Here is a 144,179-nt window from a genome sequence, read left to right as displayed (position 1 = left end):
CAACTTTCGATCCTGAGGGAGTTTATGTTAAGGTTTGAGACGTTTTACTGTTCATGTATCTCATTGGTTTGCATTTGTAAATATGCATCTTATTTACGTGACTGTGTCAAGAGTCTACGAAAGTTCCAGTGATAATTACATCAGACTTCTTTTATTCCTAAAGTAAATGTGCTTTATCATTTAGCTGCGACGCAGGCGAAACGTTCAATTTCCCCCAAATCCTACTGGTTTCTTTATAGCACATACCCTCCGATATGTATCAATAATACAAGAATACACAGAAAAGAAGAAAGGTATTTTAATCTGGAATGGGAAACGTAGTAACAACATAGTCCAAGTTTCCTCTGTTCCTCTTGTACATACATTTTGAAAACATTAAATGAAAGTCACCTAATTGCTAAAAGGAAAGAGGGCATTTATTCCTAGAAAAACGATCAGAACTTCTCGTTGTCGCAGCAATCTGGAGAAAGCGAGAGTCATTTCGTAAATAGCACATTTGAATGCAGTAGCCACAGAATACCAAGAAAACAAATTGCGCTGACGAGTGTTATCTGCTTAATGAATCTGGCTTTCTCCAAGTTTGTTGCTAGAGGGACATACTTCTGGTCGTTGTTCTCAAAATTATTCTGCTGAGAATTATGTGTCTTTTCGCTTTATTACTAATATTACATGACTTTCAATGAACATTTTCGAATTTCTGAAACAAGATTGGAAAGATTTTTTGTTTACTTTGTTGTTGATGATGACGCTGATATCACGTGACTATTGAATTTCTGCTGATATGGACATGTGGGCTACACGTTTTGGGCAGACATCTAGCTAGGAATGCAAATGTCGAGTACCTGATCAAATGTTGTAATTGCTGTAGTTTCGTCTCGTCTGTCTAGGTATAAACAACAACGAATGTTATACTCTCAATGTCTAAGAAGATCAGTCGTTTTCCTTTTGATTCATTGCAGGAATGGATCGATGCAAAATTGTTCAACACTGCTAGTCCCGGTAGTATTCGGCTACTCAATGTCGCCATCTGTGGACGAATTGTAGGCCGAAGCTCTGATCATTGGATCAACATTTACAATCTGGATAATATGAGGTTCCATCGATAAGGTTTGAAAGCCTCACTGGACTCACGTCGAGGATACCTAAGTACAACCACACAGAATCACAATCTGTACAGATATGAAATCTCCTATCATTTAATGATGATGTCAGTGGAGTATAGTCTTCTCGGGATAAATAATTACATATCAACATTTTCGAGATGAAAACCATTCCGAAAGTCTTTTATTGGTAGATGTTAAACCTACGCGTGAACAGAGTTTTCATTCTGCCCTTTAAACCCCACTGTAATGACTTATCTCAAACGGCAAGATTGGACCAAGTCCTCAGGCCTGTGTATTATTCTTTGGGTTTTCTAAAATGGTGTTGGCAACGACAGATCCACGTCCAAGTTCGACATACCCTAGGTTGGCCAATGTATTGGTGGATTCACTATCACGCAAGAACGAACTAATACAAACAGAATGGTCTCGGCAAACATTGGTTTTCACTCAAAATGTAACGGATCGGATCCACCTCTGATGGACTTATTGGCGATAATGTGGAATGCCAAAATTCCAGCCTTTGTCTCACCCATCCCGGATCCGAAGATAAGTGATGTTCTTTATATAGATCAATGACATACGCTTCTACTGGCATACAGCAGGTTCCGAAAGAGATACGGGAGGCAAAAGAATGGGGTATTTCCTCAACATGAATATGACACTCAGATAGGAAGTTCTGGATCAACCTTATCAATCGCGTAACAGATTCTTAAGGACATCGACGTATTTCCTCATTTACTTTAAGCAACCACGACGGCTGATGTTTCATCCGAGCTTAGAATCCCTAAACCTGCAAGTCGGGATCTAATTAAAATACTGCCTCAGGACCCGAGAATTATCGCAACCTGTCGTGGAGAAATCCATCATGTGAGAGAGCCCATACACCTTAAAGGCATATGAAGGCAATGGAATATATTCTCACAGTGGTGCGCAATAGAATGCTTTATACCACTACAGGGATCCTTACCTCAATAGTTAACTTCTCATGGCTCTTCGACGAGAAACTATTATCACCAATCACAGTTAAAACCTAGCATTACACGATCACTGGTACAATGTGTTGTTATGTAAGGGAGGCTATCCGACAAATCAAAGACATAATCTGTCTTCAATCCACTTGGATTATACACAACGTTGGATTCTTGATTGTTGGAATCTATTAGGGGTACTAATCTGACTGAACAAGGCATCACCTAAACTTATCTTAGGAGTTTCATTAGTTTACCTCTCATATACGCCATGCCTCATCACTTCACTGAGTAACGGCACGCAAAATTAGCAAATGCCTATCTTTTTGGTGAAGCAGTCTACATGCAGTTCCAAACAACTGGGTCAATATCCTCTCACAACATTTGGTTGCATCGCCACGAACAGGTTACCGATCATAGAAAACCAGGCTTTGGTAACAATTCCTATGTACTCTGGACATTTAATAACAAAGTCATCTGGAGGACCAAGTGCGAGCCTCAGAAGTGGTACTTAAGAAAAACTAGGCCGTTGCGTTGAGGGAAATCACACCTTTTCTTGTCTTCACAGAGGAAAAGGGCGATATATCGAAGCAAAGACTTCGTACTCAATAAGTTGGGTTATTGGTTCCGCATACTGGAAATAGCCTAACACCAATGAATTAGATTCGTGTCTCGGTTAGGTTACTTACCACAAACACTGCATATGAGCGAAACTGTTCTGTAACTGTTATTATTCTGCCGTGGGATGGAGAGTACACTTCTCAAGTCTTAATTTCAAAGATATTTCATCCTAAAAGGCTCAGCTCGATATTGTGGGATCAATAGCCGTGGCGCAAAAGGTTAGCTTCCTGTATCAATTGAAAACTACATGGGGACGCGGCTTCACGACCTTTGCTGGATTTGCCGGAAGGAACACTGTTCCTTTTCGAATCCTTTCCCTAAGACTGGAGTACATTCTCCAGTCGGTTATCTACCAGCTGTCTCATATACATTACGGGACTGAAGATGGTCTGTGCTGGGTAAGGGAATGTATCACCATCTGCCTCTTACCTATTCTCCAAATATGTTGATCTGGTAACGTATGTGAAGAAGAAACCAACTTGTTTTCTTTTAAAATATGTTTATTCGATTATACGTACTGTATTAAAATACTTGTACACCTCATAGACTCACATTAGTTACATCTACATAGAGATCTTACCTTGCGCTCCAGCATGAACTGACAATTTCATGGGATTTTAGCCAATCCTTGGATCAAGAAGAGACCACTCTATCTAACTGTCACCTAGGTGGGCATATAGCTTTTAGCTTTTTAGCTTAAAATTTTCAAACTGGCAGTGCTGGATTTACGGGGTGTTAGTTATCCTAAGGCATTATGATTGGATAAGTATTATAGATGAAACATTTTTTACTCTTTAAAAAACTGGCTTCAGAGGTTAAAATGACGTACAAACAAAATGATAATTAATTGTTGAATTTGGTGACATGTGATTTTTAAAACGTCTGGTTCCTATATTATTTTTTTTAAAGTATGCTTTCTAATAAAATGGAACCCATTATATTATTCATATTAGTTTAAATAAAACTAACGTATGGTAAAAGAGATCAAAATATGACTACTCTTAGGAACTTTCTAGAACGTTCCATACCGACCCTCGAAAAATAATGCTGGCTCTCTAAGAAGAATGACTTGTGAAAGGAAGAAGATACGGTTCGCACGTGAGAGAACGCGCGTGTGTGTGCGTGTGCAACTTGTCCTATGTCTGATTAAAAATGATTTTAGTACAACAGGGTTTAATTTAAATTCATTTTCTTATGCCGATTCCTGGAATGTGAAAACTGGCTGATAAATTTAAATAAACCAAGACTAGGTAAACAGGTCACAAAGGAAATGCTTGGATACGCTATTTGTGGCCTAAAGTCTTTATCAGACTTCCAAATAAACATAACTCATTATTATGGCAACTATCAAATTGCAAATTCTATCATTGTTACCAATATGATAAGCTTTTTTACACGCACAAACTGTCCTTGTCCCACGTTTGGCCCAGTTTAAGGATAACTTGACCTTCTGCCTACACTCGAATGAGCTAGATCACATTTGAGATTAATCCTAAAAGAAACCGAATATGCACGATGAAAGTTAAAACAATGCGTAGGCTCTGACTCAGACTTAGCATGCTGCAGACTCTGACTCAGACTTAGCATGCTGCACGAGTGCTTCGAGCTGAGCGACGGTTGATAGTCGTCTATCAGCGCCTAGTCACGCCATTGACCGATCGGAGGGTTAAGCGTTATTTATATGATGAAGCAGCGAAAGCCGAATGTCAAATCCTGAGCAGATATTACTTTGCGTTTGGAAATGAGGCGGAGCTACGGGGGGTGGGGAGCTCTTTCCTTGTTGGATGATTATTAACATAAAATAGGTACTGTGGAGCTCAGTTAGGATAGAGTCGAGCGCATTACTCAAGTGTCGGGAGATTGATATCCACCCGCTCTAGCCGGGATCTGCTGCTTCTAAACGGTCTTTAAACCATCCAAAGAAAATAAAAAATAAAAATAAAACCCACATGACATGTATCATCAACGTTTACGCCAGTTCTGAAATACATAACACATTGACAAAGCCCTCTGCAGGAATTTTTTTTTTATTTTTAAAAAACAGATACGGGGGCACTCAGATAATCTGAAAATATGGATATCTTTCTAAAGAGAGTCTCTTCCAGTAATTATTTTCTATTCTTTTTCAATCCAAAACATTTGTGATAGGTTGGTCCGGTCATCATTCTTGGAATAAAATTGAGTTTCCTTAGTAATGATCAAAGCGAACAATGATTTCGCTTATATACTTTGAGACAATGTAAAGCTATGATCTGAAGTTTAGCATTATCTGACATGATGGTCGGAATGAAGGAACCAAAGCAAGTAATTGCTTGGCGTCTCAGGCATTTTGGTGCCGTTCATGGGCAGTTGAGTGCCGATGTTATTTCATCAGTCATAATCAAATCTGTATGCAGTGTAGTATATACATACATATATATATATATAAGAAACTCACTATCTCTTCCGAGAATATTTAAGACAATGATGAAAAACAAAACTTTAACTCGAAAATGATACTAGACTATTTTCTGTTTCATATTTGAATTTTCATGTTTATTATAAACTACATAATATATATCAGCATTATATTGTCAGATTTCTCTAATGTTTTGGGACATGGAATTTTTCCGAAATGGAGTACATAGTAAATATAAAAGGCCTCCCATCCATTTTGAACCAAATGTTGTAGATTTTCATATAATTTTAAATAGGACAAATCCTTTATCGTGATATTTATATATTTGTCCAAATAATCGTGTTAATCGTGACCAAAGTATTTCTCTAACTTTCCTAACTAAAATATATGGCTTCAATCAGTTATCGTGCAATATGCACACTGATTAGTGGAACATTCTATAGATTGTTGTTGTTGTAGTGTTTAACGCCAATTTTCAGCACAAGATAGGTTATACATGGCCGCCAGTATTAATGGTGGAGGAAGAACCCGGGAAAACCCCAGAAAGAACCACCGATCCACAAGAAGCTACTGGCAAGCTTTCTCACATACCCACATTAGCCGAATCCGAGACCCGAACCCACGCTGACAGAGGTGAGATGGCAGTGATCCGTAACGGAGAGCACTTTAGACCACTCGGCCACTCGGGGCCCCTACATTCTATAGAAGAAACTAAACAAATACAGTGTTTTGTTAGTGTCTTTACGTAGTTAAGGTGATGTCTTATAGCTGAATTGCCCAGGTGAAGCTTGCTTTGCTGCAACAATAAGTTCTTGTTTACCCCCCCCCCCAAACCAAAAAAAAATCCTCAATAATTTGCAGTGTTCGATAAAGAGCAATACAAATGTTATGTTATCAACCTGAACACTTTCAATTCGTTAGTGTTTCCTTCACACACAAGTAGCAAATCATTCCTGTCATTCAAACATATACCAAGTGGATTCTGAAGTCCATCATCACTAGATAGTAACACTCCGAGTTGTCTCCCTTCTGGTGTAACCTGTATTACAGTTTTAGAGTCAGAACCACAGCAGTAAATAATACCGTTCTTGTCTACAGTGATCCCTGATGCACCTTGAAGATCATTGCTTTGAAATGCATTCAGTTTATTCCCCTCCATATCCATGGTAACAATTAGGTTCTTTTTAGTGTAATAAATGTTCTGTCCATCCGGACTGACACAGTGCATATTATTATCTCTTTCCGAATGGTCACATATCTCAATCCCTCTGGTGATTTCGTCTGAGGAATCATATATAAGCAACACATCTGAAAATCCACTCATGTATACAATAAGATCCTGTTGATATGAGGTAATTCCATGGCAGAAGACACCAGCGCGTATGCTCCTCAGCGGTGTCAGGATATTCCCCACAGACACAAGCTTTATATTTTCCTCCGACGTCACAGCCACAGTACTATGGTTCACACGACAAACGTGCTTAGGATCTTCCATCTTTAGACTGGTTATACACTGAAAACTCTGATCATGCAACTTTAATTTTCCATTTGCCGCATCCGCCACTACAATTCTATCATCTGGAAGGAAAACACCAGAATAGATCCAGCAATCGACTTCATCACTAGGAATCTTAGCACTAAAATTTACCATCGAATTGAGTTGAATCTTCGGTTGAAGTATTTCGGTAGTAGCAAATGACGAGCCAGGTGATAATCTGGGAATTTTGCACGCCCTTCTGAACGTTTTACCGAGAGAATTCAAGGTTTTATTGATTCCTTCACAAGTGCTGTCGCGACGAAATTCCAATTCAACCACCTCTGAGTTATGTTCCTTGGTATTATATTTCTCCTTATATTTAAGAACCTGTTGGGATACTTTCGTCATTGTGATGAAAATTGTTCTCTCATCATCTGATTTTGTACCGTCTATCAGCATTCTTTCAGAAGTTTCAATGGCAGCTATAGCACTCTTACATTCTATGATTTCATCTGATATTGTCACCATTTCTTGCTTACACATCTGATCCAATTCTTCAAGAGCGGCTGTCTCCAGACTATCAATACGTTGTTTTAATTTGACGTTCCATTCCTTGATTAACTTGGTTATTTCAGTTCTTTGTTGCTCAAGGGATTCTAAATTATGTGACCTACTTTCCAGTAATGTGATGAAAAGCTTTTTCAGTCCATCTAAATTGTCCGATATATGCTTAGAGTCGTGACCCTCTTCTGTAGTTTTAGGCATATCTTTTATAGTTAGTAATTTATCGCATTTTCTGTGATCTTTAAAAGCACAATCACAGCAGCAAAGTTCTTTGTGCTCTGAACACAAATATTTGTATAGTTTCTTATGCATAGAACATCGATACATACCATGCTGAATTGAATTATGATTCTGCGGTACAGGCATTGACTGAACTGTGACTGTATGATCCCTGCTGACCTTTAAAATTTTGTGACAACTGTAACAATTACTGCAGAGATACTCCGAACACGTGACACAGTAGGCCACGGAGATATTCCCCTTGGTCAGAGTCAAACATGGCTGGCAATAAACAGGGTCATCCTTGTTGGGCTGGGATAACGCCAAAAACGACACAACGATGCTATTATTGGGAAGTTTCGCGGCCCAGTCATCTGGAGCCTGATCGGTAGTGGGTGCTGCGGTGGGGCGTCTACACACGGGACACAAAATGGTATCATACCGTGTCCCCTCCACTCTCAGATTGTGTACATGTCTACAAATACACTTCTCACAAAATGTGTGCAAACACGCCAGTACTTTCGGTGACTCAAAAGTTTCCAAACAAATTGGACAGTTCAGCTGTTTATAACTAGCACCCTTTGCCTCTGCCATTGTATGGATTGTTACACACTGTCTGACGGATAAAAGCCGGCTTATAAATTATTGGTGTGCATAGACATATTAGTTGAACATTGAATTAGGTCCTTATCGTGACAATGAATATCCGCCTTGCACTCCGTTATAATAAAGATCAGCGTCCGTTACGTGTCCTCGTATTTTCTCCTCTACTTAACTTTTCCCATTGTTAATATATAATCTACACAGGATATATATACTGAAATATGAATCTATGGTCTGTACAAAAACGATAGATGTCTTCTAAGTTGATTGTCTACTGTAGCAGATAAAATGGGTCGTACATTCCTCGTACATGTAGAATTACGTGGTGTACAAAGCCTATATAGTAACGCACTGGTATGACGCAATAAATACACTGTTTTAGGCTGCATGTTGTGCGTAAGGAACTTTTTCAATATTCGTCCCTCACAGCATCGTGAATGGTATCCCCGCACCTCTTTCTTGTTGAATGTTTTCAACGTCTCAAAATGAAGCTAGAATTATCGAATGCTTTAAACATAATTTGTATCCACATTCAGCGCAATCCCATTCATTCTATTTATGTTGGACAAGGTTTATATGTGCACATGTTAATCATCCATGATCGTCCTGTAATTTCGAACGAGTCCATTTTTGATACAGTGCTGGTCGTTGTGGGAATCATGGCGTGTGCGTGATAAACAAATATACATCATCTTCAAGAAACCGAACAAAACAAAATAAATTGTAGAAATGAATGTAATCAATCTTTGAATGTAAAGAAATCCACAGCAATCATCTTTGTATAATAATAATGATATTAATAATAGTAATGACTTTCCTTCTGCTCTATTTTTCACTTGTTGTAAGTGTTATATTAAGAAATATTTTAAATTATTGCTGAATAGCTTGACTTCAATGTATTGATTTTATAAATTTATATATTTTTTCAACACCCATATTTAAGTGCCCAAAACTCCATTGCATCAGTCACATAGTCCCTTTAGTTTTATTGTATATTTTAATCAGCGTTGTTTGTTAGTTAGATTTTTTTTTTAAATTTCGATATATGCTGTTTATAATGTTACATGGTATGTTGGACTTGACCTTGTGGAAGATCAGGTTCATTTTCTACTTGATCTGAATCATTACATTTTATTTTCTTCTATACCACTAATACATAGCCAATATATTCCCTAGGAGTATGGGTTTTATATCAAGACCATTATTAATAGAAGCAAACTTATTTATTTGTTTCTAGGTTATTTGAATTTATTTCCTCATAAGTATACCTGGTCTACCTGATATATTCCAAATTCTTTAGTATAATTTTACTAATAGACTTCTATTTATCACTAAGATTATAGTTTCTAAACATTATGAACCTTCCAGAAGGTTATTTTCCGTTAGGTAACAGTTTTCTTTCAGAAAATGATAACTGTGACATGAAGTCAAGTAGAGGATTATATAATCTTTATTTTCCTAGAAATTATTTATTCGTTCTATATGATCTTGAGACAGAATCAGTTGTATTATTGTTGTGTAGATCATTTGGGCTGGCAGTTTATTTATTAAAATTATTTAATGCAAGTGATTCTTCTCTAAAAATGCAAAGTGCTCTTAAAAAATAACATCACTGGAAATAGACTTGAATTTATAGCAAAATTTCAGATAAGGATTTAATCTTTGATTGTATATTTATGATCCAACAAAAGACTGTTGGCACATAATCACAAAATGGGTCACCATAGGCACATCAGCACCTTCATCTTTGAATTTAATTTGTATTTTTGACTAAAGTTTATTCAGAACTTTAACCACTAGGACTTGTGTCTGTAATTCTGTGATTATTTGGAATTTGATTCTCAATACCGTAAATTCTTTTTCTTACATCTTCACCTTGTTTTCTAGGGAAATAAGTTGTTTGTTGAATTTTACAAAAGCTTTTTGTTTCTCATTCTTTTCTGTTACTTATTTTAAGACCATTCAGTGGTGATAATAGTTATAATCTATTTAAAAAATCGGTTTGATTGTGATAGTAACCAATTTTTTCCATAGTTTTATATAGTTATAAATGAAAAGAGGTCATACAGGATGTCCAATATTTGTAATTTCATGGCATCCAAATATATGTTATTATTAGTATAAAGACAGTTCATTTGAATTCATACAATGCTGAAATGAACTGCAGCAGTTCTTTTACTTTGCAATAACTCTTTCACATTGTTAATTTACGGTTGGTTTATAAACGTACAATAGTGTTATTGTGGGCTTGGGTTTAACGCCATTTTTCAGCACAGGGCTATATATGGCGGTTAGTATTTTTGGTGGATGAAGAACCCAGAGAAACCGCGGTAAGACCCACCCATCGACGGGAAGCTACTGACAACTTTTCTCACATACCCGCATAGGCCGAGCCTGAGATTCGAACCCACACAGACAGGAGTCAGATGGCAGTTATAAGTAAAGGCATGATTGGTAAAGGGCCCGCCGTACGATATTGTTGTCAAACATGTAACCTGCGCTGCTTACAACGGATTCAACGCATAGAGAGTATATCAGATTTATTACATATCAACTGATATGGTATCATTGGCAATTGTAATATAAAAGGAATTCTATAAAGTAGGGGATATATATATATATATATATATATATATATATATGCATTGGTTGTTCGCTTTCCTATATGATTTTATCTTATGTATATCTGTATTTTGTATCTGTAAACAAAATCTTGCACTATTCCAAAGGACAGTTGCTTATAAGGTAATTCACTACCCTACTGGAAACAAATGTTATACAGTTGCATTGTACGAAACCTCTGGAGAGACACAGTGGTCGAGTGGTTAACGCCGTGACTCAAGATTGATCTGATATCAAATGAAGATATCAAGTGATCATAATGACTAGAGAAAACCCGGTTCGTCTTTACAAGCGAGGACGTAATATTGGGTTATCATAACATTTACGTTAAGAATCATGTCAATTTATGATATTTTTTTTTTCTGAGGTACAATAAAATCTGCATTTAAATAAAAGGAAAAGGACTTGTTGCGAAAAGCATATCGTCCGACACAATTTAATTACATGTACCTGAATAACTATGAAAATGGCATGAAATCACAAGGGAGGCAACTACATTATGACCGTAGATTTCCGAATAAGATGGCTGACCACTATTTAATAAACAATAGAACCTTCCACAGGTCATGGTGATGTCATAAACCTTTTTTTAAAATTTTAACAGACCACTGTTTCAGCATATACGCTTTGTATGTAGATTCGAATGGTCCTGAAGTAACTTCGTGCGTAAAACGGTTATGTACATTTAGCTACATTAAAAATGTAGACTTGAATATTCACTGAGCTAGATGCTCTGCGGATTTAAATAACTATAACATGAGCATGACCATGGAAATATTTTGGTGATTATTTATATAACTAAATTCTCCTTTTGTCATTACGATTTACAGCAATATGATTGATTAGGCCCTTTTGATTTTATTTAGTCATACCTGTATGAGTCCAGTTCTTTAAATCACGCCCACTGCCCACTCAGTCTGGACTATATTTAGAATATAGGATCACTCAATCTCAGACTTCTAACGTAAGATTTTAATTATGAATCAAATACTGGTGTGTGTGGGTGTGGGTGTGATTTAGATTTTTAATGTGCCTTTAACAATTTTTCAGTCATATCGCTACGATGTCTGTAGTGTGGCAGTTTAAAGTGATATTAAGCACATGCCGCAGACATGTAGTATGATGTCCCACCCAGTCACGAGACCAGGCCGACCAGTCCTAACACTAACCTTTTAATACTGTGAGCTAAGCGAGGCAGCTGTTAGTACCATTTTTAAAAGTCTTTGGTGTGACTCGGCCGGAGATCGAACCCACGACCTCCCGCATCCGAGGCGGATGCTCTAACCACTAGGCCACCGGAGCGGTCCCCGATACTGGCAAATTACAATATAAATGAATAAATGAACATCGTCTACTCACATATCGATGCAAAGACACGTCGGTACAGTGCGAAATTCGTATGTGCCGTGGTGGCTTAGTGACTGTGAGGTACGACTCACGACCGAAAGGTTGCTGGTTCGAATCCTATCTTCGTATCGGCCCAAGTCGGCTACTGTGTTTTATCCCTAAGCAAGCCACTTTACTCCAATAACTTTCATGTGTTGATGTTCCGTACAACACCACACCAAGACAAAAATCGCACATGTGCTGCATAAATGTGAACCTGAGTGTACTCTGACGTGTATGAGAGAGTGTATACATGCAGTGCAGAAATTACTGAATGCAACTTGTAATAAATTCCACCGCCTCACCCACCAACACTAATTTCCTTATGAAGCTGATGGGTAAATATATTTTACTGTTATTTAAATAGATGGTGAAATTCTTCTATAAAACAACAGATAAAGAAACTAACATTGGGTTAATTTTGAAAACTCCTTAACTATTTTAAAATATGTTCATATTTGACGATAAAAAACATTGGTGTAGGTTAAACACAGTAACGCTTTTGCCACATCTTTTCAGAACAACGCTTTATATCCTATATTCCAGCCATGTAAACATGGGGTACATATATCAGGGATAATCCCACCATACTCAATAATTAATGACCTAATGGTGACTAATCTCCCACTTGTCATAGCTATTAGAGATTAGATGCATTATTCAAGTTTAAAATGTGAAATAAATTTACTGTAATTTAAACTTGAAGCCAAGACAGGTAGAAAATTAATCAGTTGAATTTAAATGTCCCAAAAACAAGCCTAATAATTCAAATTAGCATCCTGATACTTTTAAAATAAATACAAAGTTTACTTTTTTCTCCTTGACGTTTTTTGGTGTTTTGTTGTGTGTCAATGGGTAATAAAAGCATTACTACTACTGTTACAACCACGACTGCCATCACCATTCAGTGAAATATCCATGTTTCTACTAGCTATTACTCTTTTGAAGATGATAACAACGACTACTAATAGAACAGAACTGTTAATGATACTACTAATATCACAATTATTCGAAGCAGTCAATAATAACTGAATGATAATTAAAGTATTTATTTATGTCTTAGAAAGTAGTTAGTTTAAAATACAAATAAAACAAAAAAGGCAGAATATCCGCTTCTCTTTTGAGTATAATTTTGTACTCCGTTCTCGTTGAGTTCAACAGTTTGCCTTATCAGTCTAATATTACTACAAATTGATATTGCAAATCATCATATACCTCCCTCATCCTCCTCCAACAACTACTAATAATGTTGCATCTACATGTTCAAAACAACTTAACACTACACATTCAAGTATATTTATATAGTTTACCGACACATAGTCAACGGTGTCAGTCTTAAATATTAAGATAAAACGATAAAAACGTTTAAAAATTTCGATCCATTTTGAGAATAAAAATGATTGATATTTTTCATGCCACTTGAGAGAAACGTATAGATATAAAACGTGGTTATGCAGAGAGAGAGAGAGAGAGTACTTTTCTTCTAAAATCTTGCATTGAAGGTTTAAAAGTTCATGTCAAGATTGAAGACGTGGTTATCAATGCACCACGTTCGGAACAAACTTTACCCCATGTCTACTTAGATACTTAAATTGATGCCTACCTGGTTACTTTAATGCAACCCGGATGGTTTGTACCATACACCATATGCAAATGTTTGAGAATTTATCATCAGATTTATTAAACAACCGTATACCATATACTCCTGATAGTTACAACACAGCTATAGACAGATAATTAAGAGACAGTAACTACGGCTTTTGCATTTGAACTTCTAATGAGTTTGCTAACTACGATTATGTGCTGAATTCTTGGCGTAGGGACCTAAAACAAAATTGTCTAAGAAATCGAAGAACAAAAACTTCTGAACCCTGCAGCCGTTGATCCCGTTCCCAGCTGCAGTAATGATGACAGAGAAGAGATACGGCACAATGTGAATCATCTCAAATATCCATCTTTCCCAAAATCCATATCATCGTCATAGTTTCAAAAATATGGCCTCTGGAATATACATAAGTGGTGGAATTTGTTTAGTACATCTGATGATGAACTCTCAAACATTAGCAGCATGAAGGCAGACGTAGTGCTGGGGCAAACGCAGGGAAGTATATGTCTGTTTACATATATTCTTGCGTCTGTTCAAGTAAAAAATTAAAGAGAACTGCATTATTGTTTAGATTTCTCGTGTTGAGAAATATCCCCAAAATTATTTTTAAAAAAACAAACTAGTCTGCATGTTAGCAAAAGACTGGATCTTTGATTTCTTAAGCATAAATGCTTAGATTATCACCTTTAAGTTCAATGCATCCCTTACGTTACTTGTTTAGGCTGGAATAAACAGTAACATAAGAAAGAGTGAAAACAACAAGAGTTTTAAAAATATAACAAATAATTTATTTCCCTGGAAAAATATTGTAAAAATAAATAAAAATATGAGAACTTACGGTTTCCAGAATCAAATCCAAAATTAATACAAGAATAATCCACGAATAAAGTTTTAGCAGTCCTAATATTGAAATGTTCTAATGATTCCAAGTTCGAGTCCCGACGAAGAATCCAAGATGGAAGGCGATGACTTATTCTGTAGCCTGTACCATGTTAACGTCTACAGTCCCTTGTACAAACACAATTTATCCTCCGGTCTTCGAAATCCAAAAACACATTTTAAAAAATGTCCCTATTCAAGAATTCTGCATGAATACAGTAATATTTCCAGAGAAACCAATGAATCTATGAGAGTCCAAATAATTTGGAGAAAAATTAACTAATAACTCAAAAATTCAAAAGTTCATTTCTGGTCACAACAGAAGAAAACAACTTGACATCAAGTGTTTAAAAAGCCATGGACTCTAAGATCTCTCTCTCTCTCTCTCTCTCTCTCTCTCTCTAAAAATCATTATTAATACGAAGTATTTCGCAATTTCGGAAATGCCTAATTGCGAAATATATTGCGAAATAGAGGATGACATGATCATGTTTACATGAAAAAGTCACATAGCTCCTGTATGTCCTTGATAAGAACCAATCATTTTACTCATATAAAAAGTTGTTTACTTGACCCTCAATCAAGGCCAGGAACTATGTCAAAACTAGAAACAAGGATTTCTATTATTAGGTATCTTAAGTTAAAGCTCAGGTCAAACTGAATTTTCTGGAAAATATCAAATTCCTTGTAAACAGAATTACATTATATTGACATGTTAAAAAAACTAAAAAGATTCCAAACCCCATAAACAATCAAATCGCATCAAATACAGTCTAAATCAAATATAAATTAAAATCTAATATATGTAACAGCATAAATAATGTCTTGTATTAAATGAAAACATAAAAAGAGTTTGAAAATTCTATAAATAAACCGGCTTTCTGTTTAAATTTTGAATGTACTTAATTACTGTTTGTGAAAGTTGCTCAGAAATTTGCTTGCAGTTAGAGTGTCTCTTGAATAAGTAGGGTTTAAAAACAACTGATTCAAAACCTATGTTCCATTTGAGAAGTGGGGGAAAAAATCATCTTGCCTGCGACTGCAGTTTAAATCTATTCCTACATCAGATGCATTTTTAAAAGTTCAAAGCTAAAGAGTAAATCTCCATATGTACGGTGCAGGTATACCAATGACGCAACTGCACAGCATATATCTAGATCTAGACATGGTCACGTGCATGTAGATTTTTCAGAGGGTAGTACAATATATTGTATACAATGTCAGATGACTAATTCAATTTCTTGAAAAGCAAATATTAAAAAGTGTTTAAAAATGTGTGAATAAAAAGGGGATATGTAATAAAAGGTGATATGTAATAAAAAGGGGATATGTAATAAAAAGGGGATATGTAATAAATACAAAACTACATAAGTGCTTTGTTCCGAGTCGAAAGAAAGAACTAGTTTGATACATATGGCCTCGAAATATTCTACGCCGTATCAAACTCGTTATCATCAATAAGAATCGTAGCTCTCAAGGTACCGTAGAATTGAGTTGAATTTTCTTTTTTCCTTTTTCGATTCTTTACCAGGTGGTTGATAATTTAACGAGGTAGTTGATAATTTGGGGATACTGCACGCCCTTCTGAACGTTTTACCGAGTGAATTCAAGGTTTTAATGATACCTTCACAAGTGCTGTCACGATGAAATTCAAATTCAACCATCCCTGAGTTTGCTTCCATTGTGTCACATTTCTCCTTATACGTAAGAACTTGCTGGAATACTTTGATCATTGTGATGCAAACTTTTGTCTCATCATCTGATCTTGTACCATCTATCAGCATTCTTTCAGATGTTTCAATGGCAGCTATTGAGCTCTTATATTCTATGATTTCATCCGATATTGTCACCGTTTCTTGCTTACACATCTGATCCAATTCTTCAAGAGCGGCTGTCTCCAGACTATCAATAACCTGTTTTATCATGACGCTCCATTCCTTGATTGACTTGGTTATTTTGGCCCTTTGCTGCTTAATGGATTCTAAATTACGTGACCTACTTTCGACCAATGTGATAAACCGTTTTTTTCAGTCCATCTAAATTGTCCGATATTTGTTTCAAGTCTTGTCCCTGTATGCCATTTTTAGATCCATCTTTTATAGTCATCAATGTTTCACATTTTCTGTGATATTTAATAACACAGTCACTACAGCAAAGTTCTTTGTGCTCTGAACACAAATATTTGTATTTTTTCCAATGTATAGAACAACGATACATGTCCTCCTTAATTGAATTCAGATCCTGATATACAGGCATTGAATGAACTGTGATTGTATGATCCTTGCTGACCTTGAAAATTTTGTGACAACTATAACAATTACTACAGAGATACTCCGAACACGTGACACAGTATGCCACAGAGATATGCCGCTTCGCCAGCGTCAAACATAGCTGGCAATAGACAGGTTCATCCTTATTAGACTGAAATGACGCTAAATATGATATAACAATGGCGTTGGTGGGAAGTTTCGCGGACCAGTCATCTGGAGTCTGCTCGGTAGTAGGTGCTGGAGTATGACTTCTACATACAGGACACGAAATAGTATCTGACCGTGTCCCCTCCACTCTTAGACTGTGTACATGTCTACAAATACACTTCTCACAAAATGTGTGCAAACACGCCAGTACTTTCGGTGACTCGAATGTTTCCAAACAAATTGGACAATTCAGCTGTTTGTAATTGGACTCCGTTTCCTCTGCCATTGTATAGTGTACATGTAGGAATTATTACCCCCTTGAGAACTTGTCTGATAGGATAAAGTTCCCTAATAAATTATAGGTAAGTAGAGACAGAAGTTAAAATGTCAAAAACTTCCTTGTCGCGACACTTAATACCTCCTTAGCATTTACCTTATAATATAGATCATTTGCAGTGTCCTTTAAGTGCCCTCACAGCTTCTCCTCTACTTACTTTTCCGTTTTGTCATTTATAACATACCCAATCTATATCAACAAAATATGAATCATTGGTCTGTACATGAATTGTGTATACGTCTTCGATGTTGATAGGCCACAGTAATACTTAAAATGAATCACATATTCCTTGTACAAAGTATAATCACGTGGTGTAAAGTCGATATCGTATCGCATTTATGTGACGCAGTCCGTACAATGTCTTATACTGCATATTGATGATAAGTTTTATTTTGAATGTGACCGTTGGTGAATACATTTAATATATGTCCTCATCCGGAAGATGGATGTTCCATTCAGATATCAGTCTTTAAAGAGAAACGTGCAAATTTGAATTGGTCTAAATGTTCAATATCCTGGTGCACAGGTACTTCATTCCGGGGTAACTCACCAATTACCACAAGGTAACTCTCGCCGGTCACAATCTGACCCCTCAATGACTCCCATCTAAATTTCCGATTCTATCTTCGCATTCAGTCACTCATCACGTACACCACTGTAAAGAAGGCACTCCACACATTTCATCCATTACTATTTAAGTAACCTTACTGATTCTGAAGGGCCAATTTTGCAAAACGATTATCCGTTGATTCATGTCTTCCACACACAAGCGATAATTCCAGGGCTCAACTCCCGGTCTATTTCGGACTGAATGCGATTTTATCGTTTATCGCGATTGCTTCAGTGATTGGTTCTTTCACTGAATGTGTCTTTTCAAACATCGCCTTCAATCACTACATCACGGTTTAACCCAGCAAATATGTGTGAGGGGGCAAATTTCTGTCGATCTACGAAAAGCACATTAGTTTGGGCCAGAGAACAATTAATTAGATTTAAGGAGACAAGTGCTTGTTAAATCGCTATACTGTAATGATTTTCAAAGTCTGGTCGGGGAGGTGGTTTTGCTTTTGTTTATCTAGCAGCCAGACGGACTATTAGGTACACGGTTAAGCTTCGATTTCATAGTGGAACTGTCAAACTTCAAAAATTCCAGAAACCGTTAGTTGAAAACCTAGAAGGTCAAATTGACACCAAATGTTTGGCGCCTAGATAAAAGGCGGTAAATATATTTTATCCTTACTGGTTACGCTAAATAAGGGGAGTGTTTCCCACACGAAATTTCATAGTTGTAAATATTCCCCCATCAAAAAATCTAATTAGTCTACGCTTTGCTGCAAGAGTAAAGGGACAGGGGACTACAAGAGTAAATTTGAAAGAAAGTCTCTTGTAAAACACTTGTCCAAGGGACCGTATATCTGGAAGGTCGACAGAGTATTTGCGTCAATTCCATGAAATTCTTTGATACCAATATAATGTTTAGCTCGAATTATTTGATAATATGTGCAGGAATTTAATTGTTTCATGACATGAGAATAACTGTGATGAGTGTATATATATATATATATATATATATATGTGTATATATATATATATATATATATATATATATATATATATATATATATATATATATATATATATATGACTTCGTACAATAATCTTCTTTATATAAGTTGTCAAATTGTTTTAATTTAGTCGTCTTGTTTTTATAGGAATTAGGTTCTAAGTATTTCATGCATTACTTTAGTTAATATGAGTTGCGAGATTCCGTGTGAATTCACCGATATTAGGTAATTTCACGTATGATAAAGACTTGAGTACATATTGACTGATATTTAACGTTGTTAAGCATCCAGTGTGATTTCATGTATGCTAAGGACTTGAATGTGTGTATTCGCTGAACATAAGGTAGTGAATTTGTGTAGTAAATTTCATTCATTCATTTGTTTTATTGAGACAAGAGCGGAACTGTTAAGTCTCGGGTGTGTTATTGCGAGTGATGAATTAGCCCTTGGGAAGCACATTAATCTTATGAAACTAGGTTTGTTTTGGTCTGCCATGCTTGACCTGATTAAATAGCCTTTGGTATATGTTTCAATACCGATAGCAAGATCTGATAACGACAGGGGAGTAATGGTATATCCCCAGCAGGATAACCGACAGAAAACAAAGGTTGTTCTCTGTTTATTTTAAAAGGGGAAAATAGCTCTTCAGACGCATCCTTAGATGTACATACGCACTGACCTATCCAAGTATCTGTGTATCTACATGCTTACATATCCACCCATCCACACAAAGTTTGAGGGCCGAAGGGAGGCGAAACACTAGGAAGGTTGGAGAGAAAAAGGGAAAGGACAGAGAACAGCTACAGTGAAAGAGGAGTGAACCAGAGCTAAGCAGGTTATGCAATTGTAGAAGGCAATGACTTCGATTGTTCACTGGATCGTATGATGACTAATTATATCAGTAAAACAGATCAGATATTTTTATAAATATATTTGTGGTTTCTTTCGAATTCGGTGAAAGATTTATTTCAAAAAGAAGTGTATCTTCCTAATGTATTGTAGTATCACTATTGTTTATGTAATTGATTAGATTTAGATTTTTAATGTACGGGGGCTCGAGTCGTTCTGTTCTATTAGCTGTTCAGATTTATATTTAGTCTACCTATAAGTTCACTCGATCCGGGCAATAACACCGATCGCGACCATCTCCTAGTTAACGAGAACCGAATAAAGCGGACACCTTGAAAGAAGCTGCAATCCGCCAATCATCCCACACCCTTTACAAAGGGGGGGGGGGGCGCGTTACAATATGCAGTATACAATCGGAATGTCCACGGTATTTTCCGTCAAGTCGTTTCGCTGTTCCAATCCTTACATGTGTCCTAGACTATGTGACATTTGCTGGGAAAATATTTAACATTCTTGACTTGTTAATTACATTTAATTTTTTCTTAGCGCCTTCTGAATAGCTATATTAATGGTTTCTGGTTGTGCGTGAAGAAAGATTTTTTAAAAATTATATACTTACCTAATCAATAGTTAAGTAATTACCCGAGTTTCAACTGAGATGTTATCTGTAAAATGTTAAAGATTGCTTTGTAAACATTTCTCTTTATATTAAATACTATCAAACTTATACTGGATTTACACTGTCAAAAAAAAAAAGGATTAACTTGGTTAATTCTTGTGTAATTATTTGTCACTACTTTGCTTACCCAAACACAAAATTGAATCTCGTATAGGATTTACACTGTCAAGAAAACAAAAGGATCAATTTGGTTAATTCTTGTGTAATTATTTATCAATACTTTTTTGACCCAAGCACAGAACTGAAGCTCATATTGGATTTACACTGTCAAGAAAAATCAAGGATTAACTTGGTTAGTTCTTGTTTAGTTATTTGTCAATAATATGCATACCCAAACACAAAATTGAGTCTCATATAGGATTTACACTGTCAAGAAAACGAAAGAATTAACTTGGTCAATTCTTGTGTAATTATATGTCACTAGTTTACATATCCATACACAAAATTTTATTCAAAATGTATACATCTTATGACCTGTAGAGCAAACTGCACTTAACCAACCATGTAGGTGATTGGATTTGGTTATGTAGCAATCTACTCTTTGTAAATGAAAGCTATTTTATATTGGTTAATTTCACTTTTTAGCACTGTATGTGTGTTTTGAATGTAAAATGAATAAAGCACACTTTAAATTGCTGTTGAAAAAGCTGTAGAGGGCCACAGTATCATTTTGTTAGGCCAAAGTGGGACAGGCAAAAGTTTTGTGGTGAAGGAAATACAAAAGAAATTGTCTGCAGCAGATAAAAATTTCAGTGCAACAGGCACAACAGGCATTGCAGCACTGAAAGTGAAAGGATGCACAGTGCATTCCTGGTCTGGCATTGGTGATGGTAGATTTGACAGTGATGAACTATGTAGAAAACTTCTCACTGACGAACATTTTGATTCATATAAACTAAATATTTTGAAAGTAGACTGTTTGATAATTGATGTAATTTCTATGCTTTCATTGAAACTTTTTGAACAAATTGAACATGCATGTAGAACGATTAAAATTCAGATTTACAGTTTGGAGGTATACAAGTTATTGCAAGTGGCGACCTTTTTCAACTTCCACCTGTATCTGACCCACTGACATGTGATTCGAGTGAATATTGTTTCAAATCGACCATTTTTGCAATGGTATTGGGGCATAAAATTGTCCTTGATGAGGTCATAAGACAAGATGAATTAGATTTCATAAAAGCTATCAATGATGTGTCAAAGGGAGAAATCCTAAAGAAACCAAAAACTTAATTAAGAGGCTGCAGAGACCTGTCCCTCCTGGAGATGACCCAGTAAGACTTTGTGGACGGAACTTTGATTGTGAAATATACAATGCGCGCAAATCTATGGAAATGGCTGGTATGTCAAAGTGTTACCAGTCAATAGAGGATGGTGATAATAATCGGTGCAATAAGTTGTTTGTTCCGAAAGTGTTACACTCGAAAATTGGCTGTCCAGTTAATGCTGGTAAAAAAAACTTAAGCTCAGCACTAGTAAATAGTTTATAGGGAAAGGTTGTGGCAATGATGGAAGTCTCTGTGACAGTTGATTTTGAAAATAATTTTGTTCACATGGGAAGAGAAAATTTTACGGTTTACAGCACCGTTGATAAAAAGATTGTAGCCACAAGGTTCAAATTCCACTCATACTATCTTTCAGCATTACCATTCACAAAGCACAAGGACTGACTTTACATAGATTTGAAGTTAATGCATCAACTATTTTTGCACCAGGTCATTTACTTGTGGCAGTGGGGAGGTCCAGAAATAAATTGGGACTGAAGGTTATCAGTTTCAATTCCAACTCTGTGACTCCACATAGATAGTTCATGCATGAATGAATTGTACAGTAATAAGTTTTGCAAAGTTTGATTCAAGTTTAGAATGCTGTAGACATTCAGTTTCTTTATTAGAGAACCACAGTGTTGATTTGGATTATGAAACAGGTTCTGATTTTGATAACTCTGACATTTTTTATGGATAAATTTTAGAAGTTGATGAAATGTTGTCCGCTGGGGAAGACATGCCTGCTTCATGTAGTGACCAAGAATGTAGGTTAACCACAGATGTCTCTGACATTTTAGAGCATAATGTTGACCATACAAAAATGAAATAACTTATCCCAGATAATGCCTTAACACCAGAGCAAATGAGATTAAGGTAACACTAACAGAAATCTTCAAAAAGCCACTGCAAGAGTTGAATACATTATTTTGAGATATTGTACCAAAAAATTAAAAGTATCTTTAATAAAGTATGTGGTAATATAGAGGTCAGAAAACCAGATTTAAAGACATGAACTGAATATTATTCTGAAGTTTATCAGTTTTCAGATCCTCAGGAATGCATCCAAATTCTTGAAAATGTTTTGAATTCTATGCCACATGCTAACACTGTTTTGGCATTTGGAAAGATTTCTGACAGAATTTGTGAAATTATTTTGGACAAAATGCTACTGACATTTTCAGTACCACACAAATTGCAAGTACACCTTCCATAAATGTATCAGAGCCAGGACAATGAAAATTAAGGTATATTGCAGGTAGATGAATTACAAAAAGTAGATACCATAATATGAACAAAGGAAAGAACAGCTAGTACAGAAAGGAAAAATTAACTTGGTCAGTCAATGTTTCTTACAAGTAAAAATGTTACACCGCCTTACAACCTCAGCTGTTAATTTGGAAAATAATAGTAAGTATACACGGACTTTGCACGAGACACAAAGAAGACAAAATATAAGCCCTGTAATGAACAAATCAATTAAGGCATTTGTTTTGTTCCAAGTGCACAACTCACTGGTTTATTTGAATACCACACCTCATAACCAAATCCTAATTGGTACTGGTTGAATACACCTTAGCTATGACGATAATGATAACCCAATGAATTGCTAAGTGTGTTATCATTAGTGAACTCCACAATCAAGTGCCCGTGGTAACATTGGATGGTTGTTAGTTTAATATTGTTAATAGGGTTTGCATTAAACAGATTTGAAATGTCCATATTACATAATGATGCATGGAAGTTTAAATAGCTACATTACTCCATAATGTATTAGAAGCCGACCATATAATTTTCGGGGATTGTGGGTGGGTTACAGTGATTTTTTGGAATCCAGGGGGATTTGTTCTCTTATCCATCAATATTTTTTTCTTCAAAATAATAGTTCATGTAGTCTTTTATGGTCCATGAATCAGAGCAAGAAATACTTGTGAATCTATTTGACAACTTGAAATTTGGTTCCAATAACTTCCAGCACTTTTTACCCCCATCCGTTTTTTTAAAAAAAAGTTACAAAATTGATACCGTTGGCAACACAGGGGCTGAAAAAAGCAAGACTCTTATGGAAAAAAATCATACCGAGTGAAAAAATTGTCAGATTACCCACATGACCCGTTTTGACATAGGACCCTGTCTATCATACTATCAAAGAGATTATTTTGGTTTTTTCAACATCAAGCTCGCGTCCAGCACCTGTGATTGGGTGGGTGGGGGTTGTTAACTTCAATATACTAGCCAGCAAATACCATGTTGAGATTGTAATTTCCGTCATTCCCTGTATTAACCAGATTTTCTTAAGCTTTATGTCGTACTAAACGTTTGGGTTTTACCGATTTCCGTATTAAGAAAAAATATTTTGAATTTCCCTCTTTTCGAGAGTGCACATTTGGGATGTCTCTCCTTTTATGCAAATGTAACAGTGTCATGACATCTATGATACACGTAAAATATAGTAAATGAATAGATTAGTTGAAGACATTACATAAAATAATACTGGCTAAATGATCCTGAAAGAAAATGAACATAATTTTAATTTTAATTTTGATCGTTCTTATTTGTATGTATCCGTTGTTTATATACATCCTGCCTAAAAATCGCATTCACTCGGAAGCAGACCGGACGTTGAACCGCGAAATTGTCGCCTGTGTGAGGAAGACACGAAGCAACGCATAAACTTTACGCAAAATTGACCCTTCAGAATAAGTAAGGTTACTTAAATGGTAATGGATGAAAAGTGTGGAGTGTCTTCTTTACAAAGGTGTGCGTTATGAGTGACTGAATGCGTAGATAGTATCGGAAACTTAGATCGGAGTCATCGAGGGGTCTGATTGTGACCAGCAAGAGTTAGTTACCTTGTGTTAATTGGTGAGTGTACACATGATTAGTTTACCGAGGAATCAAGTGCCAGTGTCCTAGTGCTATATCTTAGACTTCTTTTGCAAGTGCTTAGTCCTTTGGTCCAGTCTGAGACCATTTTAGGCATATTGTTTCTACTCATGTTCGGTTACTCGGTAGGAGTAAGTTCCACGACCTTCAATGGCTAATGTTCTGACTTGTTAATTTCTAATTGGCTATAGTCAGGACATTTGAGACTAAACTTAAAAGGGGAATCCCTCATTAATATATGTGACCCGCGATGGCTCAATGGTAAGCGGACACGATAGGACTGGCGACCGAAAGAGTGCGACTTCTAATCCTACCGTTGGAGCAGCAAGGGTCGGCTACTTAACCTCAGTAATCTCCCCGTGTTTTGGTGCGGTACAACACCAGATCAAGGCAAAAATCGTACATGTACTGCATGTTGTATTCACTATACCCTGGTGTGTGTATCATATAGTGTAGATATTCGTATTGGAATTATTTAATGCAATCTACAAAACTGCAAAATAAAGTTGCTTGTAATGCAGATGGACGAATATCTTTCAATTTTATTCAAAGTAAATACTCAAATTCTTTCATACAGAACAAGAAAACTGACAAACTTAAGAATGAGAAGTCTGGAACTATTTTAAAGTATGCTTGTTTTTGATGATAAATCCATTGCATAAAAAGAACCAGTCTAGGTTAGATATAATAACGCATCTTCCATATCGGTTAAAAACAAAGCGTTACATGCTACAGTCCAGTCAGGTCAGCATGGGTCACATGTCTCAGGGATGCTCCCACCATGTTTCATAATTTCCAAACAAGCCTGAGAGTTCGTATTACCATGCTGAAAATATGTGCATACATAAAATACTGCAAACAGAGCCATTATCATTCATATTAATACCTTCATTTCTACTACTAATATTATATTTGTGTGAAGATGACAACAACGACGACAAAATAGTGATTTGTCTTACTGGTACTAATAATATTACTACTTCTATTAGTCGACATCGCTGAGATCTGAATACATATCAAAACATCATTTTGAAATAAGTTAGTTTCAGATGCAAATTTTAAAACAAAAACCACAGAATATCCTTTTCTCTCTTTGTGTATACGTTGCTTTTCACGCGTACTCTCTTCTCGGTGAGTTCAACAATTTGCCTCTACAACTTATACAATGATTCCTCCCTCTAATATTAATGCAAATCCTTCTTTTCCCGTCGTTCTCCAAGTACAACTAGCTTAGTTGCATCTAGTCGTTTTAAACTGCTTAATGCTAAAACAAAAGTACTTTTTTATAGAAAAAAATACTATTAAGGGCAAAAGAAAATATTTTAAAAATTAGAAAAAAATGACAGTATTGAGTGAGTTGTCATTCGCAACGTTGTCAGGGTTCACAATCTAGCCCAAAGCAGGTTGATTAGAATATGTAAAGCTCACTTGGCTATTAATAGTCACTAAATTTTTGTAAACAGTATGCTCGAAAAGGTGTGACTGTGGGCTGATTAATAGTGTACGTTGTACTCGTCACGGATGATTATTCCTCGATGCAGGTTCTAAGGATAACGGGGTTATCTCCCTAGACATGCAGTTACACTCCTGATTGTCAAAGCGACTGTTTGACAGCCAGACTCGCATGGTTACTCGGACGAAATAAGAAGCACATATTTTTGGAGGTCAGAAAGTATTTTCATATTATAAAAATGTATTCAGTTCTATAGAAAACAGTAAAAAGTAATGATTTCGTTTCCTGTCTCTCTCTCACTCTCTTTCTCTCTCTCTCTGATGGCCGAATGGCAAACGTTACAAAAGCATTCATCTCTGATCTTTGGGGTGCAAAATGTAGCACAAATGGCGATTATCTATATTATACTATCTATGAAAGACTATGCTGTTTATGAAGGGAAAACAAATAAATCATAACTTCCCACGTTATCATCATCATCATCATCATCGAATTTACCTAAACCTTGTGCATGAAGTTGTGACCTTGTAAGTATTATATTATTTAAAAATGATTATAAAATCGAAAACATTCATTATACTTTTAAACCGCCCAAGACCAGATAGATATAACAATAGACAAATTAATTAGATCCATTTTATTTTGGGGTACGAAATTGCAGTGAGTTTTTTCAAAGGTGCATTTCTGTCAAAATGATAAAATTGTCTTCATATTTAAAAAAAATATGTCAGCAAACGACCATAGACAGTTTAAGCTCATCAGTAGAGTCAGTAAGTTGTGCAGTTCAGAGACTATTTGAAAGGTTTAACAAATTGAATTTCATGAAATTATAATGGTTCAGTAGCACCACGCCTGGCTATCCATATTTTACTCATTCAAACTTGTGCAGCTGGTGACTAGGAGCTCACAAGACTCCATGACGTATATGGTATGTGTCAGTATATTTTGAGAGTGACCAAATAACCATTAAAGATCGGTCACAGCAACCCATATTGGTCCAAGTTTGTTGGAATATTTGGCAGCGAATTATATTGAAGATTTGATTTTTGACTCTCATGGCACTTCTTCAGTTTCTATACTAATCAGGTAGAAAATATATTCTGATGTTTCCACACCATTTCAAACTTCGGGTCCAATTGTATTCAGTCTTCAAAGGAACTATTCATGATATATATATCTGTTAACATTATTGTCTAAAACAACTTCATTTGTTGGCAAAGAAATTTTTGGATATCTTCATTATATGATGTGGTTATATTTTAATAGCACCCAGAGTTTCCATTTTTTATTATACAGCAACCCGGTGGATATAGTTTGAGATTTTGTAACACCACTGTGGAAATTGAAATCACATTTTAGCTTTTCTTTCTTCCTTTTTTTCTTCTCTGCCTACAATCTTCGTTTTCTTCTCTGCCTACAATAGTTGCATCTTTGGAGGTCTAGAAACTCTTCTAAAAGTTTAATGGAACAAGGACTACCTAGGTGTCAATTAAGTTCTGGATATTCTACTCAAAAGCATTTCTTTTTTTTTTTTAAGGGAGTGGGAGTGGGATTGCATTTGAGTATTTTTCCTTATAGAAACGTCGCTCCAAACTCCTTACATCACCCCACCCCAACCCCATAGTATCACCTGCGGAGAAGTTATACTTTGTGTCACATAACCCCACTACGAAAACCATTCTAAGTTGTTCTTAAAACTTATCAATCTGTTGAATGAAATTATGATCAAAGTTAATGAACTTGTATTGATGCGTATGTAAGGAATATTATATTGTTGAACAATATTTCTTAAAAGCTGCACAACCCATATTTCGCTATATTGACTTTACCATATGTCAGTAAAATGTTTATGATTTTTTTAAGTCGTAACATTCACAGTTTAGGGTTTGCAGTACATGCCCATATTTTAGCGTACAGAGCCAAAATAGTTCTAAACTCATTTTTCCCTTGAGAAAAAAAGGGTTCGAAGTTTGTTTTGTCATCCATGAAACCATGACTGAGAAGGAGACAATGTTTCTCTATAAGGTTTTTCCTCGGAGTGAAAACTAGATGGGCTCCAGAGACATTTTCTGTGAGGTAAGGATGAGGGAACGATACTCTCTGTCCATAAATAACTGCATGCGTATTTTTATATCGAAGGCATCTTCCGTAGGTCTATCACTGCAAGGAAAAACAAAACCGAAATACTCTAAATAATATGTACGACTACATGCGCTCTATGTAAAGAAAAGGGATGCACATCAATGTTGACCTCGGTATTTTGTCGAGAAAGAAATGGGCTTCTTTGTATTTTATAACACAATCATACGGGTAGATATAGAATGAAAACGCTGTAAATCATTGTCTTTCCAAAAAGACCATTCTCAACAGCTAACGATAGACAGGATCCGCTACGAAGGATGACCTCCAGGGCCGGATTTAGTGCTGGGGTGGGGTTCCAACATTTTAAAAGGGTCCTGACTTTCCTCGAAAAGGCACCAAAACAAAAATGTGTGTCTATTTACTCAAAGTATCCAAAATACCCAATAAAGATGCCCAAGAATAAAACGATAGGCTAATTTTGACTGACAAATGACTGTACGTTTATGTGTGAGTACATTTTTTGTTTGGGAGAAGGGAGGACACACTGGGACATCCTCTGGTCCGCCATGACCTATTTAAATGTTCACTGACCGTACTAAAAAACTGATAGTAGATGGGGCATATAAAGCAGCAGCGGGGAGGAGGAGGTGTGAACAGACCAGTTTCTTGAGCAGTCCATTTTTGAAAATAAAGCTTCCTACAAAAATGAAAATACAAACGTCAATAACGCTGAACCGAGGCCTCTAACGGGGTTAGCATATTTTTTGTTATTTTATCTTTTGACGTTTGTATTTTTTAAATTTATATGCGTTCTCGTTTACCTACTTGGGACACTCATTGCTGGTCGTCACCCCCCCCCCCCCGCTACTAGTCTCTTAAACAAACATTTTATCGAGACCTGCACGATACCTCGACCGAGGATCATGTAAATTTGTTGTGATAAATTCGTGTGGACTAGCTTGTGCGGCCGAGAAAAAGTTTTTAAACTTAATCATATCCATATCCCATGAACACCAAGTCTAGTGAATGTTTCGAGGAGTATGTGTATCAACAACCATCAAACACAACCAGAAAACTGCAGTTATCTCTGATCAGTTTAGGTAGTTGTGTACATCGCTGAGTAACATATATAATATCGGTGTTTTTATGTCTGCCTAGGGAAAATAGCAGAGCTAGATTTGCTTGTTTGTCTAGCATCACAACATCGAATACTACGAGAATATTAATACATCAATGAGATCATCCACAGACGGAGCTTCATCAATATCGGTAATAAACTCAATAATATCATCATCGTCTTCATCCGACCACGTCGCTTTTTCATTAATATCTCTTTAAGCATATCATAGCATCGCTGATCATCTACAGATGGTGCTACTAAATACAACTTATCCCACTTAAGCCATCCCATTATCAGGTTAAGTAGCAATTGCGTCTTATCCAGATGGACCTATGATAATTGCTCTGATAGAATTTGCTAGCGCTGCATGATGCTTGAATGGCTCTTGATTTCGTGTCGCTGAGACATCAATGATAGCCATGTTGTAGAAATATAATAATTATATAATTTATATTGTGTTCAATGCAGAGCACCCACTCCCACCAGCGGATTAAAAACAATAACTACAAGGAATAAAAAGCGTGCACTTACAGACAAGTGTGTGAAATGTGGTACAAGCAAATATAGATTTATCTCTCACTTGACGAATGTCAATGGTAGAGATATTACTGCTTCACTGAGAAAATTACCAGAAGCCACATGGGCTAAGTATCCTAGTGAGAAGCATCTTCCTGGATATAATTGTTGTGGTCCTGGAACCCGACTTGATATCCGACTTGACGAACGAGACCGACCAAGACCTGGAGGGTATCCAATAAGAGCGATTGATTAAGCGTGCCACTTTCATGATGTCGAGTATAAAAATCCAGATTTACAAGAACGACATATTGCAGATGTGAAGTTGATTCATACTTTAAATTCTGTAAAAGATAAATCTCTCCGAGAATCGCTTGCTAATTGGCTGGTAAGATCTGCGATAAAAGGTAAACTAGTGCTAGGGACTGGTAATTAATCACAGATAACTATTATAATGAAATCGATTTATTATAGCCCAAAAGGATATTGGAGGGGTAGAGAAGCGATTAGTAAATTTGCTGATGCGGCAGGTGTCGAACGTTCTGTTGCTGCAAACTGGTTAGCACGACAGGCAATATAGCAAATTTTTATCTACCACCACCTAAAATATTCAGTACGCATATTTTGATGTCAGTACTCCCAATGAAGTTCATTAAGCAGATATTTAATTTTTACCACATGATACTATTAATGCTGGCAACGTTAATCACGTTGCAAGTAGATATAAAGAAGCAGAAACATTATAAACAAAAACAGCAACTGAAGTTGCATATGCGTTTGGACGAATTTATCAAAAAGGACCATTGCGATGGCCACAGTTGCTACAGGTTGATCCAGGCAAAGAATGTTTTGGTGCAGTAACATCTCTGATGAAAAAACATAACGTGAAAATCAGACGAGGACAAACCGCAATTTCATCGCAATCAGGCAATCGTTGAGCGATTCAATCGAACACGTGGTGAGCAAATGTTTGGATATCAGTATGCGCAGGAAATATCCTTAAGAAAAGTTCAGGCGGATAAGAGATCTCGTGAATGGGTTGCATGACTACCAAGTGTGATAGCTGCCTTAAATAATGAAGTACTCGTGGAATTTGTATGAACCCATCATCGCGATTACGAAAAAATACATTCCAGTACAACGACATGATTATTACCCAAGACAACCAGTACTAATTAATGTGACTGTCAGAGATTTATATGAATATGGTGAAGTTGAAGGTGGTAAAAAATAGCGACTGATCCAGCCTGGAGTGTAACCACACATAACATTTTCAGCGTGCTACGATCCATTGGTAAACCTGCAAGCTATAGTCTAGATTAAACTGCTCAACGTGGATATGTACATGAACAATTACGCCTAATTCCTGAAGATACACAATTACCACTGCTTCCACGTCTGTAAAGGCAAGACACCAGCACCCCTACGTCATTTACACTCAAGACAGGTCAGCATCACATTTTCGCGCGTATGGCCGAGACTACTATTAATTCTATGCACGGTAAACTGTCGTTAGTCATTACAAGAATACTGCCATAACATTACTGTTACAACAAGCACAGTGATTATTTTGTTGTTTTTTTCAGGGTCATGATAAATTCAATATCAAGATCAAAGTTACGCTTACTTTTTTTGTCAGATCGCTGAAAACCAGCTAATGTTTTCCTTACTATATCATCGCCATTTCTAGCAGTGGTTTCCTGAGTCATTGTGCAGTCTATGATAACCCTCCGTGGCTGAGACATTCTTCTGACTTTCGACACTGCTAGATAAACTAAATTTCATCATTAGATCCGATCATCGACAATCCAGGTGTTTGTATCGGAAATAGTTAATCCTTGTGACAAAAGAACCGTTATAGCATATCCTAGAGTCCACTGAGATTTATCCATTGCTAACGCGCTATCAACAGCACTCACAGGAACAGCAACAATATCATTAAGAAAGAGTTTTTGTTTCTCATTAATTCCAAGAATCTCAACTTCAGTATTTTGTTTGCGTGTATCTGCTGGTCGATAATACAATGACACAGGTAAATCTGAAACCTTTTTTTTAATGTAACAGAAATAATTGCTGTTGAAGTGTATCAAGAACTACGTTTCTACTTGCAACTATCAAATCAGCAGGCCTCCACAAATTCCAAGTATCATTCATAGTAGTCTCTGGAATTACTTCACGCATTATTTCACATTGAATCTTATCTTGATGTAGTATGATTAACTTTTTAAGCTCTTTCAGCGGCTTGTCAATACCTCTATGATCTTCATTTATCTCCTCATAATAATCTACGAACTTTTAAAAACATTCATGCGGAGATGATCCAACAACGAGTGGTGGATGACCATGATCAGTACACATGATAACAGCAGTATTTCTCGTCAACAACCAATCAAGAGACATTTTTAATACCTCCACGGACACCGTGCATATCTCATCCTAGATAATGATCTTAGGGATATATGTCTCACCCATTCGCTCAGGAGTCCATGCATCTCCTTTCCATCTAAAGAAATTGTGATAAGTACGAGATTTAACTCCACGTTCGCTCATTTCTCTGGTGAGTCCGTGAGTCGGAGTTAGTACAATCATGTCAAGACTTCGAAATAATTAAATTGCACGTGTTGTTTTACCAGAACTACTATACCCGTTTAGATACACTGTCTTATGTCTAGCTAAGGGATCATATACCGATGGAGCTGATAACAACGCTGACATAAGATTATTTTTATAATAAATATCCTCATGAATATAAACAGCAGATTCAGAATAACGAAGAATTTTTTCGCATTATTCTCCATTCGCCCCATAATGCATCAGAGCCAATATGTAATTGTTTTAGCAATTATGTGTATTTTTTTCTTGATACAAAATGAATATGTGGCAACTCTAACCGCGGCATCAGGAAATCTATTTATCATCGATAACAAATTTATCGAAACGTACGCGAACATCGAAGATCTTAAATGAGCAAACTTTGGTGAGTCACCATCAATGTAGCTCACATTTGTGCTAATTTGGTCCCGTCCGATAAGATAACATTAATGACTTACGAATATTTTTTTCTCTGTTGTATCTGCAATTATAAGATCCAGTTCAGCATCGTCAATAATTAATCTTGTACAGTGTCGTTTATGATCATACGATCCTCCTTGCGTAAATTTACCTATTATTTTTCTTCCAAGATCTTTAGCGAGTTTATGTTAAAAATCGGTAATGTCCGGATTTTCGTCAGGGGAATATTTAATTTGTTCTGGTAACCAACCTGGTTTCTGCGAACGATACGATATTATTGCTTCACTGAGTGTTAGCGACATTAAAATTCCTGCATCAAGCTTATATCATAATAAAACTATTGAAGTTCAACCGCGTTCGTTAAAATGTCTTCCAGACCAAACATAAACAATCGGATGAAGAATACGTGCAAATTCAAATTATTCAATTCGAGCAAATCAAGTTAAGTCAAAATCTGGCAAGTTTCCATTTATCGCAGCTCTGGTTATCTCGTGTGTTGAATGTCCAAGTCGCCTAAGGTATTCAGAACACTCTCCCATTCCAAGTAAACTTCCAGGATAACATGCAATCATATCAACTGAGATAACATCCTTATAATCGTATTTAGTATTCCACAATCCGCCGTGTCCACACAACTGTGTTGGACATCTTCAAGAAATTCCCATCTTGTCTTTTTCCATAAATTTTTCTCCTGAGCAAAGTCAGCAGCAGCTGACGGAACGGTAAAACAATTGCCGGATAAAATGTTAGATAACGTCAGTATCTTTTGTGTATTTCAGCACAAGATTTTTCATTTCGTTGTAATGATATTCTGTACCAGAAATATTTCCATTAGGCCGCACAAACTGATCATAATAGCTACACTCGGAATTTTGAAATAACCACACGGATACAGGGTAGCTCTTACTGATATTTTTGATAAAATCAAACATATAACCGTCATAAAATTTAACAGCTCTGTTTCGTGGAAATATTGTTATGTCCTAAGTCAACGCGTGTGCGTTTATGATCAACGATCTCTATCGAAGCTCCCCTTGATTTATATTTTGATTCGTGCAAAATATCTCCGGTTAACGTCCTTACCCTTATTGGAAATTTTAATTTCTTTTCCAACTCAGCAGCATCGTTGATCGTAGCACCGTTTTCTTTGACACGCTCAGCTCATTCATTAATTTTTTTACGTCGAAAATCCGTTAAACCATTTCCTCGTATCGCATCTGTGAAATGTTCTGTAACTCGCTCAGCTACACAATTCAACGTCGAAAGTTTCATCGGTTTGAGATCAGCAGGTTTATCATTCAGCGGATATATCGCATAGACAACTGCCGTCACAGTATATGCTAGTTCATAATATGGTTTGTCAGTACCAGACTGTAATCCTGATTTGGAATTTTAATTTAACTTTACAACATCGGCAGTGTGATTCAATCAAACAGGGTCCCGTTTGTCACGGATAATCCAAATGTTATCTACTGCGGCGATATTTACCGCTACGACAAATTTTATTCTAAAAATATATTTTTGTTCGTCGAGGTAATTAATAATCGTCGCTACTCGCTTGTCATTCAGCGCAGCATCGACGTCTTGTATTATTCTGAATTTTTACCACACATGAGCTGCACCATCATTGCGAAACTTTTTGACTTCACGGATACAATTGATTAGAGTATTTTTCGTCAAATCAACACCAAATAAAGCTCGCCTCGGCAAGTCAGGGGTTATTTTGCCAAGATCAAATCAAGCTTTAGAGGTTTTAATTGCAAATAATCTCATAAATTCTTCCATGTTATAATTAAAGCAAATATATATTCAAATTAAAGTTTAATTTATGAAATAATGATTAAAGCAAAGAATAATTATAGGTGGTTAATGATTAGTTCTGCAACTCATTGTCATCGGACTTGCGTAAATGAATTATCTGGATATCACATGCAAAGCGTGCGGCGAGGCAGTCTAGGACCAAAACCGTGTTTAAAAAGGTAATGTCGGAGTCAGGGGTGAAACTGAATTGTGTGTAGAATGCTACAGTAAAAAATACAGGGAGCTGAAACAGTATTATGACAAAAGAAATAATGGTAATGAATCTCCTATAAAAACGCTGAAGACTATCTCGCTAGATTTTCACGCTAATATCCCACATATTTTTTCTTAATAATTTAGACAAATAATATTACTATATAAATGGAGCAAAATGAATTTGTAATGCATCCCATCATTAGAAATTATGAGGCACCTCGTGATGGTGTGATTAGGAACTGTCGTATAAAACAAACAGTCAGTGTTGTCATTAACACTGGGTATCTCATTTTCAAAGCCGGGGAGACATAATCTGTCACAGATTTGTGTACGAGTGTATTCACGTATTAATCAAAGATGGACTTGTGATTGATCCATATTAACGGCAGAAAGCGATAATTCTTTGAGTAATTTACAGGCTATAAAAAAGTCAGAATTCTGCACGAGGAAAAACTGGGAAAAATAGTACATCTGCGAGATCAGTTATATCTGAGAATGTGGAGACATGCAGAGAAATAGTATTTCCATCGATAAATGCAGCTGCCAAATATTTCGACATTTGCCGGGCTTCAGGACAACGTGTCGCAGATAATATAGCCAGATCAGCATTTTCAAAGAATTACAACAAAAAAACCATTTCAGTATCTATTGACTGTGACAGGAGCAGACACCGTCGCTTCTGACTCTACTTTGGCTCAATTTTGAATTTTATTATAGTTCTATACAATAACACTAGGGATGAGAGAGATAACTCTGTCAAGAAAAGCTTTCCTCCAGTGAAGATTCAAGAGTAACCTCGATTGTAACTGCGTAATTTTTATGTCTCCCTTGTATGTAATCCAGGTAAGTTTATTTTAGATTTCCAAATATGCTGTACATATGCTACGTGTATTGTGCTGTTCATGCATGTCGGAATACAAATATTGTTTTTTTTCTTCATTTTAAATAAAGATTTATTATATAACGAATTCCGAAAATATTAATACAATTATTTCTGCGATTAAAAAATTACATGATGAAGATATAGAATATTCTGATCAATTAGATCCATAAAAAATGACAAATGATTTTGAAGCGCTGCAAGAACGAAAATACGACAAAAGATACACACTAGGAGCCGAATAGAGGTTTATTAAATTTCTCCAGCAAGCAATAAAACAATCGTTACTTTATGCGCAAGAAGATTATGAAGTCAGGAAATTCGATGTTTAGATGAGATCAAAAATAAGTGTCACGTGCTAAATTAGACCGATTATAAAAAAAACAACTTAAAATCAATTATTTCCACTACAATAACGGACTTAGAGACTTAATGCTTACTTCCTTAATTACTGACAGCGTGCAATTTCGTGGTGTTTGTGTTTGTAATCTTTCGTTGTGTATGATTTTGTATGTGTTATGTAACATTGTAAAGCGCTTAGAGCTTGTTAAGATTAGGCGCTGTATGAAGTCCACATTATTATCATTATTATTATGACAGGCTATTAATCTGTTCTTCTAAATTAAAGCTGACGTAGTTGTGACTGGGATTTTGGATTGGAAAAAAATGGGTGTGCATGTGGTGTACAGTTGGTGTTCATCATAGACGAAGCTTATTTTCTTTACTAACTGTGGCTTATATGCATTGATTTATTCCTAGAACCAACTTTGGTGGAATTCTTCATTCCCAGTGTCGTGGGAGAATTGAACCCTTGTTACATTTAATTGACTAAACCTGTACCTAAGTCTTGTGTTGATTCATCCCCTTACTTAAGAGTTGGCTTTTCGTGTCTTCTTTTTAAAAAATTCATTTATTTGCTTTTTTGCTTCCTGCAGGGTGTTTTGTTAAGCTGTGTGATTCGGCAACATACAGTTTAAACTGATAAACGCAGAAGAGAGCACGAAACTCTTATAATTGCAGTTTTCATTAATTTTATTCATCCTTTAATTTTCATTATTCTTTTATTTTGACATTTTAGCATCACTTTACGAATCATCTTTCAAAATTAGTTTTACAACTACCCACTACCGCAAGTACATTTTAATAGCAGCAGTATACAATTCGTCGTTATTGCGTAGCTGAGTTTGTCAGTTGGGTGGGTTGATGCATTAAAACTGATCAAAAACAGAAACAAATTGACGGTGCTCACCATCTGGGGGAGAGACCCATTTTATTGAACGTTGGTGCTTTTCTGGGCCACATGTTGTGCTGTAAATATGGGGCCAAGAATACAATGCCTGCACTCTGTTGTGCTAAAGAGCAACGAAGAAGAAGGTATAATGTGATCACCAAAATGCTGCCTTCATAATGTCCTCCAAGGCAGAATGAAGCGCACGAGGCACGAGGCAGAAGAGAAGGTAGAACGTGATCGTCAAAATGATGCCTTCATGACGTCTTCCAGGGAAGAATGAAGCGCGTCAGGCAATAACTGTGCGAACCGTATGTACTATTCATACAAGAAAGGTACGGGAAAGATAAGCTCTTTCAGTGGTAGTGTCAATCCACCATGAGATGATGGAAGCCGAATTATCAATAGAGCCCTTAAGAGGAAGGAATTGACGTGTCCTACTGTTCCTTTTCTCTTTGCAGGTTGGACATGTCTGTGTTAGAGGGTAAGTTAACCAGATAAGTTGGATCGCATCGATTTAAAGAAATGTTAACTGTTGAGAATAATAATAGGAGTAGTCCATGCTGTGCCATCACTTCGTGCATGCATTATATGTAATCATAATTATGAAACAATCTGGTTCGAAATCCAAAGATGATTCCAGTCCTATCCAGCCTGTTTTTTGCATCTGTTCACGCCAGGGGTGGGCGAAATACGGCCCGAGGGCCGGATCCGGCCCGTGACCTGGTTTTATTCGGTAATTTACATTACAGTGTGTGACTTTAAATATCACTTACCCGGCCCAAGCCCTGGAGAATTCTGCCCATGTCTGGTTCATAGCTTTTGATGTAAATGCATCAGCTGTCTCACTGTCAAGCACAATAATTACTGAATGACTGTCGGTTTTGGTCACAATGATGTCAGCATGAGACTTATTTCACAGTAGTAACACGTATGATTAATTGATTGATATACATTTAATGGCACATAAACACATACAATTTGATATGGTGCCGAGGCCATATAAGCTAAATGTCCTGTTCAGAAACACCATGGCAGTCCCGGCATGGTCTGTGCTGGATTCGAACCTACACACTCCTGGTCGCACGTCAAGCACACTAAACACTAAACTACCGGTAGTAATGAGTAAGAAGGTATTAACGAATTTATTGTTTAAAAAAGATATATTATTACTAATCTCACGCCTTTTGCAAAGCAATCAATGAAATTAAATAGCAAGAATATAATATTGTAAATTATTCCTGCATCTATGTTTGTACACATTTTCGTTGTTTCTTTTATGAAGGAGATACAGAATCTGTTACTTAATATACATGAAACGATTGGCAGCTTTTAATATTTTGGACCTGAATAATAACATTATTTGATTTGACAAGTAGATATAAGCTGAAACAATGAAATGAAATATTCAGGAGCTTATTAGGAAACAAACAAAAAAATAAACAAATAAAACATAAACAAAACAAAAACAAACAAACAATAACAACAACAACAAAAACAAATAAAACAAGAATCCCTTGAAAGGACTGTCGCTCTAATGTCCTGAAAGAAATTATCAAGAATGACTGTTGTATGTTGATACATTCTCTCATATTCTTCAGCTATTAGATTTTAAAAATTTGCCACTGCGGCCGTCATAATTGCTTAAAGATCGGCACATATTTGCGGTCATATCGGCACCAGTTTCACTCAAAACCAGCCATGTGTAATAATAGCCTTCTGGTGAAAACTTCATGTCGATAGGAATTTCTGTTGAGGAGGAATATCAGCACTCTTTAAAGATGGATGTAATTGTAACCATACTGGATGTCCGATTGGCAAAAGTTTCATTTAGTACCAACCAGACATCATAAAAACTCTTCTGGTGAATGCCCAATGTTCATATGAGTTTCCATCTTGGGGGAGTAATGTTAAGATTTTCAAGTTATTGGATGTCAGCTCAGCACAAATTTTCTACGCGACATGTACATACCCCTTAGAATCTAAAATACCTTTAACATACTTGCGAAAAACAGAAAGAAATGATCCGTATTTCTCGAATGCGAGACGTTACGGGTTCGAACGCCGGCCGAGTCATACCAAAGACTTATAAAAATGGTACCATCAGCTGCCTCGCATGGCATTCAGCATTAAGAGGTTAGTGTTAGGACTCGTCGAAGTGGTGTCAGGATAATGTGATAGGGTGGAACACGATGCCACATGTCTGCGGCATAATGCTCCAGTGCCAGGCATCACTATAAACTGCCACACTGCAGACATCATAGCGATGTGACTGAAATTGTTAAAGCTACGTTAAAATTCTAAAAACACACAGCACACATTTACTCACATGAAAGCAGAAAAAAGAGAATGAATAATTTGTATAATTGCCTTTACTCTTGAAAACTTTACAACTGATCAAAAAAGCCACATTAATACATTTTACATATATTCTGATATTATAATTTACACAATAATTCATCAGAACTCAATGACCTAAAGAGGAGCATGACAAAAATATGCTTCATAATTCTTATAGGAGATTTAGATGAATTTTGTAAAGCTTGTAATAACTAACATCATCATACACATTTGAAAGAATATAAGATCTTCTCAAGTTGTTGTACACTGGACATCAAACAAAACAAAACTGATATTCATCTTCAAGTTCTAGGCAGCCAGATTCAAGCCCTTAGCTTTAAGAATGGAACGAAGGGACAACATTAGTTGTATATCGCTTTTTCATTCAAAGAATGTGTGTATACAGTTATAGTATGGTGATCTCGTCAGTTTTTAAGTTATAACTTTGGGACAACCTACGGTATCACCCTCTGCATCCACGAATTACCCAGGGGTCGTATTTAAACCCATACTCGGCATGAGATTGCACATAGGACAGTCATCATACAGACACAGGCAAGCACGCACCCAAACACGCACGCACACCCTCCCACACAATAAACAGACACACGTCCCCATGACGTTATGCATGTAAAGAAAGACGGCGCATGGCACTGTGAAACTTTGGCTGTACCACAGAGATTCGGCCGAGTCAACAAAAACTGTATTCGTCCTACTGTAACTTCCGAATTCGTGGTTTATTGAATGCTTTGCTGTGTATGTTGAAATGAAATACAAACTTTAAATATTGTGGTGGTTGCTTGCACAGTTGCCACTGTGATTTCGACGCCCATGCGAAGAGTCATGATTTGTCCATAAACAGAATTATCTTGATGGGAAATATGTCGTACACTTTAGTAGTAATAAGCACGCATATGATATGAAATCACTAATATACATATATTGTTTATGTACAGGAATTTTAAAACTAGTAAATAATACTGATGAAGGTCCAACATAACGGACACGAAAAGTAGGGACTGTTATGCTGATTCCATCGAGATTTTATGAAACCTTTATAAACGTATAGGGGTAAATATATTGAATATTTTAAATATTTTGGCATACCAAGCAAAGATCCAGAGAGAAATGGATAAGATTTTTCTTATGATGTCTCTTTACACATTCACCGCCGCAAGCAACAAACAAGCTATGAACGGTCATCGCTGTCATCTACACCATCCGGCTCCGATGTTAACATCACTGACAATATGCGGAAGATTTATTTATTTAATAATAATAATAATAATAATAATAATAATAATAATAATAATATTGTCATTATTATTATTATTATTATTATTATTATTATTATATTGTCATTATTATTATTATTATTATTATTATTATTATCATCTGAGGATTTGGTTCAGAATCAACCAGTCTTACATGTAGTTGTCAAATAATAGAATGCTAAAACTGCGACTGAATCAATGTATGTACAAATAATACTCTTACTTACTACAGTGTCTGCAACACGCATGTACAAATAATACTCTTACTTACTACAGTGTTTGACACGCATGTACAAATAATACTCTTTCTTACTACAGTGTCTGACACGCATGTGCAAATACTACTCTTACTTGCTACAGTGTCGGCAACACGCATGTACAAATAATACTCTTACTTACTACAGTGTCTGCAACACGCATGTACTAATAATACTCTTACTTACTAGTGTCTGCAACACGCATGTACAAATAATACTCTTACCTACTACAGTGTTTGACACGCATGTACAAATAATACTCTTTCTTACTACAGTGTATGCAACACGCATGTACAAATAATACTCTTACTACAGTGTTTGACACGCATGTACAAATAATACTTTCTTACTACAGTGTCTGACACACGCATGTGCAAATAATACTCTTACTTACTACAGTGTCTGACACACGCATGTGTAAATAATACTCTTACTTATTATATGCACATTTTTTTCTCCATCAACTTCACATTGTCAGAATCGTTCAGTATTTTACGATATTGAACTCGAGCGCACTTCATATTGCACTCATAAAGGAACTACTTTCTATTATAAACAAACAATGGACGCAGACACTAGCACTTTTGATTTGTAAACAAATAGAAAGTAGTGTGTCAGTAGGCGATTTACGTTTTGGTTTCTGAATGAACTAAAGCAGATGTTTCGTGGACTGCCAAATACCAGCTGCTTTGCTACTTTCCACGTTAACTTTTTTGATACAATGTTTCGAATTTAGGCAGGCGGTTGACGCCAGATTTAAAATTTCTGGGTACCTACAAATAACATGCAAGTGACAAGACATAAGCTGTCTTCTTTAGCTGATAATAAGAATGGCAAAAAATATACTTACAGTTTTACATCCTAAATTTCCTCAAAATGTATTTTCTTAGCTCTGCAAATCCGAATTACATAAGGAATGTCATGGGTTCTCAAGCCTGATTACACAATTCGAAATTGTACTATAATTTCGACTATATTCCAAGTGCAATTACATCCTCCTTACTGCACTCAAAATGAAATGAACATTATATTCCATAGCGTCTTTTTGATAATTGCAATTGAAAAGACTTCATTTTTTTAACCATATTATGATTTCAAATATTCAATGACAGAACAGAAACACACTTACAGATGTCAACACGGTGCTGTCACCGCTGAAATCCAATCAATAATCACGAAATTTCGTAGAAACGACAAAAAAAAAATCAAAAAAATTCTATTAATTCCAGATCAAATGGAATAGTTGTTGCAAATGCGCATTCATTCACAATATGACTCCAAATTTCAATTTTAAGTAGATCAAAACGCCATTTTTTTCTTTCTGAAGTTTTGTTTTGCGCGCGACTATTTTCAAATTTATCTGGGCGGAGTTATGTGTGCAATAATAATGTTGTTGTTGTATAATGATGAATCTGCGCTTGTGTATTTAGTTTGGAAGACGTCATACATTCAGTACTTTCTTTCGTGTAGTGTATTTTTGTTTACGTAATTAAGCCTTAGGTAGAATAAGAAAATGAGCATATAATAAAACGGTTACTGCATTTGTATGGGAAAATATGAACTCGTTTTGTCGGATGGATATACTGCACTCCCAATCCGAAAAACTAGTTCATATTTTCCCATACACATGCAGCAACCTATAATTACTACAGTGTCTGACACACGCATGTATAAATAATACTCTTACTTACTACAGTGTCTGACACACGCATATACAAATAATACTCTTACTTACTACAGTGTCTTACACACGCATATTGTGACCCTTATATTGCATATTTAAATACATTGTTTCAATTTATCTAAACCAGCTCAGATGTTGCATCATGATTCCTTAAACCGTTGTGCACGTCTGAGGACGACCTAAAGATATATTATAAGGTGTGATGTTTCTATCTTAAACGGTGTAGAACAGTATGCCTATCATTACGAACGCACATAATCTCACCTTTTCTGCAAAGAGCGCACAGAAAATACAGAAAGAATATCGTGTATATTGTACAGGTTGTAATTTTTCTTAGTTTTCAAAATTAGTGCAATATACAGTCATTACGATTAATATCACATTTCAATTTCACGCTGAGATCAATGTGACTATTACTCCGACCACAGGCAAATTTTTATCTACACATTCACACAACGAATATATACATGGAAAAGAAGCTGACCGTGAAGTTATCAGTTACATGTAGCATGTCTATGTATATCGAAAATTAAACTCCAGATAACTTTATGATAATGTTAAGAGCATGATCTTTCAAGTTTACTTACATGCATGTAGAAATAAAACATCTTAAAGCGTTTCAAAAATGGACAAACAACTGCTAATGGATATATATAAAGGCCAACCTAGAGACCTGGATGATGACTATCACCGCTTCATTCTTTATCAATAGTCAAAGCTGCCACAGTAAATGATAAATGAAACCAAGATTGAGGCAATCGCCACAATTTTCAATCAACCTCAGAAATGTCGTTTGTTTCCATTCTCAGCACATTATCCCTATCAAACATTTGTTCGAAAGAGAAAGGCTTCCGGCGGCCAGAAATCCCAAAATATTTTCCAGATACAGATAAAGCGTCTATGGATGCATTTATTGATCCATTACTCCAGTGCCCACTGGTCTTTGGTTTTGCGCTTAGAATACTACCGTCTGTGGCTTCAGCTGTTAATTTCGACTTTGTCTTTTCCATGTCTGTTTCCGTGTCGACAATCCCTACCTTTTGTATGTTCACTGTTTTATGTTGGGGCTGTTTGATCATCGGGGTAGCATCGAGGTTATTTGTTATTCCTGACTGCAGATTACTGTGGGCGCAGTTATCTTCTTCAGATGAAGATTGGTGGTCTAACAATGTGGCTTGCATTCTAGGGGGCGTACTTACTTCAGATGCGCGAATATTAAGAGAATTGACAGACGTAGAAGACATTGGTGATTTACTACCTTGGGTTTCCTGCTTCCTTGTTTTCTCTTCATCAGACGAACTAGAAGAACTAATAATAATAATAATAATAATAATAATAATTATACAAAAAATGTAAAATATTCTTAACACTTTAATAGACTGCGGCTTGATGGGAGCTAAAATTAATTATGGTCTTTCTTTTATCTCTCCTTTTGAACTAAGTCATGTAGAGCATTTACCACTAATGTATTTTAAAATTTTAGTCTTATTTACCAGTATTTTATAATTTCAATCAAAGTAACATTCTGATGTATATATTCAGGGAAGGAATAACACCAGGTTATTTGAGATCATCTCATATTCTTCTGATTTCGTCTGCAAAACTTTTAGATGAACATCTGCTTCAATAATATTCTCTAAACAAATGTATTCATCTCACTACAGTTTAAAAGTACCTGAATGAGGTTTTCTGCATACGATTTCCTCTTCATCAATAACAAGAAATGATGAGCATGGGTAAGAGGTGGAAAAAAGAAGCAAGTGAATATATACATACCATAATGTATCTTACAACAATCATTAAAAGATGAATATGGAACTTGATATGAACATCAATGTGTAATCACGCTGTCAAACGTGTATTTCAGGTGTGTTTTCAGTGGTGTCAGCAAAGGCATAACTCACTATCAGTTACTGTTTAGCCATTTGTTTTAATAATTTTGTTTTAATGTGATAATCTGTTTGACCAACCAAAGTGTCATTAAGCATGTAAACGTAGTCACTAGAATGTGACACAATGGTGACGACGCATGGATACATCAGTCAATGAAAATGCATGAAATTCATGAAATGTATGAATTTATCATATATTTTCATTGTGTGAAAAAGGGCAAATTATGATTATTTTTTTTAAAGCGTGTATAATTATATATTTTAAAAGAAACACTGAAAGTGAAATTCCGCTTGCTTTGACATAAGAATAAGAAGAACATTTTGTTCAAAACAGCAAAGACTCATTTGGTCATGTTGCTAAATATTTCTCATTTTCTTTATTATATGTGGATTTGGAATCCAATCATGATGAATACATACCTGTCATCAGATGAACTCCAATCTTGCCTAGTCCGTCTTCGCGAGTTCCTATAGGTAATCACCTTTGAATTGGCGCCAAATTGTACATTTTTACTTCCCCAGATGTTTGTTATGTTCTTCACCATTCTGTCTGCAGAATTCAGCTCTTCTTCTGCATCGTAGCCATGGTAATGACGGTTAATAATTCTCTTTCCACTGAACTCGTCTTCATCTCTAGGATCGTTTTGTTTTGCTTGAAAGATATAACAAAATTAGCGACTGATTAACCCTGTCTCATACAACTTCCGTGGATATACACATGCACAACATCGAACATTAGAGCGTATACTAGGTATACTTAATAAGAAGTCATTCAGTAACACCCCGTGTTGATACGACAATCCGTTCCGAATCTAAGACTTTTACGATGGTCGATAAAGCGGCCATATTAGACAAATGATCGGCACTTTGTCATTTCGGACCAACTAAACATCATGAGAACTCTTTTACTTAAAAGGTGCGATGACCATTCATTCAGGATGAGTAGTGATAACAAAATTTTGAAGATGACTCCTGTGGCGACCGCACTGGAAGTACGAGCGGCACCATTTTCATTTAGAACCAAGCAGATCAAGGGATGAATATGTGGTGTATGGAGTTTAGAAGGAGAAGCGATAACAAACTTGTGCTAACAACTGACAGCTGACCATACCATAAGCTCATCTAGGTTATGTCCATTAGGCCTCAGACCACAATTACCCCACCCAACCCCCTTTAAGATTAATCAGAATCGGACATATATTCCAAACAAATAATGACTTACTTGATACAGTTGCTTGTTTTAATACTTTTGAGAAGGTTGACATCAAATCTTAAAAAATTGAAAATAAAGCTGCATTTCCTTGTTGCTTCAAGAAAACTGTAGGATGTTAAATGTATGTGTTTTACGAACCAAGCAGACGCGTTTTGGTTACTTTCTCAACATAAAGTTGTTTACATTAGTAATACACAAAAAAGTTTGATACAACCTTGTAAAGTATGATACGACAATGTAAGTTTTATTGAATCTATGGAACAACGTTTTGTTAATGTTTAGCAAAAAGCGATAGAGATCTATTAGTTATTATAAAAGTGATAGTGTTGAACGCTTATAAATGAAACAGAAGGAAAATTAATGTCGGTCTGATGCCAATGAGTTAACAAGGCCAAGTTAGTTTTTCCGATCCTATGTTTATCACCGACTCCAGGTTACCATTTGCTTCCGAAAGACCGTACCGCAAACAGTGATTTTGTTCTTATATTTCCTCCGTCTGATATACCAGCCAGAGGATAGGCAGATCTTGAACCGGAACATTCTAAATGTATCTGTACTAAATGTACTCTCCAAAACCGGATATGGCTCAAAATAGCAATTAGAACATCCAAACATTAAAGATGGTAATTTTACCAAGGATTTTCAACATTCGTAGATAAATTACTATCAATATGACAATTGTACGAGTTCAGGGGACCCAATTTTTACATTTAGGATAAAAAAAATACATGTCAAACCTTCTAGATATTAAAGATCTTTTAAATATGACAGATGTAATCTCTGGTCAAGCGAGCTTTAACAATCAGGATAAACCTACACTAAAAGATTTTTCTATTTTCTTTAATAAAGAGAAAACTTTATCTTTGTAAATCTGGCAATTTTAACACCGGCGTTGGTGACTTTTGCAACAGTGTTTTCACCGTTGTAATACGTAGATTAACAAAAACAACTCGCCCAACATTTACTGGTTTTACTTATTTTTAATCAAGAAACTTTCAATGCTGACCAAAACTTGACATTGTTCATGCTCCTTATGGATTTGATAATCCCGGTGACATTTGCCTTTGATGTCTTTGAAACTACTAAGGATGTGACGAAGACACATGCTTCTCTTGAACAAAAATAAATCGAAAGAAGGCACCGAGCTCTCTTTATTAACAAAGACCTATGGAAGGGTATACATCGAAAATCTCAACATCTACATAAATACCTAAGAACGAAAACATCCGAAACTGGAACAACTAATAGAAATAAAAGTAGTTTGTGACAAGACTCAGACAAGAGACCTTAACAGTCTACTTTATAGAACTGTGTTCAGATGTTGTAAAGAGTAAGGATTTTGGTCCACCAGAACCTTTCTCTGGGAAAACAAAAGTGTTACGTAACAAAAATATTATTTTAGAACCAAATGATGCGATTAATTCTGATATGGTTTTTGTGGAAACAAAATGTGCACAGCAATCTTTGAAAATGTTGATAAAGACAAAGAAATAACTATGAACGTAATTGCGAACACCCAACTATGCAAGCTGTCCGAAAAAAGTTTTTCTAAATAAAACAGGAATATTACCAAATGAAGTTCAGTTCTCCCATGTCAATAAAGACTTTGTGGTACAATTCAGAAGAAAAAGAATAAAAAAAACATCTCTAATGATAGGATTGCAAAAGCAACTGGAACTGGCCTCATCTCATCTAAATTTTTAAAGCATGGAACTTAATGGCTAACTTGCCGTATGTATGTATGTATGTAGGTAGGTAGGTAGGTAGGTAGGTATGTATGTATGTATGCATGTATGTATGTATGTATGTATGTAAGTAGGCATGCATGCCGGTGGTTTAACAGCACATCAGTAAAATCCTGGCCAAATATGATGAGTAGGTATAGACATCCCAAAAAGGCATACAAAACAAAGATTGTACAAGTGATTCATAAATTTCCTTACGTTCCATATTTTATTCATATGTTCATGTTTTCATTGTATCTATTATACTAACATTATTTTCTTTGTGAAATCACATTTGTTATTAAGTAAATGTGTGCCATATTTATAAATATAAATATTTCTGGTATAATTACATGTGCATGCACCTTGGACTTTTGTATACAAATTCGTTATTTGTGTGAACTGCATACAATTGTCGTAGGTTTCCATTTGTATACAATGTACATTGTTAACTCTATCATCTGATCTCTTCACATTTTCATGTCAGTATGTATTGTTAGATTGGAAATTACTTCTTGAACTTTTTGGCATGAAATTTGGCTGTTTTATATTACTTCTGACGTATGAATTAAAAAAAGAAACTAATAACAACTAAACCTTAACGTTAATTATTTTTTTATTATTATAAACGGTGAATAGCCCCTACGAGCTGACATATTTCTTGTTAACTATCGAGTACTGACTTTAGGCAAAAAATTGTATTGTCTATTGTCTCTGTTTATTACTATACAAAATATCCTATTCATAGTTGGGATACGCAAGGACGCGTACCACTTTACCTATTATGATCAATGTACAAGGTGCATTTCTACCGAATGGATACCGCCAATTAATTTTAAATTTACAAAGACCCATATCCCTGAATCCCTGACTGATAAATTTGTCTCAGTAAAGAGAGGTTTATTATGATGGTTGTTATCAAGACAGATATGGGTACAGATAATTATCTTTGGACAGGTAGGTAAAGTCTGGCATACAATGCAAAATTTTGGGTTAGGTTCACATATATAACCGCTTGAAAATCACATTAATAAAGCACAGATATAAGGCGGGGTCCTTTGGTAATTCAACCATCACTAGCTATCAACAAGCTCGCTTTTTTGTTATCGTTTTATTTGTATTATCCTTCGGATTTATGAGGGTCTCTCCTTGGAAGATATCATGAAATCACAAATATTTAGGAAATCTCATAGTTTTTAAACTGTGGTAAGATCATATTTTTTTTAAAAAAAAAAGATAAGAAGGAAACAAAATCAACAATATATTTTCTTTCGCATTTAACTGAGAGACAACATGGAAGAGCCACTGATGCTGCAAAGAAATGGATGTTAACTATTTTATGATAAAGTTGTTGTATATAACTCAATCATGTCTAAATATTGAGTGCAGTGCCTCATGAAAACTCGTACTGGAAGTTCAACTGGTGTTTAAACGCGTAATGGTCAAGCTGCAATCACTGGAACTCGTATTTGATGTGAAGGAAATATATTCACGTTTGTAGGTGGACGGCAATCTAGGCCGTCTCACTTCTATAGACGCACAGAATCTAAACACATCTCGTCAGCCGTGGTGTCGCTACTGCATCAACAAAGTTACCCGGGACACAATGGAGTAAATCCCCTGGTGAAAAAAAAAACATATCTGGCTCCCTCCAAGACATATATACAATTACGGTGGGCCTGAAACACGACTAGATATACAACTTTATTTGAACAACCAACCAAACCCTGAAGAAGCACTTGTGAATCTTGCCGATGCATGTTTGCTGCCGACATAATCTTGCGTACCAAACATCAAACGATATAAGTGCGTGTCACCATGCTGACGTAGATCTCATCCATGACTTGAATGCGATTGCTGAAAGCCTTACACTCGTAGAAAGAATCACCAGATAGATCATCAAAGAAGGTATAAAGAATAAGATGGGTCTGGGAGGTTCTACCGCCTGTGGACAAAGTTCACTCATTGGAGGTACAATAAATAGGTATAATAAACATGAATACAAAAAGCATAGTTTCCGATCTACTACAGTCGTCGCGAGTACTGGAAAGGTGATGCTGCCGTTGAAATGTTAACAAGCGCAGCAAATGTCGCTAATGGGACTGCTCGAGCATGGTTGGCTAAGCAAGAAATGTGGGTATGGTTCCTACCTGCGTCGAGGAAGAGTTCTCCTGGTTGCTTTGATGTGAAAACACCAAACGAAATTCATCAGGCTGTTCTTTTGTTTCATCGACATGTTTGTGTACGTGAACTACAGGGTCGTTCCCGAATACGCAAGTAACACTTAAAGGTTGTGGTTGTTGCCGGAAGATGCTAAAAAGCAAATACGTTGTCGTCATAAGATTCAGCAAGTGTGGCAGATGCAATTCAATGTATATATGCAACTCAATATATACTAACATGTGTATCCAAGTAAAGAAGTTATCGGAACTGTTGCTGCACTGTTAACAAATCGACGGGTACGGGCTAGTGTTGGACAAAAGCCATTTAACTACACACTTGCAAAACTGTTATTCGGACAGCAATACGTGCAAGAATTGTTGGCGAGATCTCGGGGTGTTAGAACTGGGGGGGAGGGATTAGCCCCCAGGCGTGATCTCTCGAATGGGTATGTTACTTCCATCAGTCGTACAAGTACTAAAAAAGAAACAACAAGCGAAATTAGATTAAATACCGCTGATGCGATTCGGAAAAAGAATGTCATATTCACATATTTGTATGCACCAGGGGAGCCGGAAGGCGAGCAACGTCGTGATACTGACCCGGTATGGTCCACTGATATATTTCCAGTTTAGGAACGGATTGATTTTTCCAGAACAACTTAAACGTTATCATTTTGTCAACTGATAGTTCGGTTCTTGAAGAAAAAAGAACAGGAGACCGCTCTGCTGTCCAACCGCGGGTGGCAAAGCCGAGTGGATTTCGTCCACCAAGCATCGGATCTGTGCGAGAAGAATTGCAAGTCATTTCAGCGGATACAGAACACCACCAAAGTCTATTTTAATGCACTAAAATATCAATGCACAAGTACATCAGTGCGTATGTTCAAAGTGGACTAGCACACCAACATCAATCGTAAGTTGATTAACATTCGCATCGTGCTCCATCGTGGAATTTCCATCGCTTGGTATCAGACAATGACAAACTCTTTGTGATGAAACGATAAACACCTAAACGATGTTTCTTTAACCGAATAAGATCTGAAGCGTGTGCGAAATCGCGTCGCTCGCATAAAGATTCCACACATATATCGTGCCGGAGATCCTTTTAAACAATTACACGTGCAATTCATTTTGCTCTCTTTTTGTTTTCATAGGTGTGTGATCTAACCACGAAAATGTACATTTCGGGACCACTTATTGCTCGACAGACGTACCCGATTCCTCATCTTTGAAACTGCCAAGATTTGAATTGTTGCTACTGAAAAACAGATGCTTTTTCGGTTATTCGCTGTCATGAAACTCGTTTATTTTTTATGCTGATGCAGGTATTATTTCAGTTGTTAACTGTCAATGATGTCCTTACAACCTGCTGTGATTGATCTGGCGAATGCTGCTGTACAACTGAATGTAGCTCATTTGTGAGTCCTAATTATTCACGTATATCAGTTATTTAACTACGGCTTAGTATTCGTATCCCACGGCCTCGCTAAAGTTGCCTTGGTTGAACTGCAGACGGCATATTAGCATTGTTCCTTTACCTCCATTAGAAATTGCAATCGGTTCAATTATGCCTATTATTTCATCGACTTTTGTATCTTTTACATCAACGTTGTCGGGTGTTTCCTCAACGTTGTTGGGTATTTCTACAACAGTTGTGTTAGCGAATATTCGCCATGGCGCACGATAATACTCGAGAACTGACCGGCATGGTCGAGCCTTTACTCCGATGTCGTTCTAAAGAGCACCTAGACCAACATGTAACGCTAGCGAATGAGATTTACAGTATTCCGAATTACGTGTTCTTTCCAACGCACACAGCATTATCATTACCATTGGAATGAATGCATTGTAATGCCATTGACCACTGAAGTTTATATATATATATATATATATATATATATATATATATATATATATATATATATATATATATATATATATATATATATATATGGAAACGTGTCTTATTGACTATTCTTCCAGTCGCTGCCATTTTACATTTTATCTTTTCCTTTCTATACGGTGATATGGCATTAAAGATGAGGTCTTAATCCAAATGACAGAAATGTTAAATTAAGCGATGTGCCAAGTTTGTGTGCTATAGTAATAGGAAATTGAAAATCGGGCTTTTATAAATAGGTTTGTTCGTTTTAAAATCTTTGTAAATTCGCTTGTAAACTTAATTAAAATATCTTACAACATCAGGTAAAATTGACTCCAATGACCCCTCAATGAGTACAGCATCAACTTGAATATGACATGACTTATTACAATTGTTTTCAACAATGTCTAGTGTCTAGAAGTGTTTGTAAATTTCCTCGATAGCTTTTGCTTCATTGTTATTCATTGTTTTTGGCATTAGCTTCTGAAAACTACTAGTGCTGCTTCGTTTCTGTATGCTGTATTTCATTTCATAAATTGTCATATTAATAATGAAAGTATTTATTTAATTGATTTGCTCGTTCTCACATTCACTGCTATTATATTCGCTAATTACGTCATCATAGGTGTATTCACTTGTTTCGTTATCGGTACTAAGTGGTATGGTCAACACCAGCGACGTCATTTTCCACTGCACAATATCAAATGACATAGCAGGGATTTTGCTCTTTATATTTGTCAGGTTTACATCGTTGTTGTTGTTACATGATAATTCCTAAGCTGATTACTTCATCAGTATGCCCCGGATTCGTATTTTAAAAATTATGCCTGTTTTGAGCTTCTTTGTCACATCTGTATAATGCATTTTAGCGAAATAGCTATTTACTCTTACCTGTAACGTTACATACACCTCACTCCTCTGATATATTGATGCCAGATTAGATACGACCATACATTCGTTCAAATACTATACGCATTAATACGTATTAAATATGCTCTGCCAATATCAAATATTCTCGCACTTGTTCTGCCACAGAGAAGGTAATATCAGCGGAATATTTTGCACACTGCAGTGGCATTCAATAAAATGATTCCTGCAGATGTATAATTAGAATCAATAATATAGGCCTGAGTACGGCAACTAGTATAATAACTTAACTTACGCCCACGAAGAGACGGCTCACTAAGAGTTTTCATAAACTTGCTCCAGTCACATACGCAAGCATGAGTTAGGAAACATCAAGGGATCTAGAAGACTTTACCTTTTAACAGTACCAAAAATCCAAAAGACCTATAATGATCTTTCAATTGGCATTAATGTTATTCTTACCAAAACAGCTTTCATTTCCAATATATGTTTTGCAATATTAGTCAAGATGTCAAAAATAATAACAATAAGATGATGATAATATGATGATGATGGTGGTGGTGACGATGATGAAAATTAACAACAACAATAATAACGATAATATAATAATGAAGATGGTTTTGTGGTAGTGATGTTGATACGATTATTATTATTATTATTATTAGTAGTAGTAGTAGTAGAAGTAGTAGTAGTTTTTCACCAATATTTAGTAAGTTCTAATTGGATGCCCTTATGAATTTCTAGACTGGTAATGGGAAATATTAAATATACGTGCTGATTTACAGCCTCTATTATGTAAGTGTGTGTGATTTTATCAAGGAATGCATGACAATCAATGATACACAATATCCACTAGATACATCTGCTTGAGTTTAAAAATTATTTAACGGCGTGTGATTACATATGCTCGGCTATATATTTCCATTAGACCCATAATCCTGAAAAGTTTTCGAAATTCGGCGTTTTCTGTTGTGTGTGGCGTTTGTCTTGTTTGTCCGTTTTCGTAAGTCTGCCTTTGACAAAGACTCAGTGAGAGTCAATAGCTTTTAGGCTTTTAAAAAAGTTGCTTTGCACTGTCATCTTGGTCAATTCTTGACACACAGAATCCATAGATGGACCCGTTGCAACTGATTGGACCATTAGCCACCACATAATCTGCATTCTCTCTCGATCGATCGATCGATCGACAGATCGAGAGAGAGATAGAAATGATGAATATGTCAAAAAATGTCCTCATTTCCTCACTTGATTTTTTTGTTTGTTTATGAACATTTGTTTTTAAGACCTTGTATGAGAGGACATTAATTGCAATTTACTTTAAACATAAGACATTTGAAGTGTGACCTATTTCGTGCCGTCTTGTGTTTTGACGCAGCATCATAAATTACACGTCCTCAAGAGATCCCATCTTTGAATGAGGCCTTGACCGTAAAATCTCTTTACGCTACTCCACAATGATAAATGTGTAAAATCCTATCAGTAATTGTTGTGAATTGAAACAAAGATCGATCCCAGGCAAATAGCTCCATTTAACTAATTATCTTTTTCTCCAATCAGTAGAATCCTTACTAACTACTCCGACGGGGCAAATAAACTTCCTGCCAGAACAGGCACTCCGTCAGCTATTGAGCACGTAATAGCAACGTGACTAACGATGGACAACTAACTGCTTACGTGCTTTGTTATAAAGCTTGTTGTGGAGTCGTCATTGTTGATCTTCACTGTTTTATCTTTGTTACTGCACCTAGTGCATATTTACACGAAAAACATACTTTTACCTTATTGTTCACAATCACTTCGGTGTCTCCTTTTTGTCTTATTTATATCAAAATATACTTTTTCTATCTGACGGTACAGTAGCAATTTTACTTTATTTTAGTTTGTTTTCATTGCCTTCTATAATTAACTGAACTATGGTATGTTTTAGCCGTTTTGACATATTTACCAAAATGAATTGGTAGATAGTGGTAAGAACGATAAAAACGGAAAAATGAAACCTTTCTCCGTGACTTCCTGCTTCTTTTATAATACAAGTCACGTGAGTCATGTATGTGCATTTACTAATTGCAAATTAAATATAAATTGTTCTTTTAAAATTTAACACTACGTTTCTTTAACTAAAGTCATTTCAGTCCTGATTATTGAATGATCTGCACCTTAACTGTCACCAAAAATCTTTCAGACGATAAGCATCTATCTTTATGGACTTTTACAATGGTGGCCTTTACTAAACTTGGGTCAAAATAAGAGCCCGTCGAATGGAATCGTCACAATCGAGGGACGTACGAATTTGTTTATCAATATGCATAGCTTTCATTATGACATCACAGCGCGCGACATTCAATCCGGATTATAATGGATCACACCTTAAGTTCATTTCGTCCAAAAATGTCTACGTACTTTAACATTGATTTTGCCGTATGTAGCTCTTATAGTGTCTAAACAATGACCTTCCAAAGTAATATGGATGAATACGAATCCAAATGAAGTAAATACCACTTAAATATATGTAAAATCAAATTCTAAAAAATGACACCCATTACTGAAAGAGTGGTATTGAATAATTCATGACCCGTGTGACTTATACTATAGTATTTGCACTTTAAGTAAAATTAAGTCATGTAGAATGCCAATAAGTTCTGCTGTTCCATAAACAAGTCATTCAAGAGATGAATGTTTTGCATATAGAGAGTATGGAAGAACATATGAAGCCCAATCCTTCTCTTCGCCAAGGACAGAGGGAAAACAGTTTTAAGGCAAGGTTTTCGAATAAAGCTTTACTCAAAAGTGCAGAAGGAGGTTTTGAATTTGTCCAAAGAACACAAAATATACTCCAGCTAAATATCAGTGAGCGAGATATCGGTCTCTGGAGTTCAATATGCCTGATGAGAGCAGTGTTATGACGGTCCGATTAAATGGACCACGTCTAGAGAACCTGGGAGTGTTTTGAAAGGGAAGCACTATAGCCCATAATGGTGAACATCGAACATACTCTCTCTTCGAAAAGTGAAGAACATTAGCAATATTAGCAGCTGTGTTCCCCCCCCCAAAAAAAAAAGGGGGGGGGGGGGCAAGGATCAATGAGCTACCTATGTGGGCATTGCGCTTTTGAGTTCTACAACATTCCAATCCTAATGGTATAATAATAATAATAATAATAATAATAATAATAATCATCATCATCATCATCATCATCGATTGACCAACATCCCCACTGACAAATAAATGTTTGAGTTAGATGATATAGTCGAATGATATAACACGCATAAGGTAGAGTGGGGCGATGAAACAAGTATTGGTATCAAAACTGAGCGTGTTTTAGAACACGAATTTTCTTTATCAATAAGCTTTGAGTCTCCCATCCAGTAGCATATCTAGTATCAAACGATAGAATATTGCGTAACTGATTTAGCTTATGTTCGTAGTTTTCTTTCCAATTTTTATCAGATCTGCTCGCTCTCTTTTCCCGACCGTGTCTTATGTTTTCTTTATGTCTCTCATTCCTACAACTGATTTCCTTTCTTTTTCATGTTGCGTCATCAAGATAACGCGATTGCAGCCAATCATCTTTTACTTATCACGCGAACATACCCATGCCACCTACAAAAAAACTAATCAGCATCGTCTTCTGTAGATGTACGTTAGACAGTTCTGCAACTTGTTAATGACACTATTCTACGTAATTTTGTCACACATTTTGGACAAATTTGAAGGCAAAGCGAAAAGTTAAGAAATATTTTACAAACAATCCTCTGGAACATAGTGGAAAAGTTATGTTTTTATATAGGGAAGATGTTTCAGAAGTTTGACATGCGAATTTGCCTCTTTCTTGATAAATTTCATCTGAAGTACTTGTGCCAATGGATAACATGAAGAATGTGTTTGGACGTTAATTGAGAGCTGTGTCTAACATTTATTGAACCTCTGATGCAGGATTCTTTTGGATACCAAAATCTCAACAGTCATATATATATATATATATATATATATATATATATATATATATATATATATATATATATATATATATATGTGATCTCAAATGGGTAATGACTTAATACTGAATTTATGAAATCAGTTGAATAATGTCAAGCTTTTGGAAGCCTTAATGGAAATAGTTTAGAGAGAAATATGAAAAAAGTTCGTTTATTCTGGCTCAAACGATGCACCTTTCCCTTGTTGCAGAGAACTATAGTCCAAGACACATGCTGAATTAAAATGCGCAGTTCTATAACCAGCAAACATAAAAAAGTAAATAAAAATTATAATTCTAAGAGCAACGTTTCCTTCAAATCAACGCAACATTTGATAAGAGACAACGTCATTTTTTTCAATCTCCAATGGAAACTCGTGTGTGATAGGTTATACGAGCCATGATTACAATGTTTCCACCTAAAGTATATTGAGTCCACTACTAAGCATTGCAGTTGTTGGATATTCATGTGAAGGGATGATTAATGGATGAAGAGATTCCAAATTTACTAGAATGTATTTGTGAACGGATATTTGCACTATTTAATTTGGAACAGTACAGTAGACATGCACAAATTTTATTTAGAGTCTGAACTGCATCATATAATAAGAAATATTGGTTCATGGAAGCCATTTTATCGTGTAAAAAGTATGTCGTTGGATACCTTTCTGTGAGCTGGGAGGCCGGCATACGTTCACATTCTTCTCTAAACAGAGTGGGTTATTTTACTACTATAAGTTAACATTTAAATCACGCTTGTCATAGGGTGGACACCATGATAAAGCCGCCATCACCACCATGTATCCATTGACCGTTAGCTTATGTTTTAATTGTAACGAGCCCTTGTGGAGTAAATTGGCCATTTTCCGAGGGACGTAACTTTTTTCAAATGCCCCTCGGGCAATCGGTTAAAACAAAATAGCCGCCGAAATGTTGATAGAGTAAAAACAAAAGTTCCAAAGGTGGGGTAAGGAAACTTCACACGATCGCGACCAATCTGATAAAGAATACTGCGCAAAAATTTATGGGTTTATTCGTACCTATCAGATTCTAATAAAGTGATATGCTAACATACTGACATATCAAAAATATGAAACGGAACACACTATATGTAAATTATGCCAACTATGTTATAAACTATGTAAAGAAATGGAAACGTTTGTCTCTTTAAATGCGCTTTATACAAATGACTTCAATTATCTTGGCTTTAAACTTAACTGTACTCCGTAATCCGTTGTAATTTATATTAACAACGCTTACAATCAAATATAGAGTAAAGGGAACAACCCTGCGGTTAGGCTGAAATAAACATATTGGCATATATTAACCTAAGTCAGTCAAACTGACATTTACTCACATAAATGGATCCTCGACCAATATATGTACTATTGATAGCAAATGTGTGAGGCATCACGCAGGTGCATACAGGCACACTGCATGCATGCCTGACATTTCGGTCTGATGTCCTTCACTTGGCTGATTGACATTACTTATAACACACAAAATGTATGTATACACTCAAAATCAGTGCTTTGTCTCCATGAATGATTGCTAAAGAAACTACGTTCAACTACCTGTTAAAAGAAATGTTATGCTAATGTATAGTGGACATTATCTCTTCAGTGGTGTTATAGGTCAATTCTGACGAAATTAGACACAAAGCTAAGACCATAATGTAGAGGGTTTCTAACAACCGCTGTCATGTTGCCTCTAATATAACAGGTGTGTGTGGTGCAGTATCTTAGACAAGCATACGGCACAAACCAAATGACGGCATGCCAACTAAAAAATATAGCATTACTCCCAGAGTTTCAGATACATCGTCAATCTCAAGGAGTAAGACAGCTAATGGTTCAACAAACATGAAATATGCAAAAACACAGATTAAAATGACATGAACTGATAAGCAGTCATAGCTACCCTTATATGGCAATCCTACAGAGATAATTTAGTCATATTTACCATTGAATAGAACCAAGAAAATCAATGATATTGCACCTGTAACTACTAAAAAGAATCAAATTCACGACTTCAGTGTTACAAAGCAGATGATTTTGATAAATGGGCATTCAGAACCCTCTCATTTGGATCATGTAACAAGAATCATTTAAGTAAAGAAAGATATAACAAAAGAATCACATGGCATTATGTTGGCCATTAATGCAAAAGCAGAAGTATTTTCCAGGAAATTATAAATATCATCATCTTTTTTCAATCTACAAAGAAATATAATCAAATCCGACACTGAATAATTCTTTCATAAAGACAAAAACCAACGAAAATTTAATAAATTAAATCAATTCAAAGCATATTTTAAGTCTGATATATACCATCAGCAAAAATCCTTTGAATTACAACTTTTGAATACTCGAACAGACCACTGATTATTCCACAATGAATCTTAAAAAGCAATTTAGGCCCTAAATAAATACATTATAAATAATGTCCCCCAAAAATGATAATATTAGCCAAAACTACTAGAAAAACAAAAAGAAACTTTAAAACAAACGTAATTTAAAATATGTGTTTAAAAAAACCTACTTTTTCTAGATGTATTGGCCAAGTCATGTGTTTTGGAAGAATTTATGTTCATCTGTTTTTTCATTGTTGTTTGGTGAAATGTTCCAGATTCGGGAGGTACTTTGTCTATCTCCAGGTCATCGTTGGACAGATTTGGGTTTATGTCAATCTCATCATTTTTTATGTTATTAAAAGGCTTAAAATTGAGCACAGACTGTTCTAGTCCTGTTGAGCGGTCAGAAGACTGTACTCTATCGTCTGATTTATAACCATATAAGGATACTGGTCCTGAACCATTAATCTGTGTGCTATGTTTGTTGACAGATGGACCGCTATTGGGCAAAAGCGTATATCTTCTGTCCGAGTCAAGTGGTATCATATTGGTATTATTTTCTGCTTGCCGTCCTATCATTTGATTTGACTGTACATTTCCAAGCGATGATTGCGGTTGGTCCAGTCTGACTGAGGGTGTATAAGTATAAAGCATTTGTGAAGGTATCTGCATTGATGGTGAACTTGATCTATTAAACAGTTGTTGATTGAGTTGACCATTCAGTAAAGAATGATTCTGTCTTTCCACGTTATCTTGTTTGCTATTTTCTATATGTTCTGATTGATGTCCTGTAGAATGAGTTGTTAGTGGATACTCATATAATGGCTCTTGTGTATGAAGATGGGATGATGGTATACTTACAGATGACATTTGGTGCATATTCATCTGCATCAAGGGTGTGTCTGAAGGATTAGCTTGTTGTTGGTATGCATGGATTTGTACTGATCTGCGTTGCTGGTATTGATCGGGAGGATATGACACTGGCGGCCGACTGAAATTGTCTTGAATTTGTGCTTGAGAGTTGCTGTTTATCATAAAAGAGGATCGTTGAGGTCTTTCAATCGGAGGATAAACCACTGAGGTCATATTTTGGTAACTCAGTTGCGTATTCCCGGGTGACAATGCAGCCTCGCCATTACGTTTCATACCTTGGGAAATGAACTGCGGCTGAGCATCAAATGGTATTGATTGTGACGAAAGAGACGCTGACTGAACAATGATGTTTCTTCCAGTATGCGAAACTCTGTTTTCTATACTGGAATCCAATCTTGCTGTCTGAAAAGGACCAATATTTGCCACATCAACTCCCATCCGATTGTATTCAGGTCCCGTGCTGTGATACGCTTTCATAAAAGAAGCCTTACTGTTTGGCTGACCCACGCATTGATTTGATGTGGTAAATTCTGGTACATATCTTCCCAGCTGAGATCTTTCTTGACCAGTATATCTTGTCATGGTTTCATGAAACACTGCATTTGAACCAGCGTTCTGAGAGGTTTGCTGGTAGGAAATGTTATTGTCAGACACCTGATCTCTGTCACAATAATGACCATCCCTGTCAGTTTTGTTCAGCTGTCCCGAAGATAATGGTGCAGACTGAACGAAAGACATTGTTGATTGTGGTCCAGTTGTCGAAACTTGTTGCTGGAAAGGAACGCAGTATGCATCTTGGGAGCGAATAGAAAACGCATCCACTGAAGCTTGTGGTAATGAATGTTGGCCAGTATTATGGTGTTGCATACCATAATTAGGTACTGTACTAATGTGAGGATGTAATTCTTTGCCACTTTTAAAAGATCCACTTTGTTCTAATGTCAGTTCTGGTATCACTGAAAGTTGTGGTCGTTGAGTTCGGGTCATATTCACTATCTGTGCACCACTTCCGTTACTCTGGTAAGGAACCTGTGCCAGTGGTACACTCTGGCGTACTATAAGTGGGGCCTGATGAAAGCCTGGGTTGACTGGTGTCCTTACACCATGTGAAGAATTTGTCCATGTTCCGTTCTGCGCGTTGAATAGATTTTCATACTGAGGCCTGATAACTTGTCTTGGAATTCTGGAATTAAAACTTGATATAAAGGATTCATTTGCATAGGCCTGTCCTTGATCTGATTTACGATGCTGCATCGATAATTCCCTATATCTGCTGGTCAAGTGTGCGTGGTTTTCTCTTTGCGTCCGATCGTGTAATGCCTGTGCCATTACAGAGATTATTTTCTGCCTCGTGTTTGGCGAATATCTGTCGTACCAGTTTATACCTATCACAGTTGTCAGACCTATTGGGGTTTTGTAATATCTTGCTCTTTCGGGTTGCGTGTGAACTGGCCTAAAGGCCCACTTTTGTGTGCTCTCCATCCTTCCAGCCAACACATCTGGTTCATTGTATCCCAGCCTAGTCAGGCCTATTATTTCATTGCAAAATAATTCCAAACGATTCGGGTTGAATTGTGGAGTCAAGTACACTAGGACCAAGCTTGATCGTCTGACTATGTCCTCAATACTCATTATTTGTGATGCTGGGAAAACTGTACTGTCAAAAAGCTCTAATCTCAAGCCTGAAAATCCCACAGTGGCCATCATATGTGTGAGTTCTTCCTTGAACAACTGCACTTCCGTGAAATCATTTTGATCATAAACTATGACAGCATCGTAAAACTGTTCCGTATCTCTCGCCACACCAAATCCTTGCATATAATTTCCAACGCAATTGCCTATCGGCGGAATTGAAGTTCGGCTGACAGACTGAACACGCTGATCATACTTCTGTCTTTGTTGGATCATATGTGGAGAACTATCAGAAATTGCGTTCAGCATAATTTGCTGATCTCCCTGGTTTTGTCCTAAAACTTCGTTTCCATAAGGCCATTGGCATCCGTGCAATCCAGTGTCACTAAATTCCGCTGACAGTCCTTTGACTGGAAATTTATGTATCTCAGAAGACTCGCTCTCTTTAGATCCTCTATCAAAGCTGATAGGAGCAAATGGATCATTTTCATCCGATGGCCCATGCTTGACTGGCTGACTAGCACTGTATTTAGTGTCAGATGGTCCGCATTCTAAAAGAGATGTAATTGCTATTATAAATAAAATGCAGGCTTCATCAGGTTAAGATCAAGAACTTAATGATTCGAAATTTAGGATGACAAAGTTTTCTTTCTCTCATTCCTACCTAACATAAAGATATCAAGATCCACTTACCGTAATGTCAGAAACTTAGATTGACGTTTACCATCGGAGAGAGTAATGCTTGTTATGTTTACTTAAGAGTATCTATATCTTCAATTTCCCTCTTTCCCATTTCAGCTGGTCAGTTGTCTACAAATTTTACTATCATTGATATGTCCAGAGATATCGTCACTTGACACACACAACAATGAGCTACGCTCATTCTTTTACGGATTTTTACCCGTAGCTTGAAATGTTTATCTTCTTCGATAATGAATAATAAGTGCAAATTCATCAATGGTCTAGAAAGCATGTACTATGTAGCCTCATTTTCAAACCATGTTTACATATGCGTATTCGTGCGCCATGGCCGGATCACAACTTGATATATCAATGGTATGTGTATATTAAAATAGCTTTTTAGCAACACTTTAAATGATTTGTTATTTTACATGTTCTTGTCATTTTTATAGGATTAACGCCATTTTTCAGCACATCATAGGCTATACATGGCGTCCAGTATCACTGGTAGAGGAAGAATCCGGGAAAATCTCGTTAAGAACCACAGACACATGGGAAGCTACTGACATATTAGCCGAGACCGAGACTCGAACTCGGTACAGACAAGCGCTTCAGACCGCTCGGCCACTCGGGGTCCCTATTTTTAACGAATTGGTATCAGTAATCTCACTTTCTACACTGACACGACGAAATTCTATTCATACATGCCGTTGGTGTCATACAGTAAAATAAGAATATTCTCTGGGTAGTTTCATTATCTAGATTCATTACATTTCCGGGAAAACTAACATTTCAAATGCACATTATGTCACTGATTGCAGTATCAAAAATCTTTCAACACATTCTTAATGTCATAGTGTTATGTTTTGAATAGAACGTCAAGCTTTTCATGTCATTACACGTTCTTTTAACAAATCATCGTCCTCCTCCTCTTCCCTTTTCTTTGTTGTTGTTGTTATTATTATTATTATTATTATTAGTAGTAGTAGTAGTAGTAGTAGTAGTAGTAGTAGTAGTAGTAGTATCATTATTATTATTATTATTATTATTATTATTATTATTATTATTATTAAAATACATTACAAAAGCGGGGACAAATACTACTACTTTGACAAACTGAGTTAATAATTCTTGCTGCGACCATTACTACAATTATGGGCCTTTCTGCAAATTTCAATTTCTTTGGGAAAATAATAAAATAAAATAAAATGGAGACAAACAGTCATACATATAAATATATCGTTATAAAGGATATACAATATATCAATTTAAATTATACAATTTTATATAGTGCATTAGCATTAAGTCCATTAGGATACAGAGTATCTAACTTATGAATCCAATAAGTTTCTTTTATGAATCTATTCATGTCACCATGCACAATATCTATTGGCATGAAAGAAAAATCAAGTAGAGAGTGATTATTGGTGTTAAAGTGTGTTGAAACATTAGAGGAAAACTGAGGATCTCTATAATTTTTTATATGAAAGCGATAATTATTCATTCTCTTAGAAACTTGGTGTAGTGTTTGTCCAACATATTGCATGCTACATTTTTTACAGGTTATTAAATTAATCACATCAGTTGATATGCAGTTAGTGTTATCGCGTAGAGAAAATACCTCTTTTGTATTGGCACTACTGAAAGAAGTACTTTCTCTTATGTTTGCACATTGAGAGCACCGGTGTCTGTTAAATTTAGATGACGAAAAGTGTATTTTTTTATTTTCTGTCTTTTTAGTTCTAATTAAAAAATCTTGCAAATTCTTGAGTCTTCTATAAGCGAGAATTGGTTTAATTTTAAAAAGTGATTTGACGCTAGTTTTATTGGATAAATTTAGGAGACTATACTATTTATTAATTATACGACCTATATTAGGTAATGAAGGATTATACTGTATTGTTAAAGGAATTACATCTCTATTTTACATTCTGCTGTGTTTAAAGCCTCATGTTGAGTAAGATTACGGGCTTTGTTCAGTGCAGAATCAATTATATATTTAGGATAATTTCTATTTTGGAAATAAGTTCGTAATTTATTCAAAGAATTTTGTAATTGACAATCATCTGAAAGAATGCGTCGGTGTCTTTTGGCGTGGCTATATGGTATACCGTTTTTATATGACATGGGATGACATGAAGAATATTCTACATATTGGTGGATATTAGTTTCCTTGATATGAATATCTGTAGAAATAATGTTATCAATATTTTTTATTACATTTACATCTAAAACTGAAACATGCGTACTTGATGCAGTATAAGTAAATTTAATTGTCGGATGAAAATGATTCAGGCGATCAATAAATTTGTTCAGTTCTTCATTTGAATGGTTCCAGATCATAAATATGTCATCTAAAAATCTAAACCAAACAGCTGGATTAAACTTTTCGTTTTGAAGAAAATCTTTTTCTAATTTACCCACGAAAAGGGAAGCGTATGAAGGAACCATGCCATAGGACTACCCATCGCTGTACCCATTATTTGTATGTAATTCATATTATTAAATTGAAAAAATTGAGAAATACTATGTACCTAAATACTGAAAAAAACGACGAAATTTTATAGCGTTCGTTAGTTCATTGCTTTTTTTCTAGCAAATTCCAATGTCAGCATTGATTGTACGTTTTTAGGTTCTATAAATTTAATAAAGGGTACTGAACATAGGTCACTATGACTTAATTAGTACTTTACCTGGCGCCTGAAACTGCTGCTCATCTTCAGGTTGTACCGGAAACGTCACAACATAAATCAACTGAAAACATTTGGAAAGAAATTTTTTCTTATAGTCCATCCCTCGGGGAAACGTTTGGAGATCTGAAATAATAATAATTATAATAATAATAATAATGTTGCTCTCTCTCTCTCTCTCTCTCTCTCTCTCTCCGTGATTTATTTTCATTTTCTACTTCTCCCTTTGGTAATATTTAGTCCATCAACAATCTGCGAAAATGGTACGCAACTTTAGTGCCAAATGTAATTTATTCAAAAAAAATAATGCCACTGAAAGATAATACTTTACCGTACTCGCTCACTGGAACACATTTGGTATCTCGAAACCTACTGCTCCCTTCTTTTCTTACATTTTAAAGTCAAGATAATATATGAGGCTGTAGCGATTGCAGGGAAAACTTAAGACGGTTCGAGTATTAGCAGTAACCGGTTACCAGCGTATTTCGTAAGCTGAACAAATTTTGATACAAACTCAATAAATAAAATGTTTCATTCCCAGCCTTTTTGTTCAGGCACAAGCTTTAAGAATGAATTTAAACATTGCCATGCATCTGTTCAGATGCAGCCAGATGCTTTTCTAAGATAGGATACAGAATAATATTAATGCCATATTCACACATACATTATGCAATATGTAGTAGCACGTTACTGCACATCAGCACAATATTAGCTATATGGTGCCAACTAAAGGCTTTACTATACGTACAGAAATACACATACACTATGATGAACAATAATCTGGAGATCTTCCATATTTACAGCATTTTATTCATCATTATTATAAACAAGTAATGGGAAATGTCTTTATACTTTGTTAATTTTGCTTTCATTTTTTTTTTGGGAATAATCTGGAGCCTTTATAAGCCTTTTATTTAATTTCCAGAATCTTTTTCTGTGTGCAAATATTAAGTTGCAATTCGATGGTATTAAACGAAGTAACACAACGTATTTTTTAAGTTATTTGCTTGGTGAGATATTATACTATGAACCGACTATTATATATCGGCCTATTATTATATATCGGCCTATTAGTATATATCGGCCTATTAGTATAATGGGCCAATACCTTCTCTAAAATGTATGTCATAATACTTTGGTTTTCATTACAATACGGCAACAAATCAAAGAACAATAATGCTGCTTAAAAATTCACAATAAATTCACTATTAGGCAAAATATGTACTGTAGTCAACAAACCTTAGGTATATAACAAAACGTAAAAGCAGCAATCAGCACATAGTCGGCAATTACACTTGTTAGTTTGATAGTTAGCGCTGAAGCTGACAATTTTGGTCAAAAATAAGTTATTAAAATGTCTTTAAGAAACGTGCGTTGATAGGGTGTGCTTTTTGATACAATTTTAAACTTTTATTTAGTTAATTATAGTTACCAACCTATTCAACTGCACACTTGGAAAAAAAGCAAAGACAAAAACACAACAAACTTAGTAAAAGAACGCAACGAGCAACCTGTTTTAGAAGAAACAAAAGGTAAAACTGGTGTAAAGAAGTGGAGATAATCGCATGAACAAAAGTGATACTCTTCAGCGAATAACGGAAGAAAAAAGAAGAAAATGTCATCCGCCTTATTATTATTATTATTATATATATATATATATATATATATATATATATATATATATATATATATATATATATATATATGTATGTATGTATGTATGTATGTATGTATGTATGTATGTATGTATAAGCCCTGACAACTAAATTAAAGCATTTGAATGAAAGAGAGAGAGAGAGAGAGAGAATTTAAGAAAGAAAGAGATGGTGGTAGCGGGATCGGTAGTAGTTATATTTAATACTGCATATGCTGATGTTGTATATATCACTATCAATATAGCATATTATTGTCTACTCTTACATGGTTATTGTGAATCATTATATAATAACTTCAAGAGCTATACTCATTCAAACAGATGCAGTTCTACAGATATTGCTTGTCGAGAATATGACATGCACAACAACAAATGGTGGGGGTACATGTGCGCGTGTGTGTTGTATTTTTAACCTAGCTTTAACAATATTTCAGTCATATCGCTAAGATGTCTGCAGTGTGGCAGTTTGTAGCCATGTCTAGCACTGGGGCATCATGCCGGAGACATGTATCATCATGTCCCACTCAGTCACATTATCTTGACACCAGGCCATCCAGTCCTAACACTAACCTCTTAATGCTGAGCGCCTAGCGAGGCAGCTGCTCGTATCATTTTTATAAATCTTAGGTATGACTCAGCCACGGTTGGAACCCACGACCTCCCTCATCCGAGGCGGACGCTCTAACTACTAGGACACCGTAGCGGTCCAGTAAAGGATTTATAAGTATATCCTAACAGGTGTATATATTCATCTGTATAGTCCACTACAATAACTGATTTTTATAGTCAACACTACTTGTTGCAATGTTCATTAGTCTTAAGGTCAATATCAAGCTGGGTTCTGTCTTTGCTAGAGCATTCCTTTCTTTTGGCATATATACGTCAACTGAATGACCAAGCTGCATCCACTTCTTCATTCTCTCGTAGCTTTGTCAGCAAGTTAAGTCTTCAGTGATATTTGACTTATTTTCAGTTCTTCATCTTCTCTTTTTTTTTTCTTCTCGTCAATGCATCCCTTGTTACTCTGTATGGAATTTTACTATGATGGGATCGGAATCTTTCTTCGTCTTATCCCTTCTTGATAGTCTATGTGCGGTCTCAGTATACCAAACGTCAGGCTCTGTGTTTAGTACATCTCTCATATTACTTACGACTGTACGAATTATATCTTCTTACCTTTCTACTTTGACACCCTGGATCTTAGCATTGTTTCTTGCGTTGTTTTTATTTTGTCTTTTTTCTTGCATGTGAAAAAGGTTTGAATTTACCTTTCCTTTTCATAAAGATTTTTTTGCACTTCTATGAGCTTCTGATTGACTTTTCTCAAGTGACCCTCGAATGATCTTTATGGTCGTTGCATTTTCTTCCTACCTCCATAATAGTTCCTTCTGTTTCCTCTAATTTGTTTCGCAGCTGATGATTTACGTCTTGCACACTAATTTCTTTCAGATCATAAATTGCCTTTGCCACAGTCTCTTCAAGCTCACTTTTCAGCTGCTTTTCTAAGTTCTTCTTCATGTCGTCAATCTGATCCCTATATGCCACTTTCAACGGAGCTTTCTTTAGTTAACTTTTGATGATTGCCTCAGTTTCCGCTGAGGGAGGACTTGGTCCTCGCAAACTGTAAGGCCCCGCCTGCATTGAAATCAGGTTTATGCTGTCTTGTATTTTTAGATTTGATTTTATATATATAACCAACAAAAAAATAAACATACTGATCACTCACTGGTTACCGATTTACGCACGTTTAAAGATTAATTTTTTGGCACCTGTACAAAAAGTGCCGAATTATTTATCGTACTTCCTGCCAATTTTCATTTACACGCGGTGATGTCACGAGCTAAACTGCTTGTCCATTTCAGTTAAAACACAAAGATCTTCACTCCACGAAGTTAGTGATCAATATACACAGGAACCTGAATGCCATATGTATGGAATATGTATATTTCTTGGATGGGCGGATCTTTTTTCAGATACATATCTATCGTATGTTGAATTAAAGTCAATGTCATCGTACCCCTTCTTAGTGACTGATCATAGTGTACTTTCAATGTAGTTTGGGGTTCAATTGTATCGTTAGGTTCAATTTTATCTTTAAAGCTATGTAAGTAAGGTAGACTTTTTGACCTCTAAATACGTAATTTCTTAAAGCGTCACTGCTATGAAAATCTGCCAAATATCGTCGCGAAGGTCTATCCACCTGTTGCAAATGTTATCTGCATTGTTAATGTTTATAGGTAAAGGCCGGGCATATTCCATTCAACACTGGCAAACAGGAATCATTGTGTCGGAAAGAAAACGACCTTGACTTTGCAACTAGGAAGTTATATATGATTAAATCAGCTGTTACTAGTAATGGAATAGCCATCATTGCAAATTGGTGCGCATGCCTGAACTGAATGCATGCCAACATAAACCTGCAATGTTAAAGACACACTCGCGAGCTGGCATGCTGCCCTATCTCCAGTGGCGTACAAAGGGTAAATGGCGCCCGGCTCGAAGATGAAGGCCCAACGGGGTTTGGGCGCCCCAAGACCTCTGGCGCCTGGGGCAACAGCCACGTCCGTCCCCCGCCCGCCCCCCCCCCCACCCCCGTTAGTCCGCTACTGCTTTTTTCCGCATTTGCGGTGCATGCAAAGATATGAAGAGCTACTTTTGTTGAATTTTAACAAACAGTCAAACTTTCAACTCTTTGATCAGAGTGAAATACATGTAGCATATTGTATTAATGTAGGATAAGAGACCGATTACACCGTATCAGCAAAGTTGTTTTTTTAACAAGTCAGAATAAAGTATCTTTTACTTTTTCTAAATGTACGCCGTGCAATAATTCAGAATATTACAAGACTTGGGTCTCTGCAATGAGTAACGTCAAATGATAAACACTGTATGTACATTTCTGCATGAGAGAGAGAGAGAGAGAGAGAGAGAGAGAGAAGGTACAAATTGAATTCGATTTGTCCCATACAATTTGAAGAAAAGGTGCCACTCCATTGATTGTAATAATACGCACAATAACATTATGTTAAGATGTGGAATCGGGGAGCGTCGATTTGTATGCTCTTCGCCATTCTTCTGTACTATTATTGTCATTGATATTAAAAGCATTTATCCTCGACTAATTTCCAACCAAAGTGGCATTTTCTCTACCATGTCTAATTTCCTTTTATGATCATTAAATATCTGGAGACGTTATAGAATGATATGGTACAGCGGAGGGAGGAAGATGGCGATAGTAGAAGCTAACAGTTTTGTTTTAATTTTGCAGTTTGATAAGGCTAACAATTGCTGCTAACACATACAGAGAGAGAGAGAGAGAGAGAGAGAGAGAGAGATTGTTTGTACAATCTTATCATATCGCTTTTGACACGCGATCGACTTTATTCGTAACTCTATCGGGTAATAAGTTCTACTTATTTTGTTTGAAGATGATATATTACTCTCCTCGTATGTACTTAAAAACTGCTAAAACGTTTGCGAGTAACGTTGTTGTATTAGTTTGGAGTTCTCTCTCTCTCTCTCTCTCTCTCTCTCTCTATATATATATATATATATATATATATATATATATATATATATATATATATATATATATATAATAAAACAAAAGAAACAGCCACGTAATTTAATCACCACAAAGTACGGTCAATCCTTATGTTTTAGAGCGTTGTTCTTGTTAATACCACACAACAGATATTTTGTATATAAAATCAAAGCATGGTGTGTCTTTTTTGCATTAAATTCTCACCAATTACCACGTTGGTGTGTAAGCCTTATGATTGCGAGCTTGTGGCAGAATTCAAAAGAATATATATTTTTTTTGTTCTTTACAGCATAGCAATACAAGCAGGTTATTTTGAGCCTACTTAATTGGAGAATTCAAACCAAAACTTTCAATTCGTAAAAAAATGAGCTTGGGAAAGAAAAGATACAAAGTTTTCCTTGTCAAAGTTCAAATAGTTTAGTCAACGGTAAAAAAATATTGTCCTTCTGACCATTGGTTATTTTACACTGTCTGTAGATATCCTTCTGTCCGCCTGGGTATTAAACAAAAGCAAAATATAATGAGAGTATAGACAGACTGAGAGGCATGAGCAGCGGGGAAGAGACAGAGACAGAGAGTCTGTATATACCAATTTGCTCCAGGTACTAATACCATTTATGCGCCGTGTTTTCCGGAGACATGCATGTCATGTGACTTCTAAACAGTCACAGTGCTGATATCCCTGTGTGTACTAGGTTCAGATTTATGGTTTCAGCTGAGCTCTGTAAATGTAAAATACACGAAATGGAGAATATGTGACTAGATAAACTTAAAGTATGGCAAGTTTGGAAGGGCTTGGTTCAAAATCACTTGCTTTTTTATCATATATTAATAAGTTTCCAGGAATTGGATTGTATCTAACAAACCCGAAAATCACGTACTACTTCATGACAGTGTGTCAGTGATAAGGTCGGAAATTCCATCTGGACTAAAAATAGATACAACACTGCGCAGTCACTTTTAGTCTGGTTCCCTGATTAGTATGCTCCCTGCTTTGCACTCCGCTATACTAATAGCGGAGTGCAACGCAGGGAGCATACTAAGCAGGGAACCAGACTAAGTCGCTTTTAGCTTTTTTTTTCCTTCTTTCTGACATCAGATATCTATTGCATGTGCTGAATACATTGGTATGTGTCTATTCTTCAATGTCGTAGTACGGGACCGGGTTGGATAAAAAGAGCATAATACTGCACGATTTTATTGTGGGGGCGCTGTTTTGCTTTTGGACGTATTCTCTGTTACGTGTACCTGTATCCAATTAATCAAATATGATGACAACAAATAGAAAATTTGGAAAATGAGGGGTTGTCCAGGAAGGTATGACAGTTACGCGGGCTGCTTGTTATATCCCGCATCGCCCATGAATGTAGAAACTAACTGGATGGTAAATGAGAAATTATGTAAAGATTGTGTTATGGATACAAGTGTCTCGTTCCAAGGAAATGCGATAATGCTTCTATTTTTAATTACGATCTTTTTATATATAAAAAAATCATAATCGAGAGTCTACATAATTTCATACGCTGTTGGAAAATAAAGAATAAAGCGGAGTTGAGATAAGTTATTTGTCTGGGTTTTTATGCTTGTTTTTTTTTTCTGATTCATTTATAAAGACTAGTAAGATCAAAATAAAGGCCTCGAATGGGTGTAATTCGAGCAATTTTAAGTGAACCATGGAGAGCGTGTGTGAATTTTTATTTATACTTTTGAGGAGTGCAGGAGGTGAGGTGATGTGGTCTGAATTTAACCACAAAAGTCAAAGTCGCTAAATATACAGTTATGAGTTTAGTCCAGCAAAGGGCTAGTATTATAATCGATCTATAGCTTTCAGACAATAATCTACAAGAAAATTAAGTCTTGAGAAAAAAAAGCCTGGTAAAAACAAGACAACAACAAGATCAACCAACCCACCAAACAAATAAGACGCATTCTCGAAAAAAGTGGATTAGTGTTTTATATCTGCAACTCATATATATATATATATATATATATATATATATATATATATATATATATATATGAAACGTTCCTTAATGAACATTTTCTGTGGCAATGTGTACATGTTTGTTGCCTTGGCTAAATTTTCAAGGAAATTCACAGCATCGAAACTTGTACTGGAAAAAAATCGATTACTTTGGTCCTTTGCACTAGTGTTTCACATGATTTTCAGCAATACGAGTTTTACATACGAATGACACAAATGGCTAATATTAGTCACGACTAAATATAGTGAACAAATATTACGCCACATACATACATACATACACACACACACACACAGATATATATATATATATATATATATATATATATATATATATATATATATATATATATATATATATATATATATATAAAGTCCCTAATAATTATATTTCCAGTTCTGTGGAAAATAGATCCTGAACATATGAATGATTTAGAATTTATAAAAGGTACTCTTGCAAAAAATCTTTATTGTAAATTGTACATGTCTTATGATATATCTCACTGCACACTGTGGCCAAATTGAAAATTCTTGTGCTGGATGGTGCCATTAATGATTCCAGATTTTGTTTTGTCTTTTTATGTTTTTTTTTAATCCCATAGACTGCTGACGAACAACTTATACAAAGCTGCTAAAGACTGAAGCGTTTGGGGAATCTAATTATTCAAAATACAATGACCAAAAGTGTATCATTCATTCATTTAACTTTTGCATTCTTTAAACGTGAGTAAATGGGGTCAAAACACCCCGTTCAATGTCAGACGATAAGTTGTTTTAAAAAAATGCCAGTTACTACAGGGGTCTATGGAGGTTTAAGAGAGTGGATTAATATATGACATTGTGCCGTAGGCACAATAGAAAGACAGTGCCTCAAGCGAGTTCGCAATTCAAACACTCACAACAACTTCTTTAGTAATTAAAAAAAATGAAATGTTTTTCATTTTATGGTTTATACATAGAAAGTCCCCAACAATATTCATATTTTGTACATGTTTGAAAATTAACATATATTACGTAAATGGTCGATCTTGTATATAATATCTGTTAGGAACAGCTTTGTAAAACCTTTCATAGACTGTCAAAGTCGATTTGCTCTCATGCCTCGTGCGTCATCAAAGATTGTATCTTGTAAGAAAATATAATAAATGAACAAATTTCATATTAACAATAGAGCCTTTAAAGTGGTGGTTTGTCCTCTTTCAGTGTATGCCGCATCTATCTAAACACTAAATACAAAAATTACAAAATTGAAATGGTTCAGCGTCGTGCTACACTCTTGACCATCAAAAAATATTATCCAAACACTGGCGTCTTCGTCTTGCTTGATGAACTAGGATGGAAATGAATAAGTGAACGATGGTCATATACCTGCTTGTGCCTCTTGTACAAATTAATACATAAATTAGTTGCCGTATCCATTACACACTACAACCAGTCATGAAACTATCATCACTTGCATGCATACAGTGTACACTATAAATATCATCGTCGCAACAATAATTGTCTGAATTCTCTGTCCAAACTTGACGTGGGGCTGACTCATCAAGGTCGAGGTGTTTTTCATAAGTTGTTGCAAAAATGGAAGAAGAATACTTGTAAGTGTATGTGCACATGATAATATTATTTTGTTTTTGACAGTAGCCAGATTTTTTCATTCTTCTTTTTTAAATTTTGTTTTACATCTTTCGGTTTTTGTTCAGCTTTGTGCTCCATTTTATTAGTAACTATTAAAGTATTTCAGCCAAAATAACTTAAACTTAGTTTTTGGTTTGATTACTGTTGATTTGTGTTCACATTTAAAGTTATGGTCTATTTATTGTCTTTGTTGTTAAGTAGAATAAGTTTTTAGCGTTTCAGTTTTGTAGTGGCCATCCTGTATGCGTGACATGCTTTTGTATCATTCTTAAATTTTCTTCCTCTAGTTTGCATGCCATGAACTTCAGATTTGTAAATTAAAGGAAAAAAATGTATTCATATTCGTATGTTTCTGGTGTTCATATAAATATGCTATTATTTATGTGCGGTATGCTTTCGAAGTGTATGCTATTGTGTCTATGTGGGGTATGCTTTCGAAGTGTATGCTATTGTGTCTATGTGCGGTATGCTTTCGAAGTGTATGCTATTGTGTCTATGTGCGGTATGCTTTCGAAGTGTATGCTATTGTGTCTATGTGCGGTATGCTTTCGAAGTGTATGCTATTGTGTCTATGTGGGGTATGCTTTCGAAGTGTATGCTATTGTGTCTATGTGGGGTATGCTTTCGAAGTGTATGATATTGTGTCTATGTGGGGTATGCTTTCGAAGTGTATGCTATTGTGTCTATGTGGGGTATGCTTTCGAAGTGTATGCTATTGTGTCTATGTGCGGTATGCTTTCGAAGTGTATGCTATTGTGTCTATGTGCGGTATGCTTTCGAAGTGTATGCTATTGTGTCTATGTGGGGAAGTGAGATTTATTGACCCACATATACTATTGTTTTCACTAGGTAGAAGTCATCTTACGTTCCCAAACACAAAAACAGGTTAAAACACAGACAACTGAAGTGAACACAAAAGGCACCCTACAATCAATGGGACAATACGATAAAGCTAACAGATTTCAATATACCTTCAGAGCGAAGATCGCTATTAGTTCATAACTTGGAATTCAAAAAGGAATTCTGGCAATGAAACAGGCCCACCAGTATTTTATTCCTAAAAGGAATGGAGTACAAACCGGGAAACCCAATTTTGAAAAAAAAAAAACAACGTGGGGCGAAAAAAAAGAGAGATATCTCTACGCCACATCTTTTGTCAAATTTCTCTTGTGAGTGGGGTGGGGTTGGGGAACAAATACGCAAGAAAATGGGAAGACGGCAATTAACAGACATGAAAGTCTTTGATACTGGACAACACGAGGGAGCACTCTTAAAACTACAACTAGTTATATGGCCCACAAATAAAGCATAGTGACAGATAATGGTTCAGCACTTCAAGAGTTAGTGGTTAGCGTACTAAACTCGCCACCACAAGGGTGCGAGTTCGAACCCTACAATCTGATCAACCTGTGTCGGCTACTGTGCTGTGCCCTTGGGCAAATCACTTTACCTAATTTGGCTCAGAAAAATAAAAAATAAAAATACTTACGTTGCTGTGCTATAAAACACCAAACCAAAAAGAATAATATTTTATTCCATTTCATACAAAATTGCTGTGCATTTTTCCAAATACTTTTCACAAAAAAGCGACATAACAAGTAATGTTTTAATTGAATCCGTTACTTTCTGTTTATATTGTAAACCCTTTATTCTCTACATTTGCTTGACGTTTTAATGGTATCTTTCCAAAGCATCAACGAGAATGGCATACTCACTGGATAATGTGATAAGCTCGCACTTCTTAAAATAAAACACCAGGCCATTGTACTTTTCGAAATTATGCATCTTTCTTATAGTACCAAATTAAAACAGTCTGTAGATTAATTGGGAAAGAGACCGAATACAATTTTAATGGATTATAAGTCTGTTTAATAACAACCCGTACTACTTACCGTCAGTACTCGCTTAAAAGTCGAGTCAAACCACAAAGTCCACATATCCAGATCTGCCATCGCATAATGCATCTATGCAATTTGTTAGAAGCAATCAGAACAAGCGACATAGACCTTGATTTGCAGGCACATTATTCATAGATAATGTATAATTTTTTCGAGATATACGGTAACCGAAATTGTATGCTGTCTTCATATGCTTCCATTTTATTCTACCCGATATCTCGTTCATAAGCAGATTTTGTTCTTGTTGTCCTAACTAAACTTCGACTATAACCATAAGTATCTTTAAACCAAGCCTGCCATTCGTAAAGTTTTACGTTTTTAGCAGCCTTATTAGCGTTCAGTTTTGTTCAAATAATCATCTGCAAAAATTTTGCTGCCAAAACAGAATTGGGTAACTTCGTTTCATTTTCCTTTTAGAAACGGACGGACGGACATTTTATTACGCAGAAGTGATGTATTTGAATTCCATCGGCATGGTTGCTATAAATGTGCTTGCTTAAACCGGAGCATAGGAGTCCGGGATATATGCACACACACACACACACATCTCTCTCTCTCTCTCTCTCTCTCTCTCTCTCTCTCTCTCTCTCTCTCTATATATATATATATATATATATATATATATATATATATATATATATATATATATATATATATATATTCGCCTGACAAATATCTACAATTTCTCTGCAGGAATACTCTGGGCAGGCGGAGACTTTAGAATTCTCTCCACGCATTGGTCAGTCAGATTTAACAATTTATTTCATTTTCACAGCATTTTGTTTCAAAAGGCTCAGCTAAATAAGTCCATGGGATGTTTGGATTTTGAGAAAGCTCATTTAGAGCCACATACTGTAGGATGTAAAAGACAAGGTAATAAATCCAATATAGCACGGGAAGCAAAACTCAAAACAGCACCGCTGATGCGGCTTTACGTAAATTGGGCTTCCCGGTTTGTTCAGACAAAGTTTATGTGAAGCTACGTGTAGTTATATTGGTTGACAGTTTGAATAGAGGAAATGTAAGTATCATTTGTCAATGAAAATTTTATTTGCACATACCGTTTTTCTCCAACACTTATTTGCTGCTACTATTCTTTTCACCTTTCATGCATGCAAGAAGAAGACAATATCTATGTTCAACTTAACACCATTCGCCCAGGCATTTCCTGGTGTAGTCACAGGTGCTCGACGCGAGCTTGATGCTAAGAAAAAAAACAATCATCTAAAGAAAAAAAATCATACAGAGTGACAAAAATACCTTAGATTACCCCGATGACCCGTTCTGACATAGGACCCTATCAATCATAATATATGAGAGAAGGTACGGAACTTCCAAATACTTCGCTCCACCCATGACCCTCGATTTCCTTCTGCTATTTCCGTCATTAAAGGCACACGACCATACTATATGGCTTGTTTTACTTCTGATATATTTTTCTATCCATCAAACCATCATTGACTTTTCTGTGTTGTACCAAACTGAAGTTACGGGCTCCGAAACGTGCGATTTTCGCGAAGTTTATCATTGTGGACACTACCGTGCTCCTATGATAACAAGTATAACCTTTTGAGCCAATCATATTTCGGCGTTGACGTTAGTGCCGCCTATTTTGAAAATAGAGATGTATGTATACGATGTGTTGTGCAGTGAAGAAGACAATGTATAATTCTTGCATGGAACAGGATTCCTAAAGTTGAATCGAGTTAATGGTAAGTAAAAAACTTACTTTTGCATCTACCGCTGTTCTGTAATTCAAGAAGGGATGCACCATAGAGTTGAAAACATTGTCCATATCGCTCTTGTCACCGGTTTTCAGATGAGCACGGAAGTGTCCACAATCGAAAACTTCGCAAAAATTGCACTTTTCAATTTTTTAAGGAGTAATAAAACTGATATTACCTTTTGTGGATTTACCGCCGGGAAAATGAGCGAACAGTGTAAAATTATCTAGTTCAGAACAATTTTCAAAATGTTACAAAACACTTATAAACCATACATTTTTTGGAAGATTCATGTCTTGAGAAGTCAGGATCTTAAATCCATTATAAAATATATAAATGTTTCAATGTAATGAATTTGTAAAGTTTGGTCACGAAAAATGGTGTCTGCCAAAATTTAGACATACTGGTGCATTTTGTAAAAATTAAATTTTTATGCAAAAAAATTTCAAACAAAAGCAATGAAATTGTAAATAAAGTTCAAAACTAATTTAAGAATATATATATATATATATATATATATATATATATATATATATATATATATATATATATATTTCTCATTTAAATATCTAAATGTATCAATTGGTGTCCATGTTAGTGAGGAGATGTCACAGTAAGTGGTTAATTTTCTGTTATTGGGGTTACTACTTTGGGCAGTTATAACATGTACATGACACAAAATGTGGTTAAGTAATTCACTTTTCAGATATTAATAAAGAACAAAACATCTTATAAAAATAGTTATGAAGATATTTTAATAAAACATCAATCTTTAAATCCCCTCTTTTGTACCCATCCCAAATTTGATATGAATAAATGACACCGTCTCCTGCATACTTGATGTTCTACCATTCTTTGTAGCCTGGAACTTGATTCCACCCTTCCACGTTTACATTTATATCCTGCATCACACCCAAGGGTGGTCATTGGATAAATGGTTCATGGTTCCTGTACACATGTTCTGTTATTGCTTGATTGCATTTTGGGCTAAGCAGCCAAATCAAACATGTCAAATAAAACAAAGCTGGTATGATTATTCAGCAGTGTTTTAAGTGGCTTTGTTGTATTGTGCGTAATTAGACAATATGTTCATGAACAGCTCACTCTGATTTTAATTCATTGAAAAAATTTAATTGAATTATTCAAAGGAATTTAACCAACTTTTGTGATGGTTTCCTTTATGAACTGATTAAATGACAGGTATGCAGGGATGGTCCTGGCTTTTAAAAAGCTGTCGCCAAAAAAATCGCCAACCTCAATATTTTGTCGCCAATTTTCAAAAAGTGTCGCCAGAACAAGTAGTGTACAATTTTTGAAGTGTTAATTTAGTCTATTAATGTAACAGGCAATGAAAATTACAAAAGATGGGTTAGTTAATACTCTAATTACAATAAGCATTAACAAAATGTTACAAAGTGTTATATGAAGATCGGTCACGATTTTAGGGCTGCCAACTTGTTGAATGCAGTTTCAAAGTCTAATTTTTCACATCTGTACATGCTGATTCTCAGTAAATTCTTGAGAGATGAGATGCAGAGTTTATTTCTGATGTCATTTTTTATGAGGTTCATCTTACTGAATCCACGTTCACAGTCTACAGTGCTGACAGGTGACACCAGTAGTCTCTCGGCAGCCCCCCCCTCCCCCTTATGGCTAGCTTCACAAAGCTTGAAGTGAATTGCTTCCTAAATCCCAAGAATGATCACTGAATGCTGTATAAATTTTCTGGACAAGCAAACTAGGATCTCCATTTCCACGAATGAAACTTACATGAGTCAACACCTGGCAATATTGGACCGTATATATAAGCATAAATTCACACCCAATTTAGGGATTCTTTCACTCCTGTATTTTGAGAAATAAGTAATTATTATTAATTATGCAAAACTTTTTTTTTTTTTTTTTTGCTATTTCTTGTTGCGGAGTTTAAGTCTCTGCAGCCATAACACAGACTGATGGCAAAAGGAAAAGATCAATGAGTAAAATGCTGCACTGGTGACAGATATAATTGTGATTGAGATTTTTTCCATTTGCTTTGTATTTATACGCAATAGTCAGTACTTCAAAGGTTATCAGTTTTCTATGAAGGTTCAGCAAAACTATTGTATTGGTATATGTAAAAAAAAAAAAAAAAAAAAACAACAACAGAAGGATTAGCCATTCAATTAATTGTATCTGTTCTTTTCACGTCTTAAGAAGTCGGTCATTTGTAGGTATAGTTCGGTAGCATGATTGACTGTATCACAGCATACAGAACTCAGCCCAGATGTCAGCATAAGCAGATTATGATGTAACAATGCACTCTAAAGATGGGGTTGTCAATACGAACAAAGGATCATTTGTGTAACAGATTGATTCCAGTGCATTGCTTAGTCAAGTTTGTGGCTTGCTTTCATTCTCCCTTTTAATTTATCCAGTCAAAATCCATGATTGTATGTACAAATTAAAAAACCAAAAAGTCTGTTGCCAAAAAAATCGCCAGATGGGATATATTTGTCGCCAATAAGGAAAAAAAATCGCAATTTGCGACATTGGCGAAGCCCAGGACGATCCCTGGGTATGATTATTGAAGTTTGAAATTGATGACACAGGGAATTGACTTCCACATGCAATACTGCATTTGAAGCAAAACAGTTACACTGATTAATGAGCTCTCTGTTCATATTTAATGACAAAATGTATGTTATGATCACTTAAGAAGTAGTTGTCAAGCAACTGATATATACATTCAGGATAAAATGAGTTTGCTAAATTATTTTCACAAGGACAATAATAAGATTCAAAATAGGTTAATTGAGTTTGAGGTAATTATTTCTCCAAAGAGACATATGCCAGGATATTTGGCATCTAAAAATATTAAATATGACATAACTAAAAGATGGAAATTTTCAGTTTCATTGGATTGATTGCTATCCCTGGCTTGATTTTGTTGACTTAGAAGGAAAGATTGCAGTTATTGTAAACAATATCCCAAACTGGCCCAGGTTTGAAATTCAACCATTGTATTTGTCAGTGATTACATGCACTTTCCTCATGAGAGGGCAGCTCTGACGAAAAATGGGATTGAAGACTTGCAGGCATTCCTCAACCATCTTGATGTTATTTTAAAAAAAAGGCAGACCATCCTGCCATTCATCAGCAGTGTTTAGAGTTCAAAGGAAGATGAGAGTATACAAGCACAGGGTTGAAATTCTTGGAACACTCTTGTTTAATAATAGTAACCTGCAATAAATTTGTCCATAAGCCAGACTGCAAGACTTATCTCAGTCTGTTATGCAAACTGTTAGAAATTGTGTTATACCTTCACTACTGAGTATGAACTTGAATTTAGTTCAAGGATCTTAATCAAGACTTCATTAATGAATTAAAGAAACCAAGAGACTTTAAAAATTTCAAAGAACATTTCAGCAAATGGATCAGAGTTTGAGGACTTCAATCCAGACACTGCTATCAATTCTTGTCTTAGCACTGGTCCTGGACCATATAACAATTTCATAACTTTTCAGTCATCAGTTATGTAATTTTAATAGGTCTGATTACCAGCTTAAGGGGTATAGAATTCTTGGCTGCACCTTTGGCAATTATTAGCACCTACATTATAGACTTATAAACACGGATTAATCCCTTCATGTTCAAGGGAGTGTTAAGTATTAACTGGAGTGTAAATTTACTACTCTTTTTTAAGGTACAAGAATATGTGCAATTGAAAAAATGAACAGTAACATGCATTTACATTTTCAGATTCGCCTGCATTTTATTGTTTTTATTTTGAAGCTGGTCAGAGCAAGATAAATTCAAATTTACAAAGACATTTACCCCCAAATTACTCTAGGTAGGAAAAACATGGAGGATGCATATTGTCAGTGTCATTATAATTCACTTGAAGGAATATGGAATATGAAACATTTATTTAGTTTTATATAAAAAATTTGGGACATGTTTGCTAATTCCCCTTTGTTCATGATAAAACTGCTTATCTCCAAATGTCGGAAATTTTCGCTACAGTACATGCTATATTTAGATTTCAACTTTTGATCAGCTCCTAGCATAATATTTTAGGGTTTGGGGGGGGGGAATATATGTAATAATGAGACCCCAGTAAATCAAAAAAGGGTAATATTACTCCTGAAAATGCATATTTTAAAATACCATGAGCAAAGCTAATATCAATAGTTAAACTTGTTTCCAACTAAGTTGGCTTTCAAAACTGGAGTATGCACGATGATTAGAAAGGGACAGGGATGTTTTTTCTGCATGATGTAGATAGAAGGTGTGCAAGGGATAGAGCTGAGGAAAACGAGGCTCTTGAAAAACAGCTGGATGACAAGCTTCCAAAGCGTATAAATACATATAAAGAAAATGTATTGGTACTTGGACAGGATATTTTACATTATGTACAGTGTGTTGTATATTAACTGTATCAAACTACAGGCCTAAAGATGACATGGGATAAATGTTTAAATTTCTTTAATGGATTATTTGCTGGACAGGGTGCAGGAGGACATTTTAGTGGAAATTTGTTTGCACTTGCAGTTATATGTTTTTTGATTATTTATTAATTTTCACTTTATTTTCATTATATTTAGAAACAAACTCAAAATCATACTTTAATAAATTTTTAATAAATGTTATGCTCACTATAGAGACAATCTTGTAACTGCTTTGTGTCTTGAACCTCAAAAAAGTTTTAAAACCAAGTTGAGAGAAAAAAAACCATTAAAAACCCTAAAATTTTAAAATTTAGTTTCACCTGTAACCCAGAATATAAGAACAAAAATACAAACACTGCATCTGTAATTAGATAAATTTTAATTGAGACATTACTGGAGTTTTACAAGTGATATTTGTAAACAAAGTATAGACATCTATTTCAGCAAATTCTCAGATGCTATTACTTCCCTTCCTTGGTATTCGTGTCCATATAAAAGAATGGTAACTCTCAGTTGCAGCTTTAGACTAGTTTCCTTGTTTATCCTGAAATTCTTACATTGCCTTTTTCTTATTAAGAGCCAAAGAAGGAAGATACATGAGCAGACAAAATATTAAAGATGCCATTAAACAAGTGCAAATAAAATGAAATTTTGCTAACCATGGGTGACTCAGCCAACTTCATTGGAGTATGTAGCTAGCTCAAAAGTAGATACCACTCTGTCATCAGATTGGATATACATCCAGCTGAAACTCATTCTGCAAGACTGATTTTACAGTTGCATAGGATTTGGGAATGAACATAATAGCATCTGTAGACCATGACACCTGATGCATGCAAGTTTCTTTAATTTAGACCTTTCAGACACAGGCTATTCTTTGGAGTCAAGTCATGTGGATATCATGCAGTTGTCATAAGGAATACTTCACTGGTCATTTAACAAGCTGTCTAGCTGGACAGCTTATTTTGCTTGCTACAGGCAGTAACTGGTTGATACACAGAAAGAACTTGTTTAAAAATACATGTATTACATATGCCAAAGGTCAGTGCCATTGGTGCAGCATTAGACCCACTCTTCCGAAAAACTTAATTCTGGTTCCCCACCAATAAAAAAAAACTTGTTTGACATGAAGTTTGTGTGTGTGTGTGTATGTATAAACATGTATATATATATATATATATATATATATATATATATATATATATATATATATATATATATATATATATATATAAATATATATATATAAATATATATATATATATATATATATATATATATATATATATATATATATATATATATATATATATGTACATAGGCAATACTTCTGTTAACAGGTCATCCCAGCTGATTTGAACTGCAACTAGTCTCTACTGCCAGAGCAAGTTAATTGTACCTTTTAGTTTTTTTTACCATACCCAACAAAATAAAACCAATATGTCCTCAAGTTTCTTTTCTTACCTAGTTACATTATTGTGTTAAGCTGGTATGGATTTTAATAAGAGTATTACTGAATCAAATTTCCCATATAAAAATGATGTATATAACTGCCACCTGCTTTCCACAGTCAGGGGGGTGAGGTGTTTCATAAACAAATTCTGGTTTTTACCCACTTTGAGCAGTAACTGGAGCATAGATACAGTGACCTTTCTGAATTGATGTGTAAACATTTCTTGTCATGCTTGTTCTTGCTGTACTCCAGTCACAATGTCAGTGTAGATCAAACATGTCTGATTCCAAAGTGAGACATTTTATTTTACATTAGAGTGCAAGGGTCAAAGTAATTTGTTAGCTAGGTTGTGGTAAATTTAACTGTATAGCTCAGTGATACAGTAGAAATGAGTCATTTGTTGTAACAATGTCACAGGTATTGTTCAAAACCTTTTTGTTCTTGTTATTTTTGCCTGTTGGTTAAAGCAACATTTGATGGAAAAAGTTAATCTCTGGGTACCTTCAACAGTTGTAAAAATGTCTGTAAAGGCAGGTGAAGTTTCAGTTCTGTGTTGATAACAGTATCACATTAAGTTTCATTGTATTCTCTATTCATCACAGGAATCTCACTTAAGTTGATTCTTTGAATCTTTGCAGGCTGAACAACTGGTTAATCCAGATATTATGTGGAGTGTGATCAGCTGCTCTTGAGCCTAATTATAAAAGTTGGCCAAACAAAGAGCCAGTCATCTGTTTCACAATCCCATGTAAGCTGTCCATTTGTAGTGCATTTACTGTTTTATTATGGTGAACAATACAAACTAAATTCACTTTTAGTTTTGTTGTGGGTTTAAAAAAAAACTATAATCAGCTATGATCTAGTTTATTTAGTGGAAAAAAAGTGAACAGGATACAGCAGTCTTCTATGGAACATAACTTTGAGAGAGAACAACATATACAGGTATTTTATGATTCTATTGCATAGTGCATCAAATTAATATGTGTGTGTGTGATTTGGATCTTTAACATAGCTTTAACAATTTTAATGATAGCACTGCATTGTGGCAGTTTATGGTGATATCTAGTACTGGGGCATCATACCGCAGACATGTAGCATTTTGTCCCACCCAGTCACATTATTCTGACACCGGGCTGATCAGACCGAACACTAACCTCTTAACGCTGAGCTCCAAGCGAGACAGCAGATAGTACCATTATTATAAGTCTTTGGTATGACTTGGCTGGGATCTGTCCCCACAGCCTCCTGCATCTGAGGCAGACACTTTAAACACTTAGGCCACTTGAGCGGTTCAAACATATAAATAATAATAATAACAATAATAATAATGGTATTCAGTGTAAGGTATTTGTTCAAATAACAGTTTTGAAGGGTGAATCTTATTGCAGGAGTAACCTGTGCAGTTTGTTTTTTCCCATTGATGGCCACTATTGACAGCTTTTACTATAGTTCTCTTTAATATTATTGTGCATTTAATATTACATCCATATTCATTAGAATTTCATCTGTACTGATACATTATAACTGAAAAAGTGCTTACACGTAGTTATTCCATGATGTTTCTTTTGATCTTCTGCACATTTGTTGCTGGAGAAAAAATTTCATTTTTATTGTGTTCACTTTGAAGTGAACCTTCATATTTGTGAAATAAACGATGTGATTAGTCCATTTTCTTAAGCAATTTTTTATGCTTGATAGCCAAACTATCGCTCACTGTACTGGTGTTATCTGCTGAAGTAAAAGTCCACATTGCCATTTCTCGTTACATGTTCAATTGCTATTTTCTGTGCACTGTAAATTTATTGTAGCTGCATTAATATCAGACTGTTATATGTTTCATATCTTCAGAGACAGTTTTGAAATCGTGATGTGCTTGCTGACATGTGTTCTGTCATAATGGTTTGTAATCATAATCATTTAGAAGCTTACCACTCAGTTGAGTGGTACAAATTATGCATCTTGATGACTGAGTAAACTTGTTTAATACACTCTAGTTAATAATAATAATAATAATAATGAGGACTTTGTATAGCGCCTAATATTTAGAAGCGCTTTACAACATTAGACAACACCTGTAACATAAAAAAACATATATAATGATATGATTACAAAAAACAAACACAATGAAATTAGAAAACATAAAAAACATGCTGAAATATTTAAGGTAGGAAACATTATTAGGTTTTTAAGTTTGTTAGGAAACAACATAATATATGTGCTTTTTGTGTACCTTTTACAATACACTGCTAATATTTACTTTCACCCTTTGGAACTTTACAGTGAAAAAAAAAGCACAAGAGCATAGCCTGGAGAAATTCCTGTTTTTTATATTCAATACACGTACATCAATCACGTGCTGCACATTGTTACTTTGTATTCTGAATAGACCTTAATCACAGAACAATGTGCACTTTGTAACTGATATACAATTGAGTTTTTGGTAGGTGTTTATTTGAGGATCATGTTTTCAGATAAGTGTAATTGTGGGTTTCCATGCTTTAGGTGTTAACAAATTTCCAACCAGAGAAGTCCAGAACTTTCATGAAAACTTAATGGACTCCCAATTTAGACATTTTAATTATTTGTGGGATGCCTTACATGTAGTTAATTCCAGTACTAATTCTAATCATGTGAGAGAGAGAGAGAGAGAGAGAGAGAAAGAGAGAGAGAATTAATACATTATTAGTACTTGTGGAAATAAACTGAGATAAATTATAAATAGAATAAGAATATTTCATAACTTTACAAGGGTTTGTTGAGATGAAAAATAAGTGTATTCCAATAGATATTTAAATCATTATGGGATCCTCAATGCTGCATATTACTGATCCTTAGTGAGATTGTTATTTTTATAGACTTTACATCAGAAATGAAATTCATACATTGTGAAAACTGCACAAGACTTAACATCAGAACTGCTATTGGGTAATGGTATCCCTTGTTTAGGACAAATCACAGAGATATTATGCTGATTTTGTATTGGACATAGTGTGATTTTCTTTTGTTACATGTTTAGGCTCTCATAAACAGTAACTTAGAAAAAGTGAAAACAACAAGATTTGTAAAATTTAACAAATAATGTATTTTTTCTGGAAAAACATTGTAAAAGTAGAGGAAAAAAAACTTACATTCTTAAGAATCAAATCCAAAAATTATCCAAGAATAATCCCAAAATAAAAAATTAGATATCCTAGTAATAAAATGTTATAACAAATTCAAGTTTGAGTCCAAAATGGAAGGCAATGACATATACTGTTGCCTTTCCATAGCTGATGTGTCTACAGTTCTTTGTTATATCACAGAAGATAATATTCCTGTGTTTGGGTTTCCAAATAAAATTTCAATAACTGTCTCTGTCTAAGAATTCTTCATGACCACTCAAATATTTCCAGGAAAATAAATTAATAATTCCAAAAACAAAATTTCAACTCATCTGGTCACAACGAAACGAACACCTTGACATCAAGTGTTTAGAAGCCCGACTGATTAAATTCTCTATAGACATCAGTATAAAACCTGACTACTGTGCAGAACAGATGCCAGGATGAGGGTCAACCCTCTGGTAAAACCAGAATTTCTAGAACATCGTATAAGCTATTTATGTCTAAAGGCACATAATCCCAGTCAGCCTTGAGTTCAGTATTATCAATCACACATTAAGAATAAATTTTAAAAAAATAATTGTTTACTTGATTCTCAATCAAGGTCAGCAACTAGGTCAGCGTAAGGATACAATTCTATTTTTAGGTGCTGGAAAATATCAAATTCCAGTAAACAAAATTACATGATGTTAACATGTAATAATTTTTTTTGTAAAAACTTACAGAAATTGAATTAAATCAAATATATATAACAACATAAACACCTGACTCCTGCATATCTCATGATAGATAAACCTCAACCAGAGTGCATTCCACACTGTTGTTGAGTGTCGACTTCATCCTGTGAGACAGAAGTATCTTGAACTGCATGGAGAAAGGGTATGATATTGTACCACCTGAGAAAAACTTGGAATTTTTGCAGGAATGCTGATTATAAATAAGCATTTAGCAATACATTTTAAGGATTTTATGTGGGTTTTTTCTTTCTTTTATTTACTTTTTACAGAATTTTACATTTTATATTTATCTTATTATTGTTAGTACTTCACATTTACATTTATTTGGTTGGGTTTACCTTTCTAAATTTTTTTGGAATCTATTGTAACAGTTTTCAAACTATACTTCTAGTTGGCACTATATGAACACTAATTGTGCTTAGGTGCCATACAATACTAAAACATGCACAAGGGTCTCCATGGGATTTTGAAAGTGGCAGTCCAGGTCAGGACTGCTTCCATGAAAAAAGTTGGACCCAGCACTAAAACTTGCAGTTATGATAATAATACCTTTTTTGAAAGGTAATTATTTAAAACATAATAGCATAATGAGTATATATATATATATATATATATATATATATATATATATATATATATATATATATATATATATATAACCTGATTGATGAAGCTCATTCATTGTGAAATAGTTTATATTATAAAAAATAAATTAAAAATTGATACAATGATAATTTTGATAGGTTACTGCATTTGTATGGGAATATATGAATGAGTTTTTTGGATGGAAATACTGCACATCCTTCTGACAAAACAAGTTCATAATTTCCCATACAGATGCAGTAACCTTTTTATTATATGCTGATTTTCTCATTCTACCTAAAGCTTAATTATATAAAATAATACATTACAAGAAACAAAGTAACTGAATGTATGCCATAGTCCAAAGTAAATACACAACCGCAGATTCATCATTACACAACAAAACATTATTAGTGCGCACATAACTTTGCCCATATAAATTTGAACTTAGTGGCACACTAGGCATAACTTTTGAAAGAAAATGGCATTTTGTTCTACTTAAAATTGAATTTTGGAGTCATATTGTGAATGAATGCACATTGCAACAAGTTTTCCATTTTGATCTGGACTGAATAGATTTTGGCATTTTTGTCAATTATATGAAATTTCGTGATTATGGACTGGTTCTGTCTGTGCCAATTCTACATGAAATACATCAGATTGAAGCAGCGAGGGAGAACCATGTTGACATCTGCAAGTGTGTTTCTGTTCTGTCATTGAATTTTTGAAATCATGATGTGGGAAAAATATGAAGTTTTTAATTGCAATTATCAAAAAGACCATATGGAATTTAATGTTTATTTCATTTTGAGTGCAGTAAGGAGGATGTAATTGCACTTGGAATATAGTTGAAATTACAGTACAATTTCAAAATGTGTAATCAAGCTTTACAACCCATGACATGGCTCATGTAATTCGGGTTGGCAGAACTAAGAAAGCACATTTTGAGGAAATTTAGGATGTAAAACTGTAAGTATATTTTTTGCCATTGTTGTTACCATCTAAAGAAGACAATTTATGCCTTGTCACTTGCATGTTATTTGTACGGACCCTGTCTGGCGTCTATAGCTAGCCTAAATCAAAACATTGTATCAAAAAAGGTAATGCAGAATGTTCCAAAGCAGCTGGTATGTGGCATTCCACAAAATATCTCATTTAGTTCATTCAGGAACAACTTTGGGGCCCCGAGTGGCCGAGTGGTTTAAAGCGCTCTCCGTCGCGGATCACTGCCATCTCACCTCTGTCTGCGTGGGTTTGAGTCTCGGGCTCGGACAATGTGGATATGTGAGAAAGCTTGCCGGTAGCTTCTCATGGGTCGGTTGTTTTTTCCAGGGTTTTCTCGGGTTCTTCCTCCACCAATAATATTGGCCACCATATATAGCCTATCTTATGCTGAGAAATGGCATTAAACCCTACAACAACAACAACAGAAACAAATTTAATCAACCAAAACATAAAGTGTCTACTACATGAGTGTACATGATTTGTTTACAAAGTAGTTCCTAATATACTATTGGGCACACGCGAGTTCAATATGAAGTTGCATCCGATTGCAATATCGTAAAATACTGAATGATTTTGACAATGTAAAGTTAACGGAGAAAAGAATGCGCATATAATAATGATAGTTATATTACAACTACTGTATAACAGTTCTCAATGCCTTTACCTGGTCATTGTTTAATTTTGTGATCAGCTGGAAGGAATCAATAAAAAGATTACACTTTCTTCCCAATATTATTTAATTAGCTTAATTCCATTTGAAATCAGTCAGTTTTCCAATGCACTTAAATAAGAAACAAATGACCACATTTCATTCACTTTTGTTCATTTCATCTTTAATTAGCACACCATACTACAGTTACATTTTGCTTAAATTTAAAAACATTTCACAACAGGTTTCGGATTTAATACCTTAAGTTCAGGACCTTCCTCCATCACCACCTTAATTTAATTATGGTTTCTTTGTTTTAAACATCCACAGCCCTATCTCTTGATGCAGTTATATTGAACTTTGCAAAATTAGCATTGGGTTGCCATATGCAGTATTCCTTCCACATTTGCTATACCATATACATAAAACATAGATAGATTATCACGAATTAATATCACCCTATTGAGTTTGTGGGAATATTGACACATAATCTCACTCTCAGTGTTGACTGACAAGCATGCAGGTGAAACAGTAATTATATATAGAAACAAACATTCATACATACATTGACACATACATACATACATACATACATACATACATACATACATACATACATACATACATACATACATAACATACAATCATACATAACATACATACATACAGTACACATGACTGCAATGCATATTGTAGCCTTAACTTCTTTGTTTTGAAACTGTTGCTGATAAAGAATGAAAGAAAAAATACAACTGATTGGTTAGTAAAATGAATCACATCTGTCAGAATAAATGAAAAAGTATCTAGCAGTATGTTTGGATGCATTTTGACAAAGAAAGTAATTGCAATTAACTTTCTTTCAGTCCATTCACAGGGTCCATTATAGAATACATAGTTGTGAGATTCATGCAGCTTTTCAAATAATGCACCACAAAATGCATTGTTTTATCCCTGAAATAAGTTTTTCATTTTTTAAAAGAAAATGACCCCCTTTTTTCATTTTGAGGAGGAAATTTCCCCCAAAAGTTTTAAGCTCTAGAATATATTCAGTTCTTATAATGTAAATAGTTTACAAGGTTATCTGTCTGTAAAGTGTACAGAAAACATTATTATTATTTCATCTTGGTATAAGCTTCTTATGTTTTGGGTTTTTTTTGTGCTAAGTTGAAAATTGAATCATGTAAAGCAAATACACATTTAAACTCAAAGATTATTTTGCAGATACCTGAAAATTTATTTATGGACAGCCACACAACAGTGACTTACAGAAGAAATCCAGGTTTCTTGGAGCGAATTGGCAGCAGTCTTGTGGGAATACTTGTAGGCTTGGCTCTCCTGCTGATAGCTTCAACCCTTCTCTTCTGGAATGAGGTAAGTTCTGTTATAGAAATGTTTCATTTTAGATCAATAGTCATTGATTTTTATTGACAAGGAATTTTCTTTTGGATTGTTATCCTAAGTAAGAGTGCCATGAATAGGCCTGTGTTATATATCTATATACCACTGTTAAATAAACTTGGGTGTGATTTATATTTGTATAGCACTGTTAATAAACTTAGGTATGTTACATATCTGTGCAGCACTTTTTAAGTAAGCTTGGGTGTGTTATATATGTATATAGCACTGTTAAATAAACTTCAGTATGTTATATATTTGTAATTGCAATGATAAATACACTTGCGTGTGTTACATAGCTGTGCAGCATTATTAAATGAACATGGATGTTTTATATATCTGTATAGCACTGTTGAATAAACTTGGGTGTTCTACACATCTTTATAGTTCCAAGTTAGGAACTCTCCCTATCAGGTCACAAAGAATTTCCGCATTGAAAAATATAGTGAGACGATAGGTGCAGCAGGCAGCATCATACATATGGCACATTTTTCTCTGGTTCACTACCATTGCCTTAGTGGAATTAAAATTCTAAAAATACTGTACACTTCTGAGCACCACAGTCAGTCACAGTGGTGGCAGTTGGGGGTTTTGAGGTGCCTGGAAATACAGTTCTTTAGTGATACATCTACTTTGCTGCAGAAGATATTTTTGGGTCAGTTGCCAACCTTTGTCCTCCCCCCGGCCCCCACCAACATGAATAAGATGTTCTATGAAAATCTGAAAATGTCAGCTGTAAAACAGAAAGGTAGCACTCTAAAGCATCATATATTGTATAGAGTTAGACTTTAACGAAAAAGAATTTCAAAGGATTTCTATACTGGTTCTTTTGGCCATTTAAGAAAGACCTTATGCATATATGGCACTGTTTAAAGAACTTTTAATTCCCATTATTTTGGTATATGATTGATTGGTATAATTTGGATTAAAGCTTACTTAAGATGCGCGCATATATATATATATATATATATATAAACTGCTAGCTCGGTTTGGTCATTTTCACTTCCTGGACTTCAGAGATAAATTATTAAAAAAAAAGAGCCAATAATTTATTTTACATTTTATATATTTGGTAATTAATTCAATGAACTTTCTAAAGCTGGTTTTATCTAATGTGGAAAAATTTATTTTCATTATTTTAATAACTGTTAAGAAAGTGTCCTTTAGATTAATTCAGGATGATGTTTTGAGCACATGGGAGCAGTCATTTGAGCTAGCTAGCTGTATGCTTAGAGTAGGTACAGTTTCCACATGTACAATTTCCTTAGAAATTTCAGCCACAATTTGTGAAAGTAACATAGAGGTATGCCAACATTCTCTCCATTATGCATGTTGCAAATTTAAACAACTTCATTTCATACCTGTAATTCTCACAGAAGTTCATAATATCAGAAGAGCATTTCCAAAACGCTCCTTGTCTATGGCCCTATCTCCTAGTGCATAGGGGCAATTACCCCCCTTTGAATCCCCCCCCCCCACAGCACAGCAACTGGTCAGTGATGCCCCAGGCTTGAAGCCTAGTGATAATAATACTTTATTTAATGTGATATGTCAGTATTTTACAAGCACCATTAGTTTTTATCTGAAATTATTGACACAAATAAAAGATCTTACTTATATAGGCTGTACTGGGGGAAAGTCTTGGTTACGGTTATTCAGAACAGCCCATGAGCACTGAGGTTTACCATGAAATCCACCAGATATGACTCAGCAGTCCATCTGACTGACCTGACCACTTCTTCAAATAGGTAGAACCTATGAGACATAGTACATTGTGACCCCGCTATAACAAGGTAGTTGGGAGCCATAGATCCCGACCATGTTATAGACCAAGCCATGCTATAAGCAACCAGGTCAGTTAGCTGAAGAAAATGTTCCCCAAAAAATTGTGTGGGGCATGTGGGTAATAAATGCGGGCGGTAAAATATGTGCTTCATCAGCACAGTTACCATCCTAAATTGATGCATATTAAATAAGAAATACATCTGTAGTGAAAACAGAGAAGACATAATATAATAGTTTACTTTATTTAGAGAACCACGAATTGGTACATATATGTGAATCCTGTTTATATATAAATGTCTAATGTATAGCATAATAGAGTATCAACACCGTGTACACACCCGCGAACCTCATCATATACATTGCATCCACAATACAAGTGATTACATCGAAAATATACATACACAGCTTTAAAATATTCATTAATTTTGTAACAGGTCATATTGGTCTGAATTCAGTTGAAAAACATAGCACAATCATGTAACAAATGATGAAACACATTTACTTTAAAGTACGTTCCAAGTTGGTAAAAGTTAGTTTGCGTTTTAAGCTGCCATTGGTAGTGTTCATAAACATAAACTTTTTCCCTACAAAAAGGAAACTTTCACAGCATAGTTAATGTGTTCCAGTCACGTTGGAAAATGCAAAAAATCCATCAGATTCCATCACTTTTATTTAAGTTTGGTACTGACTTCCTTTGAAGAAAAGTTCTTTGCTGTTATTGAAAGAATATAGTCTGTTTTCTTTGATGAACAGTGCTTGCACTATTGAAGTCACCGCTAAAGGACAGCTTTGGAGAACCAAACAAATGCCCATTTCTTATTGTGATGGCAACATCAAATAATTGTATTGCATGATTGAGACTGGTATTTTTTCCATTTGCTGAGTACGTTTTCTTAACAGTCAGTGCTTCAAAGGTAATCTGTTTCCTTTGAAATTTCAGCAAACTATTTTATCTGGGTACATTTTTACAAAGAGATTGGCCATCGTTTGGACTATTCTGGTTACTGTCCCTCCATACCTATTGAATAAACCAATAAAAAAGATGTCTTTTTTTTTACATTTGTGGTAGCAGCGTGATGTTGCCTTCCACGCATGCATCTGAAAATTAACAAAGGGTCAATGGACAATAGAGACGCATGTCTTCTGATGACAGGGATTATTACAGAAAATGTGAGTGTTCTGAAGGATATAATTCTGAGTGAAAAGAAGAGGAATTTAACTTACCATCCACATACAAATGTCAGTCTTTGTAAATATATTAATTACTAGTGAGCAGCCGAAAATCTGATGAAAGATTATGAGACAATGCCTCATCCAGTTGATCTCCATTACCAGAAATGTCAACAACTAAAAAGTGGATATTTCACAACATACAGAACTCATGCTAGATGTCAAGATAAGCAGATTATGATATAACAATGCACTGTTTAGATGGTTTGTCAATATGGACAAAGAATTTGTTTATGTAACAATAGATAAATTTCAGTGCATTTTATATCCAGTTTGTGGCTTCCTTTCATGGGGCCTCTGAATTTCTGCACTCCAAACCAATGTTTGTATATAAAAGTTTAAACAGCCAACAATGTTGCCAATAAAAAAAAAGCCACATGGCATATTTTGCAGCCAATAAGGAAAAACAATCCAAGTTTGCGACATTGGCAAAGACCTCCACGATCCTAGAATAAACTTTTTACGCGTTTTTTTCTTCGTACTTTTAAGAAGAGAAAAATATATTTTCGTGCACGAGAAAAATACATAAAATTTCAGGAGCCAAGCCACAATAGTCTTGTATTATTCATACACGATCTCTTCCCCAAAATGATAACAAACTTTTTACGTTTTTTTTCCTCGTACTTTTAAAGAAAGAATTTTTTGTGCAGAAGAAAAATACATGTATATGTAATTTCAAGAGCCATGCCACAACCGTGTTATATCCGAATTTGTGTTATAACGGAGCATGCTATAGCAGGGTCACACAGTACATATAAATACCGTATGTACAGCAAAAATTATCCTTCGGGTCAACTGTGTTCAGTGGTAACCTGGTCACAATTGTCATTCTGATTTTCTCCCAACAAATGTCCTGTATAAATGCCACGTATTTAATGGTCACCAGCCTTCCATGCTCAGCAGCTTGGTGTTTGATAACCAAATGATTTTTCACCCTGCATTAAGCAGTCACTGGACTGCTCCAGTTATGCTAATCCGACACTTCTTTTGGTTGATGAGCAAGGCATTGTTTAGATGAAGGGATTGATGTTGAAATACTTCATATATCTCAATTGTACTGACCATACTGCAGTCATACGAAAAGGTGTCAGCATGTTGGCTGAGAAAGCAAGTTGGTTTTTATTCCAGCATCAAAGCAGTTTGTTTGGTAGATGGTGGGAAAAGTTATTGTGTTATCACATTAGAAATGGAAGTCACCTTTTTTGCCAGTGCGAAAGGTATAGTTAGATATGTTCATCAATTTAAAGTCATCTCTGAAGAAAAACCATTTGTCTTTGAGAAGAGATATGAGTTGTATTCATTAGGGTCAGGGGTATCTGTGAAGGCAGGATACATTTCATTTCATGGGTCACAACAAATAGTCAAACTGTTTGTTGTGATTTTCTATTTATCACAGGCTTCTCACATTAGATGTTTTGACTATGTTTATACACAAACCCGCTATTTTATTTAAAAATGTGAGAACAGTAGTGTAAAATATTTTAAGACATTTAAGAAAGTTAACTAAACTTTGAATGTTATATTTTCCATTATTAACAGGGTAGGGCTGTTCAGACAGCTAAGTCTTTGGATGAAGGCATGAACATGGTACTAAGCCTCAAGACCATTGATGTAGCATCCAGAGAAAACAATGGAAAACTTGTTCATCTCATTGGACCACTTAGCACAGACAAGGTAAGTTACTTTACTCACTGGCTCCATGTAATTCAGTTCAAAGCATTGTTTTATGTTTTAAAATGTAAAGCAGTTTTTGACATAATATTAAAATAAAGTAAACAGGCAAGTAGAATTTGGTTTGAGACAAGTAATATTTTGTAGGCACTGGTTTCTGTAATTAGGTTTGGTTGGATTTTGGTTTTGTGTTTTTGAGACAGCAAGACTTTGGGTTTACATGTATATCATGCCAAGGCAAGCTGAATAAAGTGCTGTGCCAAAAGACATGCCATGGAAGCCAATTCATGCAAATGTGATGGTTATAATTGAACATGCAAGTCAGATGCGCAAAGGTGATTCATCAACACAGGCATGCAAGTGCTACACCAAGTTTGTTTCTTCAATCATTTTGTTTTTAACTTTATCATCGTGCTCTCTCAGTATAAGAAGTACTGGTTAGGATAGTGAGTTTTAAAAATAATTTGGTATATCATGTTTCCTCTGATAACATTTTATATAAAAAATATTAAACAGGTAAATTTGTACTGTAAATACATCAATAGACAATTTAAAGACTGAAAATCAACTCAGAATTATCTCTGAAAGGTTTGGAAAACAATACAATGAAACCTGCTTTAGGGGACACCTGTATGTAATTTCATTTGCAGATGTTTAAGCCTAACGAACTCATATTCACAGAGGACATAATGCAGTGGTTAATGAATGTCTTTTATAGACAAGTTTCACTAGGTTTTGATGTGATTATTAAATTGGATTATTATTTTTATTTGATGAATTACAGGTTTTGTATGATGAGGCATATGGTGTAAGTGTCCATGCAGTGAAGTTGAAAAGGACAGTGGAAATGTACCAGTGGGTGGAACATGAGCGCAAAACGTAAAGTGTTGCTATAATTAAACTCTCATTATTTTCATTTCTTTTAAATACACGGTAGTCAATTGCACTCTTGACTCATATTTGACAATTAGTTAGAAATGTTGTATCTGATATAATGCTGCATTTCAGTGTCTCCCAGATTGTTCTTAACATAATTGGAAGCAAAATGGTTGAAAAAGAGAGAAAATATTTCAAGTAAATGGTAATTTTCTTCTGTGTCTCCCATTTGAGAAACATGTTTCTTTATCTTTTGACCCATGACATTTTTCATGTACACTTCCTGTAAGCTGCATAACTTACTATGCATTATAATCCATCCATGTCCATGATGTGGTCACTTGCTTGCTTTCTCCTACTTTGGTTTGCTGGTTAATAAATGGTTCTTTCGAATAGTTTGACTAAATGTATTCAAGAAAATATTGGAGTTTTCATCTGTACTTGGTGAATAATGCAGTTGCAAGATCTTGGATAACATGTCAATCGGTTTAGCGAGTCCTGACAGCAGTGTTTTTAAGCATTGTGAATGTACATGCATGTTGTAATACTTATTTTGCTATTGATTACCATATGTACTCGCGTATAAGCCAAATAGTTTAGGAAAAAAATAAAGGCCTGAAAGAGGGGAGGGGGTCTTGTCTGCGGGCTAATGTCTAAACTTGACAGTTTTTAGATCTTTTTGTTGACTTCTGTAATGGCTGTAAATCTTGGGACATGAAACAATAATTTTATCCGTGTCCTAAGACATAGGCATGTAAAAGAAATAACTTTCAGTGACCCAGCAATTATTAAACTGTTATGAAGTACTATGATTGATTTTGTTATTATTTTGCATGTGCATATTTTCTGATTTCTCCAACACAAAATTAAGTAAAGGTAAATACAGACTTTATCATACGCAGGCCAGTTGAGTTTACACAGGAGACCAGGGGCTGAACTATAATGTACAGTACTTACACAGTGCAAAGCGTGCATAGCATCACTTAAATCCTTAGTTATTCCCAAACATATTGGATGCAGATTTTGCTTTATTCATTGTTTTGACCAAAGTGCATTCTTCCAAATAACATTTCAAACTAGTCCTTAATAGCTGTTTCATTTATGTTGAATCACGCGCTCACTGGTTACTCATTTTCAATGATATAAGCGATCCTACAAATTAAGGTAATATTTTAAAAAAGGTACACACGTTTAATTGTACAAGGCACATAACCAGCATAATTTACTTGTTCAGGAGGAGTGGTAATAATAAAGGCTAAAATTCTCATATAGATCAACTAAGATCAACATCAGTCAATTTTAGTCTTGTGTTTTGGCTGAACAAACATAACTTCCCACACAGTGGAAAGCTTGATGTTTCGGCATCTCCTATGTTGATAGTGAATCTGTCTTTCATTTTGCGACAGCAGTACAGGCAAGTAAATCATTAAAATCCTGAAACTGGCTTGTGTTAAGAGGGAATTCTGACTGACAGCCATACAAGTACATTGATGTGTACTTGCCTTTCACTCCATAATATTAGCATGATTACCATAGTTTTGGAAAACGGGGTGTAAGGCATACCTATAAACTTTTCAAAAGCCAAGTAGGGAGACTGAATAAAAAAATGGAGATTGGGACCTAAAATTGAGAGGTTTTTCATGGCATTTTTAAAGCCTTGTTTTCAATAAATATTGATTGATCTTTCTGGTCCAATATGTGTGAAATTCGCAAAAAGACTTGTCCTTTCTCCCTGTGCCCTGTGACACACCTTATTTTCCCTCAGGATGTGCCTTATTTTCATATTCTGGTCAGCTGTGGTCAAACTGCACAGCAGCTAAAGATTAGTCTTAAATAAACAAGCAAGTAAGCCAGCACGACTAATTAAAAGTTAATCCTTATCAATGCAACGACTGGCCCTCTGTCGGAATTTAAAAAAAACACGTTCTACGCCAGTGTGTGTTATGCAAGTACCAGCAATTGATTGGCAAATAAAGGATTCCCAATTCTGTTGAACTAAAGGTACCTAAATAGGCAGCCTCATGGTACTGTACATGTGGCAACTATTTTCCCGTCGTATATCTGACCTTATTCCCTTATTGTCAACTCATAAAACATTTAGTATTGTTTACTATAAAACATGTATTCTGAATTAGTTTTTTGATGCCACATTTGCTGCATGGTATGTATTTTCATTCCTTCTTTTAATTTAACCATGGTAATTAACATTGGTATATACCCATGAGATTGAAATTAATTTTGGACGATTTTATTGTTGTGGTTTATTTTTTTTCTTCTTCTGATGTTTTTGTATTTTTGTAGAGGTAAAAAAAATCATTAATTAACATGAATACTGTTTAAACTTAACATTCTTTTTAGTAAAGAAGCGAATTCTTTCTAGTATTTTTTTGTCAAAACAGTAATTCACGGGTGATACAACAGAACATGAAGGCTCTTTTCTTGTTTAGAAGAAATGAAAATCAAAGACATATTGTAATAATCAGGAGTTCTCCACAAGAATCGGAAGATACGAAATTGGGAGGTAGGCGTAGAGCAACCCTAAAAATTGGGAGTCTTTTTTCTTCCTCCCAGTTGAAAAGTTGACAGGTACGGTGTAAGGTCGCTTAAATCAAAGCAAACTACAACTTGGTTTTTACGGTATTAGCATAATGTTCAAAGCATTATTTCTGAAACTTCATTATTGTATTTTGGAGATATCATTAAAGTTTAGCGCAGTGGTGCACAGGAATCGACCCCAAGGGATGTGCTTAATTTAGTGCATTATCCAACCTACAATGTACATTCAGTGATGCCGTTATGTAAATACGTTCAGTAGCCTAATTTTGAGCATTGAATCGAACTGTATTGTTGTTCATTGTGTTGTCATACTGGGATTACATTTTGATGGGTTAGGTATTTACAATTTCAAAGCAAAGTAAAAACATAATTACTGGTGCACTGATATAAAAAGTCCAATGCAATAATGCATAAACAAACAATAATCAAGCCAAAAGGAAGAGGTAGTGTTACAGCAAATCGCGATTGCTAAATTCTTGTCAACGTTCGATAAGATTATACACAAATCTAAATTAGGCAGAAACAATAAGAACACTGAAAATTAAATAAATTAAGTATACATGTAATTTTTTTAAAATATAAGTTTGCCCAAATAAACAAACACATTTAGAACTTGCCATCTTGATATGTCTTAGAGTTGTGGATTGGCTTATACACAGGTCATGCACTTTTTAGTGTTTATACCTGTTCATTTTGGGGGTCGGCTTATACGCGAACACGCTTATATGCAAGTATATACAGTAACTATAATGGATATTAAATTCTGTTACACATTTCCATTTCTGCCTCGCTTTGAACTTATAAATTCTCATTATTTGCATACACTAAACCAGTGACAGAGGCAAGCGTTTTAAATTTTGACCTACTTGCCTAGCATGGAATATGCACGAAAATGGTCTCCAATTCAGATTTATTTTCATTTTTAAAAATTGGGTTACTGACTTACAATTTCACTTGCCAAGTACTTAGATTGTATGTTTATTTGTTTGTCAGTTCATATCATTCAGACTATCAGATGTGCATACTTAAAGCTTTAAATTTTCATGTAACTGAAAGATCTATTCATGCCATTTGAAAATTAGCATTATTATCATTTTTGTGGGGAAATGGACATTATTTCTTGAATATCACTATGATACTAAAACTGAAATCAGGTCAGTATGACTAAAGTTTGTAAGCAAGCTGCGAAATGCTTAATTTTAAGTTTAATTTTTAATTTTGCTGTTTTGGTTTGGACATACTTAAACATGTCATTGATAATTTTATGTGTATAATGGACACCCTTTACTTTGGGAATTGTTTATAAAGTCTGGCAAGATTTAATGAAGGGAATCATTTCCTTAAGTCCCACAAGATCTGATCTAGGGAAGTGCATTTTTAAATTCTCACAAGATCTAATCAGGGAAAGTGTTTCTAAATTCCTGCAAGTTCTGATGAAGGGAATTATTTATAATATTAGTCACACAGGATCTAATCAAGGAAAAGTAGATCACATGACATTGTGAAAGTCCAGAGAAGTCACATGTAAATGTTGGATTTTGACTTGCCCAACTTGACATGGATTATTGCTGAGGAGTCTTGCAAAACATCAATATAGGGATTCAGTATCTTTCATCTATATTGACTATTATCACAAAGATCAGCCTGTATCATGTATACTTTGAAACTGATGCTTACCAAAATATATGGACCGATCTGATGGCCTAGTGGTTAGAGCATCCACCTCAGATGTGGTTGGTCTCAGGTTCGAACCCCAGCCAAGTCATACCATTGACTTATAAAAATGTTGCTACATGTAATAGCTAGGTCAGTAGGTGCTCAGCATTAAGAGGTTAATGTTAGCTCTAGTCGGCATGGTTTCAGGATAATGTGACTGGGTGGGACATCATGCTGCGTGTCTGCAGCATGATGCCCCAGTGCTAGACATCACAATAAACTGCCACACTGCAGACATCGTAGCAATATGACTGAATTTTTTTATAAAGCTATGGTAAAAGTCCAAAACACACACACACACACACACCAAAATTTATATGAAAACAAATCTTTGTAAGGTGTATATCATAGTCAACCAAAAGTAGGTCACTGACTGATTTAGAACTGTGAATGTACTCTTTTTCAGGTGATATGAATTTTTAAAGATTTTACAATTGCTACAAATGACAGATTTAAAGACCCCATGAACAACGGTGTTTTTGTGGAATTATATGACTTTTTCCCCAATCAATGCATATTAATAATAGTAAAACTATCATTTTTGCCCAAACGGCCAAAGTTTATTATGCCAGTGAATATTAATGATTTTATAGTGACTTTCTGACCAAAATCAAGTGCAGTTCACTTCTTTGTTACTATTGGCTTTCATTGTTCATCAGTCACACATTTCATACCACAGCAGTTATATTAGTGATCTTTAGGCATCATGTAACAATGCTTTTAATCAGAAAATAACATAAAGAAAAGTGGTTGCAAGGTTGATTCATGTTTCATGTTATTGTTCTTTAATTTTGGCTTAGAAGTGCTTAGTCCCTCCTTACCTTCATTGCATTAAATAGAATTTGTATTACTAATAAGGATAACAAACTTTATGGTTTTGTTTAAAATTAGCGACTAAGAAAAACAAAGTTGGCCTTGTATCAATTTTATATTTCGAGAGAGACAGCTCAGATTCAGGTATTGAGTAGGCCTGAAAGTAGTTATCTCTCTTCGATAGTTTTACACTGATGGAAATTCTCATTAAATATAGTAGAAAATGCTTTTAAAAATCCAAATAATTTCTTAAATAAATGCTAATATAAATTCTCTCATACAAAGAAAAGAAAACTGTCACAAATATCTTTAAATTTATTTAGTACAGTATGTTTGCAGTATTAAAAGGTCAAGGAATGGTAATATCACTTGAGTTCTGTTCTTCCATATGATCTTATGCAAATTAGTATAACTTGAACACATCAAGACATCAGTATTCATAATACTTTGATTTCTTCCTTTTGTCTTTTCATTTATATTTGGTTAGTGATGGTGACTTCATTGACCTGAAATACATCAAGGCACAAGGCAGTTAACTGCCATTTTTACGCCTCTGCTAAAGAAACCAAGACTAGACCAGAACAATTTAAAGAACTACCGCCCAGTTTCTAATCTCCCATTCATATAAAAAATCTTTAAAAGGTTGCACTATCTCAGCTTGTATCTCATCTGAATTCAAACAGTCTTTTTAGCAATGTACAATCTGCATATTGCCCTTGCCTCGGTACTGAAACTACTCTTCTAAAAGTAGTTAATGACATTATCTCTGCTTTGGATAGCGGAAAGGTTACAGTCCTCACCCTCCTTGAGTTGTCTGCAGCATTTGACACAATAGACCATGATATAATACTTCACCATCTCCAGCATGTATATGGCATTCATGATACAGCCTTACTGTGGTTCAAGTCCTACTTGGTCAACAGAACATAAATTGTGTTTGCAAATGGAATACACTCCAGCCCAGTTAGTCTGTGTTGTGGTGTTCCACAGGGGTGTGTTCTTCTTGGACCTGTTCTCTTCATTCTATACACTCAGCCGCTCTCAAGTGTCACAGATCATCATCTAGTGTCTCATCAATTGTGTGCTGACGATACCCAAATATACAAATCCAGCCACCCAACTGAAGGTATAGAGAGGTGCATTACTGATGTGAAATCATGGATGACATTTAACAAGCTGCAGATGAATGATGATAAAACTCAGGCCATTCTGATCGCAACACAAGTCACATCCTTTACCTCAAACAATAAATATCAGTAACACCAACATTAAATTCACACAGTCAGTACAGAACCTAGGTGTCACTCTGGACTACTCTCATGCTGCATCAACATGTCAAGGCTGCATATCTTGACACATCAGCTCCATTCGCAAATATCTTTCAGTTGATGCCACTAAAACACTTGTTTGTTCATTAGTACTTTCAAGACTGGATTATTGTAACTTAATTCTGTATGGTTCATCTCAATATCTACTTCAGAAACTTCAAAAAGTTCAAAACACAGCTGCTCGGATCATACTTAGAGTACCACAATCAGAGCACACCTCCCCAATGCCCTGTACCCTAAACTTGCTATCCATTTGATCCAGAATCAAACACAAAATTTGTTCTCTGTCTTACGTTTCACTGATGGACTCTAGTCCAGCATACTTATCCGACCTCATCCATGTGTTCACACCAGCAAGATTCTTATGCTCCTCTTCTGACAGTTGTATACTCATTATCCCATTATGAAAATGAAATCATATGGACAATGTTCTTTTGCATACCAGGGGCCAGCAACGTGGAATGAATTGCCCACTGAACTTAAACACAAAGACATAGTGATCCCATTCAAGAGTGCTCTTAAAACTCATGTTGTCTGCAAGAACAAACTTAAAGACCTAATAATGTTCCCTACCTTAAATATTTTCAGCATGTTTTTTATGTTTTTTAATTTCATGGTGTTTGTTTTTTGTAATCATATCATTATATATGTTTTTTAATGTTATAGGTGTTGTCTAATGTTGTAAAGCACTTGGAGCTTCTAAAGATTATGTGCTTACAAAGTCCTCATTATTATTATTATTATTATTATTATGAAAATGAGTTTTGTGTTCTCAGCGCATTTACAGTTGGTAAGCAAACTAATCTCCAGACTATACAATATTTTTAACTTAGTTATCATGAGTTTATCTTGTAATGAACATCATTTTAATGTGAGGATTTTCTCTTCTATTTCAGGGAGTACAATGAGGGTGGACAGACAAGGGTTGAAACAACATATTCATACTGTAAGTTTGTTTGTATTATACAATGGAAATAGGTTGATTCCTTTAAGACTTTAAGCCTTTTATTTTATTCTTTTTCTTTCAACATATAGGATATATTTTCATACCTTCTGTCCATCCAGTTATTCACCCACCTGTTCTTTACTCGATCGGATAAACCAGGGAAAAAACAGAACAGGCTCATGCGTTTATATGAATGATAGGAAGAACTCCATTGAAATATTATAGTAGCCTTCATTGCATGTACATACACCTTGTGACAAATGATACACATTGCTGATCGTAGTATTAATTATGGTCAACTCACTGAGATTACATTCTTGTCCAAAATGTTCCCAGGTCTTTGTTTTCTCAAGCATGAACTTACTAGATAAAATTCAATTTACTGGATTTGTGCAAATAATTCCATAAACATATGATGATGCTTTTGACATAGGTTTATATTGCCTGGCATACCTTGACTGAGGGGGGCCTTGAGTGGTCTAACGCGCTTTTTGTTACAGATCGCTTTCATCTCACCTCTGTCTGCTGCAGTTCGAGTCTCGGATTCAGCCAATGTGGGTATGTGAGAAAGCTTGCCAGTAGCTTCTCGTGGGTCTGTGGTTCTTTCCGGTGTTTTTTCTGGGTTCTTCCTCCACCATTAATACTGGCTGCCATGTATAGCCTGTCATGTGCTGAAAAATGGCGTTAAACCCCGCAGCAACAACAACAACCACCTTGACTGAGTTCTCTGCCATTTTCAGATGATTACCCTTCTATCACAGTATCAGATTATTTTTTAGATGGAATTTTGTAGAAAAGCAATCAAGTTTTATGATTGGGTCAAAAATTGACTAAACTTTTCCAGATGGGAACCAAGTGCATGAAGTATATCTTTAATTATATTGTTTGTTTTTGTCGCTTCCTGATATTTAAAAGCATGGGGATTTGTGTGGGTATGTGTGTCTTAGATTTGGATTTTTAACATAGCTGTAACAATTTTCATATCACTACAATATCTGCATTGTGTCAGTTTATAGTGATGTTTAACACTGGTATCATGCTGCAGACATGTAGCATCATATCCCACCCAGTCACATTATTATTATCCTGACACCAGGCTGACAAATGCTAAAACTGACCTCTTAATGCTGAGTGTCAAGTGAGGCAGCCATGAGTGCCAATTTTTATAAGTTTTTGGTATGACACTTGGCTGGGTTTAGAACCTGCGACCTCCTACATCTGAGGTGGACACTACCCACTTAGGCCAACAGAGCGATTGGGATTTGCATTTTTAAGTCATTTAAGTTATTCTAGTCTGCTGTGTCTGAGGGCTTTTCCAGATGTCTAGATAGTGCACGGATGTGTTTATGTGGTGTTTGTTTTTTGTTGGGGCTTGTGGGATTGGATGGCACTTAATTTAGTCAGATATGGAACACACATACACACACACACACACATGACAAGACATAGTTGTTTATACAAAAAGCAGTGACCCCCTGGTTCTTTCACTAGCCTCTAAGGAGAAAGAAACTGTTTCTAGCCCTAACCTAAAAGTATATATACACTTACATTGCATTAAAAGGTAAATGCACTGTCTGAGTAACGTGTAGAAAAGTGTTGGACTGAGGCTGAAAAAGTAAAGAAATGTAGTGTTTACTGAAACCCTTGTGTTTGCTATGATGCATACATCTGTCTTCGGATTAATGTTTCAAATAATGTATAAGTAGACTGTTAACTTTGTTGGAAACTAACATTGCCCCTGGGTCATGACCCTGTGTTGGTCATTATCCCTAGTCTTAACTTGAAAACCATTGAGATCCCCACCATATAACCACGTATACACTTCTTAGCATGAAAATGCCAAATCATTTATGCAGTGAGTATTTGCCTCATGGTCTGTCCTGGCCCACTGGGGAAAGACACATTGGTCATAACTTATGAACTTCCCATAGCCCCACCCTTACATCATTTGGCATTAGATGAAGAAGTAATTTATACAGTCACCATATGCTCCTGGGACTGCCCTTACCCCTGTGTTCTCACCCATTGTGTCATAAGTGAAACCATGAGCGTACAGATCCTCACCCTATAATGCTACACACACACACACATGCATTTTGTATAAAATAAATAAGTAAATTTATGTAGAAAGCAGGTGCTTCCTGGTTCTTTCACTTGCGTCTGAGGACTTAGAAATTGTTTATAGCCCTACCAGAAAAGTGAGAGTGTGTGTATATATATATATATATATATATATATATATATATATATATATATATATATATACTGCTCCGGTGGCCTAGTGGTTAGAGTGCCCGTCTTGGATGCAGGAGGTCGTGGGTTCAATCCCTGACTGAGTCATACCAAAGACTTGCAAAAATGGTACTAACAGCTGCCTCACTCATGTCTGTGGCATGATGCCCCAGTGCTAGACACCACTATAAACTGCCACATTACAAACATCGTAGCGATATGACTGAAGTTTTTTAAAAAGCTACGTTAAAAATATAAATCACACATCACAGACACACACACACACACACACACACATACATATATATATATATATGGGCCACGAGTGGTTTAAAGCACTCTCTGCAATGGATCACTGCCATCTCGCCTCTGTTTGCGTGGGTTCGAGTCTTGGGCATGGCCAGTGTGGATATGTGAGAAAGCTTACAAGTAACTTCTCATGGGTCGGTGGTTCTTTCCGGGGTTTTCCCAGGTTCTTCCTTTACCATTAATACTGGCCGCCATATATAGCCTATCTTGTGCTGAAATATATATATATGAGAGAGAGACACACACACACACACACACACACATATACACACTTAGCATTAAATGGCAAATACACTTAGAGTGGGGCCCCGAGTGGCCGAGTGGTCTAAAGCGCTCTCTGTTATGGATCACTGCTATCTCACCTCTGCCTGCGTGGGTTCAAGTCTCGGATTCGGCTAATGTGGGTATGTGAGAAAGCTTGCCAGTAGCTTCTCGTGGGTCTGTGGTTCTTTCCGGGGTTTTTCTGGGTTCTTCCTCCACCATTAATACTGGCTGCCATGTATAGCCTATCGTGTGCTGAAAAATGGCATTAAACCCTACAACAACAACAACAACACTAAGAGTAACCAGTAGAAAGGTGTGAGATTGAGTCTGAAAAAGTAAAAAGATACAGTGATCATTGGAATCCATGTGTTCGGGTTTATGATGAAGATATAAATTGACCAGAACAATTGTATTCACTTGCAAAATAAAACCAGAGGTGAATAGGTTAATGTGAACATTTTCAATTTATAGCTGCCAAGACAACGTCAAACATAAGGAAAATAAACCATTATTGTTGTTAATTCTTCGGCGATTGTGACAAAGATCATCAGAATCTTCAAGCCTTGTAACAATCATGCGATTTGAAGGTCACTATGTATAGATGACCATTGTTATCAAAATGTAATGAGTACAATTTCAGTATCTTTATGTAAACCTCCCTAATGCAAGATAAAATAGGAATCAAATCAATAAAAAGCTGGATCCAGGTTTCTTTTAAAAGGGGGTTCAATTTGAGAAGGACTGTTTTGGTCTTTTAAAATGGCTAAGCATGTCTATTTTTGAGTAGAAAGGGTTCTATTTCATTAACTTTGAAGTGAAGGTTTGACTTCATCATTCCTGTTTTGTGCATGATAATTAAATTCTTGATCATGTTGCCTTATTTTCTTCAAAGAATTAACTAAGGAAAATGATACATATAATGATTTACTTTCCTAGAAATCCTAATAGTTTGCTTATTTCTCAAATTTCTTGTGTGTGAGGTTAATTAGGTTACTTCTATTACAGCTCAAGAGTGGCGATCTGACTTAATCAGGAGCAATTCTTTTAGTGATGGATTTAATCACAGAAATCCAACGTAAGTAAATTGGAATGAGACTTCATGCAGTTTTAGGTACAGATGAAGACAGATTGAAGATTACATCAAATGTACTTTAGGGGCCCCAAGTGGCTGAGTGGTCTTAAGTGCTTTACGGTTACAGATCACTGCCATCCCACTTCTGTCTGTGTGGGTTTGAGTCTCAGGCTCAGCCAGTGTGGGTGCCAGTAGCTTCTCTTGTGTCTGTGGTTCTTTTCCGGGTTTTCCCAGGTTCTTCACCACTGGCTGCCTTGTATAGCCTATTGTGTGCTGAAAAATGGCGTTAAGCCCTACAGCAACAACAACAAAGTACTTTATCTTGGACCCACAAGGAACTCTTCTTTGGAAAAATATGACCCTTTTTCCAATCCACAAATTTAAGAACAAAATCAATGAAAATGTAATTTTTTACAAAGCCAGTACTTCTGATACTCGTATATATAACAAGTTTAGGAAATTAGCTGTATATATTAATTATTTTACAGTACACATCAAATTCTCAGCTTTTAGAGTTCCTGTTTTGTGATTGCCATTTAAATTTGTAAACAAAATATTTTAAGTTTTTGTTTTGGTTTGCCCAGACTAGAAGTAAATAAGTAATGAATACTTATATAAATCAATAAATAGAAAGATGAATGAACAATAACAGCTTAAATAATATATAAATGAAATAAATTCATTTGATGCAGTCAAGTACCTTCAGATAAATTGAAATAAACAATTTAATGAATAATATTGTAAATAAATACATAAACAAATAAACTGCCAGTTGAGTGCTTTATAATAATGTATTATGATGTCAATATAATATTTTAAATTGGTAATTTTCTTCATGTTTCAGAACAATACAAGTTGAAAGCAAGAACTTGGAAGCTTATAGGGTCAATGTAGGCCAATTTGTTTTGTCCAAAGGTAAATATAGATAATAAAATTACCAATTATAGTTAGATGATACTAACTACTCTGCATTGTTCATGCTTTAACAGTTTGAAAATAAACGATTGATCAGAGTTGGGCAAATTATGACTAACAATTCACTATGGCCCACAAAATTGTTTACAATATGAATTGCTTCCTGAGATAAGCTTTGGATAAATGTGTATTCAACTATTCATTATTAAGTGTATTTATTTTAATGTAGAAAGAACATAATGTGGTTTTTATACAATAGATTGTGAGGTAATTTCAATAATATAGTAGACATATGTGACCTCTGATAACTTAACAAATTTGTAGAGTGCCCCCTCCCCTTGCAAAAAGTATTGCCCACCACTGCTGTAGTATGTGTTATATAATACCAGTTCTTGTCTGGCTGATTATTAGTGTCAGCATATTTTTAATGTAAGCTCTTTATATCATGGCCTGAAAATTTGGTTTCTAACTCACTTGTCCATGGCCATTAAGTTACTACACTGCCTATGTTTGCCTAAGCCATGCATTGGTCCAATGCCATTAAGTTACTACACTGCCTATGTTTGCCTAAGCCATGCATTGGTCCATGGCCATTAAGTTACTACACTGCCTATGTTTGCCTAAGCCATGCATTGGTCCATCAACAAAGGCTAAGGTGCAGATATTTACTACAGTACATAGACCAATAGCATCATTATTCCAAACTAATAAATTCAGATATCTGCATAGTTGGTTACTTATTGAGTCGTATACTATTTAAACTACATTTGCCATCCTGCAATGCAAAAGGTAATGGACTGGTTGTTGTAGACAGATTCCTTATACTATTTGGTCCTGCCAATAAATACTTACTGTAAACAAAATCATCTTGAAAATTTGGTTAGCCTATAGAATAGATGCTTAGTTTTAGTAGAGGCAGAGGAAAGACTAACATTTGATTGACTAATATCAAACTTAGTCTAGTGCTTCACATATTTGTTGCTAAATTAGAAGATTCGTGGCAATGTTACCAACTGCTTGACTTCCACTTGCATCAGTGCACATGTATGACAATTTTTTGGCTTTTAAAAGGGGTAGGCAGCACATTGAATTTAATAAAATCAATTAAGATATGGGCAAGTGCTGGTAATATATGACTGGTATATGGCCAAAAACAATGGGCTCTAGACATTGAACAATTTTCAGGTCATTCATACCCTGTAATGATTTATTTTTATGGTCTCAATTTTCATGGTTTTACAAATGTTATTTTTATGGGTGGTTAAATTCCTAGTTTTACAAATGTCATTTTCATGGGTGGTTAAATTCCTGGTTTTGCAAATGATATTTTCATTGGTGGTTAAATTCCTGGTTTTACAAATGTCATTTTCATGGGTAGTTAAATTCATGGTTTTACAAATATCATTTAAATGGGTGGTTAAATTCATGGTTTTACAAATGTCATTTTCATGGCTTGTTAAATTCATGGTTTTACAAATGTCATTTTCATGGGTGGTTAAATTCATGGTTTTACAAATGTCATTTTCATGGCTTGGTAAATTCATGATTTTACAAATGTCATTTAAATGTGTGGTTAAATTCATGGTTTTACAAATGTCATTTTCATGGGTAGTTAAAGTCATGGTTTTACAAATGTCATTTTCATGGGTAGTTAAATTCATGGTTTTGCAAATGTCATTTTCATGGGTGGTTAAATTCATGGTTTTACAAATGTCATTTTCATGGGTAGTTAAATTCATGGTTTTACAAATGTCATTTTCATGGGTAGTTAAATTCATGGTTTTACAAATATCATTTTCATGGGTAGTTAAATTCATGGTTTTACAAATGTCATTTTCATGTGTGGTTGAATTCCTGGTTTTACAAATGTCATTTTCTTGGGTAGTTAAATTCATGGTTTTACAAATGTCATTTTCATGTGTGGTTGAATTCCTGGTTTTACAAATGTCATTTTCATGGGTAGTTAAATTCATGGTTTTATAAATGTCATTTTAATGGTTTTGCCTGTAAGAGTTTGCTTATTGGTAGGCATTTGATTTAATTCTTCAAATACCTACAAATATGCAGAGACAAACATTCAGGAAGATTTGAATTTTTTTGAGTGAACTTGAATGAACAATCAATTGGAATAGATATTAAATCAAATTTTTATGAAATCTAAATCCTTTTTTGGTAAGGTGGATGTTAGGGTGTTAAGTTTAACAGTGATTTTACATATTAAAAGTAGACAGTGCATCAGTAGGTAATACGGTCTGTATCAGATATCCTGAAAACAAAAAGCCCCCAAGGACAAAAGCCCTTGATCTTTGATATTTACATTATTATGCATTTCTTTGTTCATTATTATAGACTTGTTTATATATTTGATTTAGATTTTTTTATTTTTTTAAACTATATTTACTTTGATGTACAATGATCTCCCTTGCACCCTATGGTTGTATTGATAGTATCTTCTGTAATGTGTATCTTGTGTAATGAATACAAACCAGTTTTATATATTTTTTCTTTTGATATGATATAGGCGTATTTTCATAAATATCAAACAAAATAATCCCATTTTTTAAAACCCATTTGTGTATCTCAGACTGGGCTACAAATCGTACTTCACAGAATAATCCAACATGTCTACTATACTGAAGCACAGTTCGTATAATCAATTTAATGCCTAATTCAACTTGAAAAATCCTAAACAGTTTTAAAGTGCGTATTATTATTACAAAACCATATATTTTCATTAAATGTAGATGTATATAGATAAAGGATTAATAGTATATTGTATAATAATACTTTTATGTTAACAGGTGTTATTCGAACAAAAGTAATCCCAATGATATCTTTTGTTACTTGCACATTCAGTTGCAGTTCAGTGTTCTGGTTCATTACACCTTTTCTTAAACAAAGACAATTACCCACTTCAACTTTGATAACTGCAATTTTAAACAGTTAACTGCTTAAACCTGCCTTAGTGTAGAATTATATTATTAAAAGTATCATGCATATAATAAAAGATTCTATTTTAACAATTATGTTAGAATTTTTTTATATTTTAATCAACCACTAACATGATTGTACGTCAAAATTGCTGTGATTCATAGCAAATAATTTAAGCAATGAAAACCATAATACACTTGTTTATTTTTAAAAATCTAGTGGGGGCTTTTGTCCTACCCACGTCAGGGTGGTTTTGGTCCTTGGGACTTTTGTCTGTACCACCTGACAGACATGTCTGGTAGATGAAAAGTTTAACTGGCACATAGTTCTCAAATATCATTTTGTTTATTATGCAATTTAATGATTTCTTAATCCATTAAGCTGCCCAATAGACACACTTAACAAAGAATAATTTAGAGGCAACTACTTATAGTTCTTTGTCAGACAATCAATAAAGATATTGCTCACTAAGCTTAATTTAAAGGCCACTAAATCTAGTTCACACATTAGTTCTTTGACAGAACTGCTCCGGTGGCCAGGTGGTTAGAGTGTCCGCCTCAGATGCGGAAGGTCATGGATTCGATCCCCAGCTGAGTCATACCAAAGACTTACAAAAATGGTACTAACAGCTGCCTCGCTCAGCGCTCAGCATTAAGAGGTTAGTGTTAGGACTGGTTGGCCTAGTGTCATGATAATGTGACTGGGTGGGGCATCGTGCTACATGTCTGCGGTATGATGCCCCAGTGCTAGACATCACTATAAAATTGCGACACTGCAGACATCATAGCGATATGACTGAAAAATTGTTAAAGCTATGTTAAAATTCCAAGTCACACACACACAGACACAGACATACACACAGAGTTCTTTGACAGACAGTCAAGATGTTGCCAACTAGGATTGATTTGTCGTTATGCTTGCACAGTTGTTTAAACACTCTTCAGTCACAAAACACGGAACAGAAGAGGTAAAAGCTTTTGTTTTGGACATATTAATAAACTTTATAATTTAACAAGCCTCAGGGTCTGTACTATAGATGTTACATCAAGTAAGTGGTATTAACCTTTTTATACATACTATGTTAAAAGAAATATTGTTAAAAGAATGATGGTGCTTTGAGAGAATCAGTTTCATTTCAGGGTAATTGCAACTAACACACATTTCTTTTAACAAAACAAATATATGCACTCATAGCCTTGCAGTGTAAGATGTTCCCTTTGTGTGGTAGACATATTCATTTTGTTAAAGAAAATATGGGGTACTTTTCACCATATAACCTCTTGAAATAGAAGCCAAAAGATCTTGAAAATATGTTGACTTGATTGTACCCTAAAAAAGGCATCAGGCTAAGTGAGACAGTGTATGTTTGGTATGACTAAAACAATCAGACTCAAATCTCTGCAATAGTTTCAGTATGGGACATGAACTATCTGATTTATACTCAAAAAATTGGCATTAAACCCATAAAATTGGCATTGAATTCTCTTGGAACAGATCTATAAGACATTGTGTATTAAGCAGTAAGATATTTACCCTCCACACACACATAAACACATACATTAGAACTATCAGGGTCATTGTCCTGTGTTGGACGACTAACATGGCACCAAGCTACAAATGTGCTGCATAATAGAACCCTAGAATATATTCACTCAAGTGTTAAAATAAGACCCTAGAATATGTTCACTCAGGTGTTAAAATAAGACCCTAGAATATGTTCACTCATGTGTTAAAATAAGACCCTAGAATATGTTCACTCAGGCGTTAAAATAAGACCCTAGAATATGTTCACTCAGGTTTTAAAATAAGACCCTAGAATATGTTCCCTTAAGGGTTAAAATAAGAACCTAGAATATGTTCACTCAGGTGTTAAAATAAGACCCTAGAATATGTTCACTCGGGTGTTAAAATAAGACCCTAGAATATGTTCACTCAGGTGTTAAAATAAGACCCTAGAATATGTTCACTCAGGCGTTAAAATAAGACCCTAGAATATGTTCACTCAGGTTTTAAAATAAGACCCTAGAATATGTTCACTCGGGTGTTAAAATAAGACCCTAGAATATGTTCACTCAGGCGTTAAAATAAGACCCTAGAATATGTTCACTCGGGTGTTAAAATAAGACCCTAGAATATGTTCACTCAGGTGTTAAAATAAGACCCTAGAATATGTTCACTCAGGCGTTAAAATAAGACCCTAGAATATGTTCACTCGGGTGTTAAAATAAGACCCTAGAATATGTTCACTCAGGTGTTAAAATAAGACCCTAGAATATGTTCACTCAGGTGTTAAAATAAGACCCTAGAATATGTTCACTCATGTGTTAAAATAAGACCCTAGAATATGTTCACTCAGGTGTTAAAATAAGACCCTAGAATATGTTCACTCAAGTGTTAAAATAAGACCCTAGAATATGTTCCCTGAGGTGTTAAAATAAGACCCTAGAATATGTTCACTCATTTGTTAAAATAAGACCCTAGAATATGTTCACTCGGGTGTTGAAATAAGACCCTAGAATATGTTCACTCGGGTGTTGAAATAAGACCCTAGAATATGTTCCCTCAAGTGTTAAAATAAGACCCTAGAATATGTTCACTCATGTGTTAAAATAAGACCCTAGAATATGTTCACTCAAGTGCTAAAATAAGGCAATATAATGTATTCACTTAAGTGTTAAAGCAAGATCATAGAATATGTTCACTTTGGTGTTAAAATATGATAATAGAATATGTTCACTCAAGTGTTAAACTAAGACCATAAAATGTTCACTCAAGTGTTGAAAAGAGACCCTAGAATATGTTCACTCAAGTGTTAAACTAAGACCATAAAATGTTCACTCAAGTGTTGAAAAGAGACCCTAGAATATGTTCACTCAAGTGTTAAACTAAGACCATAAAATGTTCACTCAAGTGTTGAAAAGAGACCCTAGAATATGTTCACTCAAGTGTTAAACTAAGACCATAAAATGTTCACTCAAGTGTTGAAAAGAGACCCTAGAATATGTTCACTCGAGTGTTAATACAAAGATAAGGAGATTTGGGAATCTGGTAGCAATGAGAAATTCATAGAATTTAGAAAGGTACTACTTGAAACCATTATTTAGAGGCAGTGATCTCCGGATGAGAAGGCAAAGTGGGAATTATATAAATCATGCTTTTAGAAGGGTGTTTTGGCCAGAAAAGCAATTTTATTTGTTTGATTTTGCCTGATAGTTTGAGTCCTGTAGTGAACCAACATGTTTGAATTTGTCATGCTAGCATCGGAACCAAAGTTAATAATATCTTGAAGGTTCTATGAATTAAACTTTGTTCCAACTCATGTTACAGAATATCAGAGTTATAGGACTTTGACATTGAGTTTTATGCTCATATTGACATTGAGTTTTGTGCTCATATTGACATCAAGGTTTTTTGCTCAAATTGATATTGAGCTTTGTACTCAAATTGATATTGAGCTTTGTACTCAAATTGATATTGAGGTTTTTTGCTCATATTGATATTGAGGTTTGTACTCAAATTGATCTTGAGCTTTGTACTCAAATTGATATTGAGCTTTGTACTCAAATTGATATTAAGCTTTGTACTCAAATTGATATTGAGCTTTGTACTCAAATTGATATTAAGCTTTGTACTCAAATTGATATTGAGCTTTGTACTCAGATAGTTTGGAGGATATTGGGCCTCGTCATATTTAAGGTTTTTCAGCCTTATGAAAATTTGAATCAATTTTGCAGGTTTGATAAACAGAATAACAGAATTTCATCCACTTCCGCTGTCATACCTGCATCCACCCCAAGATGCCCGAGTGCGGTTGTTTGATGGGGCTTTTTATCACAGCTATGACCCTCTACATCCACAGGTAATATATTTATAAAAGGGTAAGAAAAAAGTTAACAACATTGTCTAATACACTAAACCAGAATGGAAGCATGATGATTACAGAAATATCAGTTTTATTACATATGTTAGAAATGTGGCTGAAGTCTGTTAGATCTGAAATGTTGAGCATGTGTGATGTAAAATCACTGTGTTATTTCTTTACCATTCTGCTGCCTGAGTTGAAATTAATTATAGTACAAGTCACATAGGTCATGTATGTGCATTTACTTATTTTAAATTAAATATAAATTGTTCTGTTATAATTCAGCACTAATTTTCTTTAACCAAAGTCTGTTCACTCTTTATTATTTAATGCTCTGCAACTTAATTGTCACCAAGAAACTTCCAAACAAAAATTATCTATTGCTGTTGACTTTTACAATGGTGGCCATGTACAAAACTTAGGTCAAAATAAGAGCGCATTGAGTGACATTGTCACAATTAAGGGACGTACAGATTTGTTTATCAATATTCATATCTTTCATTGTGACATCACAGCATGCGACATTCAATCTAGATTGTACTGGATCACATCTTGGGTTCATTTCGTCCAAAAATGTCTACATACTTTACCATTGATTTTGCCATAAGCACCTCTTGGCACATCTAAATAAGACCTTCCAAAGGAATATGAATGTGTACAAATCCAAATGAAGTGAGTACTTGCCACTAAAAGGTATGTAGAATCAAATTCTAAGAAATTACACCCATTACTGAAATAGTCTGTGTTAAGTACCAACATGACCCATCTGACTTGTACTATAGAAAAGGTCAGATTGCAAAAAAATAAATAATTGCTTTTTGATGCCATAACACTATGCATACCTACCATCTTGGGCTCATCTCCCTTTGAATACATTTAGGATTATCTGGATGGGCAGTTCTGAAGTGAAGAAACCATGTTCTGTAAATCTAAACCTAATAAGGCAGTTAACAATAAGGACTGTTCCATTTAAACATAAATGGTACCCAGGAAAGGCAGTTTTTAAAACAAAATATATTTCAGAGTACTTAGATTGCTCACAGTCCATATTAAAATGAAAAGCAAATTCTAAGTTGCATCTGTGGGTGAGTAGCCCACATTAAAAGTGCCTTCCCTTGGTCCTGGGTATGTTTTATTGGAACAGCCCTAACCAAAATTGTTTACTGTATGTCCAGGTTGTGTCAGACTTTGATTAACTTGTGCAGTGAGGACACAGTTTTCGAGTGAAAAAATAAGTTTTGAATTTGAACCATGTTTTGGTTTTGTGCCCACACATCAGAAAGTAAGAATTCATGATGACTGCACTGTAATTGCTCCACTGATGTTAAATATTTCAAATCTAAATTTGTGTTCTGTATCATTATGCATTACTAAATTTATTTACAAATCTTGTGTTCACGAATATGGCCATCTGTGGTCATTTTATTTCTGAATTATTAATTTGTCGAAAATATAGGTAGTCTTTTTAAGCTGTGAAAAACAATTAACTAGAAACAATGTGTACACTAAATATTTTTTCTATGGCTATGTGATTTTATTGTGAGCTCTGTTAATGCAAAGTGTTCTTTTTCCTCTTTTTTATATATTTTTTTATACTAATTGTGATTAATTTAGAGACATCTTGTAAACGATTATTAAGTCAATATGTTTTATTTCTGATCTTCTTTGTACTAAAATTGATTAATTTTACAGATTGGAGACTTGAAGGTGCGTTTTGAGTATGCAGGGATCAGTGGAGAATCCCCACTTGGGTCACCTACCCAGGTAGGAAATCAAGATACCTGTAATTATCATATATAAGTGCTTATATGTCAAGACCAGCTGCAGACAACATAGAGTCTAATCTGCAATTAAACATCTGTGTTGTTTGTTCTATTGATTACTCTTAACAAACTGCTTAGACCCAGATCTACCGGAACATTATGCAACAGCAGATCTGGGTCTGTGCAGTTTGCAGCTGGACTCAACTTCTCTGTGAGTTTATATGGCACTGTAAATTAACAATAAAACTTTAATAATGTTCAGATTTCATTATCTGGACATAGGCAATCTTCCCTTAGAAATCAGGTATAACATGCAGTGTTCTCCTTTAATAACTTTGAATCACCAGCACACTACTTGGTATGTATAGATCTTAAAATGGATAATTTTACCTTGAATGTCAACCAGATTTAGAATGAACCTTAATATTGATATGACCTTGAATTGTGTTGATTTTTCTCATTCCATGATATATTTTACATCAGCTTACTGTCCTCCCGATTTAGTTTGTGCAGCAATTTTTACGAATGTTAAATTTAACCCAAATTTGGTATGCCATTTTATCTTGATAACCCCTCAGATGAATTTCATGTTAAGCATTCCATCGTCGTCATTTAGATTAGCAATTGCCTTTGATTGGCGTTCAACATAAATCAGGTTTCTACAGCACGTTATCTTATCAACATTAGATTTCAACTAAATTTGTCATGCACCTTGATAGGATGAGATATTTAATGCTTATTCTCCAGATTTTGGCTTCCTAAAACAAACTTAGAAAAAGACCAATCTATTTGTGATGAACCTATTTTTATTAGCTCTAGTTAATTATCTATTAACTAATTATATATGACAGGTCAGTATAGTAGCCAGACAGTTGGGATCAGAACTTCTTCCATACAAGACCCTGGCTGGGGACGAACTGGAATTACTCTACTATGGAAGGCTGTCACCAAAGGTCAGGATTTGTTCATATGTTATTTATAGCTCTTAAACTTTTAATTCTTGTAGAAATCAAGCTGGATGTAGATAGGATGAAGGATTCCAAAACAGCATAATCTAAGCATAACATGAGCCATCTCTACATTTCATACCATAATTACAGAAAACTGTATGAAAAACTTAATTTGTTTTTGTTGTCTACCTAGAGCTGCAGTTAAAATTCTTGTCACAGATAAGCTAAGTCCACCTAGATTAATAAGAGAGTATATACACAAAACAAAATGATAAATTATATGCATAAGACTCACTTTAACTAATCTACATGTCTACCTTTTGCTGAATGGTTGTGAAATCCACAAACGATGAATCCTGTATTACATTACTATCAAATTCTCTTTCAAAATTTATAAAATTCTTTGATTTGTCCTTTTTCTGATGCAACTTGCTTTTAAGTTTAACAAAATCCCTCTCGTTTAATATTTTTAAGTCATATTACATCCATGAGTCATATTGATAAAGCTGGTTCCGATTAATATCTGGTGCCATTTTTTTCCCCAATTTAGTCTGGTCCACTAGTTGTGTGTGTATCAAAGTATAATCAGTGATACATGGTTTCACATCGAAACCAGTCTGTTTTCTTGGAACTGTTTCATGTACAGTTACTATAAATAGAAATAAGGAAATTAGATGGAAGTCTTCTAATGGTGGATAGATGTGTAGTAGCCAATAGTCACACTATGAGCCTCAAACTGTAATTATTATTTTTTTGTCTTGGTCACTCCTTATATAGCCTGATGTCTTTGATCTGAACTTGGAAAGTTTTTTTTTTTTAAATTTTAAAAGGGGTACCTGTTTTCCCATTGTATTACCTGGGTTATTATCAGCAGGCGAGTACCCTGGTACCCATTGACAGCTTTATTATTAGCCCTCTGTTCACTACACCACATGGTTTTTATAGATGTCATGTAATAGGCTTTGTTTAGTTTGCTGCTTGTAAATATTTACAGCATTGGTAACTTTGTAAAAGATTATGCACATAATTTAATGATACAGGAGCTATCCAAAGTGAAAATTTTGCACATCTAAATACAAGAGTTTAAGTATCATTTTTTTGCTAATTCTTTCCTTAATGTGTGGAGGATTCAAATGTGGCACTGATAGGAAAAAGTTGACACGAATTCTTTGTACTGCACATAATGCAACATTATGCATTAGGTTCATATTGCTGACAAAAATTTCTTTGAACTGCATCATCCTGCAGGATCTTTCTTGGTCATATTGTAGGTTCTATGAAAGCAATCATATGCACATGTCCAGAAAGTACATCATCTTGCATTTTCAGTTTTGTCATGCACATTGTCTTGCATGTTGGAGTACAAAACAATACTGTGACAATCCTAAGGATGTTGTACCTGAGTTGTCAGATGTATTCAATAAAGACATGTCTTAAAAACTGAATCTCTTCATAATAAGGGTAAGTGATGTCCATTAAATACAACTCTATTGCATTGAGAGAGTTGCTGCATGCAGATCATCTGTGCAGAGAGAAGTAAGTTTGACTTTTTAATAGTATTTATTGACTGGCATCATTTTGATTGCTGTATAACTTTTACATATTTTTGCTTTTAAAAAAAATGGCAGCATTACAGATGAAAGACCAGTATGTGTTCTGTTTTTCACACTTTGTTTAAAACTTGTAGGTAATATATTTGTAACTGATTTCCAGTCAGTATAGAAGAAAACCTTTCATTTTGTTTGCAACAACAATACAATTGATTTCCATAAGAATAAATGAATTCCCATTAAATAGGAGTCAGATGATTGACACTGGACTGTATTTTCTTTTCCTGTTACAGGAGATATTTAATAAAGAGAAGGTACAGAACACCATGGTGACCTGGGGAATTAGATTTGGAGGCTGGCTGTTGATGTTCATTGGATTCTCCCTCATTACAAGTTTGATCACAACTATAGGTAAGTAGTCAGAGCATTTTCATGTGCCAGTGCAACAGTTGTAGGACATATAATGTTACCCTTATCCATCACACTTTGGTTAAGTTTTGTGGTTAAGTCATTTTCTTCCTCAGATTTTGTGTTCCATTAATACATTTCTTGTTCTAGAAAAAAGTACTGTTTAGTAAAAGCAAGGAATCTTCAGGCTGCACTTTCAAAGAATTCTCAGATTCACTTATTAAATGAGATTTTAAATCATTTTTTAAAATCATATTGTTGATAAATATTGATACATTTGAATTAACAAGGAAAGAAAAATCATTGAAATTATGCAGTTATGTGTCTTTTTATTCACAAAAATGGAGTTGAATATTTGCAAATTTGAGAAAATCCTGAATTTGGCTACATTAAAAGGGTATGCAGTATTACCTATTCTGTCTCTATCATATGTCTGTCACACCTTGGTCATATTTTGCAAATGCCAGCTGTACTCACTTATAAGTCGAGTCCAACTGCAAACAACATAGATTATAAGCTGCCAACACATAATACATTGACAGGTTAAGGGTCAGTATTATTTGTTTTACTGATTACTCCTAACAAATTGCATATATCCAGATATGCCAGTGCATTATAAAATGGCAGATCGGGTTCTGTGCAGTTGGCAGTCGTACTTGGATACAAATGAGTATATACGGTTGATTATTTTTTACATATAGTAATGGGGCATCTTTGCTCCATAAACACACCAAAAAAATGCCAAACTGAATGTAAACTAATAAAGTAAATTTCTGTGATATATATTGACATGCTTCTGTTAAACTGAATATCTTTAATTAAATGAACCTGACATGTAAACACAATTAGTACTTACTTCCTTACAATCTTTTACAGTTGACTGGATACCGATTGTTCGTGAGCTTGTCATGATGGGAGTGAATTTGATGAACCTGGCTTTCTCGATCAGTTTGTCATTGACTGTTATTGCCATGGGCTGGATTGTATACAGACCTTTCCTAGGAATCTCTATACTGGCAATGGCTCTGGCCCCACTTTTCTTGAGCAAGTTCCAGTCCAGGGAATCATATAGGACTAGACATGACTAGTTATATCCAGTATTTGATAGGGCAGGGCTATACAAATTGTATAAAAGCCAGCTTTCCCCGGGCAAGCTGCCTGGAAAAATGAACTTGCCCTTAGGAGATTTGAGCTTGTCCCATGACAACATAATAAAACTGTAAAACTTGATAAAGTTAGAATATTAGATTGCTTTTAATAGTTTTGAGATATTTTCTTAGGTGGTTACAGCACATTAGATCATTTCTGAGTTGTACTCTAGCCAGAGATGATCAATATACCTCGATGACTTGAACCTCATACTGGCTATTTTTATTTAAAACAGATTAGTTAGATTTGTTTGTGGAAATATCACCAAGTTTCCTCTTTTATTAAAATAGCTGAGTCCTCTCCAAATATATGAACAATAATGAAAGCAGGACTTGTACACTGTAAACTTGAGCTTGCCTGGGCAAAATTTATTGCTTGTTCTTGGAGTTGGGCAAGTGGATTTGTAAAGCCCTGGATAATGTATGCTTGTGTTTGTGTATGATAGATTTTTCCTGTGAACTTAATCAGTATTCATTTGTTACAATAGAATGTGTAGTTCATATTTATAATTGTATGTGATATATGATAATGTTATTCTTAGATCTTGGGTTTTTATTATTGTATTGTTGGCAGCTTAGCAAATAAATTGAAAAAATGATTTCTGCTTAAATTTGCTCTTATAGGAGAGAAAAATCAATACCTTTAATTTATAATCACGTTTTGTCTTTAAATTTCATGCTTTTTCTTTTAGAAATCCATTTGTTTTGTAGAGTATGTTCAAGTAAGTTTCATTTTGATTCATTTTAGAGGGAAGAAAGTTGATTTTCTTTTAATTGTTTTTTTTTATTCTGTGTAATGGAGATTACAGTAGTCAAACTTGCTATATCTGTCACCTTTAGTTCGCTCTGCATAAAGGTCCTATTGAAATAGTTCTTTCTATTTATGATTTTTATATTTAAGAACAGTTCTCCTGAAAGTACAGCACAAATAACATATTATCACGATATACATATACTTATTTATTCCATGATAATGATTGTCTTAATATTGTATGTTTTTGCACAGAGAGACTGTCAAAAAGTTTACTTTTCTTTGAGGAATCATGTATGTATTACATTCCTACAAAAAATGTAGGGGCCCTGAGTGGCCGAGTTGTCTAAAGCGCACAACCGTTATGGATCACTGCCATCTCACCTCTGTCTGCATGGGTTCAAGTCTTGGGCTCGGCTAATGTGGGTATGTGAGAAAGCTTGCCAGTAGCTTCTCATGGGTGGGTGGTCCTTTCTGGTGGTTTTCGGGTTCTTCCTCCACCATTAATACTGGCCACCATGTATAGCCTATCTTGTGCTGAAAAAAGGCATTAAACCCTGTAACAACAACAACAACAAAAAATATACAAGACTATCTCAGTATCCAGACCTTTTTTTATCTCCCATGATGACTCTAACAAGCCAGAGTTGACTCTTAATAGACACTTGTCTTGTTAGAGTCATCATGGAAGATGAGAAAGTGGAACCGATTGATACTGTAATAGTCTTGTAATGGAGCTATATTTTTGGTAGGAATGTAATACTAACATAGTTTTTATAGAGGGTGTAGTAAAGATGCATTATTATTAGTATTTACAAAACTGTTTGTAACTGTTTATTTGTAAATAATATTAATAATAATGGATCTTTATTATGTTTGTCCAGAATATGGAGTGTGATAGGCGGATAGTGTGAGCATAATACAATCAGGCATGCAAGTATTTTTAGTATTGGTTGAATCAAATTTTTTATCATGAAGGTAATCAGAATAGAGTTGTTTATTGGAAATATGCTGAATAATTTCAGATGGACCTTTCTGTAAGGAAGAAGGCTGAGCTTTCTCAAATGAAGCAGGCTGGTTTCAGTCTGTTTTGCAGTAACACAAGTACAGTTTGGCTTTTATAAAACAAATGTTTAGTGATTTGTGATGTAAAGTTAAATGAAGATTCATCTGAAAAAAATATTGTATTCACTGCAATACAATATAATTTCTCTGGGATAGATGAAGAACATTATATTCCACATATTGTCTTGTATAAGTGGAGTCCAGCTGCTAACAACATTGACACAGACCTGCGTTTACAATGTCCTGCCAGATCAGAACCTGTGGTATTCTACTGATTACTCCTAACTAACTGCATATACCCAGATCTGCTGGCACATTGTTCAATGACAGGCAGGTTTCGGTTTGTGCAGTTTGCAGTTGGAATTGACTTGAAAGCAAATTATTAAGGTGTGTCGTTCATGTCACACAGCTTACATATGACATCACATAGTGTCACTCAGCTGTGCTCACTCCATTTTACCTAATTCATATTTTAGTGTATGATTCTATTACAAAAATATATTAAGTGATATGAAGATAGGTTTTGCCAAAGATTTCAATATTATGCCATTTAAATTTGATTTTACAGGTTCTATTTACTAGCAAGAAAGGCAGATTGTATTATGATGTCCATTTGTCTGTCTGTACATCTTAGGTTGTTTTCTTGTTTCAGCAAACTAACTTTAGGTTTACACCATTTACCTGTACTAAATCTGGCTAAGACTGAGGCAAGTAAGACACCTTTATATTTTGGTTTTGCATTAAGAATTCAATATTGCAATGATTATAAATAGTTAAATTATTGTTTCTGCACAATAACTTGAATTGTACACCTCATATCTGGACTGAGCTTCCTTCACCTGAGGCAACGAAGATGTTTAATTTGAAGTTGATAGGTCACTGAAATGCAAATTGGTTTCATTACAATAACTTAAGTTCTAGACATAATGGACCAAACTTGATAAACTACTAGCACTTAAGAAGGACACGTGTTGGTTTTGGTCCCAACAAGTCAAAAGTTGAGGTCACAGCGACTGAGGAAGAAAAAAAATGATTTCTCACAATTTCTTCTGTTTTACAACAGCTCCTTTGACCAGACATAGTGCAGTTCTTATACTGGAGACAATAAAAACATTTTGTTTTGGATCAATTTATACATGATCAAGGTCACTATGGCCTACATCTATGATTGATGGTTTCCACACAGAAGATTCTGAACTGAACTGCAATGTGGAAAGTTTTCAAAGTCTCGGATGAAAGAAAATAATGATTAAACTGTATGTTTTATACTTTGATTATACAAATTGTACCCTTTACTTCTTTTCCAGACATTGTTTTTTTCATTTGTCCCCACACTTCACTGATCCCATGTTGCTTATAGATTTTTATCACTGCATGACCCACATGATAAAAAAATGCAGCATGGTTATATCATCGCACAATATTTGTATTATTGTTTTGGTTTTGAATGGTCCACTACAAGTCATTAATTATGACATGTGACTGAATCCACTTTCAGTCATTATCTACTTTCAGCTCTGAATACTTTACTACACATATTGTTGTTCAGCACAAAATCCTTCCGACATGCCTTTGACATATTTATAACACATTTGGTAGTTCAGCATAAAATCGGTGTGTGATACCATTCTGGTGGCCTAAGTGGTTGAGGCGTCCACATCAGATATGGTCAGTGGCAAGCTCAAATCCCAGCCGAGTCATACTAAAGACTTATAAAAATGGTACTAGCAGCTGCCTCGCTTGGTGCTCAGCATTAAGAAGTTAGTGCTGTGACTGGTCAGAATGGTGTCCGGAAAATGTGACTGGATGTGACATAATGCTACATGTCAGTGGCATGATATCCCAGTGCTAGACATCACTATAAACTACCAGACTGCAGACATTGTAGCAACATGATGGAATTTTTTTAAAGCTGCGTTAAAAATCCCAAATCACACACATACACAAAATCTTTGCAAAGTACACAGATGGCAGTTTTCATTGTCCACACAATACAGGCTACTCTGGTATTGTCCATGTTGCATTTTTTAAAAATCTTTCCTATTTACATTTGTTGATTTGTACATAATATCAGTTATAGATTATGTATGATAGATCTTTCACATCAGATGTTTTCTGCTGTGGTGGTTTTAAGAATTCTTGTACACTGAATTGCAACACTTATTTTTTTAAACTGCACTGCTTCATGAAATGGTAAATTGAGGTATGGTATGGCATGGTGTTGTGAAAACCAAGGTTAAAGGTAATTTGCTAAAAAGAAAAGGAATGGGTGGGAGGAGAATCCCATACATTTTTGGTAGATGGTTTAGCATGATGTAAATAAGTCAGGATTATATTATAGTACATGCAACACTAAACAGCCCATCCATAATTACCAATATGTTGGAACACTGTATTTGTTGGGACACCATAAATAAATATTTTGTGCACAGTATGTTTTGGGACATGTCATTATTTTTTGAGTTGTAAGTTGTGAGACACTTTTTTAAATCGTTCAAAAATTGCATGTCGGAAAATGCACTCCAACTGAAATTTAATTTGTAAAATTATAATACTGTGTACTTGAGATAAAACTCTTCAATCCACTGCAGCATCATCTCATCAACTCAACCCTTCTCCCTCACATGTACAATCCATTCTTTCAGTGCATATTTTTTTAGCCTTGTCAAGCTGTGAAAATTAACATTGGAGTCAACACATCTCCTGAAGCAGAAACTGCAAGGACTAAAGTCAGATTTTTAAAAAAATCCAATTCTTACACTATTAAGCCCCTTGTTGTCATCATTCCATCCAGGAATGAGATCATAATACACTAGAATTTCATCCATGTTAATATCATATTGTCAACAAAATCATCTCCTCTGGCCTTCAAGAATTCATCAATGATTTTGTTTTCTCCAAATCTTATGGGCAACACCGGTTCGTCGATGTCCGTGCACAAAGCACTATATTGTGTCACTTTAAAATTGTTCCATTGTTTCATTTTTTTTCAAAATTCCCTTGAATACAGGTTAAAAGGTTATCTTTGCCAATTTTGTATATTCAAAAGAAGAAGAATAAAAATTGGCACGCTTAACAAGAATCCAAAGTCAGATTCTGAGGTCAGCCTGCTTTGTAATAAAATAACATTTGTATCGATATCCTTTAAACAAGAATCAGCTTAAAAGTATCCAAAGTCAGCTTCTGAGGTCAGCATGCTTTGTTATAAATGCAACGCTAATCTTTGATGTCCTGTTGGCAAGTTCACACAAGAGTTTACTGCTTGCTGCCAGTTGCCACCCCGGGCTTCTATTTGCCTGGCATCTGTAGTCATAATTAATACAAACACCTATTGATGTCTGTGGGTATACATAACAATAACTTGCTTTAATAACACTTTTTGTAACTCATGCTGTCTCAAGTGAATGAGTTTTCAAATAATTATTTTTATTTGTGAGATACTGTCATATAGTTGACCTGGATATATTTCAATCTCGGTTATTTTGCACCTAACACCATGTCATGCATGAATGGCAGATTCCTTCAAGTAATTGGTTGATTATTTACCTCTTGTTTGCAATTTTGTTGAATACAGTTTTCAGTCGGATAACGTATTCAAACCTTTGAGTACAAGCAAACATGACTGCTCCAGTGGCCTAGTGGTTTGAGTGTCTGCCTTGGATGCCGGAGGTTGTGGGTTCCAACCCTAGCCAAGTCATACCAAAGACTTATGAAAATGGTACTAACAGCTACCTTGCTGGGCTCTCAGCATTAAGACCTTAGTGTTAGGACTGGCTGGCCTTGTGTCAGGATAATGTGACTTGGTGGGATATCATGCTACATGTCTGCGGCATAATGCCCAAGTGCTAGACATCACTATAAACTGTCACACTGCAGACATCATAGCGATACAACTGAAAAGTTGTTAAAGCTACATTATAAATCTATATCACACACAACTAAACATGATTTGTTTCTCAATGTTCAGTACGTCAATGAACAAGGAGTTGTGTGTTATTGGATATAAGCGATGCACACTACAGTAAGGATCTCTATGCTACATATACAGAGTTTGTGGATATATTTTATTCTTTAATGCTCATGATAAAAAAGAGGAATAAATGATAATGGTTTCTTTCATTTTATTATCAAATAAGCATTTTGTTTATCAATTTTATTTCAATGTGCAGTGAAGGGGGGGGCACAAATTCAACACATTTATTTTGTTAAGTCGTGGGAAATATTACCTAGGTTAAAAAAAGTTTCCCCATAAGTTTATTGTGTCCCAACATATATGGTAAATACGGTAATGTGAGAACTGGCAAATTCAAGTGTAGAGCTCACCAGTGTTTATCAGATATGACTATTAGGTCAGACATAACATTTGCTCACCACAAAATTATATCAGGGACCTAAATGATCATACAAAGACATTCCATGTTTATAATTTGGTACCCTTACACAGAAGTGTACCGATAAAGTTGTCACAGTTTCTGATTGATGAAAATAATGTTGAAACCCTATTTTATAATAGAAATGTCACATTTACCCATTTTACAGACCTTGTAGTTTGTGTCATCAACATGTTTAAGAGCATCCATTTTTTTGGTAATCTTTCACATTCTCATTGTGACATCATACCAGTCAAGCATGAAAGCCATATTTTTCAGGAAGATCAGAATAAAAAAATCTCAGAGCCTTATCAATCTAATTTTTCACCATTAGAAAAAATGCAGCCTGTTTATGTGATATTTTAAAGATCAAAATATGTATACAGTGTTTATTTGCATGATTCTTATACACCCTGTAGCTTAAAGTACTGTGATCTTTTGAAACCACATTTTCCCTGAAAAAAATTTAAATTTGGATAATGTCATGATTTTGTGTTTTTCCTAATGGAGAATCATATGTTTCAAAAATGCACATCAAAATAGAAAAAGAAACAAACATCGGGTATCCATGGAGACTCTATCAATTCATATGGATGGTTTAGCATATAAATAAACTGGAGTGATTTCCAGGATGTTTTTCACACACAAGTATCAGAATGCAAATTAAACACACACCAAATGGCTAGTGGGCACATGTGACTCTATTCAGAACCAACCATAATTAATATGTGGGTTAGAAAATCCAAGTGCTGAGCACCTGCTCTTGCTTTCCCTGTGTAACTAACAGACCGTTCATGATTATTATGCCTCACCTGAAACCTATTCTACCTAAAATTGTGTAATGGTCTAAATATAATCTCCCAAAACAATGTATGTTTACACTCTGGGACCTATTCACAAAGTCTGGCCCTGTTTTTAAATGGCCATTTCCCTGAGTGTAACTGATGCTATTTTTCTCCAAACCACTTATTTTGCCCCAAAACTGACATGTTCAGACTGGATGATCTTGATGGATTTTAAGGATATGATAAGCCAGTGAATACTTGGAGTTGGAGAAAACACATTGGTTATATCAGTTTTAATTTGTTTTTGGAGAGATTGTGACTTTTTAATAAATATATACATTTTCATATTGCATATATTTGTATGCAGTATACAATTTATGTATTTTGAATTGAGCACGGGAATGAGAGAGAATCACAAATGTATATTTTCTGATACTTGGAGTTTTCCTGTTAACATTATTTAAGAGCAGTTGGTGGCAATAAGTATTCATATTTACCTACCAGTATATAATATGATGTCTTTCATGCCTAAATTATACAGATGAAATAAATACATAACATGCTGCAATATTAATCGTTTTCTTTATATTGGTCACTTATTTTGTTTTTAACTTTTATTGGATGTCAGCATGCTGCACAATTTGTTATTTACTAAGATTCTCATTTTATATAAAATTTGAGTGGCTGGAGGTTGGGTAGGGATGTAAAAGTGATGATTTTCCAAGTTTTTTTATTTTTTTTATGTCCAGGCCATAGACATTTAGTATAAAAAATTAATGCTAACTTGACCTTTGCTGTGCACCAATTTTATTCCTTGTCTTGGACTTTGCAAATAAGGATTTTTCTTTCCTATGAAAACATTTGAACTATATAATATTGCTGCATTATTATCTATTATCATGATCTTCGTGAGTAGTGAAGTGGGCCACCCTAGCGACAATGGGAATTAGCATTACAGAACCCCTTGGGCCACTCTAGCGACAAGGGAAATTTAACATGGAGAAAACCCCTGGGTCACTTTAGCGACAATGGGAAATTAACATGGGAATATATTTTGGGCCTGTTGAGCGACAAGGGAAATTTAACATGGGAGATAAATAGCAATTCTAGGGACAAGGGGAATTTAACATGGGAATAGAGTTTGGGCCTGTCTAGGGACTAGGGGAAATGGAACAGGGTCGGGACCCTATTTTAATATGGTCCCGACCTGATGGGTCTCTATTTTTTTTTTTTTTTTTTTTTAAAATAAAAAAAAATAAAAAAAGGGGTAGGCAATTGAAAGTCGATCTCTTTTCGAGAAATGTGGGTGGCCCTGAAAAGGGCCTTTGGGTTTATATATGCCCTTAACATGAAGGGCATCTGTGACTTCTTCTTGTCCTTAGGCTTCGTCTCACTGTAGGACCGTAAATCAGGACTCTTTTGAGGCATCCTTGCCTCTCCACGTAAATCCTACGTATCCATAGGTTGCTGGCGGTCCTATGGACAACTGTCCATTCGGATCGGACATACATCGGTATGTCCGTCCTGAACATCATCGTAGACAAAAGGGTGGAAGATTCAACGTCAGTCCACATGCTGAGGCGACGAGAACAGGTAAATCAATGCAGTGAACTGCGCTTATTTATAGGTAGAGGAAGGATTGAAACGGATTGAGTTCATTGACCAATCCAAACACGCGTTACAAAATTCAGTCAGCTCGCATCCAATCCGAAGAGAACAGTCTGTGACATCACGTGGTCTATATAGATTCGCTAGTGCCTGTGCGCTGTCAATCCATGCGACAGTGATTCAACATGACGGAAACTCAGAAAACGATCAATTGGGGTGCACCAGCAGTGGAGACCACCCAAGGGAACCCGGACTTACTTTCAGAAGAGGTGAATTGGGATTTTGTGGATTTTCTTACCTCGCAAGAATTTGTTCCGGAACCTTCGTCACCTTCATTACCACACGTGGAGAATTTTAGACAGAGACAGAAAGAAGAATTGGAGAAATTTATACAACAACAAAAGGATGCGGAACAAGCTTTTCTTTTACAGCAACAACAGCAAGAAGAGGTAAGAAAAAAACAACAACAACAACAAGAAGCAGCAGCAAAGAAACAAGAGGGTGAAAATCAAACGGTCACGGTACTGTTAGACATTTTAGCGGAGTTAAGAAGTCTGAAACAAATGTATCAGGCTTCTTTATCACGACCGAAGAGAATACGACCTTCCCGAGCTAAACACGCCAACCCTGTGACTAAGCCTACCGTACCACCCTTAGTGATTTCAACCAAATCATCATCATCAGAAGTAGGCCTCGGCCGTGGCAAAGGCTTAAGGCAGTTAAAGTTGATTGCTTAAACTCACCCCTACACCAAAAACCAAAGGCCCTTTTCAGGGCCACCCACTTCTCTCGAAAAGAGATAGACTTTCAATTGCCAATAACTCAAAAAAAAAAACAAAAATAAACATTTTACCCCTATAGTACGTGTATATGAGTGCATGAGTGTAGCTTATTTAAAATCAAAACTCAAAGACACCTTTTTATACCTAATTTATTCTTTTATCAATAGTTACAATCCAATTCACAATTCACAACAGAGCACTTTAAAAAGTACATTCACTTCTTCTGTCTCACTGTTTAGTCTGTTTTTTAAATTTCTTCACCGTCACAGTCTTTTCCTCCTCTTCCTCCTCACTTTCTTCCCTTCTTCTTTTCTTCTCCTGTTTCTTTTTCTTCACCTGGCTGCTATCTTCCTCCTCTTCTTCCTCTGAAGAATCCCTCTCTTCTTCTCACTCCTCTTGTTTCTGTTTTGGGCAATCTGGAGACCAGTGTCCTTTTTCTTAGCAAGTATCTTCACTTTTATCTCGAAAAGAAGGAGAGTAGTCCGAAGGCTGGTCTGAAGAAAATTTTCTAATGACCCCTCGCAAAGCTCTGATGAAACGTTCGATTTGGCTAGTCTCTTCCATCGTTGTGCTCGGTTTGAGAGTGAAATGAATAGTGAAAGGACAAGACACACACCCTTTTATATACGCTGGTCTGCCATGACTATAAATTAGTCTATGGTGTTTAAACTTGAGTCATTTGACGTTTTGCACTCAAGATGAAACGATCCAATTCATTTGAGAAGAAAGAAGAAGAAAGTAAGAGGCAGAAACGTGATCTATCGCCTCGTACCAGGGCTGAAGTCTTGGCACAAATTCATGCCAGTGATTTTGAAGAGGACATGAGTGAACCAGAATCCGAACCCTCTAAACAAAGTTCACTACCCTCAGTCAACCCTGAAGAGTACTATTCCATTCGAGAGACGGAAAAGCGCTCCTCTAGAAAATTTAGAACCACGGCTTACAAATACACGGTGAAGTTTAAAGATTTCAAGGCTGAAGCACCGTTAGAGAAAGCAGAAGGGTTCATCACCGGGGTGTGAGATTCTTTGCTCACCACACTCAAGCGACAATGTCAACCCAAAGAAGACGATCGCTTGAGACTTTCCATACAACACGACGGTTTGAAATCCCCTGTTTGGATCGAGTTTAGCACCCCTGAAGAATTGACTGCTTCCAAAGTCATGGACAAGATTCAACACGTACAACAATCCAATGACAAGTTTGACATCACCGATGGAAAAGCCACACTGGACATGACCCACGTCTCTCCTCCTCAAGGGACTGGCCGCAAAAAGTCTTATTGGTGAACGACCTTCGCAGCACCAAAACGAGTCTCGTCCGAATTCACAACCCTCAAGACCAGATGTGTTTAGCCAGGGCCATCGTGGTGGGACGAACCTATGCTAACAAGAATGACACGGTAGAATGGAAAAGAGCCTGGAAAACTATTCAACGATCCGACCGAGCCAAACAACGAAGTGAAGCAGAACTCCTGTTGCAACAAGCCGGCCTGTCCACAGACACACCCTGTGGCATTCCTGAAATGCAAACATTGCAAGATGTCCTAGCTCCACGCTACACCTTGAAAGTGCACCCTCAAGAAATGCGCGGGCCTCTGTTGTTTCGAGGGAAAGACTTTAAGGATGGAAAATACATTCATGTCTATTATCACGATGACCATTTCGATACCATTACCAGTATCACTGGATTCCTGGGATACAGATATTACTGTGAGAAATGTAACTATGGCTATAACAATCGAAAGCAACACAAGCATTGTGTATTGAAATGCTCAGGATGTTTGGCCTCACCACCCTGTCTGAGCGAAGGACCAGTACATTGTTCAACTTGTCTGCGCAAGTTTGTCATCCCTACCTGTTACCAACAACATTTGAAGACGCAAGGATCACAGCAGAAATGTGCTTGTCAACTGCTCAGATTGTGCCCTACGTGTGGACAAGGCATACGTACCAATAATGCCAAGGCACACGTATGTTCAGGAAAGAAAAAATGTCAAATTTGTCACCACATCGTGGACTTGGAACACCAATGCTACGTGCAAAAATACCAACCCCCACCAGAGAAAGAGGACGGTCACAAGAAGAAAGGCAATTTCATCTTTTTCGATTTCGAATGCATGCAAGAGACTGGCATTCACGTTCCTAACTTCTGCGTGGCTCATCGAGCGTGCGAGAAGTGCATTCAGGAACCTATCTTCAGTCATTGCCCTCATTGCAGCAAGATTCGTGGAGGACGTGAAAAAATCTTTCGGGGACCGAACACGCTAGCCGATTTTGCCCAATGGGTCTTAGACCCCATCGACAAGACGTGGAGCCAAGAGGACATCGAACGTTACGGAGATTGTCATCGTCATGCCACGGTGATGGCTCACAATTTCTCCGGATACGATGGACAGTTTCTTTTGAGATACTATACGGAATAAGGCACCTAGCGTCCTAAAGTCACTTTGAACGGAGCCAAAATCATTTTCATGCAAGAGGGACAAGTACAGTTTAAAGATTCGATGAGTTACTTGGCCATGCCTTTGAGCCGAATGCCTGAAACGTTTGGAATGACAGAAATGGCTAAAGGGTACTTTTCACACTTTTTCAATACGGAAGCCAATCAACACGCCGTTCTACCTCATTTGCCTGAGGCTCACTATTACGACACTGACAACATGCGTACCGAACAACGAGAAGCTTTCTACGCTTGGTACCAGGCTCACGCCTCCGACTCTTTCGACTTTCAGGAAGAAATGTTAAAGTATTGTCGTTCCGACGTGGACATTTTACGACGTTGCTGTGGAAAATTTCGAGAACTGTTCATGGAACACGGAGGGGTCGATCCTTTGAAAGAAGCTTGCACCATTGCCAAAGCGTGTTCCTTAGTGTACCGGCAACGATTCATGCCTGAAAACACCGTAGCTGTCATCAGTCCTCAAACGACCAACTATGTCAAACGTCAATACTCGGTCATAGCCCTACGCTGGTTACATTACTTGTGCGACAAGGAAGACAAATGGATTCAGCATGCCCGCAACGGAGGGGGCGAAAAGACCATCGGAACGCATTCGGTCGATGGCTGGGACTTAGAAAACCCCAAGATCGTGTACGAGTTTAACGGTTGCTTATTTCACGGATGTCCCGTCTGTTACCCTGACCGTGGAACTAAAAATCAGTTTTTACAACGAACCATGGAAGACTTGTACCAGGCCACTTGTCAGCGACGCCTAAAGTTAGAACAGGAAGGATACCAAGTGGTGGAAATGTGGGAACACGAATACGATCACCGTTGAAAACCGATCCCGAGCTTAAACGCCTCGTAGAAAGTTACCAGTTCATGGACCCCCTGAACCCGAGGGATAGTTTGTACGGATGAAGGACCAATGCCACCTGTTTGCTGTACCAAGCCGACGAAGAGAAAGGAGAAGAAATCAAATACTTGGACGTGTGTTCGCTGTATCTCTACGTGTGCAAATATTGTCGCTTTCCTGCAGGACACCCACAATTGTTCACGGAACACATAGACCTGAAAAACATTCGACAATACGAAGGCTTGATCAAGTGCAAAGTTTTGCCTCCCACGGACTTGTACCATCCCGTGTTACCTCACCATTGTCAAGGCAAACTGATGTTTCCTTTGTGCCGTACTTGTGCCGACGAGTGCAACCAAGATCAACCTTGCCAGCACACCCAGGAAGAACGCGCCTTGACGGGGACGTGGGTCAGCGTAGAATTGTTCAAAGCTCTGGACATGGGATATCAACTGTTAGAAGTGTACGAAATTTGTCACTTTCCCAAGACACAACAATACGACAAGGGTGACCCCACGCAGAAAGGCATTTTCGCAGACTACGTGGATGCCTTTTTGAAACTGAAACAAGAAGCCAGTGGCTATCCTTCCTGGTGTCACACTCCCGAAGACCAAAAGACATTCAAAGAGAAATACTGGGCACAAGAAGGCATTACTTTAGATCACATCGAGAAAAACGAAGGCAGGCGATCGTTTGCCAAAGTGATGTTAAATTGCTTGTGGGGTAAAATGGCACAACGTCCGTGTTTAGCCAAGACGGAGTATTTGACAGAACCTTTCCGCTACTTTCAGATGATTCAAGACAAAACCAAATTCATGAAACACGTGGACGTCGTTCGCGAGGATTTGATCTTGGTCAATTATGAAGAAGATCTGGACTTTGTACAAGACGACCCTTTTGGAAATGTCATCATTGCGGCTTACGTCACAGCTCATGCTCGCTTAAAATTGTACGAAGCTTTAGAACTGTTAGGTACTTTGACACGGACAGTTGCATTTACATCCATCACCCGAGTCAACAGCACCCTGAAATCGAAGGAGACCGTTTAGGAGCCTGGACAGACGAGCATCCCGACGACAAGATTCTAAGTTTCGTCAGTGGCGGTCAAAAAAATTACGGCTACGAATACCGGGACCCACCAGGAGAAGTGCACACGAAGTGTAAAGTGAAAGGATTGACTCTGAATTATCGTACCAGTCGTGTGGTCAACTTTGGGGTATTGAAAGAAGCCTTGCAATTTGGAGAAGATGAACACTTTAAAGTGACCACCTATCAACCCAATAAGATTGTACGTTTACCCACTCACCACATCCTCAGCCGACCCTTGGAAAAAGTCTATCAAATCGTGTACCAGAAGCGAGTGCGTCTTCCCAACCACTTTACTTTGCCGTACGGTCACATCGATATCGGACAGTATATCAAAAGGAATCATATGCAAGGCCAATAGTAAATGGTCAAGTGTCAGAAGAACCCGTTACCGAGGACAACCATTCCCTTCAGGACAGGACAGTCGTTTACATTCCCAAAAGACCATTTCGGGAGGACACTTGTGTGACAATGCCTCATGTAAAGACTGTCAGAACATTACAGTCTGTCCCTAAGACATCTTAGTGACCAAACACATGTTTTACAGAGACTTGTTTCTATTTCACGTTGATCGTTTTCATGTGCCTTGTATCGTTGTACATAACTATTTGACTTTGATGTATTTTAGTCTTTCGTGTTTATTTTTGAAACATTCAATAAACGTGTCCTGAAAAAAGTATATAAACTCTTGTCTTGTCTGTTTTCGTGTCACAAGTGACATTCCTAACACTATGGCTATCTCTGCTGTCTCTGCTCCCTCTAACTCTACTGTCAAAGTCATCGACGAACACTTAGATCGTGCCAGTTGGGAGGCTTTGTATCTTCGCCATCCCTTTAACATGCTCATTGCTGGACCTAGCGGTTCAGGCAAAACCGAATTCGTCAAACGCTTGATCGAACATAAACATCATTTGATCGATCGACCACCTCAGCGCATCGTGTGGTGTTACAAAGAGTGGCAATCGGCGTACAGCCTCTTGCGAGAAAGTCAAGGCGATTCCATCGTGTTTGTGGAAGGCATTCCTAAAGAAGACGACGGCATCGTCTCTGACTCCCGTCAAACCCATTTGGTCATTTTCGACGACATGTTAGGAGAAGACGAAGAAGAAATGAAACTGTGGTTCACGCGCAAAGGGCATCATCGTAATGCCAGTGTCGTTTACATCACTCAAAATTTGTTTCAACAAAGTAAAGCCCATCGCACCATCAGTCTCAATGCGCATTACGTGGTCTTGTTTAAAAGCCCTCGAGATAAATTGCAAGTGCAAGTCTTAGCCAAACAGTTAGGAACGCCTTGGCTGACTCAGGCGTACGACGATGCCACTCAAACTCCACACGCCTATTTACTCGTCGATTTGAAACCTACGACCCCCGATGATTTCGTACCCACTTGTTTCACCACTGGTGCCAAGACGGAGGGCCTGTCCTGTACACGTCTCCGTCCTCGACTTAACTTCACTTCACAAAAAAATCTATAAAAACCTCAGACCCATTTCGTCTGTCTCACACAACGTCAACATGACGTCCCTTCAGTCGCATCTTCCCGTCAAATTGATTCGTGCCTTGTATGGCATCAATCGAGAAAAAAATCCACAAACACGAGCTCGTGTCTTAGAAGCTAGTCTCAAAGAAGTCTTACGATGGTTCACGGTGACGGCACGTCAATTACTCCAAGGGATCATTTAGATTCCTCATCAAACCAAACGCTTTTTTGATCGAAACAAAGTCGCTTTGACCCAACTGGCCGATCCCCGCATCGACACTCAAACCAAAAAACAAATCATTTTGAAACCTGGAGGGAGCTGTACTCTATGAGGGGTCATCATTCGCTCTCTCTTAAGATGTGATCCTAATGCCCCCAAAGTTCTCCCCAAGAAAAAAGTCAAACGAAGCTCCAAGAAGAAGAAAAAGATCAGGTCCCCAAGGAGAACTTCTCCAGTGGCGGGACCCTCCTCTTACCAGACACCACCCCAGAAAAAGAAAAGAAGCCCCCAGAAAAAGAAACAGAGAAAAAGTCCCCAGAAAAAGAAAAGTCCACAGCAGAAAACTAGTCGCAAGAGAGGCACTTCGGTCAGGATGCAACCTTACACTCACAAACCACGACCTGCCACGGCGGTGACCGCGTCTCCGGCAGCCTCACGTTCATCCACTTCCCCGTTGATGACACCAAGAACTGAAGAGTACTTGGAGACGTTGATCACACCAAGAACTTCTCCGTTGATGACCCCAAGAACTTCCCCAGTGGCAGGACCCTCCAATTTAGTGACAGTGGCCGCTGTTCACAAAGTACCTACTCCCAAAATCAAAGTTCAAGAAAGATCGGGCATGTTACAAAGTTTACTGGATTTGTCCAAGCAAGAACTGGCTCGATTTAGTCCGTTGCGTACCCCTGCACGACGTGTCATGCCTGTCCTGAAGTTGATACGACGTAAAGACAATCAGTGGCGACGCGTTCCAGTATAAAAAAGGTGTGTGACCAAGTCGGGGTATCAGTGTTTTGGTGCTCCTGAAGATGTCACCCTCCAGAAAACATCCCTCTTCTAAACAGCCCCAAGGAAAGAAAAGGAAAGGACTGCCTCCTCGTTTAGTCAAACATGGGGACATGTTATCTGAACTGTCCAAAGCTTCTCCACCCCTACGAAAAAAACTCATTCAATCAGCTTCCAAAGAGGTCATCGATACCGTGTGCGAATGTTGTTTGAACGTGTTGAAAGGCACGATCCCTTTGTCTAAACACCAGAAACAATGCTTAGGCAAACATCGTCACGTTCTGCGCCAAATGGTTCAAAAGAAAATTCCCCTTCGTCAAAAGAAGAAGATGTTGGTCCAACGTGGAGGCATTTTACCCCTCTTGTTAGGCCCATTGCTGAAAGGAGTCTTGGGAACCATGTTGGGAGGACTGGTAGGAGCAAGATAAAAAGGCCCTCTGTAGTCCCAAGATCTCAGAATCGACCCCTGACAACCCCATGGAAGGACGAAAACTAGCTTTAGTGCCTTACAAACGATGGATGGAATACCATCGTTGGCAAGAACAACGCACCCCGCATTTACCTCCCAATCCCCATTTGAGCGAGATGTCCTAGTTACAACACGAATTGCAGTCCTTGATGGATCGCCAAGATTTGTCCGAAACTGAAAAATCGCAAAAGTACGGTCAACTCTTGCAACGACTGCAACTCTTTCACCAGAAAGCTTTAGACGAAACAGCTCTACCAACTCTGAAAGATTTTAAGACCTTGATGAAAAGTCCAGCACCATCACCAGTACCACCACCAGTACCAGTGACCAAGACAGAAAAAGAAGAAGAAGAAGAAGGGTTTCAAACTCCACCAGAAAAAGTACGCAAGTTAACAACACCACCTACCTCAAGAATTGGATGGATTAAAAAGATGATGACCACACCTTCTTCATCACAAGAGAAAAAGAAAGTGAAGACAGAAGTGAAGACAGAAGTGAAACAAGAACCGATATCCCCTGTTCCGACATCTTCCTCTGCGACACCTATTGCTGGTCGCACATGCAAAGCATTGCAATCCAAGAAAGTACCCCAAGAGAAAAAGAGTAGCATCTTCCAAGAGTGGGTGCCTTATTAACACACAAACACAAAATGGAAAAAGTGTTAGCCATCATTTACTACGATCCCTCGCATCCTGCAGGTTACGCAGGAGTTCAAAAATTGTATCGTGCTGCCAAAATGCGACTGAAAAGTCTCCGTTTACCTCAAGTGCAACGATGGTTACAAGAACAAGCTACCTACACTTTACACAAACCCATTCGACGCAAGTTTGCCAGAAGTCGCACCCGAGTGGAAGGCATCGATCATCAATGGCAAGCCGATTTAGCCGATGTCTCTCATTTGGTCAGCTACAATCGTGGCTACAAATATTTGTTTTGTGTCATCGACGTCTTTTCCAAATTTGCTTGGGTCGTACCCTTGACTTCCAAATCGAGCAGCGAGTTAGTGCGAGCCCTGCAACGGGTGTTGAAACAAAGCGGCCGTCACCCTCTTCGATGGCAAACGGACAAAGGCACCGAATTTCTGAACCAAGCTTTCCAAAAAGAATTAAAGAAACGTGACATTCATTTTTTTACCACCGAGAATCCCGAAACCAAAGCCAGCATCGTGGAACGTTTCCAACGCACTTTGAAAGAACGTATGTGGAAATATTTTACGCATCACCACACTCTGAAGTACATCGACATCTTACCGCACCTGGTGCAAGCGTACAACCAATCTTACCATCGAAGCATCGGACGTGCCCCGCAAGAAGTGATTCCCGAAAACGAAGTGCTGGTGTTTGAGCACCTGTTTGGTACGTCCCCGACGAGGGCTGTTCCCAAGAAAAGTGGAGAGTTGACCGTAGGAGATTGGGTACGCATTGGCAAAACCAAACGCACTTTCGACAAAGGTTACTTACCTAACTGGACGACCGAATTGTTTCGTGTCACTGGACGAGTGCATGGCCGTCATCCTGCCGTTTATAAATTGGAAGACATGAACGGAGAAGTGCTCAAAGGAACGTTTTACTTACCCGAGTTACAACGTGTCACCAAAAAAGAAGACGACGTGTACGACATCGAAAGCATTCTCGAACGAAGAACCCGTAAAGTGGGTAAACGACGTGTCAAAGAAGTCAAAGTACGTTGGAAAGGATATTCACCCAGTTTTGATTCTTGGATCGACGTTTCGCAAGTCATCGACTATAAAAAGAAGTGACCATCATGCCCTTTCACACAGACGCAGCTTCGTCGACCACTCCTTCACCCAGTTCTTCTCTACAAGATTTACAGAAACAACCCTTGTGGGAGTGGTGTGGAGAACGTGTGCCTAAAACGCAAATCGTCTTTTTCTGCCAAATCTTCGTGGTGTATTGTGTCATCGGGGCAGCCATTGCCAATTTGAGTTTGCAACAAGGAGACAAACAATTGTGGACCATTTTATTGAGCAGTTGCATCGGTTACCTGCTTCCTAATCCCTCCCTGAAATTCACCTCGAACGGGAACAACGGGAACCTTGTGTCCAGTGCCAGTGTCAGTCACCACTCCAACAACAATAACAACCCCATTTTGGGCGGAGACACTCCTCTGACGTCCAGTAACCCCTCGGACAGCCACAGAACTCTGGAATTATGAGTCACCAAAACCAGTTTTACTTAACCTTACCCAGTGACAGTTCTATGGAGGTGTTTCCCAACAACGCGTTGTGCTGTTACACGGCCAAATTACCTCAGACCATCCCATTAGATCACGAAGCCCATTGGCAAGTGGCTTTAGTAGAAATCATTCAACCGACCCAAGTCCTCAATGTCCTTCCCCATCAAAATTTGTTTGATGTGGAAGTTCATGACGAACAATTGCAACAGTACTTGGATACCTATGGCAAATATGACAAGAAAACCCCTGGCACAAGAAATCAAAAGTACACCACCTATCACTTGTTCGTTCCCCCAGGCTATTATTTTAGTGGTCAACATTTGGTGAGCACCATAGCCTCCAGGTTTAATGTCGTGTTTATGAAAGCTTTGGAAAGTGTCAAAAAAAAGTGTCACCATGGAATACCACAAAGCAGCTCGTCGCTTCTTGATGAAATTTGACGGGAATAAAATCGTGTCCATTTTATTTTGTCCTGAATTGTTTGACATGTTGGGCGGAGACATGGACATGAGAATGGCCATGATCAAGAGAAACGAATTACCAATCATTTACGACAACGAGTCTTTTACCAAGTTATTTCGTGCCCCGGTAGAACTGAACCAAGGACTGAATTTGATGTTTGTGTACTCCGATGTGGTGGAGTATAACGTGGTGGGCCACACCTCTGTGCCGTTACTGCGTGTCATTCCTTTCAAAGTGGATTCTGCCACGACCGCTGACGAGGAAGGTGGAAACACTTACCACGTTCACCGCGAATTTGTACATCCTCACTATTTACCTGTCATTAAGTCGTATTTGGACACGGTCAACATTGCTATAAAAGGAGATCTGGGACAAAATATTCCATTCACCAAAGGAAACGGTGAAACTCCATTTTCGAAAACGGTTCTCTCACGACTCCTAAGTCATGTATCCAGTGTACCGAGGGGTTGCTCGACAGCGAGGACACGGTTTAGGAGATATGCTGAAATCGGCCTTTCGTTCGGTGGCCCCGGTGTTGAAACCGATGGTGACACGCGGATTACACGCCTTGAAAGATGCGGCACTGACACAAGGCAAAGAATTTCTCCAAAATGCCATCATCGACAAACAAAACCCCAAAGAAGCTTTCTTGAGGGGCAGGCAAAAATGTCTTGCTGCAAACGGGTAAAGACCTTTTGGGTCGACGAGAAACACCTATAAATGCCCTGCACGCTACTGAGTCAGGCATTCAGCAAGGACAAGGCAGAAAGAGACGGCGAAGAAAACACCCTTTCACCAGACTTCACACTTCTAAAGCTAGAAAGACAAAGAAAAGAAGAACCGTTCGAGACTTAGACGTTTTCGATTATTGAGACACGGAGAAAAATGATGCACCGAGAGTCTTGCGCTTGTTCCAATTCGGAACTGGATCTGTTTGCCATGCCCCCACCATGATGACGATGCAAGAATCGCAGTGGGTGGAATTTCATCCCGTCTCCTCTTTGACGGATTCCGCTTCCATCGAGTTTGAAATCAAAGGTCAGCCCGAAGAATACATCGATCTGAATAGCAGTTATCTGTACTTGAAAGTGAAAGTGATCAAAACGGACAACACCAATCCAGGAGGCGATGCTAGAGTAGCTCCTGTCAACAATTTCATGCATTCCTTTTTCAGCGAAGTGGACTTGTACTTGAATAACAAACTGGTCAGCAGCAGCATGGATACTTACCCATATCGTGCCTACCTGGAAAATCTCTTGACGTACGGAAAAGAATCCAAGAATACTCATCTGGATGCTTGCGTGGTATGGAAACCTGACACGGCAGGTGTAGCCACGTTTAGCGACACAGTCCTGACAGAAGATGACAATCCTCACAATGTGGGGTTTAACGACCGTCGTAAGAAAATTCTGCAAGGGCGAAGTTTAGAACTGATGGATCGTTTGCATTTGGACATGTGGTTACAAGAAAAGTATTTGCTGAACGGGGTGGATATCCGTCTGAGACTGAATCGTAGCAGTGCCGCTTTCCATTTGATGGCCCATGCCAATGAATACAAAACTATCATTCAAGAAGCCCGACTTTACGTGCGTCGTGTGGAAGTGTTACCTAAAGTGGGAAACGACGTCAGTCAGAGGTTGAGCAGAACGACCGCCAAGTATCCGATACGACGCGTAGAAGTGAAAACGTTCACCATTCCCGTTGGACAGTGATCTATGATCGAAGATCATCTGTTCCAAGGACAGTTACCCAAACGTTTGATTGTTGGTATCGTCAGGAATTCAGCCTTCAACGGAACCCACAATCAAAATCCTTTTGAGTTTCAACATTACAATGTGTCCAAGATCGAAGTCAGTCGCGACGGCAAGACCTTGTGAACCCGACCCTTTGAGCCCAACTTTGGTGTCGCGAAGAATTATTTGAGATCGTACTTGTCCCTGTACGAAGCCACCGGACAGTTAGGAACCAACACCAGTCACGATATTTCGTACGACGATTATGCAGGAGGCTATGCTTTGTGGGGTTTTGATTTCACTCCAGACCAAGGCAGCGACGAGGGACATTTCCACCCTATAAAATCGGGTCAGATTCGTGTGGAACTTCAGTTTGCAAATCCACCTCCAGATCACACAGTGAATGTCATCCTGTATGCAGAATTTGACAATACCATAGAAACCAACAGTTTGAGAGAAGTCATTCTAGATTATTAGAAGCCATGGAAGACTGTTATCCCTCTTTACCTAGTGGAGAAACTTTGAAGATGGAATGTAAGGAGACCGTGGAAGAAGAAGAAGAATCCCAAGACGAAGAAGTTATCATGATGAAGTCAAGATGGCCAGAACAAGAAGCCCATTTAGTCTCCTCTTTTGCTACAGTCCTAGCAGATATAATGAAAGATTTGATCAAGGAAGAGTGCTATGGATGTCACAACGATCATCCCAGTCAAATTCAACACGACAAATGTCTGATGTTAAGTCAAGAAGAAAAATTGGACGAATATCTGGACAAAGTTTGGGATCACATCGAAATAGAATTCGTGTTGAACGAGTGGTATAAAGGCTTGGATAAACATTCTTCTCCTCCATTAACGTCTCTGGAGTGCCGTCGCATCGAATCTCTCTTGGACCAGAGTAAGAAATCGGATCTAAACGCCTTTTACTTGTCAGACATTTTCAAGCAAAAAGTCAGGATCGAATTGATCACTTATCGTTACCTGTGAAGAAGAAGAAAACCAGACAAATCAATGGATACCTGGGAACATTATTACCTTTTGAACCACAGCTCGTACACGGCTTCTTGGAATCCTGTCGTCTGTGCTAAAGATGAACTCCCTCATCGTAAACCTCAAGACCATCTAGCTTATGTGATCAACACGGACGACAGTCATCTCCCAGGAACCCACTGGGTAGCCGTCTACTTTCCTCAAGAAGGATGTGCGGAATATTTCGATTCGTATGGATTGCCTCCTTTGGAAGACGATATCATTGACTTTATGAGAAGAAATGCTCAGACCACCCGATTCAATAACGTGAAATTACAAGGCACGGATTCCTTGGTGTGTGGACAATATTGTGTGTATTTTCTGCATCATCGCAGCCTGGGTTATTCCTTAGAACATTTAGTGACTCATTTTGATCCTCGTTCTTCTTCTAGAAACGATGTGAAAGTAGATCAATGGTTTTGTGACCATTATGCTTATCTTTTGTCTCAAGCTAGGAAACGTAGTGTCCATCAATGGCCTAATGACTTCCAACAGTGGAAATCACAATTTCATTCACAACGTTGTCAGCCCTGTTTAAAGTAGAGTGTTAGTTGAAAAAAAATGTTTGATGTTATATTGTTGAGTTATTGTTAAAAAATCTTAGAGTTGTTTGTTAGTGTTAAGTGATTCTGAATAAAAAATGTTGTGTTTTGAAAAAATGCCTTTGTCTTTTGTTTGGCTATAAGAATTTTGATTCATGCTCTTTGACTTCTTACCATCCCCCTCATGGCACTCATTGAAAGTTCCGGCTCGAAAACCGTGGAGGGATGTTTTCCTTCACGTCCGCGCTTTGACTTTAAAGCCGGGGGCAGCCTCCAGTTTAACCATAAGAAAAGAAAACTGCTATAGGTTAACATAAACAAACCTAACAACTATCAAGATCAGGATAATTACAGTGGCTAACACGACATTGATATATTTAACGTCCATTAGTACAACTGGACTCGATTTGAACAATAGGCTCCTCCTGGACTCATGCCTTCCCTCCCTTGCCACGGACAGACATTGTAATTAAGTAATGCGGTCATCGCATATAAACACGGGCATGTAGTGGCACCATTCCTACAAACCCGATCAAATAAATAGCCTGGTCATCAGGCATTAACAAGACGCAAAAGTACTAGTACGTAAGCGTCTATAATTCAATATTCATTCATTCAGTTTAACCATCCATTGTCGACTCATCCTCGTACGAAGATGTGCTCCAGACTAGCTAAGCTAAACGAAGCCTACGTGAATTTGCATAGGGTCAGACACAGTCTGATACCGAAGCCAGAAGAGATAGAGAATGTGAGAGTGCTAAAAGTCACTGAAGACCTGATAGAAGAGCTATTCAGAGAAGAAGTGAACAGGGAGAAAGAAGAATGGACAGAGAAGTACAGACTTCAGAAACAGCAGAGAGAGCAGCAACAGCAGCAACAGCAGCAGCAACCTGAACCTGACAGAGGCTTTGTCGATTGTCGTATCGACACCAAGGAGTTCTTCTCTTTCCGAAGAAGCAGACCTATCGTCAGAAAGTCTATCCTCAGAGGACATCGCATTCTTAGAAACTAAAAGATTGCCATAGCAAACAAACAACAAAAAAAACCCCAGCCCTTTTCAGGGCTACCCAATACTCTAGAAAAGAAATAGTAATCCATTTGCCAATGTGTGTAGGTAGAGTAGTGTGAATATAAACACTGACTCTTTT

General features: G+C 36.1%; 4 protein-coding genes across 6 annotated transcripts; 1 reads left to right on the top strand and 3 right to left on the bottom strand.

The window, feature by feature from the left end:
• Positions 1-3,234: 3,234 nt before the first annotated feature.
• LOC149799586 (uncharacterized) lies at positions 3,235-8,264 on the bottom strand. The gene has a single exon (XM_089958931.1). The coding sequence runs from the start codon at positions 7,942-7,944 to the stop codon at positions 5,977-5,979; it is 1,968 nt and encodes a 655-aa protein (XP_089815057.1). The 5' UTR covers positions 7,945-8,264; the 3' UTR covers positions 3,235-5,976.
• Positions 8,265-16,441: 8,177 nt separating this feature from the next.
• On the bottom strand, positions 16,442-17,758 carry LOC149799585 (E3 ubiquitin-protein ligase TRIM33-like). Its single transcript, XM_089958930.1, has one exon. It carries the CDS (start codon positions 17,147-17,149, stop codon positions 16,442-16,444), a length of 708 nt encoding a protein of 235 aa, XP_089815056.1. The 5' UTR covers positions 17,150-17,758.
• A 21,350-nt stretch (positions 17,759-39,108) lies between these two features.
• Positions 39,109-70,098, bottom strand: LOC149799584 (uncharacterized). The gene is made up of 5 exons (XM_089958929.1): positions 70,039-70,098; positions 64,255-64,377; positions 58,564-61,431; positions 44,622-44,853; positions 39,109-43,617 (listed from the first exon to the last, which is right to left on the bottom strand). The coding sequence occupies exons 2-5, from the start codon at positions 64,352-64,354 to the stop codon at positions 43,080-43,082; spliced, it is 3,738 nt and encodes a 1,245-aa protein (XP_089815055.1). The 5' UTR covers positions 64,355-64,377; positions 70,039-70,098; the 3' UTR covers positions 39,109-43,079.
• A 5,792-nt stretch (positions 70,099-75,890) lies between these two features.
• On the top strand, positions 75,891-127,901 carry LOC149799583 (transmembrane protein 43-like). 3 transcript variants are annotated; one of them, XM_089958926.1, is made up of 13 exons: positions 75,891-75,987; positions 83,212-83,321; positions 89,869-90,018; positions 94,597-94,731; positions 95,513-95,607; positions 102,914-102,963; positions 106,774-106,843; positions 107,685-107,755; positions 114,421-114,545; positions 116,241-116,312; positions 117,163-117,264; positions 119,105-119,222; positions 120,096-127,901. In XM_089958926.1, the coding sequence occupies exons 3-13, from the start codon at positions 89,887-89,889 to the stop codon at positions 120,305-120,307; spliced, it is 1,182 nt and encodes a 393-aa protein (XP_089815052.1). In that variant the 5' UTR covers positions 75,891-75,987; positions 83,212-83,321; positions 89,869-89,886; the 3' UTR covers positions 120,308-127,901. The 3 variants fall into 3 exon arrangements, with proteins under 3 accessions (XP_089815052.1, XP_089815051.1, XP_089815053.1); XM_089958925.1 differs by lacking the exon at positions 83,212-83,321; XM_089958927.1 differs by lacking the exons at positions 75,891-75,987; positions 83,212-83,321 and adding an exon at positions 86,484-86,553.
• The last annotated feature ends 16,278 nt before the right edge of the window (positions 127,902-144,179 follow it).

Source organism: Sinohyriopsis cumingii, chromosome 5, assembly GCF_028554795.1.
Source record: "Sinohyriopsis cumingii isolate HCF-2022 chromosome 5, ASM2855479v2, whole genome shotgun sequence".
NCBI classification, from domain to species: Eukaryota; Metazoa; Mollusca; class Bivalvia; order Unionida; family Unionidae; genus Sinohyriopsis; species Sinohyriopsis cumingii.
This window is presented reverse-complemented; position numbering and strand designations above follow the sequence as displayed.

Excerpts from the sequence above, each read along its gene's own strand:
- LOC149799583 (XM_089958925.1), top strand. The coding sequence starts at position 89,887 with ATGGACAGCCACACAACAGTGACTTACAGAAGAAATCCAGGTTTCTTG. Across the intron at positions 102,964-106,773 it reads TGAAACAACATATTCATACT|CTCAAGAGTGGCGATCTGAC; the intron begins GTAAGTTTGTTT and ends CTTCTATTACAG. Across the intron at positions 117,265-119,104 it reads ATGGAAGGCTGTCACCAAAG|GAGATATTTAATAAAGAGAA; the intron begins GTCAGGATTTGT and ends TTCCTGTTACAG.
- LOC149799585 (XM_089958930.1), bottom strand. The coding sequence starts at position 17,149 with ATGGCAGAGGAAACGGAGTCCAATTACAAACAGCTGAATTGTCCAATT.
- LOC149799584 (XM_089958929.1), bottom strand. The coding sequence starts at position 64,354 with ATGGACTATAAGAAAAAATTTCTTTCCAAATGTTTTCAGTTGATTTAT. Across the intron at positions 44,854-58,563 it reads GGCCAATACATCTAGAAAAA|CAAAACAAAACGATCCTAGA; the intron begins GTAGGTTTTTTT and ends ATATCTTTCAAG. Across the intron at positions 43,618-44,621 it reads TGGAGTTCATCTGATGACAG|TTCTTCTAGTTCGTCTGATG; the intron begins GTATGTATTCAT and ends TATTATTATTAG.
- LOC149799586 (XM_089958931.1), bottom strand. The coding sequence starts at position 7,944 with ATGGCAGAGGCAAAGGGTGCTAGTTATAAACAGCTGAACTGTCCAATT.